We start from the raw sequence: 143,617 nt of genomic DNA, 5'->3' as shown, positions 1-143,617 counted from the left end.
ATCACAATACACTTGATCTACATCAAATTCAATGCAGGCACTTAGAAGTTTCTAGTATCGTAGTTCATCAAATTTAATGCAGGCACTAAGTAATGTTTAGTTGGACACCCAGCATTCAAAAAGAATAAAAATGCACAGGTAACGAAAATGAAGATAGCTAAATAGCTCCTTTTTATGTAACTAGGTGTATCTTGTTTGTATACCTCCTATGTAATTTGGCTATGCCTATTTACTTTAAATAAATTGTTGTCTTACTTGTCAAAAAAAAAAAAAAATATATATATATATAACAAAATACTAATGCCACCCTTTTGACCCTTTTGTAAGTGTCTCAATCACAATAATGAACCAGTAAATTTAAACAATGCACAGATCTGGACACACATGCATGTGCACGAAAGCAAAATATCAAATGGCAACTTCACATACAGCATAGATAGGTATATTAGAATATGTTTACAGTGAGTTTTAGAAACCTACTTACCTGTTATGACTTGTAATGAGGCTGGCCTCTGCCTTGATAACATCTGCTGTATATCTAAATCTTCTGTGTCCAGACAGTTAAATGACTCAAGTGATGAGGAACATACAATTCCACTCTTCATATCGACCCTGTTTTGAGATACTGAATGATTTGGCTGCACTTGGGTTTCAATTTGCTGAAGACGCTCTTGCAAGGCTCGAATAGCTTCTGATGCATGAAGACCGTGCAGGTCCAATTTCCATATATTTTTCTTGCTATTCCTGATGCTAAAAATTTCCTTGGCTGCCTTAGCATTGAGCCTTTCAGCAGCCAACCATTCTTCATGAGCCTTCATAGAGTGGTGTTGGGCCGAAAGATGATCACCTCTTAAAAAGGCATTTGTGCTTGCCCTCGAGTGCTGGGATGCTGATCTGTTCGTTTGAAACAACTAACAAGGAAAACTCAATGTCTATTATTAAAGACCACAATATAATCATGAAATCCTACATATCAGTCAGTGCCTTTTTTACTTCCCTTGATAAGTAATACACCCGTCAGAAGCAATAACAACCAAGGGTACAGCGTCAATATTATCGTATTCTAAAATGCATTTCAGACTGAAGAAAATTGCCTTTAAATGCAGGCAAAGATTGATAACTTTGTCTGACTCAATGTAATAGAAGTTTGCAAACCATATTACATCGTAACAAACTAAGTTACATTCATCAGTGATTTTTCTTTTTAATCTACATAGACTGAATAATTACGTTTTCTATCGACTAGGGGTGTAGTTTATAGCACTAATCAAAGGAATCACAATCAGGATAAATTGATTCCTACTATGTTAAAACAGACCGATCTCGCAATCATCATCAATCGAAGCATAAAATTAATTAAAATAACTACGAGAAGCATTTGTTTCAACAAAATCCATCACAAGCAATAACAACAGGGATTTTATGATATAATTTTTTTCTAAAAGGCTTAATGTAAATGGAAAAAAAAAAAGAATTTTGCTACATGCAAAAAAAGTCGCGCATTAATCTACGTATCACAATAAAATCTATTTTTTTACCAATCACATCAAATTAATACACAGATTAGTGCACAATTATACTTACAACTAGATTTTTTCAAAAAAAAAGCCATCATCCTGATCATGCAAACACATGCCGTCACAATCACATGTACCTTATCGTCTTCAATGCATCTTTTCTGTGAATCAAGTAGATGTCGTCTTCTTCCCACTCGGGTTCAACAGGTACAGACTTCAGACGCTCCAAAATCAGTTTAGTGTCATCAGATAGCTTTTCTCCAAAAGAAAAGTATTGATCTTCCGATTCGTGGCTCTTATACTGAAGAGAGTCCTCAAGCGTAGAGCTCCGGTCGGCGAGGCTCATGGTGTTTCCCAAAGAATCATTTTGATCTCTCTTCGCGCCACATAATTCGTTAGAAGTATAATTTGTTTCCGCAACTACGGTTGGCTCATCCTCAAGGGTGTCATTAATGGGAAACATTGCTTTCAAAAAAGCGGAGGCACTATCCACGTTATCATCCGCAGCTGCCAAGACATCCTCAAGCAAACTATTGTCAGCCCACCGGTGGAGCTCTTTGAGCTTCTGGACGGCTAAAACACGGTCATCTTGCTGGACGAAATTATTGCTAGAATCACCTACTGTTGTAGCTGTCTTTTTGCGGTTCCCATTATCCAGAGAAGGAATGAGTAGTGACGAGAATGGCATAATATTTGTCGGATCAGGAGGAGTAAGAGAGCTTCTTATGGGTGGGAATGGATCCTCTTCCGGAATATGAGGATCAAAGTCAAGTCCTTGTTTTTGTCGGTGCTTGAGGTCAAAGGCGGCCCAACCGGGGGATTTACTTTTTCCCCGCGACATCTTAGCAACACCAAGACCTGGCAAACAAATGGAAATTGCCTTCTTCAATTACATCTTAGAATCCGAAGAACAGAACGAATCTCTCGGGAGACAACAATAAAAACAAGAATAATAAAAAAGAAAGGGTGCCGTGGCATGGACGAACGGCAACAATTACCGTTTTGCTGGGTTTGATCTTATTCTTTCTGGTCTTTTTCGGCAGGCGTTATTCAGGAAGATAAGCGCCGGAATGGTTGTAACCAAGCCCAAGGCGTCAACCGATTGAACGACTATCAACGCTTGTTGTTTTGCTGCACTTCCAGATCTTCTGAAATTACATGCTCCCACGAACTGATTTTGTATCTTTTATGCAACAATCGTGTTTTCCTAAAAAGGCTACCGGTTTGGATAAAATAAAGGGACAGGACCGCTTTGGAGCGGTCATGACTGGTTTTGCCTTTAGATGAGCAGCTAATAAGGAATGGACACATCAGTAATGTACATTGTGAACTGTGTTTGGGTGTTGATCATTTTAAATCTCATTCGTTACTATTTATTATTTTATTATTACTTTTTACCTAAGTTTTAATATTATTTATTATTTTTTACTTACTTTTTATCACTATTTATTATTTTATTATTACTATTCACAGCTCTTCTTAACATTTCTGAACACCCAAAATATCCTACATCTTTTCCCCCTTCTCTTGCTACCCACTGCTCTCTCCCATCCATTGTTGCCTAGCCATTCCCACGCCAACGGCAGCTACCCAATCCAGCGCAGCAGTGCTTTCAATGCCATCCACCCACAGCCACCATGCAGTCCGACGCAGGCACCACTGTCATCCTCCCTGGTTTGTTAACTTTCTATGTCATTCTTCCATGGTTTTATTTGCCCGATTGAAATTGCCCAACCCCTATTTTACATCGCAAATTTCCTACAAATTAGCAGCTGCAGTTCATAGGTTTTGTTGGGTTGAGATGCTCTAACCATGTTCTACAAGGTTATTTCGACAGATTTTTCGCATATCCATATTTTGTTCACCACCATATGATTTGATGTCAATGTTTCAATTTTGTCCGTGCAAATATAGCTAGCAAAACCCATTGTCTCACACGCAAAGAGATGCCTCACAAGTGCCTTATCACTCATGAGTTTTTTCATTGCAAAGGCAAGACTTAGTGACACTGAAAGAGGGAGTCCCTCCGGAACTACAACAACTAGTATAGTCATTGAAATAGCAAAGTAATTTAGGAGTTTGAGTGCATCACTGGCAAACTGTTATGATTCTGATCGTAACAGAAAGGTAGAAGGATGTATAGAGGAAAAATGGAGTGAATCTGTAACGAAATATGGAAGAAGATATACTAAATTTTACTAAATAAGCTGTAAAGATAGATGGTTTTTCGAGGAACCCTAGCCTCCAATGTTCTGATTAAGCCAATAGAAGATATTCGATGATCTGATTCTGCTACATCCTCTCTCCTATATTCCCTTAGCTCACTACTAACTAAATGTGACACATTACCGTAGTGACTAACATAATATAAAGCAAAAAGGAATATACTCCAGGAAATTAAAACAGTGCATAAAACATAACGATAAAATGGTGCACTTCCAAGTGCTATTAAACGATGCACTTCACTTTTCTCTAATGCTATGCGTTTTGCATTTTATTCCTCTGCGTTATAAAACGACCTCATAGGACTAGAGCCCTTGACTTCAGTTCCCCTTCTTCGACTTCTGCTCTTCCACGAGGCCATAACAAGCCCCCCACAGTTAGAGAACCTTGCCCACAAGGTGGAGGTAGGTTTCTTGTAATTTCCATAGTGGTTCCCACGTGTTATTTTCGGTGGTGGCTCTGATCCACTTTATGAGAACCTTTGTGATTGCAAGGTGGCCATGGCATTTGACTCTGTGATCTATGATGCATCTCGGATCTAGTTGAAGCTCACCACTTGCATTAACTGGTGGTAGTGAAGGAAGTGGCTAGATCTGTTTGCCGAGCTTCCTCTCGAGGTGTGACGCCCCCAAATTCCGTTTGGGATCGGACGGACATTTGAAGCGTCGAGACATGCAACACAAGGTTACCTGCCCCCGTTCATAACATATAAGATGCAATAATCCTAACATGCATCTAACATTATGCAATATTCGCAGCGGATAATTTTTTTCTTTAGCAATACTATGCACCAAACTGAAAATATCCCAATACTTAAAACATACTTCATACATAAAGATCCATTGAATAACTAAGATCACAGCACTATTCCAAAATAGTTATGATCCAAAAGTACTGGAGATGCAACTCCATCGTACAAGTAGTAATTTAACTACTATATTAACATTAACGACGCACCGTCGTTCAGTCGACTGTGTCTAGTTGGTCAGCTCCTGGTCCTCCTTCAGGTCCTATAACAAGATCTACCATTCGGGGGGAATGGTAGTTGGGACTACCACAGTGAGATTTGATTACAAATCTCAGCAAGTTAACAAAAAACTTCCACATATGCTAATGATGCATGTATGACAGTAAAAGCATAAATGCATAATCAAATTCATAAGTAATTAAAGCATAACTTAGCGTACAACATAGCAAAATTGACATAGCTTAAATTGAATCATGAACTGAACTTGACTTGACAAGAACTTGATCTGAAACTTGACTTAGCATGAACTTGCTCTGAAACTTGAATTAACATGAAAAATACATACTCCACAGTTGTTGTGGCCCCATGTATTATACGTGTAAATACATACTCCACAGTTGTTGTGGCCCCATGTATTCTACACAAACTTGACTTAACATTAAAAATACATACTCCACAGTTGTTGTGGCCCCATGTATTCTACACAAACTTGACTTAACATGAAAAATACATACTTCACAGTTGTTGTGGCCCCATGTATTTTACGCATCACAATTGTAGTTAAATACATACTCCACAGTTGTTGCGGCCCCATGTATTCTACACAAACTTGACTTAACATGAAAAATACATACTCCACAGTTGTTGTGGCCCCATGTATTCTACGTGTAAATACATACTCCACAGTTGTTGTGGCCCCATGTATTCTACACAAATTTGACTTAACATGAAAAATACATACTCCACAGTTGTTGTGGCCTCATGTATTCTACGTGTCACAATTGCTGTGTCTCACGTAGTATATGCGCCACAATTGCTGTGACCCCATACATAAGTAATCAAGATGAAACGTGACTGGAATACGAAAGAACTGAAGCCCTGACGTAACATAACGTGAGTTGAATATAACTTGAAATACATGACCAACTTGAGATAGAAATATTTCGTAACATGACATAACATATAATAGACAACATATTTAACATGACATACTTGCAACAGTGAATATTACATGACTTGACATACATGTAATAGATGGCATACTTAGCATGACGTACTTGTAAGGTACAATAATACATGACAAAATATATTATGTAACAGATAAAAATTGATGACAGAATAAATTCTGTATAATAGACAATTACATGATAACTTGACATGGCATGACACATATGATAACATACATACATACACTGTAGTTCTTTTACTTAGCACACATACACAGTAGACTGCTAGTAAGTTAAAAGCTAACTTACCTCGATCTCCGCATTTCTTATAAAACTTCAAGTGCGATCACGAGGAACTGTAATTAGTGATTCTAAAAGTTAGAACTAAATCACTAATAATTTGAAATATGGAAAATACTAACTTAAAGAGTAAAATTTTCATTTTACTCTCTACATGTGGGAAAATGACCGTTTTACCCATAACTTAAGGATTTTGTATACTAATTCCAAAAGTTTCCAAAATTTACATTCCTCATGTAAATTTTGTTCTAAACTTAAATATCAACTCAGAAAAATTTAAAACAAAACACAACTATGGAAAACACACTATGGCCGAAACATCCATAGGCCATTTCCCTTGATTTTTGTTGCAATTCCTTCCAACTTCAAAACTCATGCTTAAACCAAAATTTTGCAACAAACATCTTCCAATTCTAAGTTCAAAACCATACTTAAAACATCCATTTAGAAAAAGCTAATAATTAACACCAAACTTTTTGTAAAAAGATCCAAGCACTTGAATCACAAGTTTTGACCTTAAATCAAAACATCTCCAAGAATTTCAAAAATCAAATCTTACTTCTAACATATTAATAATATCATCCTAACATCAACCATGCTTTAAATCATCGAACTAAAGTCACCAAAATCACAAAATAACATTTGGAGTTTTTGGTTTTACACTTAGTCCAAAAACATAAACTTTTTCCTCAACTAGTTTTGATAAATCTCTTGATCTATGACTTATAATTATATGATCTTCAAACCAAACCATCACATGGTTTAAAAAGATGTCCTAAAACATATATAAGCTTCTAATTCAAGATCACATGGTTAGAAATTAACCAAAACATAAATTTAGCCAAGAATATCCACACTTTGGCTTATTTGAATATCTCTTTGCATAAAATTTCATATCTTTGAAACTAACATCAAATATCTTCAAAATAATAATATAACATGTATATAAGATACTTAGTATCCTCCAATAAAATTATTAAAGTCATTAGAATAGGTTTAGACCACCAAAGAGTTAAACTTTCTCAAAACAGAAACTGTTTTTCCTCTTCCAGTTTCTAAGTTTCTAAATATAAGAAAATCTTTCATCAAAACCTTTAATCATGCAAAAATCCTCAACCAATAGTCATATATACATGTTAACAATACTCCATAAAAATTTCGGACCAATATCTATCCATTAGCTTGGTCAAAAACTCCAAACTATAACATACTCTCCAGATTCACGCCCAGAATGACCTTTCCATGGTTAAAAATACTTTTGACCGACCAAATGACCATGGAATGATACGAAAAATACATCTACGGAAACTAGACTCAAAGAGGAACAACTTATATGAAGGAGACTTTATGATAAAACACTTACAAAAGCTTCGAAATGGGTGTGCAAAAGAACTCCTAAAACCTGTCCGAGAGAGAGTGTTTGGTATTCTTTCAATGGAAAGCATAAATGAAGATAATTTCGTGGGGAGGGATGGCTGGAGATATTTGTGGATAAGATATGGAAGAGATGAGGCTGGAGTGAGAGTTAAGTGTAGGACTCTCTTACCCGAAGTGAGAGTTAAGTGTAGGACTCTCTTACCGGAGTGAGAGTGGAGTGTAGGACTCTCTTACCTAATAATATCTATAAAAAATCAACTCAAGATATTTTTACCCAATAATATCCACGAAATTAGTTCAAAATATTTTCTAAATGTGGAGTAGACTTGGAAGAGTAAGGTGGTTAAAATCTTTCCATGTGTATTTTAAATCTATGTTCTTAAGATATTTTCCAAATGTGTATTTTGCTTAGGTGTCATGATCTCACACCTTGATTTCCTTCACAATTCCATCTAATGGTTTCTCTTTGTGCTAAGTATCTAATACTATTCATTATGTGTGGTTAAGATCTTGCCAAGTATCCAAATAAAATTTCGCTAACCTAATTTGGACATTTCACACTGTGATTTTGAAAACACTGCGTTTAGTACATTTACTGAGATTACTATTCACTCCAAAAATAAACGTAATAAACTTAGTACTGAAAAATCCTAAATATTCAATTAAGCCTAGTGGTGTAGACTATAATGTATTCTGACACTTCTAACTATCTCAAATAATTAAAATCGCATTTCTGGCACCATAGTAAGTGATAACACTAACTATGTTGACAGGCTAAAACCTATGCGATTAGTCGATTCGTGTAAACTTACGGAATTTTCGCGAGGTTCTTAAGGTCAAAAGAAATTCCACAATTGAATTTATAGCGGGTTGTTACACGAGGTAAGAGATATGAAACACTAGATGAATTTGAGCAGTAGGAGGAAAATCCAAACGGTAAGCCACTGCACCTAGCCTTTGAACCACTTGGAATGGTCCATAAAATCTTGGTGAAAGCTTAAGATTGTGACGAGGAGTCATTGATTTCTGCTGGTAGGATTGAAGATGGAGGTAAACTCAATCCCCAACCTGAAATTCCCTTTCAATTCTCTTTTTATCCACATAACATTTCATATGCTATTGAGTGAAGTTGAGATTTTCCTTAGTAATTGCTTGATTTGTTCTCTGTTTTGTAAAATTTTGTCCATTGCTTCATTGTTTGTCATGCCTGGGATATACACAGTGATTTTAGGAGGGGGATACCCGTATAGGGCTTTAAAAGTAAATGTATGATAGGAGCTATTGTACCACCATTCTACCATAGATAACCACTAAGTCCAACCCCTCGGTGTAGTCCCTACATAGCAACAGAGATAACACTCCAGGATTTAGTGCCTCTGTCCAACCATCAGTTTCGGGATGGTAGGTTGAGCTATAGTTCAAGGCAGATCCCTATAATGTGAACAAGGAGTTCCAGAATGAACTTAAAAAATGAGGGTCTCGATTCGAGACGATGGCCTTAGGAAACCCATGCAACTTGAACACCTGGTCCAAATAAACCTTAGCAACCCCAACAACAATCTAAGGTTGCGATGGGGTGATGAAATGCCCATATTTTGTCAAGCAATCCATGACCACCAATATAACACTCACCCCTTGGGACAAGGGCAATCTCTCGATAAAATCAAGGGATATCTCCTCCCAAGCCTGTTCTGGAACTAGAATGGGCTGTAAAAGTCCCGTTGGATGGTTAGTCTCACACTTATTCACTTGACAAATGTCACACTCCTTCACTAGCCTTTTAATATCCTTTTTCATGTCTTTCCAATAAAAATCTTGCTTCGCCCTTTGATATGTCTTGGGATGCCCCGAGTGACCAGCTTGGGGACTGCCATGTATGTATTGGAGAATTTTTTGCTTAAAGGGAGCCTTAGGATTGATGACAAACCTTCCCTTTTTAAATATGAGGCCCTATTGCAAAGAATAACCTTTAGGCACCTACTGACCAGCATGCAGTTTTGCCAACAAATCTTGCATTTAAGGAGAAATAGAATAACTCAGTTTGAGCTCCTCAATCTAGATTGGTGTGGGAAATGATGGAAAGCTAAAACTGCCTCTTGCGATTCCAAACCCTCATTCTTTCAGGAAAAAGAATCAGCCACCTTGTTGTCTCTATCTTTTTTATTCTCAATCTTAAAATCATAACCCATTAACTTAGTCAATGATTTATGTTGAGCTACGATTCCTACTTTTTGCTCTAGTAAATACTTTAGAACTTGTTGCTCTATTTTAACAACAAATGACTACCCAAGAAGATACGACCTCCACTTTTACAACGCCGTGACCAAAGCTAGTAGTTCTTTTCCATATATTGATAATGAGAGAGCCCGTCCCTTCAAAGCCTTGCTTAAAAAGGCAATAGGCTACCCTGTTTGCAGGAATACTGCTCCTAACTCACTCCCACTTAGTAAAATCCGGAAGCCTTAGGACTGGGAGTTGTGTCACCATAGCTTTTAGTTGGTGGAAGGCTTTTTCTGCTATCTCATTCTAAAATAAAGCATTCTTTCTCAATAATTTAGTTAAAGGAGTAGCAATGAGCCCATAGTTGCGAAGAGACTTTCTATAATATCCGATTAAACCTAGGAAACCCCTTAAAGACTTGGTATTTGCTAGAATTGACCCATCCAACATTGAGGCTACCTTGTTTCGATCAGCTCTTACTCCTTCGACAATCACTATGTGGCACAAATACTTGACCTCTCTCACGCCAAAACTGCAGTTAGATAGTTTAGCGTAAAGTTGGTTTTCCAAAAGCACCTCAATAACCTAGGATGACATAAATGCTCTTCCTCCCCTTTATTGTAGAACAAAATATCATTAAAAAAAAAAACTAATACAATTCTCCTGAGAAGTGGCTTAAAGATGTCATTCATTAACCCTTGAAATGTAGACAGGGCATTAGTTAGTCCAAATGGCATCACCAAGAACTCATAACAGCCTTCATGAGTTCAAAAAGAATTACCGACCCTTGCAACTCATATAAAAGCTCATCAATGATGGGTATAGGGAATTTATGTTTAACCGTCTCCTGATTAAGGGCCCTATAATCCACGCACAGGCACCAACTACCATTTGCCTTGCATACTAAAATCACCAAGAATGAAAATGGGCTATAACTCGGCCTTATTACTCATGTTTTCAACAATCAGCTAAAATCTTCTCAATCTCTGATTTTTTATAATAGGGATATCGATTAGGTCAAGTTGAGATGGGAGGGGTTTCCTCCTTGAGGACTATTTTATCGTCTTGTTGTTTGGTGGTGGCAAACCAGTGGGTTCTTCAAAAATCTTGTTAAATTCCTTAAGTAGGAGCTGCATTTTTTGGTCTACTGATTGTTGTTTGGTGTGTACTAGAGTTGTAATCAATTGTAAAAACAACCCCTACCCTTACTGACACTGTCCAACAATTAGGGCTGTGCAAATCTTTGAATATTTTGATTCCATCCAATCTTCGCTTCGATTCCAACTCTGTCAGAGTCAGAGTGGTTGGAAATCGAAGTTAGAATCGAAGTAGTTCCAAAAATCTAAACAGAGTTCAGAGCTGGCAGAGTTTGGAGTTTGGACTCCAAACTCTTAACTTTGACTTTCTTTAAAAAAAAGCACACACACATATACAAAACGACGTCGTTTTGCATTTGTCTTTTTTTTAATACTAACTTAAACAACGCCGTGCCATTTAATAGGAACTACATCATTTACCTAATTGATATGAGATGCCCATTTCTTCTTCTCTCCCACGTCGCACGACTCTCTCAGCCTCTCTCACTTCTCACTACAAACATCTCTGATTCTCATGGTCATCATTGGTCTGTTCCTCTTGCTCCTATGCGGCTCAACCTGTAGATTTCTTCACACTGCCATCGTCGCAATGTCACCGTCGCAACATCAATTGCCAATTGGTAATTTTAGGATTTTAAATTTAGGAATTTTAGTTACATGGAATTATATACTATTATTGTTGTTGGTTATTGATTTTGGATTGTGTAGATTGTAGAAATATGTATATAATTGTATGGAGAAAATGGTTGTGATGAGTTTTATCACGGTTCTTGATTTTGGATAGTGAATTAAAGGTGTTGGTGAAAATGTCACTAAGAAATTGATTTGTTGAAAATTGCCCAAAGCTATATTGTTTTGTGCTTTTCTGAAATTGATTTGTTCTTTTCATGCTCCTCTTCCTGTGATGACACAGTTATTGAGAGAATTGTCTCTTGCAAGTGGACTCATTCTTTAATTCCCTTACATGAAACCTCTCTGTGTGTGGCTCTGTAGTCTGCACTATGCATGCATGGTCAATTTATCATCATGATATTTGTTGGGCACATAATATTTACAATTTAGATGCCACCAAAGAAATCCATGGCTACCTTCATTATTTTTTTTTTCTTTTCTTGTGAAATATGGACATTTTGATTAGTCTATATATATATATATATATGTAGACAGACACACATGAACATATATGGGCCTCTGATTAACAACTTTACAGGGAATATGACATATTTATAGCCATGTATTTAATGTTATTCTCTATGCAGAAAAAAAATATATATTTTCAACTTTTATTTTATAAGTAAAATGAAAGCAAGTAATTATATTTTTAAATGATTGACATTTGACAAGCTAAACATACAAAAAATTACTAAAAATTAATGCAGCATCATGCCTGTTTAATTTCTTAGTATGTTGTCATGCTTTTATTTAAACAAAGCTTAAGGCTAATTAGACCTTAAATATATGCCAATATGTCCTAGACTCACAATTGTGTGTAGTGATATGGATGCTACAAGTACACCTAGTGGGACTTCACAGAGGGATTTGGATGCCACAACCACAGTTCCTACACCAAGATCTAAACCCACTTTTAGAGCAGGTATTTCTTGTGCAAGTAGTCGATTATCGCTCCCAATAGACATAGAAGATGAGAATGTGTTTAATGAAGAGGAGGAGATGAGTATTGGGGACAATTCGAATCTACCACCAGTACTAGCACCAACACCACGAACTATTAAAAAAAGGTTGTGGAAACATTTTACTAAAATTTCTGGTAATCGTGAGAGCACGCAGGTGCGATGCTACCACTGTGGGAAACTTTGTGAATGTCATTCGAAAAACCAAGGCACCGATTTATTAATAGGACATCTTAATGGTTGTCAGCGGTATAAAATGCACAAGGGATTGGCGGCCACTGATCAAATTAAGTTCAGTTATGAAACTTCTATAGCCACTGATGACACACAAGTTAAAAAAATGGCCATCCCTCAGTACGGTGAGAAGATGTTAAGGTATATGCTTATAGAGATAATAATTACTAATGAGATGCTTTTTACCACAATCAACAACAGAGGCTTCCGAAAGTTTGTCCAAACTATTAAGTCACGATTTCCATTTCCATCACGATATATAGTGATGCAATATTGTATGAAGATGCATGTAAAAGAGAAGGCAGAGATGAAGAAGATATTTATTACCACTGCCCAGAGAGTGCCATTTACGATTAACACATGGACGTCCTTACAAAATATTTCCTACATGCGTATCACAGCACACTATATTGACAGTGAGTGAAATTTGAAAAAATAGATTATTGGGTTCAAATAAATTGTTGATCGAAATGGTGTATCCATTGGGATGGAGATGGATGATTGTTTAAAAGATTGGAGAATTCCAAAAGTTCTATTTATTATAGTTGATAATGTCAGTGCTAATGACACTACAATTGAATAGTTCAAGAGGAATAAGACGATGAAAGATGATGTCACTCGTTAACACGAGTTTATTCATATTCGATGTTGTGTTCATATCATCAACCTCATTGTTCTTGAAGAGTTAAAAGAGGTTGACGATTCCATTACTAGAGTCCACAATATTGTACTATATGTGAGGGCTTCCCCCTAAAAACTTGCCAAGTTTAGGGCAATAGCAGAATAGCTTCAGATTCCATGTTCTAGTATGTTGTATTTGGACGTTCCAACTTGATAGAAATCTACATACATGATATTGGATGTGGCACAGAAATATCAAAATGCGTCCGAGAGGATGGAGGTCGAGGATGGAGGCCTTAGGTATGCTTTGTTGGAGCCAGCAAGAAAGGAGCCCGATGCGTTAGATGCACATAATTGGACTAGTGTGGGGTACTTTGTTTAGTTCTTGAAAATCTTTTATGACATAACTATGTGGATATCTGAATCAAAATATACGATTGCAAACTTATACTTCAGCGAGCTCTCGGGCTTCACTTCCATTTGAAACGAGGTTGTGATGATAGTAGAAGGTTGTTATCTGCTATGGCATCGAGGATGCAGATCAAATATGATAAATATTTAGAAATATTGAGAAGATAAATAGATTATTTCTTATGGTTGTGATCCTTGACCCCCGATATAAATTGGTCGTTATAGAATTTTGGATAAATTTCATCCTCAGGGCAATGAGGGATGCACAGTTTATTATAGTGCTAAAGAATGATCTTGATGACTTATATAGACACTAAACAATAGTGATCAGCCTTCATCCGCATCTGGTACCACCTCACACTCAAGGGCAACTTGGTCGACATCTCCCTCAAATGATGATTTGCCTCTAGGTCATCTTATTATGTAATAGTATCTTGAACTCGTTGCAACAAGGAATATTATACAGTGTACTTCTAATGTTGAATAGTATTTTAAGAAAGCCATCGAGACACATAGCACTGTATTTCAGTTATTAACTTGATGGAAAACTAATTCTGCAAAGTATCAAATCATTTCCCGAATCGCCCGAGATGTGCTAGCTATTCCTATCACTACGGCTGCCTCAAAGTCGGCATTTAGCACTGGAGGTCGAGCGTTAGATGTTTATCGGAGTTCAATATCACCATCAACCGTGGAGGCCCTCATTTGCACATAGAATTGGATAAGTGATATGCCTATTGGACTAGATACTGCAAGCGCTAATGTTGAAAGCTATAGGCTTGAATTGAATAACTTTATTTTATTTTTTTCTTATTATTTAATGGTTATTTAAATAATTATTTAATTCTTTCAATGATTATTTATTTCTATTTAATGTTTCATCTATTTAACTTCTACGTTTTATGATTTCATAGATCTAATTGCAAACCTTAGCATAATTACTGGTGACTAATAGTCTAAGATGGACGCCCCGTTGGAGTTAGAATGCAGTTGATGGAGTATGAATAACCCCCTTTAATCTTTATTGGTAAGAAATGAGAATTAAATTATACTTTTAGCATGCTCAATTTTATATTATTTTTTTTTCTTTTTATTGTTTGCGACTTTCTATCTTTTAGGTATCACCATTGACACTTATCCATGCTGCAAATGATGTTTTTACTTTTTAGTGTTTATGTAGTTATTTGTAGGTGTCTTAGTCAATACTCAGTGTAGTAAAAAATGGATTGTTATAGCTTATGGGCCTACAACCAATGGCTACATGTTATTTGTTATTTTTTCATTTTTTTTTCTTTAGTTCAAAAAATTAGAATTGACCCAAGTAGAACCATTAAATAATTAGAGCTCCGTTCGGAGGTCAGAGCTCCAACCTTCGATCGGAGTTGGAGTCGGAGTTCAAATTTTACTTCAACCCATTGGAGTCGAAGGTCAAAAAATATAACTACGACTCCGTCGAAGTCGGAGCACAGCCCTACTAGCAAGGCCTTCTTCCCACCCTCAAAAGTGTAGCTACTTAACTTCATACCCAACAGCTGAATTGGTCTCTCATTCCAAGTAAACTTCATTGACAGTTTAGAGAAATCCCAAATAATAGAGCCTAAGGTGACCAACCACTAGACTCCTAAAACAGCATCACAACCACCTAAGGGAAGCAGGTAATAAGATGGATAAAAAGAATTACCTTAAGTTTTAGTGTTGACCTCCCTACAAATCCCTTCACTATGGATGGTATCTCCATTGGCCACCTTGACTGATAGTCTTGCTATGGGTCTACACATAAATTGATTCTCCTGCTCATAGAGGGGTCTAAAAAATTGTGGGTGCTCCCAGAGTCCACCAACTTCTCTCCCCCAATCGTACCATGAATTCTCATAGTGTTTGAAGTATGAGTTCTTGTGATAGCATTAATAGAAATCTCAGGTCCCCCTTGGATAGTAGGTAACTTTATTCCTTCCTCAAAATCCTTAGAGTTATAAAATACCTTATCTGATTTCTCTCCTTCACATCCTTGTAGCAGATACACCTTGGGAGTTTTACATACATGCTTGTGATGCCATTTCTCTTCACAATGGTAACAAAAGCCTTTTCTTTTTGTTTTTTCATGTATTTGTGTAGAGAAAACCTTCTTGATAGGAATTGCTGGTTTATTGCCTTGGTTTGAACCCTCCCCAGAATAGCCCCCATGGCCACCCCCTCCTGTTAGAATAATTCTTTTCCTTCCATGGTCTTATTGCCTTACTCATACTGACCAGATATTCTTCATGTATTCTTGCGAGGCCAAATGATGTGCTTAAGTTCACAGGATTCAACAGATGAAGTGCAAGACAAATATCATCTTTGAGGCCACTGATGAAGCAGCTCAGCTTGAGAGGGACCAAGAGTCCTTTAAGCCTATTTGAAAGGGCTTAAAACTCATCTTCATACGCTGCTACTGATGAAATTTGCTTAAGCCTTTTTAGAGCTTCCATGGAATCGTTGTATGTGGTGGTTCCAAAATGCGTTTAGAGGGCTTGAAGAAAGGTCGGCCAGCATGTAAACTGCCCCTTGTCCTTTGCATCTCGGTACCAATTAGTGCTTGTCCCTCTATATGGTATGAAGCTATGAGTAATCTTTCAGCTGGAGGTATTTGGTGAAAGTCAAAGTAGTGAGAGGCCTTAAATATCCACCCATCTGGGTCTGAACCATCAAAATGTGAGAAATCAAACTTGATCCCCCTCATTCCATGTCGCTAATGGTCAAAATTTTCTGGTTCCACGTCTAATTCTTAGTGAGGCCCCTTGTTCAGGTTAGCTACCACTATGCACACCAACTATGCACACCATATCATTTGTCAGGTTCTATGTGGCAACCAAAGCTTGCACCTGCTCTCTCAACTTCTGTATCCCTTGTTCATGTGACTCAACTTGCCTTTGAATTGTCTCTTGTTGTTGTTTGGATCTAGTGCATTCAGCTATTAGGAAGGTGTCTCTAGATACCAATTGTTATGATTCTGATTGTAAAAGAAAGGTAAGAGGATGTATAGAGGAAAAATTGAGTGAACTTGTAATGAAATATGGAAGAAGATGTACTGGATTTTATTGAATAAACTATATAAATAGATGGGTTTTCAAGGAACCCTAGCCTCCAATGTTCTGATTAAGCCAATAGAAGGTATTCGACAATTTGATTCTGCTACCTCCTCTCGCCTATATTCTCTTAGCTCACTACTAACAACCTTTGACACACTATCGTAACCACTAACATAACAGAAAGTAAAAAGAAATACACTGCAGGAAATTAAAATGGTGCATAAAACAGAATGATAAAACGGTGCACTTCAAGGTGCTATTAAATGGTGCACTTCACTTTTCTCTATTGTTGTGCGTTTTGCCTTTTATTCCTTTGACTTATAAAACGACCCAATAGGACAAAAGCCCTTGACTTTAGTTTCCCTTCTTCGACTTCAAGTCACTGACTTCACTCTTCCATACCTAATTTTCCTTCATCCCATCTACTATTCCATGAGGCCATAACACAGACCAATCTTTGATCTTATCGTGTAGTGATTTTTCCACAAAAAATCTTGAGGTCTAAACTAAAAAGGTCAACACTATAACAACAAGACTATATTTCCAATAATGGGTGTGGGGAGGGGAGGGAGCTGGCTTCTCAGGTTCAGTGAGAGAGAGACGAGGGTGAATGAGGGTAGGGGAATCAGAACTAACTTCGAGAGACGAGGGTGGGAGAGAGAACAGGCATCGGTGCGGTGCAAATGCATCTTGGGTTTAATGGGTGGGTTACGTGGTAGGTGTACATTGGTGGCTGTTCTTAGCGCTACATCAGATATGCCAACCAAAAGATATTCTCATAAAGGGATCAAACTCATCTCAATTCATCTCATCTAATAATTGAGTAATGTTATTCATCATCCATTTTCTCATCATTTTCTTACCATCCTATGATATGATATTAAATGATTATAAAATATTTATTATGTTTCACTTGTGAACCTATTATTTAATATCACATTATAGAATGATGAGAGGAGGATGGGAAAAAAGATGATAAATAGATTTTTTCCTAATCATTATAACTTTTTTAAATTTCTACATAAAACATAATAAACAATTCAATTTTTTCAAATCTCAAAAATTAATAATATTAAAAAAAATTCTAATAATATTTTATTTAATTCTTAACTTTCATCGACCTTAACGCATCTCATTTCAACTTATTATCCAAACCTCACCTAAACAGAAATGAGAGAGAGAGAGAGAGAGAGAGAGATTTCTCTAAAAAACAGAAGATGATAATGGCCAGTCGAGGGTGGGTGCTAACACGTCGGTTTGGTCAGTTTGAAAACCGAATCAATATATATACCGCTTTGAAAGTTTAAAAATCAATATCAAACCAATTAACTATCGAAAGTGGAATTTTTTATTTTTTCGATTTCGGCCCTGTTTGATCTCTATATTGGTAATAATATCATATTTACATATACTAAATTATTAGTTTATTTATATTATAGTATAAGCATATTATTTTATAATAATTAACGTATTTTAGTGTAGTATTGAATTTAACTATAATCTATATAAGTTCTAGAATTTTTATATGAGTATATATGATTGAATGTGTAAAAATATATTTACGAAAAGAATATATATTTTATATATATATATATTATAATTTAAGAAAATAATAGTATGATTCCCAAATGTGCCTATTCATATATTTTTAATTTTTTAATTGTTAAGAAATTGATTATTAATCAATTTTTGTTTATTTTTTATTTTTTCTTAATGATTAGGAATGTTTAAAAAATGTTTAAAAGAAAGGCAAAAAAATTCATTTGTAGTTGTGTGCATATTTGGGTTGCACATTTAGTGTGCACCCTAGTATTGTCTTATAATTTATTATGTCAAATATGTATTTATCATTTATATATAGTTTGAGCGAGCACCCTAAAATAATTGGAGTACTTAGAAATAATGGGGGAGTGCTCAAAATGATCTCTCAAGTTCTCAACCAAGTAACTCTTTATTTCTAACAATACCACATCATTGCAAGGAGAATCACAAACTCACTTTCCACCCAACTATGCACAAAATCTTTGTCACTACATATACTACATTCACCACCGACAAATTGGGATATCAACCTAATTTGAGGAACTTGTCTCTCCTTGGCTGAGCTTCTGGAACATGAAAAGATACATTATTTCAATCACTGCCACCTCTTTCTCAATCTCGACTTTTTGTGTTTAAAAAATAAGAGCTTCTTTCTCTTTCTTTTTCTCTATCATTATTAAATTGTTCAAGGTAAACGTCTCCTTGACGATGCTTACAATGTGTACTTACTGCTTACATAATTGAGAAAGAATCTTGTCATCTTTTAACTTATCATCTCGTTATTCTGTGTTTGCATGTTGTTTTGCATTTTTCATTGCTCGTACAAAGATTATTCATGCAATTTCATGGTTTTATCCCACTTTATATTTTGGGATGATTATCCTATATAAATTATACATGTATTTTTTGGTAAATCTTTATAAGGTTATATTTTGACTATGAGACAATGTTTTAAGGGGGATGTTGGTTGTTTTATAAATGAAAATGAGTGTCTCATGACTCCAATTAGAGATGAGGTATTATCTTGATAGAGTTATCTTGGTCACTTAAATGCGTGTAATAATTTAAGTATATTTTGGATAGTGAGATGAGATGAGATAAAATGGGTTTAGATGAAAGTTGAAAGTTAAATAAAATATTATTAGAATATTATTTTTTGATATTATTATTGTTTTGAGATTTGAGAAAATTGAATTGTTTATTATATTTTATATAAAAATTTGAGAAAACTGTAATGATAAGATGAGATGAGATAAAACCATTTCTCCATCCAAACAAGTGTGACAGCTTTTGGGTTGAAGTTGGGAGATCAACGGACTTAGGCAAGACGGTAATGCTCTCAAGTCAAAATCATTGTCTCTCTATTGATGGAGGCTAAAGGACGTTTTGGTTAAGAACATGTATGCAAAGCCAGGTGTTGCTTATATCGAAATCATATGCATGAACCGCAATGTGGAAAAGAGAGTTAGGGTGTGTGCACAATACTTATAGGAGAGGTCATGATGCATACAATAAAAAGAATAGATGGTTTAGTATGTCTATTAAGGAATGAGGCCTTGGATCCTTGGTGGATTTGGTTAATTGAAGAGCCTAGGGTCCTTGGTTGATTTGTTTAATGGGAGGAGCTAGTGTCCTCAGTTGCTTTGTTTTATGGAGAGCCTTGGGTTCTTAAACTTATGAGCTTGCATTTTTTTTAATGTTGAGCATTGGGATGCTCAAAAACGTTATTCTATTTATGACTGCTTGGAACTTTCATGACTTGACTTTAACATGATACTTATGTTTCTAACTATATAAAGGTTTTAAAATTATCAATAGTAATTAATTGGTATCCTAGCTTCTTTCTTTTAAATTTAAAAGCATGCATGTAATTGTTAATTCATGTTGCATGAGGTGCTACATATCCCTGAAGCTAAATATCATTTGCTCAATTCTGCCATCTCAATAAGCATGCATCTTTGCCCAGATTACCTTATGTTTCTCTCTTTGCATAATTATTGTCATTACATACATTATGTGATTTATCATGGCTTAAACTTACTGAGATTTCTTGTAATCTCACTATGATAATTCAATATGATTTCCTTCATCCAAATCATAGAATTTGATGCAGATATAGGCAATGATGGCAAATACGAGCAAGAAGACCCACCATGGCCAGAGAAATGAGATGGGGGCTTGTCTTCATTTGGACCATGATCCTATAATTAATTAAGTTTTATAATATAAGTTGATAGAAAAAAACTAGTTGTGAGCAATTATGTGCACCAATATGTGCATCTATCCAATGTGATTAATCAAAAAGTAAACTTTATTAAAAACAGTGTCAATTTAAATTTTGAATATGAAGTCATAAGTATTGATATGCAGATTAACATGTAAGTTCACTTGTACGTAGTAAAACTCTAAATAATATTGGTAGACAATTGTATGGTTGTAATAGCCTCATGATGTAGAGACAGTGCGAGTTATGGATGTTTATGATGTTGAGTTTGGTACTTTTAATATTATCTAAGGTACTAAAAAATGGCAGTCTTATGTCATGACTATTTTTTTCCATTGCAATTCTTTTATACATGTGTGCCTTGCTCACAAGCACCTAACATTTCACGCACAGTGAAGGCTGTGACTCATGCAGTACATTTCTCAGGACCTTGATACTCTGCCAAAACATAAGTGCGGACCGGATACGTCACATTGAAAACCTTTGCTTACATACCTTTACCAACATTGTGACAATACCAATTTTCATTAGTCGGGAAACATAATTGACATGTATAAATAACTAAAATTTCAAGTAAATAAATAGTTAAGGGTAGTTCCAATGCTATTAACATAAAAGTTATATTCTTTTTTTTTAATCAACATAAAAGTTATATTCTAGTTGGTACTAGAGTGGGATTTGATAACAAATATTTTTGGTCACTTTAATCTACCCGTTCTTACGCTTTACTTGAATCTATTCTTAGGCTATGATGTAATGTTAAATTCTAAATGTCTAAGAAATAAAAATTAAAATAAAAAATTTTCAAGTGTTTTAGGGCAAACCTTCTTCCTCACGTGTAGGCAGATGGTGTTTGTGTTTTATTTTTTTTAAGATGTGAAATTTGTGAAACATGTTTTCTTTAGAAATTAAATGTCTCTTTTTTGTGGCCACCTTTCCCTCTTTCTCCTCTGTCTTCTATCTTCTAAATTCTATTGATGTTGTTACTCATACTTTTTTTTAACCACATGTTATCTATCGTTAAAGGTGATTTTTTTTTTTTTTTTTTTTTTTTTTTATAAGTAATAAGTTATTTCATTGATATAAAGATAGGCATAATCCTGGTACACTAGAAATGGTAAGTTTGCCTCGTTAAAGGTAATTTTGCCATGCTTAACCTACCAAACGCACTTTTCTTGTATTAAAGTTTTCTATAAGCGTAATGCTAATCAATGCTAATCTATCGCCCAACAGCTTGCTCTATAAGCTAAATGCCATTTTTTATTTTTATTTTAAAAAAATTAAAATACATAAGCAGTCAATATGAAGGGACAAATTCTAAGACATTAATATTTTCTTTCTTATCATGCAAACTTCAAATGCACATGACTATGCAAGACCATTTGCCTCCATCTTTTTAAGATGAAAACACTCCATTACTTCGCGAGTCATTTTTATTCATTGATTTCACGGTGGAGGGGGAAAAAGTGGAAAATAAAACCCTCTCCATCCACTTCTTTCTCATATTCATGATTTTAAAATCTTTATTCATCATTATTTCGATGAGAAATGATAATTGCAATCGTGATTATATAAGCGTCGTGTAATCACTTTAAAAAAAATAAATAAATATAAGACTCACATAAAAAAATTAATTTTTTAATAATAGACTCTACTTTTTTTCAAATGAATTGGACGATACTTGTGTATTTTGTAACTATATGTATTATTACTCTATTTTGATATCCTCTAATTTGACTTAAAATAATTAGAAAATTATTTTTTATTATCTATCATTCATTTAAAACAAAATTAAAAAAAATAAGAGAAAATGATAATATCCTTTTGCTAGTATTAGTGTTTCAATATCCATTTGCTTACTGGAGAATTTAAAAAAAAATAAAAATAAATAAAAATAAAAATTTTTCTCCAAACCAAGTCTAAAAAAGAGCATCATGATGATGATTGTAGATGATCTCAACCTCTCTCTCTCTCTCTACCCCCTCCCCCTCTCCCTGCAGGTTTCGAAGGTCATTAGCAGAATTCGGCGCCGTGTAGTTACTACAAGAACACAGATCTTCTTTTTCTTTCTGTTCCTTCTTGAAGGAAAAGGGCGAAAGGAGATGATGAAGACGCTGAACACTGAAGAGTCAATGACGATCTACGCTCTGCTGAAAGCGGAGCAAAGGCCGTTGGACGAGATCGCGTCCGACTTCAACTCCAAGCTTCCTAGAGCCCGCCACTTCGTCGCCTGCTCTTCCCTCGTCTTTCTCTTACAGGCAATGGCCCCACAATTCCTCTCCCAGCAATCTATTTTCTGTTTTAGGGGGTTTTTAGGGCTAGGATTTTAAAATTTTTCAATGCCATTTTCGCACTCTGCGTGAACTTTTTGCGCTAGAATATCAAGGACTTTGGATTTACTATTAATTCTTTGATTTGTGGGTACTTATCCTCGGAAATATTAACTTCATCAGTTTCAATGTTTTATTTTTGATAGAGTTTCAATATTTTATAAAGTGGTTGGTTTCAAATATTAACTTCTTCACCATTTTCCTTGATCAAATATTCAGGTGAGTGTTCATTTTTGGAGTAGAAAATCATTTCATTCTGAAAATTAAGACTTTTCACTAATTATTGAAATGCACAGTTTTTACCTTCTTAACACCAAGGGGTTGGCCCATGTGGTGAAGTTCTTTTCTCAAGGTCTAAGGTTCAACACCTTATGGGTGCAAACAATCTTTTGAGGCCATCCTCCGGTAAAAAAACAGCGATTAACCAATTTTATTTAAGAAAACTTTTGAGAGTATGGTGCACGGGATCGGGATTTACTCTTTAGGGTTGGGTCCAAAGGCCCTACCTTGGAGAGATTCCCCAACATTAAAAAAAAGAAGAAGAAGAAGAAGAAGAAGAAGAAGAAGAAGAAGAAGTATGGAATGACTAGGTTTGAATATTCTTCTCTGGGTTGTTTGTGATATGAATATTGTAGAATATTTTGTTTAGTTTGTAGTATGAGTCTAGTGTTAGATATACCATACTTGGTGCAGGTTTGTTTTGCCAAACCCCTAGGGATTAGCTCAAGTGGTAAAGGCCTTGGTTTTGGTGTTTTGCTCTCTCCGGGTCTAAGGTTCGAATCCTCTTGGGTGCCAACATTCTAGGGGCTACTGGACTGGGGGAACTTCCCCTTGAATTACCTATGGTGCACATGCAGGAAATTCCTTACCGAAGGCCTATGCATCCCCAGGATTAGTTGGGATTTTGTTCTTAGACACCTAGTGCCAATAAAAAAAAGGGGTTGGCTATGCCAAACCCAAAATTTTACCTCAACCTCAATGGTTGGTTAGGCCTTAATAGCCAGTTTAAGTCCCTCTTAAACGAGACGTGCATAGAACTGTTAGAATACTTGGCTATCTGATTGTTAGCAGCTTATACTTTGGTATTGTGATGCGGCTTCTGCAATATATTAGTCTTTCATTTTGCATCTGTACGTGATCATGCTTTTATTTTTAGCGGATTAGCCTAGTGAATATGGTTTGCATCCTTGTCAAAGTTGCTCAATGCTTTCATAACTTCTAAACGATCAAATTGTTTTCTTTCTCTATTTTTTTGTGTCTATGTTGTTTTTTTTGGGGGGAGGAGGGGGAGCAGTTCCTAAAATTCATAAAATTTAAGCCCACTAAAGTTGATAGAGGCTGTCCAAAGGAAGAGGGTATTGAAAAGGAAATTTTTGAGCTCCTCCTAGTGATGAAAGTTTCTATCATTCTTGTCTCCATATACACCATACAAGACAGGAAAGAACCATCTTCCACACTGCTGCAATTCATGGGTTACCACCTAGATTCAAGAATAAAAGGTCTGCTATTGTTCTAGGCATGGCCCAAGCCAAAACAGGGAATAATACATTTTAATTCCTTATGTTTGTGATGTAATACAAAGATTCCCCAAAAGTTTAAGCTGGAGCACACAACCTCTTAGTGGTTAGGCTTCAAGAGTAAAGTCAACATGTTTAGTTCATGGCAAATTGCACATCGACACATCATGAATTCGTTAGACACATTGACCCACACTATTATTCTGTATAGATAGATTGATAAAGGACAATTGTTTTAGAAGTTAAGCTTTTTTATTACAATGAAAAACATGATCATGAGGGGGTTAAGTGTTACAAACTAAATTTTAGGGAGTTTGTGTTTTATGTCTCAACCACTTAGGGTAAAATGTACTTTTCCTTGAATATTTTTATGTATCATTGCTAACTAGTGCCTTATATTCTTGCAGGACAAAAAGATGCTTTACTCAACTCAACGTTTGGTTGCATTCACCATTCTTCATCAGGCTTATGCCTCACAAAAATCTTCTGCAAACCCTTTTATAAACTTTATTGTAGATGTAAGGAAGTGTTGTGTTAGTTTAAAATCCTAATTCAGTAATATTTTAGTAAAGCATCCCAGCCAATTTTATTGTGGAAATATTTTTTCTGACATAACTTGAGTCAAGGTTATCAATTATTGATTTCTTGCTCAAAACAACAAATAACATTCATAGATACATAAGATGTTCTCTCTGGGGCCTCATTGTTCTCTGAAAACCCTTGTGATCCATTTTTCTCTGTTATCACATTAAGCTAAAAGTTTTGAAAACATATGTCAACTATTCTTTTTTTTTTTTTTTTTTTTTTTTGTAAAATAAGAAAAAATGTATTAATGTGCGCTTCAATTAAGGAGAAATAAACTTGATATAGGTCTGTTCCATTAATGGGTTATTCGAAATTTAGTCAACCAAATAACTAATTTTCTATTTATTTTTTATTGATCTTTGGAAGAAACACCACTTTGAATGCTAGGATTCATACAAACTATTTAGGGTTTCAATGGGAATAGATAACCTCCTATAGGAAATCAACCTATAAAAATGGGGGGAATATGGGTGTCAGGTCAGGAATAGAAAAGGAAAGAGATGAAGTAAACTGGAGGGTTGGGTTTGATTTTATTTTCACTTCCATGGACTTTTTTTGATGCCTTAAAAAATTGAGGCATGGCTTTCCCTGAACACAGATGTTATAACCTTGCATTTAGTGAACTTTGTTTTGAATGACTACTTCTCTTGAAAACCATATAAAATGTGGACTGGATGCTATAAGAAGTTGAACGAATTCTTTAGTATTCTTTTAAAGGTCCACGATTCCAGGTCCCTAAATAAGGAATAAGGATTTGCCTTGTTTGGTAAGCCACTTATATCTGTCAAGTTCTTTATTAATGGCCTTCACGTGAGCTTCTCAAAGTTGATTCATAAAACAAGAACCAGCATTGAACTCATTTGCATCAAGTATGGATATTTCTGGCAAGATATTGGTACTCAATATTTTTTTCCTTCTCAGTTTGTACATATTTATTTTGGCATATCTGGGTGGTTATGTTAGCAAATCAGACTCATGATTAAGCAGATGTCATTGTAGCTTTGAACTCAGAAGAGAGTTCAATCTTTTTTATAAGCTTGTGGTCTTTGGCTCTTTACTTCTACAAATTTTGTTTGATGTCCTTTGATGTTAAGTATTTTGATGTATTGCCATCGATTTACTCTGGCTTAACTAAGGTTCTTTATCTAGGTAATAAAGTAACTGTATGGTCTGTTTTTTTATTTTGTGTGCACGCTTCTACTTATGGCATACAGGCTGCATCTGAAGATGAAGCTGAAAAGTATGAGAGAACATTTATTCTCCAGCTGCTAAGTTCTGATGGTTCCAGTACTGGCAAAGAGGTTCTGTTTCTGAATGTAGTACTTTTGATTTTTTGCATTGAATGGTCTTGTCAATCATTTATGTATAGAAGCTTCTTATTAGGATGTATGTTTATGAACATTGACAAACTTTTGGTCATTTTGGTATGTGACCAAATGATGCAAATGAATATGACATTTGGCTTGGTTCAATTATATGGTTACTATGTACTTCAGCCTTGCCTATTGGATTCTTGGGCTCCTTAGGGGTAATAGTGGCATATCACAGACTCTGGATTTCTCAGCCATGTTGCATGGATTTGTGTATCTTTCACATGTCAATACTTGGTAATGGATATGGATGAGTTGTGGGAGTGAAGAATGCTTAATACATGTTTCTGTTTAGCTTAGCATGCCCATCATGGTTGCTGAAACTCTTGACATTTCTGCTGTGTGAAGAGGTAAGGAAATTAGCTTTTTTACATGTCAATATTCAGAAATGGATATCGCTATGGTGTGGGAGTGCTGCAGAATTCCTAATAGATGTTCTTTTTTAGCTTACCATGTCCATCATGGGTAAAAGAAAATTAGCATACTGAATTGTGGCTGCCCTTGGATATGATCCTCTTTATGAGTCCAATTCACTTGTTTCATGCATCTCAAAATTATTTCTCTTAGATATAACCTTTTGTTTGTATGTTTTAGATTTTTTAACCCCAAAAAACTGATTTGGATGCTTCTAGGTTTTCTATAATGCCTTATTCCATTGGTTGCTTGAAAAAAAATTTCTTGTATGCCCAAGGTTCAATACCTCATGGGTGCAAACAATCCTTTGGGGCCACATCCCCTAGTGAAAGGCCAGTGATTTAACCAATTCTGTGTAGGGAAATTTTCGAGAGTGCGGTGCACGAGACCAGGGTTTACTCTGTAGGGGTGGGTCCAAAGGGTCCTGCCTTGTATAGGTTCCCCGACAAAAAAAGAAAAAAAAAAAATCTTGTATGCCCAGGCAATCATACATAGGTGTTGCTCTTGTATATGTCCTGTTTACTTGGCTATCCTTATTTCCATTATCAATAATGTTCTTATTTACCGATACAAAATAACTGAGTTGGATGTATCTAGGGCCACATTGCTTCTATTCACAAGTTCCGCTACTTAGTTTTTGCTACATTTTGACATTTTAATGTTATATGATTCTTTCCCTGATTATTAATTTCTGATGTGGTTCTCTCTGTCACAGTTTCTTAAACAGTCTGCTGCAGATTATGTCAACAGTTTTGATCCTTCATTGCATGTAAGTTAGACATATATAATGGTATTATGGATGAAGGTATCTAGTGAAACTTTTAATGGGTAAAATTTTTTGTTTTCTCTATAAGTTTTAATGGGTAAAATCGTGTGAAGCGTATGCAAGGGATCCTCATTTCTGAGGCAAAGATTTTGACTGAATTTTGCAAATTTTATTCGTAACCTACTTCTTCTTTCTTCTGTTTTCTTTTTTTTTTTTTTCTTGTCAACTGTCAGGATTTTCCTAAACGTGAACAGCTGCAGCAGCAGTACTGTGTTAATATCTCTCCAGAACCCTATAATTGCTTGTGTAAGGATGGTTCAGTGAAAAGTATGGTGCCAGACCCTGATGTACCACTTGGTTGTGATGCAAACTCACCCGAGTATGACTCTTAGCAATGGAGAAGCTTTTTTTCATTTTTGTTTTGACCTTGAAGGTTTCATCACAGGGAACTTATGTTCATGTGAGTTCCACAATTTTTACTTTGTGCGCTTTACATTGAGGGTTATATTTAGGTTTGACCTGCAACCTGGAGCCAAACCTAAACTTGGATCTGGCGATAGAGAAGATACAGTGCTTGGGCTGTTGCGGAACTTGTCGCTGGAAGGATTAGACCCTCAGTGGATCAGACCTCTTCCACCAAGGCTTCCGATACAGGAGGGGGAGGTAAGAGTTTAATTGTTTAATTGTTTTGCTTATTGGTATACTCAATTTATGCCTACATACCCTTTTCAGCTAGTGTGGCTCAACCCTGACGAGAATCATGAACTTTTATGGGACTATGGTATGTGTGTTGATACTAGCAGAGGGGAAGCTGTTAGAGACTTAATTGCAAAAGCTTTGAAGGGACCACTTGTGCCTCCACAGCAAGAGGTGCATATCTACGACTTTTAATATATTGTACTGTTTTATGCAGATATACACCTTTAATATTGTTATCAGTTCAAAATTAAATTGATTATCATAATGGCTCAAAAGGGGGAAAAAAAAAAAAAGCAACCAAGATTTTCTCTGTGTGCAACCAAAACTTAGATGATGAAAAGTGTTTTTTTTTTCCTCTTCGGTGATGGTCTGTGGTCTGTGACAATGAGATTGCAATTGAGTTTGGAGTTGTAGGGGTGATTACAATGGGGTTTCCTAAACACTTACTAATAGAATCGAAGGCTTTTTCATTATCAAGGGATGGTAGTTTCTTGCTCATTATTGAAAGAAGCTGGAAGGTGATGAATAGGGTGAGACTAGGGTTGTGTACGATGTAGTGGCTTGCTAAAGCACTGGAAGATTGCCTGAATGGTGTAACAAAGGATTTCTACACCTTGGTCGGGGAAGGGAATCGCAATTTCATAGTGTAGTGGGCTCTAATATTTGTGGTCGATACATGGCAATAATGGAATACGATGGTGGTAGTAGGCGCGGTTTCATCTTCATACCAGAAGAGGTGGAGGGGAAGGGATGGAGGAGGATGATGTTGGGATTTCGCAAAAGAAGGAAGAGGCCTAAACCGCAACAGAGGGAGAGCACCTTTGGTGGCGGATCTGTAAAATCGCTCCTATAGGGAGGTTCTGGAGGCAAATATGAAGCCGGTGCAACCCAGTGACAGGGATGGAGGCAATAGCTTTAGGGAAGCTTTGAGAGGAGCCTCTACAAGTCTGGGCAATGAGCAGAGGTAGGGCTGAGCTTCTCGTACCATAGGGACAGGCATTGCGCAGTGGAAGGGTGGCGGTGGCAGGCTTGCTATCGGCCTAGCAGGGGAGGGAGTAAATAGTATGCTGCTGGACTTGAAGGAGCAACTGTGCGTGCTTCAGGACAGAGTGGACTTTTTGATACGGTGTGAAGAGGAAAAAAGAGTCATGGGTGTGGGCTTGGAGAAAAGTGACCTCGGTACGAGCCTGTGCTTGGAGGAACTTGGACTTAATAGATAAGGGCAGCTCAAAAAGGGTGAAATGGACCTTGGGCTTGGTTGTTGCTAGGTCTAGCAACAAGGTAGTAGCCTGTGAGGAAAGTTTTAGGCTTAGTTTGAATTGAGAAACAATCTTAACTCATCTTATCTTATCTCATCATTACAACTTTTATAAATTCTTACATAAAATACAATAAACAATTTAACTTTTTCAAACCCTAAAACAATCATAATATTAAAAAATAATATTCTAACAATATTTTATTCAACTTTTAACTTTCATCTTAACTCAACTCACTATCCAAACCTAACCTTAGTTTCTTGCATGGACCAAGTAGAGTGGGCCGCTCTGTCGAGCCTCAGTCCATGGGGCAAAACGAAGGAAAGGAAATGGGAACCCAGCCCGTTTGGCGAATTAGAGAGTGAGGTGGTCCATTGCCTTCCATTGGCGGGAGTTTGGAATCCTCGCCGGAAAAGGCTTCGGCCTTCCTGCGAAAGGCTGAGGAACACTTGACGCTAGTTCAGAGGGTGACAGCAATGGTGGAGGAACCATCGCAACAAGCTTCGAAAGCAATCTGGAAGTCTCCTTACCACCAAGTGCTGGATCTACGGCATATCTTAGCTAGTAAATGCCAAAAAGCAGTAGGGATGATGTTACTCTTCCGACGGAGGTTGTTCAGCAAACATTGGAGGGGCGAGATGCTTACCCCGATGAGTATTCCTCGTTAGAAGTGACGAGGGAGCTGTTGAACCTTTACAAACTCTTGTCCTGATGTAGGGCCTCTCTGAATGGGAGTGAAGAATATCTTTGCGGAGGAGGAAATGGGGATGCTAATGGGCTCACAATGGGCTACTAGAGATGGGGAGCCCATACCCCTTAACTGTTTGTTACCAACCCAATCTAGTGTCTCTAATTGGGTTCTACACAAGGTGAAGGAAATTAAATGTTGTGTGGGATGGAGTGTGAGGGATTTGAGGAACAATTTATGGCTTTGCTCACTACCATTGAAGTGGGTCATAATCAACTTAAAAAATCTAGGTCCAAAAAACAAATGGAGCTAAAGAGACTTAACGTTGTCACTTAATTATGAGAGCAGCTCAAGTCAAGAAAGATCCAAAAGGAAGGGGCTATCATCTTCTTTATGAAGCCCAAAATTGTTTCTTGGAATGGCTGAGGGCTCAGCGAGGCCAATAAGCGTTTTTGTATAAAAAATTTGCTTCGTAAGTGGAAGGCAAATATAATATTTTTACACGAAACTAAGTTGAAATCTATTACAAGAAGAATTTTTCAAAGTATCTGGAGCTGTTCATATGTGGATTGGTTTATATAGCACCGGATGGGGCTTTAGGAGGTGTTCTAGTGATGTGGGATAGAAGGGTGGTGGAGAAAATAGAGGAATTCATAGCGGAGTTCACAATGGCATGTTCCTTTAAGAGTATGGAATATAACTTCTTGTGGGCTTTTGCAAGTATCTATAGGCTGAATTTGGACAGCACTGGAAGGTTTTTATGGGAAGGATTAGCTGAAATGCATAACTGGTGGGACCTTCCATGGTGCATAGGTGGGGATTTTAATGTTATAAGGTTTCCAAGCGAACGCTCAGGGGAAAACAGGGTGCAACCAGCAATGTTAGAATTCTTGGAGTGTATTTTCGACTTGAGTTTAGTGGACATTTCTCTCATGGGGAGAACATTCATGTCGTCCAATAATTAGACATAGTCTAGATTGGATAGATATTTAGTCTCATCGGAATAGGAAATTCATTATGCAGACGTATGTCAAAAGAGGCTGTCTCGTCTTTGTTCAGATCATTTTTCTATATTGTTGGACTGTGGTTGTATCCAAGAAGGGCATCATTACTTTAAGTTCGAAAATATGTGGCTGAAAACTGAAGGTTTTGTGGACAGTGTTAGGCAATGGTGGTCCTCTTATCATATTCATGGCACCCCTATCTTTATCTTTGCAGGTAAACTAAAAGCTTTAAAAAATGATCTAAAGCTTTGGAACCTCCTTTGGTGACATAGGTGAACGGAAGAAATCCATGTTGGAGTTGTAGGAGTTAGAGAGATTACAGGAGGGTTGGGTTCGAGGCATGGTGGATGTTAATTGGGACTTTTTACTTTACCTACTTGGGAGGTGTGGTTTTGGGAAGAGATGGTGTTCGTGGATCAAATGGTGCATGTCAACGGCAAAATTTTCAGTTTTGGTGAATGGTAGCCCAGTTGGTTTCTTTAACAACTCCCAAGGAGATCCTTTAGTCCCACTCTTCATTATTGTTATGGAGGCGCTTAGCGGAATGATCTTAGCATTGGTTATTAATGGATTCGTGATTGGATTCTTGGTTGGTGACCTCAATAGGGGTACTCTTAACATTTCTCACTTGTTTGCAGATGATACACTAATATTTTGTGAGGCAGACCAAGACCATATTCGTTCACTGAGGGCACTTCTACTCTGTTTTGAAGTGGCATCGGGTTTGAAAGTGAACTTTGACAAATCAGAGTTGGTGCCAATTGGCAATGTTCGTAACATCTTGTACTTGGCTAACACTCTTGGATGTAAGGTCTCCTCTCTTCCTATGAATTACTTGGTCGTCTATTGGGGGTTGGTTCAAGGGCTAAATCAATCTTGGGATACAGTTATCAAGAAGATAGAACGTAGATTGGCAAGTTGGAATAGATCGTACTTGTTGAAAGGTGGTAGAATCGCCTTAATCAAGAGTACCTTGTCTAATTTACTAATGTATTTCTTATCTCCATTCCCAATTTTAGCAAGTTTGGCGTTTTAGATTGAAAAACTTCACTGTGATTTCCTATGGAGTGACATGAGGGATGAATTCAAATTCCATCTAGTCAGTTGGGATAAGGTATGCTCCCCAACCTCATCTAGTGGCTTGAGAATTGGAAATCTAATGATTTTCAATCAGGCATTACTTGGGAAATGGTTGTGATGATATAATATGGAATCAGAAGCCCTATGGACGACGATGATTGACTGCAAATATGGAGGTGTGTTGTATTTTTTTTTTTTGAGGGGGGGGGGGGAGGGGGAGGTAAGTGGAGCTTATGGAGTGGGAGTTTGGAAGTACATTAGATGAGGGTGGGGGATTTTTACTCGACACGCTAAACTTGTGCTGGGAGATGGCTCTAGAATAAAATTCTGGAGCGATCTTTGGTGTATGAATAATGCCCTAAAGGAATCATTTCCTTCAGTTTTCCATGTTGCAAGTAAGAGAAGCTTCAATGGCAGATTTTATGTGATATCTGGGGATCAAGTCCAATAGAGCATCAACTTCAATAGGGCAGCCCAAGATTGGCAAGTTGGCAGCTTTGAGGATTTTTTTAGTCTCTTCTATTCCATGCCAGCGAGCACTCAAGGTGTGACTTGCTATGGTGGGTACCTGTAGGTAAAGGCACATTCTTGGTTCACTCTTTCTATAAGTCTCTTACACAATCACAGAACATTCAGTTTCCATGGAGAAGGATTTGGCGAAACAAGGCAGTTCCCAAAGCGGCATATTTTGCTTGGACAGCTTCTCTAAGTAAGATTTTGACGATGGATAACTTGCAGAAATGCAGGGTGATCGTGGTAGATAGGTGCTGTATGTGTAAGAAAACTGGCGAGACTGTGGATCATCTCTTATTGCATTGTGAGCTTGCTAGAGCGTTACGGGATGAACTTTTTTGCATATTAGACTTAGCTTGGGTTATGCCTGCCTCAGTGGCAGCACTGTTAGCCAGCTGGACAAATCTTGGAGGCATCCATCAAATCAAAGCTGTGTGAAAGATGGCTTCTATCTATATTTTGTGGTGTTTGTAGCAGGAGCAAAATGACCAGACATTCGAAGACAAGGAGCGCACAATAGAGGAAATTAGATCTCTTTTTATCATAACTTTATTTATATGGGCCATAGCTGTAGATTTTAATGGCCTCGATGTTCATGACTTTCTTGTATCCTTTGTTTCTTCCTAGATAGGTGTTACCTCTTGTATACTATCTTGTGTACTTGGGTTATGCCTATTCTTATTAATACAATCGTTTACTTAATATATATAAAAATAAATATAAGACTCAGAAAAAATTGATTATCCTATGCCTCCTATTCAAGCAGGTCATTGGGTATCCATGCCATAGGATGTTGAGAATTTAACTGTGAAGTAATTTTCCTTGTGTGTGGAAAGTTTTAAAAGTTGTCATCTGCAACTTCCATGAGTGAGGATGCACCTTATCTTTGCTATGCTTGTTACCACTAGAGGAAAGAAAAGGCAGGGCAGGGCTTTGTTAGTTCTCTTTGAAAGTTTTGGGAAAATTCTAGTGAGGGAAGATCCTTTGATCCCTCGGTGGCTACAAAATGATTTTTTTATAAGAGTGAATAAAGGATAAATTTGTCTAATATTCTTTGATCTTGACAGTTTGCTTGAAGGTAGTAATTTCAAGTAATAAGTAGATTTGGTTGGCTTTTTAGGCTTCACATCAATTTTTAATTTGAAAACTGTGGGCTTCATTTTCTTTTCATTCTGTTGCATTAATTATTTCGATGTTTTTATGTATGTCCATTTTCATCACGCAGCAAGTCTTGGTGGAGTTGGCAAATGACCCAAAGCTCGTGTATCATTGTGGGCTGACACCGAGAAAGTTACCAGTACGTGTTTATGTAATCAAACAGTTTTTTTTCCCTGGACTAACATATGAGTTGCTATGCATTATATGATTATTCTTTTATTATTATTTATTTTTTAAACCAGGAACTGGTGGAGAATAATCCTCTAATTGCAGTTGAAGTTCTCACCAAATTGATAAATTCCCCTGAAATTGTGGAGTACGTCTTGGTGTATTGATTTTCTCTGTTTGTTTTGCTGTGCTGATGCACCTCCTGGCATTCAAAATTTAATTTTCTTTTTCATTTCTTGATTTTAATCCCTGTATGCAGATATTTTACAGTTCTTGTCAATATGGACATGAGTCTACACTCAATGGAAGTTGTTAACAGGCTTACAACAACAGTTGAACTTCCCTCTGAGTTCATACGCATGTACATAACTAACTGTATATCATCTTGCGAGAACATCAAGGTACTTAATCTTGTGGCTGTTAAGCATGTTATTTTCTACAAATTATATTTAGAGCATGGTAGAGCTGTTGTTTGGTAGTGAAAGATGTAACGATTTGCTTCTGATGGCTGCTTGACTAGATTAGAAGGGGAGGGGTTTTGGTCCGCTCAGAGGCTTCAAAATATAATTGAGCCATGGATTATCGTATCCAACTATTGCAAGGGCCATTTGGTTGCGCATAGGTATAAGAATAGGAAATGACTACTTGTTCTCATGGTTGTCCACTTATCCTGTATGATGTACTACTAATCTAGTATGGAGAGGAAGGTTGTGGCTTCTTGGTGCATGATTGGGTTGCTCCTTTGTGGTGCTAGTATGTTGTTGGTGGGAGCAGAGAGAGAGAGAGAGAGAGAGAGAGAGGTTACCGCATGGAGAGGGGGTGGGCAGTGGCCGAGATGTGGAGGCTTGCGGGTTTAGACCCTTGGTGTGCTCTACACGGTGTTTCGAGGGAGTGGTCTGGGTGTTTGACGATGGAGGGTAGGTTGTTGGTGTGGAGGACGGTTCTTGGACGTGTGCTGCCAGTGGCTTGGCCTTGGGCTGTGGGGGAAGAAAGCATGAAGGCTGTGTGCAGTGGCCCTGGGGTGATGTTCTGTGGAAAGATGTCGGGGTTGGTCCATAGCTTGGTGCGACTCGCTGTTCTGTATGATAGTGGGTTTGAGGGGAGTGGTTGCTGCAATGACTTGTGGTGGAGAGAAACTATAGGGCTGTGGCAAGGCAAGGGCTGACCCGTGATCTGAGGAGTTTGGTGCGGCAACCCTAGCCTTAGGTTGAAGATGGTAAGTGATGAATGAGACTGTCGGGCTGAAACATATACATATTTAAATGTTTGTTCTTGGGTCTGGACGTTAGGTAATCTGGCTTGTGCTCTAGCAAATGGGCTGGGTAATTTTAAGGGTCCAACTAAATTCTAAGGCTTTCCTATAATTTCATGGGCTAAGTCACTTAAATAACCCTAACGGGTTAATCTTAATCTTAAATTTCAAAATGAGCCCAACTCGTCCAATAAGTGCTTTTGGGCTTTTAAGTAAATTCTCGGGCCTATTGCCAATTAAATATAGGCTCTCTTGGTCCATAAATATTAAATTGGCTTTATTCTAATTATTGAGCCCAATAAAATTTCCATAATCCACCATAATAAATTTTGGGCTCCTGACATATTCAAAATTATCCACTAAATCTCAATTGGGCTTCCCAAAAATATTGGCCCACTAATACCATCGAAAATCATCCACTAAACTTTAACAGGCTTTAAAATAAACTTTTGGGCCTAATAAAAATTCCTAGTCATTCCTAATAAATTGTCTTGTGGGCTTATTCAAAATAGCCCGTTAAACCTCATTCATACCCAATAAAATTGTCCACATTCCGACCTTAGAATATTGAACCGAGTTGTCACTGACTTCTTAGTAGCCATGCCATGCGGTAAAAAAGTTCTTAGGAAAATGGAGTAAGAATGATGTTTTTCCAACATAGATCTGTTGGATTGAACCTGTTCTGATAGTTTTGTTCAACTCCATTTCACATGGATTCCAATGCATGCATTGGAATGGCATGAATATTATGAGATCTATGTCAAAGAGATGACAATATATTTTGTCATCTTCCTGGCATTCATGCACCGCAAATGCCTGGGCTTGTACGAGTGGTACACCCGACAATTCCATATAATCAACTTTCAGAATGAACAAGTTTGTTTTTGAAGCCATGTTTGATAGTCCAAGGGTGGTTTACAGAAGTGCAGTAATTGAGAATGAAGAATATCAGCAGGCCCAAATAGGAGGTGTTAATGATGACAAGTGTGGTTATGGTTCTGTTTCGTATAATAGGGAGGTAAGATGGCAAAAGCCAGCTTATGGAGGGGTAAAGATGAAGTTGCCAAAGCCAAACCAAGCTGTAAAAGTTGTATGGGAAAATGGAGTAAGAATGGCGTTTTCCAAAATAGAACTATCTGTTGTTTTGAATCCTTATCTCAACTTTTGAGAGGGGAATTAGGAATTTAATGCTTAGTGTTTGTATTACTTAGATGTTTCTATTAATTTATAGGCTTTGCCATGGGTACACTATAAAATTTGAAGCATTCTTTTTTCCCCAGGATAAGTACATGCAGAACAGACTTGTGAGACTTGTTTGTGTTTTCCTCCAAAGCCTTATCCGAAATAATATCATCAATGGTGAGTGCTCTATCTTATTTGCAGCTTGAACTACTATTTATATTCAGGCAAGTTGAATGTGCAAATCACCATTTAAACTTTAGTGTCTGCAAAAGTAACCTTTGACTGCTTGGGACTGCTTGGGAATTAAAAAATAAGAGTCAAATGGTGAATGGATTGCAAAAATGGAAAGAAACAAGGTAGGTGTGTAGCAGATACCAATTTAAGGTGCAATGATGTCAAAATCTTGATAATATAGCCGTTTTCATCTTTGGGTTGAAAAATTGTGTCATGGAAATTGGAATCATGTTGGCAATTGGCTATGATGACATTGGGTGTAGAATGAATGGATAGAGATCCCCTTTAGTTCTTGACAGAACTCTAGGGCCTAGAGAGAGAGATAGAGACATGAAGTGGGCCCCATAACATGTATTGAGCAATGAATGGTGCTGGAAAAATTCACTTGAGCATCTATAAATGTTTTGGATACTAAGTTGAGTTGAGATGAGTTAAGATGAAAATTTAAAATATGATTTTTTAATATTATTATTGTTTTGAGATTTGAAAAAGTTGAATTGAGATTTGAAAAAGTGAATTATTTATTATATTTTGTATCGGAAGTTGGGAAAGTTGTAATGATTAGATGAGTGAGTTGAGTTGAGCTGAGTTTGCTGACTAAATGCAGCCTAAGTCCTAGAGTTCGTGACAGAATCTAAATCCAGAATGAATAGTCATAACATGTTTGAAAGAGGTGTAATTTTGAATTAAGCTATTGTCCTTGAGGGATATATTCAAAAAACCTTTAGAAAAAAAATGGAATGCTATTTTTTTAATTATTGAAATTTCACCAAAGATTGTTAGATAAGTAATTGTGTTATAATAACTAACGATAGAAATTGTTGTCTGATCAAAATTTCTAAAGAATCTTTACAATTTTTTTCTCTTTTGATCAATAAAAATTTGTTTACCGATAAAAAATTAAAATAAAAAAAAATTAAATAAATAAAAATAAATAAAAAAAATATTGTCTGAAGAGATGTTCAGTTATCACCATCGGAAAAATTTGGGGGGGGAGGATGTCCGGAATTCAGGTCCTCATACCCGTAAGTTCTTACCCTAATGTGATGTTGTTAACCAGAGTAAACTGTGGGGAGATTAGCCTGTTTAGATGTGCTGTATGCCTTTGTAAACATAAATCATTGAATAACTATGATGTGTACAATAAAATGGTTACAACATTTGCTGATTTCTCTTGGTGGTTTGTCATCCTTGCAGTCAAAGATCTTTTCATCGAAGTTCAAGCTTTCTGCATTGAATTCTCGCGTATTAGGGAAGCAGCTGCTTTATTTAGGCTTCTCAAGGCCTTGGAAGGAACGAATTGATCCATTTTGTTGGCCGTAGTTTTCTTGGACTAAGTAATTAGCTTTCCTTTCCTTTTGTTGTTCTTTACATGTAGATAAAAACACTATCAATTAGAGTGCAGATAGTCTCTCTCTCTCTCTCTCTCTCATGTGCGCGATCCACCATTATTGTACCAGTTCATGCTTAAAAGATAATAAGACGAGTTTGGCATGCATGCATGTTGAAATTTACCCCATATACCTTTGTACAACAGCATAGTTATACAGGAATTTACCCCATATACCTCTTTAATTTACCCCATATGCTATGAAATTTACCTCATGCTTGAACTCCTTAGTTTGTTTGCCTTCTACTTTGATAAACAAAGGATTTGGTGTAATCTGATTTCTTTTCATGTCTAAAGTTTTAATATAATATTTGATTGATGATATAACATAAATTAATCTTATATTTTTAATATAATTTGAATTTTGATATTAACTATAAATTTTAATTTTATAACTTTTTAGCCTAAAATTATATAATCTTTTTATTTGTAAAACTAGAAGTTCTGATTTAGGTGGTTAATCCGTTTGGCATCAATTCTTAATTTTCAAAATCAAAGGGGTTTGGTTGTACAAAATGTCCAAAACCAAATTGAAATAGACCTCCCTAATCAAGATACAAGAGGAGGGGGTGTGCTTCCCAACTAACACTCCATTACTACAAGAAATTATATTAGGTTTTGGGAGAAACCACCCATTTTCTGCAATGAGAATGCCGTCTTAAAGATAATTATTTGTAGTTTGTTGTATGAATTTGGGTACAACCATTGGAGGTAGTGGTTGGTGGTGCATTGCAGTTTGTTGCCTTAGTATGTTCATAGAAGATATTGGTGTCCTCATCCTCAAAATCTTCAGTTAGGAAAAATGAAAATATTGTGGGATAAATGGCATCAACTAACCTAAATAGGCGATGACTGGATTTATTCGTACTTGCCTGTGATTGTGGGTGGAGTCCATGCATTGATGAACAGTGAGATGAGATGGGTAAGATCTAATAGATCTTAGGATAATAAAACTATAGGTACAACGTGTGTAATCATTGGAGGCATTTCGACACAGCAGCACTTGGTGACCATGCTCAGGCTAAAGCCACGTGTGAGAGTCAAGTGCTAAGATTTTTATTACGGGCATTGTACCAATAGATCGGCGGCTAAGGAATTGTGTGGCAGAGTACATGTAAACAATCGATGATTGGAAAAAGATAAATATAAACATAACCGGTGGAGAGAAAATGTTAAATAAATTAGGAGAAAAATCTATAAACAAGAAGGTGCCGGAACGAAAAGGAGGGGAGCCAAGGCTCCATCCGTCTCTCTAGTGGAACAATATGACAGAGAGGATAAGGGTCTCTTTTTCTTTTTAAAGAGAAGTGGGACTTACTATCTCTAGAGAGAAGCAAGCTCTTTACATGCCCAGTTTGTCCATTTTGAGTTGATCCAAGCTCCGTCTTAAAATTCTACCAAACATTAAATTCTGCAAAGCAGTGATGCTATTGCTGGTTTGCTTGGGTATATGGTTTTGCAAAATGCTCCCATAAACTAATTTTTTGAAATAAAAAATGATGGTGCTAATGAGAAGGTGTAGCAAAAACATGGGAAAAACAGAAATTTCCAAATGGAGTCTTCTTTCTAATTGTGCATGTGCGAAGACTCATGGCTATTTTGGATATTAAGAATGTCATAATAAAATAGTTTGTGAATAGTAGTGAGGAGTTTGTGAATAATAATGAATTAGTTTGAGAATATCTTATAATAGTTATGCATCCAAACAGCCCTCAGAGTTTGACATGATGTAAGAGGCATTGTGTAAGAGGCTGTTATTTAAGAGGCATAAATGAGGCACAAATATCTTTTCTCGTTATTTATTACAAATTAAATAAATATATAAAATAAATGCTGAAGTGTTTTTTTTTTTTTTTGAAAAAGATGGATTTGAGTTGAGTGCGTGACTGGATCCCAAACTTTGTCTCACTGATTGTCTGTCTCTAGACGGCAGAATTTTAATTCATTATTCCTTCATAAGGGATCAATAATGTTGTACATTATGTCCGCAATTGAGTAAGGGTGTCAATTATATGATTGATCTGCTTCAATAATGTAATTATCATATGATTCTTCACATTATTATCCTCATTTGCTTCCTCGGTACTCACATGCACACGTCAATCCTTTTCACCGAATGTATCATAATTTCAAAAAGTAGAATTTTTTGAATTCTAAGCATAATTTACTGTCGTCAAAACAAGCCAGATATTTTACAAATAATATAGTATTGAGACTAAATCGAATAGCATATCAAAGCAATAGGCTTGTCAGTTCAACTTCAATTCACGATTACGCTAGTTGAGTTGAAAACAACACGATTATTAACCCACGGCTGGTTATTGCATCCTCCCTCCATTGTAGTACATACTGTTGTATTATTTCCGATCTTCTAGAACATATCTATACTCTTTTGTATACAACACTTAACTACCATTAGAGAGTTGTTGAGATAATTAATAAACAAGTTGAAAAATTCTCAGAACTTTGCCCAAAAAAGTTTTGATAAAAGAATCAAAAGATTTGTTAAAACTACCAATATTGGAATTGATAGGGTCTTTGAATCGCATGAAGGAAGAATCGAGAGCTTATCAAGTCAACATTCCTACCAATAAATGTCGCACAAAAAATATTCCCAAAGAATAATAAGGAAAAAGAAGAGTGAAAAGAAAGGTTAGAATGAGTGGAGGCCAAAAAAAAAAAAAAACAGGAGAATATATGTAGATGGGTGTAGCTTGGGATTCTGAGTCGTGTGGTGGCAATGGGGTAGTTAGGAATGATTGGGGTGCCTGGGGAGTTGTCGTGGCTGCCTTCTACCATTCCTATGAATTATATGAGGCCGATCAAGTGAGAGTCATGCTGGGCTACTTGAGCATTGAGGTTGAGTCAAACTTACAGATGGTGATAGAATGGTTAAAAGCGTAGTCCCACCATGGTATCTCAGGTAAACATGTGAGCAGGTTTTCGAGGTGAAAGACTTTAGCTTCAGTCTTTCTAGCATGTATATTGTGAGATAAGTCAACCGGCGGATAGCTTGGCGAAGGATGGAGTACACGGAGTTCATCGAAGTTACAAACAATGTGCTGAGTTAGCACGCAACGTTCAGGGAGTGCTAGCACCAGATCGTGCAAGAATTTCCCACATTAGATGTCAATGGGGAAGGGAGCTCAGTAAGGCTCAATGGTCGGTTTTGTTTATTTCTATACTAGTAGGTTTTACACAGCTTTGTTTTGGGATTTATCGATTAATCTTGTAATCTCGTTTTTCCTCCGTCTATAGTGAGTATTTTATAATAGAGAAATAATATTTACAATTATAAAGTATACAAGCACTGTATATATAATCTTTTAAAAAAATGAATAAATACAAAATTTATATAAAAAAAAATTAATTTTTTAATAGTAGACCCAACATTAGAATGGAAAAGGTTGTGGCAACTATAAATCTTTTATAATTAATTTATAACTCGTTTTATAAATTAATGTAATTGTGTCATTTCATTAACAAAAATAATTTTTATTTTACATGGCTACCCTCCACTTAAAATAGAGTCAACTGTTAAGAAAGAGTTGGAAAAAAATTGTAGTTTTATCATTTCCATGCTATTGCTGTAAATAATAGAAATGAGTATTCGCCTAAATTAGGAGAATTCCTACCAACTCTAAATTTATGTTAATAATTAATAAAATAAAATAAATATAGAATGCTTATTAAATTATTAATCATCATTCTTTAGTAAGAGGCAATCTTAAGATAAAAGAAGAGAAAAAGTAATCCATATATAGAAAAATGCGTTATATATATATATATATATACACACACACTAACAAAGCACGAAGAGCGCTTGACAAAATCGTGGACATTCCTACCAAGAAACATTTGTGGTACTAGAACTTATGTCTTATCAAGCATGTTATCTACTTTTAAAATGTTACTCACAATATGAGTTGGGTAATACCATACCTATTAACTCTTTTATAATTAATTTTCAATCAACCAATGGTCTATTACAATCATGTTACGCAATTAAAAATAAATCTTAATATTAGAAAACTACCCTTCATTTCATATAGTGTTGTGAAAATAATCGTAATTAATTATTTTCTTAATTTTTATAATTTGGTATTATTTTTGTGGGCAATATTTAAGTATGAGTTATTCTATTTTTAAATTATTGTGCAAAGCACAACATCTTCATTAATTAATGAGTAACGATATCCTTATATCTCATTTAATACTGTTTCATAACCAAGTTTTTGTTTTTTCTTTTTACTCTTTGAATATGGATTAAAAATATTAAAACATAGTCTTCTTGTATAATCTAAAAAAAAAATAATTAATTAATCAACTAAATGTAATCATAATTTAATTTAAAATAAACTTAATTTTATAAAAATTGATCTTTTTTTTTTTTTTTTGCTCTTTAAGACAATTTTTATAAAATCAAATTTATTTTGAATTAATTTATATAATTAGATTGGTTGTTTGAATTTATTTTCTTATAAATGTAAGAATGTCCAATTTTGAAATTTTTAATTTAGATTCAAATAGAAAGGAAAAAAATATCTGAATAATAAAACAATAATAAAAAAGATTGTAAAGATATTTATTTTTAATAGGTTATCATTAACCTTAATTATAAGATTTTATGGAAAACATTTAAATTTTAAAATTTATATAATTACTGTCATACACGGTGGTGTATTTTAATTCGTCATTCTACTCTATTTGGGCGCTTCTCGTTATTTTATTTTTATTTTTATTTTTAAAAATGAGGGACAAAGAAACCAATAACCTAGAACGAAGACATTACCTAGCTCGTTTTGATTCTGATTAGTAGTACCAGTGAAGTAGATCGACTGGAGGAGAAGGGCTCTGGGCTTTCCCAAGGTATACAGCAGCGATCTTGTTCAGTTTGTCTTTTCTTCTCAACCTCTCGTCCATATGATTGTTTTATCTTTTGCTTGTATACGATCTGTAGTTCTTAATAATTCTTCTCTTTTGGTCGCTAAGAAAAACTGTGAAAATGCAAGAAAAAAGGGAAAAAGAAAATGAAAGTTTATATTTTTTGTGTGAATTTTTTTTTTTTTTTTTTTTTTTACTTTCTCGAGAATATGCATAACCAACATCAAGTAAGCCAGGTGATTATGTTTGGCTGGGCCCGACTTTTAGGAATGTCAATGATTCAGAGGCTTTTGCTCTTTGCATCTTCCTACATTTTCAACCGTGATGTTCAGAATATGCTGGCCCTCGTTTTTCTGTCCCTCTTATGATATTTTCGTTCTTTTTATCTTGAATTTTCGTTTTATTTTTAATTTTCTTTTCTATTTTTCCTGAATTTGCATTATACGTTATTGGGTTGCTTAAAACCGGTCAAGAAGAAACGCCACAAATTTTTTTATAGGGCAAATTGGCTTTTAATAATAATTAAAAAACTAGCTTTGGGTTTTTGTTTCCTTATCAACTAAATTGACATAAATATGATCTTTTCAATTAAAAGATTGTGTTTCATGCTTTTCATTGTTATATTCGAACAACCCCTTAAGTTAGTAAGTAAATAATATATGGATATCTTAACGTTTGCTGGTGTAGACTCATGGTTTTTCATTTTAAACATATTCAGAAATGGGCCCCTTCGTTTTGCATTGAATATGTGTTATTCCCTCCTTCGTGGCCCCTTTGAAATTTACTGTAGGATCAACTGGTCTGGCTTTTAGTTGCTGTTGTTTACTTAAAGAACTGAGATAGCAGATGCTTTTCTCTGAAAAAATAAAAGTGAAAAATATGATTCACGCTATGAATCGAATACCTGAGAAATATCATTCAAAAGTCAGTCATAAAGGGATGTTGTTAAACTGTTTGCCTGAGAATCTGAGTTACCAAAAGATGGTTGTACAGAAACGGACACATTTGTTTGGGTTCTATCTTGAATTCTTTGAGATTTGATTATCTTTCTTTTACTTGCAGCTTTGTTTGTCATTGTAACAATTAATAGAACTGGTGACTCATATATATGGTGAACAATAATGATGGATGCATAGTCTTTCTTCGTTCGTTTCTCTCCCCTTTCATTCCTTTTTCCTTTTCGACATACGTGCCTATCTTATGTGTTTTTGTTGTTGTTGTGCCTTTGGGTGCTTTGTCCTCTTGTTGATATTCATTTTTTTTTTGTCATGGTAGAGAATTGGAATGATTATGGTTTTCATTGTTATTTTGGAATGACGACAGTTCGGATCGAATTATTCTCGGTTGATATGTTTTGAGACATAAGCATGTCTATTGATCCTAGTGCACCAATGAATTTTGTGGACGAGGATGCTTCTTCAGGCTCTGGAGATGATGTTAACGTGTTAGAGGGACATAAGCGTCAGTCTGGGATGCCATCTAGTTCAGGTCGTCGGAAGAGAAGTCGAAAGGCTACTGGTGATGCTATAGTGGATGCCATGCTAGAAATAGCAGCTGCTTCAAAAATGAGGGCAACTGCAATTATGAAGAATGGCGACCGGTTTTCTATTAGCAAATGCATAAAAGTTTTGGATGATATGAAAGGTGTTGATCAAAGGATCTATTTTTTCGCTTTGGATTTATTTGAGAGCCCCAGTTCCAGAGAAACTTTCATATCTCTTAGAAATGAGAAACGGTTGCTATGGTTGCAGGGCAAGTTTGCTGCTTCCTCTAGTTGACTGGATTGAGCCACCTTGTTGGCTTCGTTCTTTCTGGTTCCAAAGTTATAGTTTGTGGAATCAAGAAGACTCTTAAGGAACTTTTGTTTGTAACTAATTTGACTTTGTGGTTTATGGCTGTTACTTTAATATTGTTGGTTTTGTGGTTTATGCATGCAAGTATTGTTTGAGCCTCCTTGTTAGTTTCTGTAAGGTTTGTTACTATAAGGTTAGTTTCTATTTGTACATAATTGAAATACTGCCAAGAGCAAGTAATTGTGTATTATGAACAGGTATTGTCTTGCATTGCACGTACTGTATCTTTAATTTATTTTTTCAGATACACCTGCTGGCATGGATGACTTTGACTTGGAATTGGATGAGATGGAAATAATTGCAACAGCTGCTGGCTACTATCATTATAATAGTATAACCAGGCAGCCTCCTCGTATGTTATCGCCTCGTGGAAGTGGTTTCATGAGTGAAGTGCTTAATGGTCATGATGATGGATGTTGTGAAATGTTTCGGATGAACAAGCATGTATTTCACAAGTTATGTGACATTCTTCGACAAAGAGGCATGTTACGAGACACATCTGGGGTTATGATAGAGGAGCAGCTGGCAATTTTTTTGAACATTATTGGCCATAATGAACGTAACAGAGTAATCCAGGAGCGGTTTCAACACTCAGGTGAAACCATAAGTCGGCATTTCAATAATGTGTTGAAGGCAATCAAGTCACTGTCACGTGAATTTTTGCAACCTCCTCAGCTCACAACTCCTCCCGAAATCCTTGGAAATAATAGATTTTATCCATATTTTAAGGTTCAGATTGCTCTTTCTTTTTCTGCTTTCATTCATATGAATCATACAATGTCATTGAACATGAATTTTTCCTCTCAGGATTGTATTGGAGTCATTGATGGCATGCACATTCCTGCACATGTCCCGGCAAAAGATCAGTCTCGATTTCGCAATAGGAAAGGTATTCTATCGCAAAATGTATTGGCAGCTTGCACGTTTGACCTGCAGTTCATATTCATTTATCCTGGTTGGGAAGGCTCAGCTGCAGATTCTCGTGTATTGAGGGCAGTCCTTGACGATCCAGATCAGAATTTTCCTCGCCTTCCTGAAGGTTTGACCAAACAATGTTACTTTTCTAATAAAAATGCTATCATATTTATATGATAGTCTTTATTAACATCAAAAGTGGAATGATTGAACGAAAGATTTTATGTTACAGGTAAATATTATCTTCTTGACTCTGAATATTCAAATAGGGAAGGATTTCTTGCTCCATATCAAGGAGTCCGCTATCACATTCATGAATATAGAGGTGCCAATCAATTACCCAGAAATGCGAAGGAGTTGTTCAACCACAGACACTCATATCTAAGGAATGTCATACAAAGATCTTTTGATGTGTTGAAAATTCGATTTCCCATTCTCAAACTTGCCCCTCAATATGCATTTCATATACAAAGGGATATAGTTATAGCTGCCTGTGTTCTACACAATTACATCCGGCGTGAGGAAAGAAATGATTGGTTGTTCAGTAGTGTTGAAGGCTCATCTGTGGATGAATCCCATGATTCTGATCAACAACCAGATATGCAGTTGGCTTCTCATATACAGGAAGAAGATGCTTTTTCATCACGAGAGTCAATTGCGGCTGCCATGTGGGATGACTTCATAAATAATTGGGATGAGTGGTGACCGTTGGAACTAGCAATGAGTGTGCACAGATGTAATGAATATCTTATGAAGGAATGGTACCTATGACTTTGTAGACAAGCATCTGCTCTCTCTCTCTCTCTCTCTCTCTCCAAATATTTTCTGCCTATATCCTGCTAAAACTATTCGAAACCTTTGTGCATGTCGCATGATGCAAATAATGGTCGTGTCAAGGTGTCTATTATCCCTCTGACGCAGGTTGGAATGCGTCTGCCTACGATGAAAGTATACAATGCTATTTTTATAATTTTTTGGCCATATTTTTGGGGCTGTTCTAATAAATTTGCAGTCTCAATTCATGTTGTTTCGAAATATCAATGATGATGGTGGACCGTGGTGGTGTGCTATATAAAAAATAACTCAGGTAAAGCACAGAGGACAAATCCCTAAAAAATGTGGGATGCGGGTCAAAGTACATATTGTAGATGTTGCAACGCTCATGATGATTTGTGCTTATTAGTAAACAAATTTCACAGATCTTCCAAATCGTAGTCTCAAGGGAGGGTGTTATTTTTTGTTTTTCTCCAATCTTCATCTGGGTTATGCATGATGAGCTAGGCAATTTGCAGATAAATCTAGGTTATGCAAGTATATATCGTTACCAACATGGCTTGCCTAGCCACGGCATACAAGCTTTTTATCAGCGTACCCTGATAAGTTTTATTTTATTATTTTATAAGTATAAAATATAATAAGCTTATATTTTATTTTTCCATATTATTTGTAGGATGTTACTGAGGTTTTGTTTGGTTATATAATTGAGATAAGAAGAAATGAGATGTTTTGTTAAAAGTTGAATAAAATGTTATTATAATATAATTTTTTAATATTATCTGAGGATTTGGAAAGGTTGAATTGTTTATATTATATTTTGTATAAAAATTTGAAAAAATTATAATGATTATATGAGATGAGACGAGACGAGACGAGATAATTTATTTTTTGTTAATAAGTTGTTTTGGTTGCTTAAAAGAATGGTTGCTTAATAAGATGAGATGAAAATTAGCCCCGAGTTTTGATGAGTCCAAGCTCTGACTGGTGCAAAAGGGCTCTATAGAATTGGGAAGGAACGAAAATGATGATTCGACAAGCTGCAACCCCATTGTAAAAGGGGTGCCAAATACCATCATCTCCAAATACCATCATTGCCCAATATATGTTCTTAGAAACCAGGTTTACCCATATACATCCAAAAGTTTAAATTAATAAATATAATAAGCATTTTCATAAGTCAAAACTTGCATCAAATACGAATAACAAACTCGTTCAACGCATCAGATCGGGATTATATAGTTCTAAATACATTGTGACGGCAAACATTAAGAGGACTTAACTAATTCATTGACAGAAAATGCACCCGAGCAAGTGTGTATTCTTTTCCAGCAATCCAAACGCCTGTTTGTGACCACTGCACATCTTCCCATCCAAGATTTTCCTCCAATACCTATTTAAGCAGAAGACTTGACTAATATATACGAAAAAATATAAATGTTCTACTTATAAAATATATATATATATATATACACACACATATATACGTGTTCTATTACATATAATTTAGATAAAAAAAAGAAAATGACCACCCTAGCTATATCTTCCACATTTCTTGACATTGTCACTGAATTATTAGAAAGATGCAAAAATATTGTACACCAATTCACTGGAAGTGGCCCCTAACAAGAATGTGAAACCACAAATGTTCATGTTTATACAAAAATGAGATAAATAGTCAAAGAAGGGGTTTATGAAACGGCAGATTATTATCTGAAATCAGACATTTCAACAAATTTCTAAAAAATATAGCAGGGAAGTCCAAATGGACAAATCGATTGAAAAGTACCTCCAAATATTCAAGGGGAAGTGGGATCCCAACCGATCGCATGACTTTCTGGGGAAGAGGCTTCTTACAACGAGACCATCTAAACACATCAATCGCCATGTTATCATAGTCACTTCTTTCACCATTTGCGGCATGCGAGTGATGATTCTGAGACTTCTCTGTCTCCATGTCATGTACCTGAGATGCCGCCATAGCTTTGACCACTCTTTCTCCAGTGAAACAAAGCTCATACCTTCAGATATGAACTCAAAAAGATAAGAAAATACATGATAGTCACTCATAAAAAAAGAAATGCATGACAATCACCACGTAGAATTTAAGCCTCCAGCACCTCAAAAGTCAAAATTTCAGAAATGTGTCTGCATAATTATAAAAAAGTACAAAGGCAAACAACAGAAGTAATAACCTTTTCTGACTATGGGAACAGAGTAGGTAACATAGACATTTTCAAAGAAACTTCCAGCCGGATGGGTATCCCCAATAATTAAAGCATTCTACTTCATTAATTTCTTTGAATTTCAATTACTATTTTCAAATTCAATGATAGGTTTTTTGTCTCATTGGCATACTTTCACATTCAGGTTCAACATGTTAAATGGGGTAAATATTAAGGATAAAGAGTTGAATTTGGATGCGATGAATGCCACTAACATTGAAAAACAATGATTGGTACCTGAAAAAATCCATCCGGTAGAATAACCCAAGATAGGAATGAAACCAAGATTTCTCCCTAGGGGCCACATATTATTCTAAATGAAATTTAATAGAATATATATTTTGTAGCAATTGACATATGATTAAAATTGTCAACTTCCTACACAAAAAGAATGCCTTGCATGGAACTGTTCACGCTAAAAATTGTAATACAAGTTCATGCACATACAAATTTTTTTTTTACACAAAGTCCACAAATTGAAGCATGATTTTGACTAACTATATTAAATTCAACTAAATGCACCCAATTATGTAAAAATAAAACTTGACAAGGGTATCTTTTTCCTCAATTTATCAAATGCTTTTGAATATAAAAACATGTATCAAAACTTTATATTTTTAATCTTTTTTCTTTCAAATAGAAAAAAATAAAATAAAAAAATAAAACTTACAAAAAATGAAAGCTTAAGGATCATACCTAACTACTAAAATTTTTTATTACAATGTTTATTAGTTTTTGATTGGGAAAAATAGCACAAGTCGTGTGCCATGTGTGATGCATCTGTAAAAGCATGATGGCAAGAGTGATAGGAGGTAACATAAGTTTCAAAGGAAGTTTTTTATATGTGAGAGGAGTTTTATCAAAAGGTTTCAAAGTGAGAAAATTATAAGATACAGGAAAGGATGAGGGAAAATGGAGATGATTTTTTAAAAAAAAGGATTAAAGACTCTTCCCATTGATGTCAAAGAAGGTAACAAGTACAGCCTTTTGTTCTGAAGGAAGCCTGGTTGTTATTTGCAATGATAAGGTGTTTGGGGGGGGGGGGGGGGGGGGGGGGGGAGGGGAAGAGCTTAGTTTTTCTGTTTCTTCTCAGTATTCATGGGGCCTCACGGACTCATCCCTGGACTAGGAATTTTAGGTGACTTTACTCCCAGCCACAGCCATCTGGGTAAGCATTTATTAAGAATACCTGCGTGAATGTGTTTCTAAATACAAAACTTCTCCTTTCTTCAATCGTGCAGATGTATAGAGGGGTTTTTTCAGACCCTTGTCAGCAACAATGCTTATACTGTACTTAATCCTGAAGACATCACAAAAACATATATGATTAGAGTAGCAATCATTTAAGAATTAAGGGGCTTAAAAATATGAGCAGGTGAATGTAGACTATATTCTCGAAACACAAATTTAGTTTCCTTGTCCCTGCGATTGACGTTATTAAGTGTGGCTGAACAAAACATCTATTGCATTAACAACACTGAAAAGCAGATAAATCATAGCCACCAACAACGCAGATGAAGTCATGTACACCCAGACTGGACATGCATTTTTACTTGAGAATTCCAGTGGACACAAATTTATTTTATAGGTAAAAATTTTATTGATATTGAAAGAAGAATAGCAGTGGACACAAATATTGAAGTGGGGATATAAGAGAAAAATGCATTAACAAACTTTTAATAAATACCACATTAATATCAAGAGCATTGATATATACTATACTCCTATCCTACTTTCATCCCACTTTATAATTGTGGCACTTTCCATCACCCTTGGATCATCTCTTGACCTCTGTTTAAAAATAATTCAAAGGTTGATGGGTACATTGGGTAGTGCCACCTCATCATAGTGGGATAAGAATGGGATGAAGGTGTAATATATAGAATTTTCTTAATAGTAATATCAAACCAGCTTCTAGGATGATATGAAACATAACTGCATGTGAGAGCGGATTAAAAAGCAACTGGACTTAAAAATGTGAAGTATATACATATATATATTGTCAAGTACTTCAATCTTATAACAAGCATAGAGAGGAGCGTCCCAAGTACAGAAGACGTACAAGGAAAAAAAAAATCTCAATTAGGTAGAAGCAAAGAACATCCATATTTTGTTGAAAATTCCTAAAATCATAGAAGTTCAGGATCTAACAACCTGAGTGAAATGAAATATTCTTATTTAGTACCTATTTGTTTTAAGATTGATCCATGGCTAAGCAAACAACATCCATATTTGTTTTGCTTATTTCTTTTTCTGTTTATCATATTGCCATGTTAGAAATATTAAATTCTAGTCAAACACCCAAACTTGTGAGATGGTCCTAGTTGAATAATATCGGAAAGATTAGAGTTGGAAATTCCCCAATAACTAGGAAAGTATACATCATTTCAAACATGAGAAATTGATACTCATCTATGAACAACAGTAGTTCATATATGAGAATCAATTTCTCATGATTTTAATACATCCAAATTTTCAACATCAAGACAGGTGATGAAATATGCTTTATAAACATAGGAAGAAAATGGGTCACAACAATATATTTAAACCAAGGTACTCTGTATTTTCTTTAATGGAACCTAGATGCTAGATGCTCTGCAAAGGAATGGGCTCCTACTCCCAATACATCCCCCCCCCCCCCCCCTTTGGGCGGCAGGAAGTAACTTTTCTAAGTACCTTATAAAAAAAACTTTAAAAGATAAACTTCTAATCGGTTTTCTAAAATTATGGGGGATCTTCACAAAAGAAAAACAACAAAAAGCACATGCAGATACACACACACACACTGACACAAGCACAATTTTTTTTACACCATACAAACACGTCTTTTATCCGATTCAACCCCGGGCCTAGTGCTACATGGATAAGGTAAATCATCAAAAGCACAGTTATAGAATAGATAATAATTTCAATGGATATATTTGTGTGTGTGTGTGTGTGCAAATGCATATGTTTGTTAAAAACAAGGCTACATAGCTCCACCTTTCCCAGAACACCAACAACATACAAGTTTCAAGAACATAAATATCTGCATTCCCCATGTGCATCTCCAATAAATTCATGACAAAAAAAAATAGATGTGTGCGCGTGTGAGAGAGAGAGAGAGAGATTTTAAGTGTACCAAGGCTCATTGCAGAGGTTGTACTGTATTGTAACTTCTCGTACATATCTTTGCTGCCGCAATGCATTCTAAGGAATAAAAACCACGATGAGACTGATTACGATCCATAATTTCGATCTGGAAAATTCATGTCCAATAATTTGTATTTTAAAATTTATATTTTGCAACTACGCAAAGTCAGATATCTGCTGTTTGATGATGCTACCATGCTTTATTGCTCTCCTTTTATACTGAACAGACAGCATAGTCTATTATCCTAGAAACTTTAGGCAGGAGACCATCTTCCATCCCTTCTTGCCTTACAAAGTTGTTTTAAGGATCTAAGAGCTGTTTGACTTCTTTCTTTGTTGGCCTATCTAGGTTTCATTACAATTTACAGAACTCCGTGTGTATCGCTTAGTGTTCTAGAAGCTTTGCCAGAAGCGAGTAGTTGCTTCCCAAGTAAGTTTGACTAATGATTTCCAAGTTGCCATAAAAGCCTTGTTGACTGGAAGGTCTCAAACATATTTTTCAAGTACAGATACTTTTGTTAATGATCAAGTGTACTTGGGCTATGCCTATTTTTCCAGTATGAATAAAATCTTTTACATATAAAAAAGGACATTTGTTGACGATCAAGAGAAGTGAGAGACATAATTGAATTTCACGGGAGGTATATGCCCAATACACCTAAGAGAGAATAGAGCATAAAAGTCCTGGGAAGTAAAGCTAGACAGACATAGGCTGTTCGCCATACACAGGTTTAGCCTATAGAAAAAGAATGCCTTAGGTCTTCAATATTTCTTGTAGCGCTTCAAAACTGCAGTCATTTACTTCCCTCCATGGACACCACGTTAAGTAACTTATGATCATCTTCCACAAGCTCTCTCTACAATGGCTCACTAACCATCCCTTCCAGCATGCCTAAAGGTCTACCACTCCTCTAAGCATCACCCAACTAAGCCTAAACAAGATGAGAACAGCTTGACATAAAGTCCAAGGTACGTCACAATGAAGTAACAGATGATCCACCAACTTTCCACCCCGCTTAAACATGCAACACCATTCTACCACCACGATAGGTAGCCTAGATTGTCCAAAGTAAGGATCTTCCCAAGTGCAGCCTTTCAAACAAAGCAGGTGTCTTTCAAAGGAACCTTGCTCCTTCAAATGATCTTCTATGGAAAAGTACAGTTGTCGTGAAGGGCTAGTGCATTAAAAAAAGGACTTCATTTGAAATGCCCCTCTCTTCGATATGCTCCAGTGCATTTTATCCACCCCACCTAATTTCAATTGCAGAGAATATAGCCAAACAAAGGAGGTGAAGGGGTTGAACTCCTAGTCCTGAGCTGCAGAAACAAACTCCACTTCATATTGAAGATTTCCATTAGAAATTTTGTCTGCTACTGATGCATTCTTCTCCCTAGCAGTGTTGTACTGGTCCAGGAAAGCCCCTTCAAGAGGCTGGTCGCTGCACGATAGATCATCCCAAAACTTTATCAGTCGTTTTTCATTTACACGTCATATGTCATGTACTTGGAAACTCATCAAATCTCTTCAGATGTTTTTTCACAAACCTGTCCCATAACTCCCAATCACTTCATTTGAGCACCAGCCACCCCTATAGCTATGATAACTCATCTCTATCACAGCACTATCATTGACATGGCGCTAGAGCCACTTCCCTAAAGCTCTATTTAAAGTGACCAATCTTCTAATACCCGACCGCCTATAGAAATTGTAGGAATTTCATCTCACCCTCTACAGCCTCATTACCTCGAAGCTCTTCAACATGATTAGCAATGCTTGAGAGAGTGCCTTTTGATTTAAAATATACCCTACCTCCCCTCAATAATTTTTTTTTATAAGTAAGAAAGATTTTATTAATCCACGTAATTAGGCAAAGACCGGGTACACATGGAGTATACAAAAGAGAGCCTACTTACAAACTATGTGATACGAAAAGTAGTGTAAAAGTCATTAAAACTCATTCCATTCAAAACAATGGAAGAAGCCCAAAGCAACAATGTATGAACCTCCCCTCAATAAATAAAAATTCTTTCTTTTTTATTAACAAGTACTCTTTTTTTTTTTATAAGTAAACAGTAGTATTAATAATAATAGGCATAGCCCAAGTACACAAGATGGTATACAAGAGGTAAGATCTATCTAGGTAGCTACGGTAGTCACTAGAAACTCATGTACATTTAGGCCATTAAAGTCTATAGCTAGCGACCACAGAAATAAAGTGCTGAAAAAAAAGATACAAAGCTCCTCCGTTGTCCTCTCCTTGTCTTCAAAAGTTCGTTCATTTCGCTCTTGCCAAATGCACCACATAATGCAGATAGGTACCATCTTCCACACAGTTTTGATATGTAGATCTCCCCCCGGCATCGCCCAACTGGCTAATAATTCAACTACTGACTTCGGCATCACCCAGTTTAACCCTACACGACGGAATACTTCACACCACACAGCTCTAGCTGTCTCACAATGTAGCAGGAGATGATTCACTGACTCACCAGCTCTCTTACACATACAACACCAATCAGTAATGATTACCCGCCGCTTCCACAGATTATCGGTAGTCAGAATCTTACCCAGGGCTGCTGTCTAAATGAAGAACAGTGATTTGGGCGGTGCTCTATTCCTCCACAATCTTCTCCATGGAAACGGAGCATTCGGTATAGCTGTAAGGGCCTTATAATAAGAGCAAACCGAGAAAATACCCTTACCCGTATATTTCCACCACAGCTTATCTTCATGCAATCCATTCGGCTTCATAGAGTACACTAGGTTGAAAAAATCTGCAAAACTGTTTACTTCCCAATCATGTGCTGCTCTATAAAAAGTGACGTTCCAGTGAACATGGTCCCCTGAGCGAACCAAAAGGTCCGCGACCGAAGCTTCTTGGTCACAAGCCACTTGATATACACAAGGAAAAGCGTCCTTCAATGCCTCCTCCCCACACCAAATGTCCCTCCAAAAACTTATACGTGTGTCTTCCCCCACCAAAAGTTTAGTATGGTTGGCAAACAAACTCCATCCCCTTCTTATTTGCTTCCAAATCCCCACTCCATACGATCCATTCCCCTCTCTAGTACACCATCCCCCCCATAGGCTGCCATATTTACTGTGAACTACTACTTTCCATAAAGCTTCCGGCTCCATATTATATCTCCAAAACCATTTCCCTAGAAGAGCCCGATTGAATTTTCTCAAGTTCTTTATCCCCAATCCTCCTGAAGAAATTGGTCTGCAAACCATGTCCCATTTAATTAGGTGAAACTTGAATTCATCCCCCAAACCACTCCAAAGGAAATCGCGATACAGTTTTTCAATCCTTGCCGCCACCGAAGCTGGAATTGTAAACAAAGACAGAAAATAAGTGGATAAGTTAGAAAGAGTACTCTTTATCAAGGTCACCCGGCCTCCTTTCGACAAGTACAGTCTCTTCCATCCAGCCAATCTTCTCTCTATTTTCTCAATAACTGTATCCCATATAGCTATGGCTCGTGAAGCCGCCCCCAACGGTAAACCCAAATATGTCATAGGAAGAGTGGCTACCTTACACCCCAACGTGTTAGCCAACTGTCGAGATCTACTCACATTCCCAACTGGTACTAATTCTGATTTATCAAAATTTACTCTCAAACCTGATGCTGCTTCAAAGCATAACAGCAACGCTTTCAGAGTTCTAAGTTGTTCTTGATCAGCCTCACAGAAAATTAAAGTATCATCAGGAAAGAGTAAATGAGAGATTGAGATAATGCCCCTATTCAGATCACCCACAGAAAAACCAGCCAACAAACCATTGTTAACTAGAGCCATTAACATCCTACTCAGGGCTTCCATGATGATAACAAAGAGGAGTGGGGATAGCGGATCCCCTTGTCTTAGACCTCTCGAGCTGTTAAAAAAACCTTCTGGACTGCCATTAATCAAAATTGAGAATCTTGCTGTTGAAATGCACCATCTAATCCACCTACACCATTTTTCCCCAAATCCACACCTCCTCAATAGATAGATAAGAAAGTCCCAATTTACATGATCATATGCCTTTTCCATGTCTAATTTACAAATAATCCCTGCCATACCGGATTTTAATCTACTATCCAAGCATTCATTGGCTATTAAAACCGAATCCAGAATTTGACGACCCCTAACAAAGGCATTTTGTGGCTTTGAGATTATCTTACCAATGGACTCTCCCAACCTGTTTGCTAGTACCTTTGAAATAATTTTATAGACCCCGTTAATGAGGCTAACGGGCCTATAATCCTTCACTTCCACAACCTCGGTCTTCTTCGGAATTAATGCAATAAAAGTCGTATTCAAACTTTTCTGAAATTTCCCAGACGAGAATAATTCCTGGAAGACATTCAACAAATCCTCTTTTATCACCTCCCAACAAGTGTAGAAGAACCCCATCGAAAAACCGTCTGGTCCTGGCGCTTTGTCTTTCCCCATTCGTCTGATCACTTCGTATATCTCCTCTTCCTCGAACGCTCTTTCCAACCTTGCTGCTGTCTGCGGCTCAATGGAATCAAAAACAAGACTATCCACTCTAGGCCTCCATCCCTCCCTTTCTGTAAATAATTGTTCATAGAAATTCAGCACGTGTTCCCGTATCACAGGGGCCTCAGTACACTCTCTACCATTTATATTCAGCATCTCAATGGTATTATTCCTCCTATGAGAGTTTGCCACTCTATGGAAAAATTTCGTACTTCTATCCCCTTCTTTCAACCACAAAGCTCTTGATTTTTGTCGCCAAGAGATTTCTTCACAAGATAATACCCTTTCCAGCTCTGAAGTCAATTCTGCCTTTCTTGATCTTTCCTCTACGGTGAGAGCTCGACCTTCATTGATCCTATCAAGACCCTGCAATTCTCCCATCATGACTTTCTTTTGCTCCCCTAGATCCCCAAAAGATTGGGAATTCCAAAGTTTTAAATCTTCCTTTAAAGCCTTTAGTTTGCCTGCAAGTATATGAGAGGGAGTGCCATTAAACTGATACGAGGACCACCAGCTCCTTACCCTATCCACAAAACCCTCGCTTTTAAGCCACATGTTTTCAAACTTGAAGTACCTACGCCCACTTTGAATGCCTCCGCCATCCAGTAGAATTGGAAAGTGATCTGAGTATAGACGCGGCAATCTTCTTTGACAAACCTCTGGATACTGACATTCCCATTCTGGCGATATTAAGAATCTATCCAACTGTGACCATGTCTGACTATTGGACCAAGTAAATGGGCCACCGATAAGTGGTAAGTCCACCAAATTCAACTCAAAGATGCAATCAGAAAACTCTGTCATGGCTGGACGTATACGACTATCCCCTGATCTTTCACTTGGGAACCTTGTGATGTTAAAGTCCCCTCCTATGCACCACGGGAGATCCCACCAACTGTGTACCCCCGCAATTTCTTCCCAAAGTTGATGTCTGATGGTATCAACATTCGGTCCATAAATTCCTGCAAAAGCCCACAAAAAGTTATCTTCCACCATCTTAAGAGAGACGGCCACCGTATATTCCCCTATGAACTCCTCCCTCTTCATCATCACCCTTTTGTCCCACATCACAAGAATACCCCCCGAAGCCCCATTCGAAGCCAAATAAACCCAGTCCACGTATGGGCAATGCCATACACTTCTCACTATTTTTCTGGTTACCAGTTTCAGCTTGGTCTCTTGTAGACATACAATATCCACCCGCCATTCTCGTAGCAAGTTTTTTATGCGAGAGCACTTATTATTCTCATTTAGCCCCTGAACATTCCACGAGACTATTTTTGGCTTCATAAAGAAACAAACGTACCCTTCCCTTTGACCCTATCGCGGCTTGAACTACCCTCGTTCAAGGACCAATCCAATCTCTTAAGCTCCCTTCGTTTCTTGGCTCCTTTATTTTTAGAATGCGAATGGCCCACCTCTATGGCCGTGAGAAGAGCCAAAAACTGTTCTTCATAGCCTACACACTTCATACCCACTATCTGTTGAATGTCTTTAACCTTGTTGAATACCCAATCCGACATCTCACACTCATTTGGTAGAAGACAGTCTAAAGGAAATGGACTCTTGTCCCCCTACCCTTCACACTGATTATGGCCTTCCCATTCCACCATTGTGTTCATTATCTCCACTCCATCTGAGGTGGTTTCAGATGAAATACCAGGAATCTCCCTTAAGGTCATCGGCTGATTTAATTCTTGAGAGTCAGGGACCATTATTATTTCATCACTTTGAGCCGTAGGATCCTCCCTTAGGATCTCCGAACTGTTCTGTCCCCCAACAGCAAGTGGGAAAGCTCTCGGGATATGCTGTTTTTCGATTTCCTCCAAGTTCTCTTCATCCCGTTCGAATCCGTGTTCTAAGAGAAGGTCCAGGTGTTCTCCCTCTGAGCCATGCAACTCCGTTTGAGCGAAATACTCCACCATACTACCTATCGGTAAGTTCTGTGCGTAAATATCTGGGAAAAGAACCGTCGGAGGCTGAATCTCCTCTTTTTCCTCCACACGATGCGGTAAAATCTGCTCCACCCTTCTCGCCGGCGATGTCTGTGATGCCGGCAAAACTTTCGTCGTCGTTATCTGTTCAGCCTGAGTTTGGGTCGACGTAGACTTCTGTTCTGCCGATGTATATGGGTCGGGTCTCGGGTTTCGAATCCGCCAGGTTTTTTGAGGTATCAGATCGTGAGATGAGGCCGGGTCATACGGCTTCCTGAGCGGGCCTTTACCTGTGGGCCCCTTTCTGCCCAGATGAAAAGGCCTCGTGGCCCTAGCTTCCTCCCCCTCCAGGCCCAGATCCGGCCAAAAATAAGCCTGCCCCATTTCTTTCTTTAATAAGCACTCTATTTTCCTATGTAAGTCTAAAATCTGCGTTTTTGCTTCCCACAACAACTTCAACGTTTCCCCATCAGACACGCCACCTAGCTGTCTGCTACTACTCTGCCCCTGGACCAGGCACGTCTCTCTGTCAGGGACCTGACCCAACACCATACCTTCTTCATTTTCAGTACGCTGCTCCTTCGGCTGCTCCACCATCAGTGCCTCCTTGTAGGACAAAGGCTGTGACTGCACCAACCACTGCTTGCCTATCGTCTTCTTCCTACTGTCCTCAGTTTGCACTTTTCTCCTTTCATCAACAAAATCCCACAGCACCTCCCCCATCTTAATCCACCCACTTCCCTCTTCCTCTGGTATGAATATGAAGTTCCTCCTCCCACCAACTCCATACTCTACCACTGCCAGATAACGACCTCTCGAATTTAAACACCGTTGAGCAATGAAACTACTGCTGCCTTCCCTTTTTGAGGTATAAAATTCCTTTTGTTCTTCCTTTGAACAGACCGCCATGGCCTTTGCCAACCACTACACCGCTAATGGACCCAGAGCTATCTTTGCCACCATCCTCCAAGTTTTTTCTGTGATAACCACCCTACCCCCCTCCTTTACGAGAGTAAAGCATTTTGAATCAATCACAACCTCCTTACACCACTGCATAGCGTATAACAAGAACCTAAACTAAGCACCGCCGTGAGAACCGTCGTTAACTACCCCAACTAAAGAAACTGAAAAACACTAACCATCACAGGAGAGAAAGTGTACGGAGAGAAAAAAGTCTTTTGACAGTACTCAATAAATACAACATCTTCTATTAGCCAATCATCTTGGCCTTAAAATGATTTCCCAATGGTAGGCCCAAGTACATCATCAGCAATGAGGAAACCTAATATCCCAGGATACCGACTTGGCTGCCAACATCATCCACATTGCCAATTGAAAGTAAGCTAGACTCAGCCAACTTAATCTTCAAACATGGTTACATGAGACAGCTTTGAAACAAAGAAATAAGAATCACAAGAAGAGCAAGTGATCAGGATTTTCCTCACAAAAAAACAATGTGTCACTTGCAAATAACAAATCTGAGATGAGTAAAATCTCCTCAGTCCACATCCTCACCAAGAAGACCTAAAGATGCGGCTGTAATCATTCTACTAAGAACCTTCATTATGATAACAAACAGCAAGGGAAGACAACAGATTCCCCTATCATAATCCAGGTGAGCTATCAAAAAAGCCAGGGGAAAGCCGTTCACCAAGACTAAAAAGCGGACTGCAGATATATATTGAGTTATCCAGCTATACCACTTCTCCCCTGAAACCACACCTCCTAAACATATACATAAACAAATCCCAATTCACAAAGTCACATGCCTTTTCTAACACTAACTTGAACAAAATACCTGACTCCCTCAATCCTATCCTGTTGTCCAGTCATTTGTTTGCAAAGAGAAATGAATCCAATATTTGCCTTTTCTAAGTCTAACTTCAACAAAATACTTGACTCCCTCAATCCTATCCTGTTGTCCAATCATTTGTTTGCAATGAGAACTGAATCCAAGATTTGCCTTTTCCAATGAAAGTATTCTAGGATTGGAAATTGATTGTCTCAAGCGTCAACTTCAACATATTAGCCAAGACTTTAATGATGATGTTGTATACTCCGCTCACAAAAGTAACAGAACAATTAAAGCCCCAGATGAATCATTAAAAAAGGGTTATCTAATGAAAACGCTCTTTCACAAACATTATGATGCTTATATGCCAAGTGAAAACTGCAACTACCTTTTCATTAGGAAAAAAAATTACTTGCAAAAAACATATTCGAAAAAAATTATGAAGGCACATCATTATGTCATCTTTTGATCTATTTTACATTTAAATCTTCCAGAAAAGTGATATAGGATATATGCAGTCAAAACCACTTACAATAAAGAAGTGGAAGATGTGTAAGATGTGTAAGATTTCCACCATTGTGTGTGATACCCCATATGATGTGTAAGGGTAGGTGGTGTATAGGATCCCATATTGCTTGGAAAGGAGGAGTTCTTGCTCTTTATTAGGTTCCAATGGGGCTTCAATTGTATCATTGACCAGTCCTTTTGGAGTATAGGCAATGTTGTTTGGGCCTTCCATTGGGGTGTTACAAATGGTATAAGAGCCTATCTCAACTAGAAATGTGGGACTTAGGCTATGCCACCAACGATGGACTAGCTCGACGAGGATGTTGGGAATTTAAGAGGGGGAGATTGTGATACCCCATATGATAAGGATAATAGTAGGCGGTGTATAGGATCCCACATGGGTTGGGAATGAGAAGTTTTTTCTCTTCAGTTCCAATGGGGCTCCAATTGTATCATTGACTAGTCCTTTTGAAGTATAGGTCATGTGGTTTGGGCCTTCCATTAGGGCATTACAATGTGGGATCGCAATTCTTACACAGCCTTTCAATTTCAGACTTAGTGCCACTATCTAATTGAAAAATGCATTTGATATGCAATAAAGTAATCAACAACACCCAAGAATCTTCTCATCCATAAGAAAATTGTCTAAACGTTGTGTGTTCCTTAACAGCTCCAAATCCGAATCTCATTTTAATTTCAAACCACCAGCAACTCTTCTCAAACTATCACTTGTACAAAAAGAAGATATCCTAGTCTACTGGATGCTTGGAGATATGAGTCCCCAGACCCCCAAATATAGATACGTTTTAAAATGAAAAAGCACAAGTTATTCAGCAGCATAAAAAATGATGTAAAAAGTAAAAATGAAATAGGAAGGTTAGTTTAAGAGGTGGTCAGTGATACCGAAGCAGCAGCCCTGGTAGTAATTGTCCTCTCAACAGCCACTGGAGCAAGGGTAGGCTCCACTGTTGATGTATGTGTGAGACAAGGCTCAAGATCAATGGTTCCACCTCCTTTCTGAAATCAGAAGGAAAAAAAATGAACAAAATATCAAGATTGTGTATCAGATTAGAAAAATATATTACAAAGATCCCATTTAGATAGTCAAATGAAACTAACGGTAAATCAACAAAACAATTCCATAGATCTATAAAATCAAATCATCTTACCGACTGGATAAAAAAAGATCCATAAAATCATCCCTGAAATTAAATAAGAGTGCAGCAGAAATTCCACAACTACTTCCAAGAATAAACAGTTCTTTTATAACTAATAATTATTTCATTAAAAAGCGGAAAAGGCACATTATAAGTACGACTTCCAAGAGCCGGCAATGAAAAAGACAAGACTCTAACTAGATGTTTCTATACCTTCACGATGCAGCATCGCTCAACACGGTAACTACAACCAATTGCAGCACCCCAGGCACGTGAACGGACATTATTTCTCAAAGTGGAGATATAACCTAATAAAACATTAGAAATGCAATATTAGAATCACATGAACAAAGCACAAGCAGAATTATTTAAAAAAATGCGAGTAAATATTGCAATCACAGGAAAAAGGTAAAAGATGTCTAATTGAATATAAGAATCCAAAAAAAAAAAACTTACAAAAAATCATGAACATGCTCATAGAGTATTAATTATTTAAGTACCTCCTCTAAAAGCCCAACCACAAGGCTCTCATCCTCTCAAAGATCAAAAGGCTTACAGCAATTTTAGCAGGCCACTAAATTGAGTATTCAATTACATTTAGAATTCTTCTTATGATTAAAATATTAATGTAGGAGCAGCAGAACAGGATTTGTTTGATCGAAGGGTTAGAAATTGCCAATCTATCAGATGTTGCAATTCGCACAATGAGAATTAGAGCTCAAGAACTTCCTTAGTATCTGATGTTATAAACCTCTCTCTTTCATCATCCTCTGGTTTCCATCTACTTTTTTCTTCTTCCCTACTTAAACTTCTGCACTTTCCACAACCACTACAAACTAGCGTATCAAGCTTCCTGAAATGTCTATTACAACCTTAAAATTCTTTTCTTTTTCTACTTGAGATGAAAACCTTAAAATCTTTATCCTTACAAATTTATGGTCAACTTATGAATTCTCAAGCAGCTTAATTGTATGGGTGAGAGGCGGGGCACCGGCCCCCACCACCCAACGTCCACCGCCCTGGCCCTGCCTAGGCAGAGCGAGCAACCCCACCCTCAGGGAAAGCGCCAAGTGGGGGCGGGGGAAAGGCTACGCCCAAGCCCACCCCCCTCCGCACCCCACACCCCCGGGCTGGGCTTATATATAAATACACACACGCACACGCACACACACATAAAATAAATAAATCCGTTACCAAAACGACGTTGTTTTGGTAACAAATTCCTCTGCTGCAGCAATGCCCTCTTAGAACCTCTCTCCCTCTCACAGTTGCCTTGGTGGCACGGCTCGCATCCCAGCTCCTCCTCCTCCTCATCTTCTTCTTCTTCTTCTTCTCATACTCTCCCTCTCGCAACCGCCATCGGTTTGCTCCAAGTTTTTACCAGTCATATCAAATTTAGTTTTCTTTTTTTTTCTTTTTTTTTTTTTTTTTTTTTTTTTGGTTCTGATTTATTGTGTATTTTTTCTTCTCTTTGAATTTTTTCCCAGCAGTGACTCACGGTGGATGAGGGGCGGACGGAAGGACCAATGGTCCACCCGGGGGCAAAAACCCCCCTCCACCCATAAGGGGGCAGGGTGCAGGTAGCACCCCTACTTAATTGAGTAATGTCAAACTTCAATGGATGACAGTGCCTACAGTATGTGTTGTCAACCATTCACTTACACAGGAAAGCAAGATAGAGTTGAACATAGACTTACAATCTTGTGGAGGTAACACTCTGATGGTAGCACGCAACTCTAGAATAGCAGGTGGAGGAGGAGAAGCTGTGGGGCGGCAGTAACCTGTATGCATGAGAACTGGAACAGAAATAAACTTCAATATTAATTTTCACATACCACTTCAATGATTTATATAAAAAATACAAATGCTATCATCTCACCACATACCAGCAACAAGATCTGAGTCATCAGTGTATATATCTGTCCCCCACAGTTGCCCACCTCTGACCTGCACATTATGACATCAATAACTCAATATGAAGATACAGCATGGCCACCAGAACCATATGTTCAAGTTTCAACCCCAAAATACATAAAAGAAATAATGGAAGTAAATTAAAAGAAGAATCATAAGCCAAATTGATCTAAAGCTAGTAAATGCCAATTGCTACAATGACGTATTCTTTGGTTTCTAGCAGTGTTGTTAAAAGCATGCTTAAGTGAAAAGCGCTTTGGTTATCAAAAGCAAAGCGCATTTACAAAAACTTTGCTTTTAAGCATGCTTTTTAAGGCTTTTTGTTTGAGCTTGGCAAAAAAGCACACTTTTATAATTTTTAAAATATATATATAATATTATTTCAAGACGCAGAAAAGGACGTGAACAAATATGCTTAGTATTTAGATGATTTTGAAGATCATTCACATACCGTAGCTCCACATAATTTCATATGTGATGTATATGCTTTAAACTCGACATAACAGTCCAAATTGGCTCTCTAGATGGAATGATAATTGGTTGTTTATACTAGCAGAAGTCAGAACCTACAATTCTCGAGCTTTTTTGGTCATGACCCTTTTGGTATACTTTGATTCAAGCATGCACTTTAATTTGATTATGACCATCAAATAACTTTTTTTTTAATGAGTGGCTATCAATATCATGTGTATATCAAGTAAAGCACAAGAGAATTATATAAAATGATATGTTTAAGTAAAGTTTGCCCACCACGTGGGTGGGGCCACCCCCATGGTGGCTATTCCAGTTTCTTTTTCTAAGTTTAATATATTTAAATAAAAAATATGTTTCTAAAATAAATAAATAAATTATTTATTATTTAAAAAATTAATTATTTAAAAAAATTAAAGTCAATGTGTGGCAATCTGTGAACCTGCCAAGTGTTTTCGATTGATACGTTGATGGAAAAAAAAAATTAATAAGGAATCTTCTTTCTGATTAACTCATACACCATACATGTTGGTTAAGGGGGAGAGTATTGGCAGGTGTTGGGTCTTGTCTCAGACAAGTTGGATGTGGTACAAACAAGTCCCTTGGTCAGTGAACAAGTATATTGGGAAGAACCAACTCCACTGTTTTATCTACACCCAAGCGACAAAAACAACATCCAGGTCCCAGATTTGGTCTTACACAAGGCAAAGGAGATTCAACACTCTATGGGGATCTTGCATGATGGCTTTGAGGACCAATTCATAACTCTCCTTGCAGCTATAGAGGCTGGACAGACCCACTCTAGCTCACATGGGGAGCTCAATTCAGCTAAGGAGAGAGCTAGAGAATTAAAAAGGCTTAACTGGACAGTTAATGATGGAGCAAGAGAGAGGAGCTCTAACCATGGAAGATCAAAGGGAAGGGAAATGGGGGTTGTTTTATGAAACCAAAAATTGTTTCATGGAATGCAAGGGAGCTGAATGAAAAGCACCTCAAAGTTTGAAATCAACAACATAAACGGAGAGTAGACATTGTATGTTTGCAAGAAACAAAACTGGAATTTATTCCCTTTGCATCATTAGGAGTTTGTGGGGTTGTCATCAACTAGGGTGGCATTACTTACCATCCAATGGAGCATCAGGAAGCATCTTAGAGATGGTCGAAGGAGTACTATGGTTGAAGGAAGGGAATAAATGCATCAAGTTTTTCCATCGGGTGGCTAACTCACATACCTAGGAGAAACAATGTAATCGAGATGCTGATGATTGATGGGGTGGCTTCCTTCATCCAACCTGAGATCACTGTTCACATTGTCGATATTATAAGAATGTGCTCTTGGAGCAATTTTCTTGTAGACTGAGATTAGATAGGCTTATGGAGAATGAGATTAGACGGGCTTACTTTTTATGCTCTTGATTCATAGGACTTAGAACAGCTCGAAAAGCCGTTTAAAGAGCCAAAGGTCGGGAAAGCATTAAAAAACATGGCAGGTGACAAAGCTCTAGGTCTGGATGGCTTTTTTATAGCATTTTTCCAAACATGTTGGGAAGTGCTCAAAGAAGACATAATGGGGGTCTTTCATGAATTTCATGGAAATTGAAGGTTTGAAAAAAGCCTTAATGCAACCTTTATTGCGCTCATTCCAAAACAAAACCCGGCAGTAAAAAATTATCATCCAATTAGCTTGGTGAGAGGGATACAAAGATTCTCCTGAAAGTTTTGGCAAATAGTTTTGGGTGAATAATCTTGTGAGGGATATCAACATTTGTAATGCTTTTTCTTAGTACTGTTTTTGCTGTAGATTGTACTTGGGTGTATTCTCTTGTATACTTCCTGTGTACTTGGGCTATGCCTATTAACTTTGAATAAAATCTCTTTTATCTATCAAAATATATATATATATATATATATCAAAACCTAAAAATGCCTTTGTCAGAGGTGAGCAAAATTGTGATACCCCATATGATGTGTAAGGATAGGTAGTGTATGGGATCTCACATTGCTTGGGGAGGAAAAGTATTTACTCTTTATAAGGTTCCAATTGAGCTCCAATTGTATCATTGACTAGTCCTTTTGGAGTATAGGCCATATGGTTTGGGCCTTCCATTGGGGTGTTACAAACGATATCGAAGCCTATCCCAACCAGAAATGTGGGACTTGAGCCGTGCTACCTACGAAATACAAGCCCGACGAGAACGTCGAGAATTTAAGGGGGGAGATTGTGATATCCCATATGATGTGTAAGGGTAGATGGTGTATAGGAATCTCATACTGCTTGGGGAGGAGAAGTTCTTACTCTTTATAAGATTTCAATGGGGCTCCAATTATATCATTGACTAATCTTTTTGGAATATAGGTCATGGGGTTTGGGCCTTCCATTAGGGTGTTACAAAATTCTTGACCCGGTGCTTATTGCCAACGAATACTTGGATAGTAGTATCAAGTCGGGAGAGCCGGGGCTTTTGTTCAAGCTGGATATGGAAACAACCTATGATCATGTCAATTGTAGATTCTTGCTTTACATGCTTTAGAGATGTGGCTTTGGTATGAAATGGTGTACATAGATCAATCATTGTATTTCCACGGCTTATTTCTCTATATTGGTGAATGGCACGCCAAAAGGCTTCTTTGAAAGCTCACGAGGCTTGAGACAAGGCTTCTTTAAAATTCTTTGTTTCTCTCACGTCTCTCTCACCCTCAGCCCTTTGCCGCCACGCTAATCACCTCGAGCTCCACCCAGCTTCGTCGTGTGTACCTCCTCCCACAGACACACAATAAGCCTTAAGCCCCTCTGTCTAGAGGTTCAATGTCTTTCAAGTAGTCTATAGTTAGACATGCTTTTAATTTAAATCTCATTTGCATTAACACCTTAGTTTTGAGACATGGCAGGTGATTTTGAGCAGATTGTTGATTTTTCATATGGACTTTTTGTTAAGTGTATTGGACTTAATTTTAAATTGGGCTCAGTTCTAATTCATAATAGTCCATAAACTTTATTTTTACAGAAAATATTTGAAGGATTTAAATTATGTTATTAAGTATTAATTTTGGAAGTAAATAGTAATTGTGTAATTTTATTTTGAACACATAAATCCGATTAAGTCTATTTAAATGAGATTTTATTTTTTCTTATTTTTATAGATTTTGTTGAAATTATGTCAAGTGAATAATAAACTGGAGATGTATTTTATATGAGCTTAGTAGTAGTTAGCAAAAATATTAGTCATGCACTTTATTTTTTAGAAATAATTTAGAGTTTAATAGTTAGAGAAATTAAGTGGATATCGATGAATTTGAGAAGTGATAGAATTTTAGGGTTATGAGAATTTTAGGTTTTGAGGAATTAAAATAGGTTATTTAAGTATTTCAAGTTCCATTACGAAGTACGTGTTCAATTGGAAAATTGACTCAAGTTACACGATTATTCTATAGGTGACGATTGATATACCTTGGCATTGTCTTGAGAAAATTCTAAGAAGTCAAAAAGTTCAGGTAAGTGAGGTTCCTATACTAGATCTTGCATAAAAGAAATGAACTAGGGTTGATTTTGAAAAATATGCATGTTTTGTTATGAAAAGAAATTTGAAATAACCTCAGTTATTTGTTCTGCATTACTCATTAAATTTATATGAATGAAAAAAGTATTTTTGTCATAACTGGTGTAGACATGGGCAAATTTTTGGCATTCTTTTTTCGGAACTATGCAAACAGAGCAAATATGAAATTTATGAAAATTTGTGCATGTGATGCAAAAAATGTTCTGAATCTTTTTTTTTTTTTCTTTGATATCCTTGGGTGTCCGGGCCAACTTACGCGCACCTCGACTAATCCCACGAGGCCCTGAAGTTAACGGCCAGGTAAACCTCTAGTGGCCCTGAGGGAACTCGAACTAGTGACCATTGGGGAGCAAACCCAAGACCTGACCAATTGAGCTACCCCTCAGGATTATGTTCTGAATCTATTTTTGAATATGTGAAATGATCTAAATCTATTCAGTACTCTGTTTTAATATGATGTGGCATCTGAAAACCTTGGCATGAATTTTTTATTCTATATCTGAATATGATCTGGTTTCGATGATGTTTCTGTTCTATTTCCGTTAAGGCACTACCACGGGTATAATAGTGGCATACGGCCCACCACGAGTATAATGTTGGTTTATAGCCTACCACAAGAGCTAAACATAGTATACAGCTCAGCCACAGGTATAATGGTGGTTTATAACCCTACCACGAGGGTTAAACATGGTCTCTATCCCCATGTGATGCTCCAATATAATATGAAGATGATGTTTCAATTTATGATATGCCAAAGGATTTTTGAAATAATAATGTTTTTCTGAAAGTTTCGCTCTGATATTTTGTGACATGTTTTGATTCTCCATTATGAAAGCAAATGTTCTAATTCTGCATTTTGAAAGTAAATGTTTTGTTCTGCATTATGAATTCTATAAATGCTCATGTTTACATATTAATATATGTTCTCTGCTTATTGAGTTATTGATAACTCGCCCCCTTATTTCCACAATATTTTTCAAATGTTTTGTATATTTCAGCAGAAGTTCAAGAATAGGGAGCATGGGTAAGGCTATGTGAGTATAGTAGATTAAATACAAAGAAGGTACTTTGATGAATGGAGAACTTTATTAAGTAGCTCCGTTTTGCTCTATTGACTGGGTATTTTGGAAGGTTGACTTTTATTTTGAGACTTTGAGATGTTCTTAGTTAATTATTTTGGGAATAGTTGGTTTAAAACAATGAGATCTATGTGTTATTGAGAAATTGGAGTTTATGAATATATTGTTGGAATGTGAGTTTAAGTGACGAAGTAACTCTCTAACCCATCCGGAACCAGGGCGTTACAAGTTCATATTTGGATTCTCAGTGGGGGAAGCAAATTCCGGCACTCTCAACATATATCATCTATTATTCACCAATGATACCCTAATCTTTTGTGGGGCTAGCCATGATCAAAATCAAGCTTTGGGGGCTGTCCTTTTATGCTTTGAACCCACGTCGGGGTTGAATGTGAACTTGGCTAAAAAGTCAATTACTTGATTCAGTTTTTATATATGTAAATACCGTACGTAAAATCTTTCAAATTACACCACTGATTCAGGAAACGGAAATATACCATTAAGTCTGATTGCACAATCAAAATTGGCACGCACACCCTTGCAAGGAATGCATGAAAATTTCACAAAGGTTGCTCGACAAAAAAGAATCTTCTCCTCCAGGTCCATGACCACAATTTCTCACACTGCACGCAAGACATTATTCATTCACCTCGTGTATATATATGCAATCTTATTTTTCCCTTTTTCTGACAAGATCGATAACATTTAGGCGTCAAACGAAAATTATGCAATATAACGGTGAAGGAGACCCAACAAAATTAATTAAACACATCATCACCATTTTCAGAAACATTTTAGAGTTTTATCATGAAACTCTCAATATTACTACTGCCTTTCTCCCTCCGTGTCTCAACCCCATTAATATCACCTCTTCTCTCCCTAGCTAGCTATCTATCTATGGTCTTCGCTTGCGGCCTGATCCCTTCCAAACCCAATCATGAGTAAGCCTAATTTGATGATCAATGCACGCTTGTTTGAGGTTGTTTTTTAATGGAATTTCGGTTAATCATGGGGGTTTCAACATTCAAGCTAGTGGGCATGATCATGCATATATGGTACTGCTTTTTAATTTGTTGTATAAGTTGTAATTCCAACGGACATGCAGCCAATTAATGGAATTGTGTTTGTATTTTGCAGTCATGCAGTGGTGAGTTGTGGTTATTACTGGCATCTTTCTCATGTGTATATATGCTTTTTCTCTTTCTGTATGTGATAATTCTTCTTCTTTTTCTTACCGACCATCTTTTATTTGGTTCAGTCATATGGGGGGAGTGGACGGTGGACCATCACAAATTCAATCAACCGATATTTTTTTCAATACATGCCTTGATTAAGTTCATGAATAGTTTAATAACTTAATTTATATTCTAATACTCACCCTCTTACATGGTTAATAATTATTTCTCAAAAATTGGATCTAACATTTGACAATATTTAAGTCCATATTTGAGATCATATATATGCTTTCTGCGCTCATTATCCCCTTTTTTGCTTCATGATAATCCTTTGAAATTAACCTTAAGTGTTTTCTAAACGGTCATGTGCTTTTAGTATAAGCAAGAGTTCTTCAGTAAAATAGTTTACACGCTAACCTGAATGTGATAATGTTTTTTATTTTATAAGCAAGCAAATTATATTAATTAAAAGAATAGGCAAAGCCATGTTCAGTACAAAGAATGCCCTAACTATGTAAGGGCAATAGATACAAGAAAATCATGAACTGAATGTGATAATGTTTTAAAATCTACTTAAATATTTTTAGTAAAACAATCTATCAATTTTTCTTTTAAAATATAAAAAAATGACCTGCCACAAATGACAAAAAAACACTGAAAATCCAGATTGCAACTACGCTAGTCTATTTAGTTTATTAGTTTGGAAGAAAAACAGGATTAACTTAAAAAAAGGACCTGGCGTGCCACATCAAGTCTAGTTAGTTTTGCGAATCTACTTTTATCAAAACTACTCTTTCCAACCTACTTCCTATCATTATTACTTCCCACCAAGGTGGTTCATCGCATGAAGAAACTGCAACTTCTTATTTTGTGGGTGTGGAGGGCCCACGGGGGGGGGGGGGGGGGGGGGGGGGGGGGGGGGGGGGGGGGGGTTGAAATGGGCCACAATATGTTCTCCTATTCAAGGAGGATTGGGTATTCGAAACTTGCAGTTTTTTAAAAAAGCCTTGTTTGGAAAATGGTTATGGAGATACCACAATGAACAGGGGGTCTTGTGGAGAATTGCCATCGAATTGAAGCATGATGAACCATGGGAGGATAGTTTTCAAATGAGATGAGGGGGCCTTGTGGGGTGAGGATATAGAAGTACATAAGAGGTTGGGATGCATTGACAACCCTGAGGGGTAACTCAATTGGTCAAACCTTGGGTTTGCTCCCCAATGATCACTAGTTCGAATCCCCTCAGGGCCACTGGAGGTTTACCTAGCCGTTAACTTCAGAGCCCCATGGGATTAGTCAAGGTGCAAGTAAGCTAGCCCGGATACCCAAGGATATCAAAAAAAAAAAAAAAGGTTGGGATGCATTGACACTTTTTCAAAGCTCTATGACCTAGCTGACTCTAACCATTTGATGGGGGAGTCAAAGATAAGATTTTTTTATGTCCCTCTAAGAAAGAGAAGTTCACAGTCCACTCTTTCTACCAAGCCATGACAACACACAATACAAATCCATTCCCATGGAAAAGTATTTGGAAGACAAAGACACCCCTAAAGGCTTTGTATGGACGGCTTCCTTGGGGAAGATCCTTACTATAGACAACTTAAAGAAACGTTGAATCATAGTCAAAATTGGTGTTATATGTGTAATCGACCTTCTAGCTTCTTGGAGAGGCATTCAGAGCAACTCTAAGATTGCAACAATATGGAAGATGGTTCCAACATGTTTATGGTGGTGTATTTGGGAGGAGAGGAATGAAAGAAGTTTTGCAGATCAAGAGCGGTCAATGAATGAGCTTTTTTTTTATTGGCACCGGGTGTCCAAGAACAAAGCCCCAACTAATTCGAGGGTGCCCATACCCGAGGCAAGTGTTTCCAACAAGTGCACCTTGGGTAATTTAAAAGGAAGTTCTCCCAGTCCGGTGGCTCCTAGAAAATGTTTGCACCCAAAAGGATTCAAACCTTAAACCTGAATGAAGCATACCACCAAGACCAAGGCTTTTACCACTTGAAATTTATTTTTCAATAGTTCACTCCATTGGATGGTTGTAATTGATTTTCATGGCATGACTTTTTCCTAAATTCTTTGTATCACTAAATTAGCACACTTAGTCCTTGCTCTTGTATATGTCCCATATAAATAGGCAAGAGCCTATTCCTATGATCAATCTTGTTTGCCGATTAAAAAAATCTCTTCCGCTGGTTCCTTGCAATGGTTGGTGAGGTTTACTAGAGCTGTCTAGGATTGGGAGGTGGAAGACATTACAGAACTTTACAGGGCACTATGTGCTGAACCTAAAAGCTGAAGGGGAAGACAGGTTGCTTTGGAAGCATACTGAGAACAACAACTTCTCGGTCAGATCCTTCTACAAGGTTTTGTCGCTGCATTCTTCTATTGTTTTCCCTTGAAGAGTATTTGGAGGAGTAATGTTCCACTTAACATTGCTTTTTTTAGCTGGCTGGCCTCCCATGGGAAAATATTGACTATTGATAAGCTAGGAAAGTGAGGATTCTTAATAAAGGATTGGTGTTTTATATGTAAAAGCAATGGAGAAACAGCAGATCATCTTCTTTTACACTGTGAAGTGGTCAAGGCTTTATGGGATGATATTTTCACTAGGCTTGACATTGCCTAGGTCATGCCTAGGAAGGTGGTTGATTTATTGTTATGCCAGAGAGGAATTCAGGGGAATCGTCAAATAGCGGCTGTTTGGAAGATGGTGCCTCTTTGTTTAATGTGGTGTACTTGGAACAAAAGGAATGGTCATTGCTTTGACAACCAGGAACAGTCGATGGAAGGGTTAAGGGACTTTTTCTATCATACATTGTTACTTTGGGCTTCAGCCATTGTATTGAATGAAACTAGCCTTAATGGCTTTTATGTTGATTTTGACAGCACTTAGCTTGTAATTAGGTTCATCTCTTGTATACTTCCAGTGTACCTAGGCTATACCTAATTACATGATTAATAAAAATTTCTTACTTATCAAAAAGAAAATATCTCAAAAAATAATTTTACAGGATCTCGAACCTAACTACCCATAGCACAAGGGTGTTTGACCAAAATTTCCTAAATCTATGTAATCAGTTGGCTTCTTGATTTTCACGTTGCATTACTCTAATAAATTGAGTTAATAGACTAAATATATTACCAGCTTGCTTGTTAAGTCTTGTTTTTATTGTATTTTGTGGGTTTTTATATTATACATTAATTTTAAAAATATGCGCTTTACTTCAATCAGGCGCACCCTTGCGCTTTGTGCCTAGACGGAATTTGTCCCTAAGTGCACCTAGCATTTTTAACAAAACTGGTTTACAGCCCAATTTAACCAGTTTGCACATACACTTGTACAGCTTAATTATCAAGAAACTAAATCCTTGAAAAAAATCACATCCATAAAAGATAACAATCAAACTACTTGTGCAATTAACACATACGTTTTATGAAAGCCACATTAAACAAGACACAACAAGGATAGCTGAGTAGTCATTCAAGCAACAAACATCAAAGATCAAACTAAATACACCAAAGAAAAGGAAAATATCTCATGAGGTTGGAATTATCTCCTACTTAAGCCTTTCCTTCCATTTGGCAAAGTATGCACACTGACCCGTAGATATTTTAACAGGATGGATTTGACCCAATGGTTAGCTAGGTAGCTCCAAAACCTACATTTATTCTCTCAACAATTTTAGCATTTTAGTTTTTCATTGTTCAGGAAGTTGCAAACTTCTTCCAAAAGTTTCATAGCTATGTTTATCAAGTATCATATGATTGTTAGTAATGGAAGTTTTAGTAAAATGATTTCAGGTACTGTGGATGGTGGGTTCGTTTCTATATTTTCAGTGGAGGAGACAAGCAAGGGCACGCTTAATATTTCCCATCTCCCATTTCCAGGTGAGACCCTAATTTTTTTTTTGATAAGTAAACGGTAGTATTAATAATAATAGGCATAGCCCAAGTACACAAGATGGTATACAAGAGATAAGACCTATTTAGGTCGCTATAGAAGTCGCAAGGAAATCATGTACATTTAGACCATTAAAGTCTATAGCTAAGGTCCACAGAAATAAAGTACTGAAAAAAAAAAAAGCAACGAAGCTCCTCTGGTGTGCGCTCCTTATCTTCGAATGTTCTCTCATTGCGCTCTTGCCAAATGCACCACATAATGCAAATAGGAATCATCTTCCACACCGCTTTGATTTGAGAATCTCCGCCCGGCATCAACCAACTGGCCAATAACTCAACCACTGACTCTGGCATTACCCAGCTTATCCCTACTCGACTGAAAACTTCATACCACAAAGCTCTAGCTGTCTCACAATGTAACAGGAGATGGTTCACTGACTCACCAGATTTCTTACACATACAACACCAATCAGTAATGATAATCCTACGACGCTGCTGTCCAGGTGAAGAAAAGAGCTTTGGGAGGCGCCTTATTCCTCCACAAGCTTTTCCATGGGAAAAGAGGATTTGGTATAGTTGTAAGGGCCTTATAAAAAGAGCGAACCGAGAAAGTACCCTTACCCATAGGTTTCCACCACAGCTTATCTTCATGCCTTCCGTTCATCTTCATAGAGTACACTAGATTGAAAAAATCCCCGAAGCTGTTTACTTCCCAATCCTGTGTTGTTCTACAGAAAATGATATTCCAATGGACTTGGTCCCCAGAACGAACCAGAAGATCCGCCACCAAAGCTTCTGGGTCAGAAGCCACTCGGAATACCGACGGAAAAGAATCCTTCAAAGCCTCCTCCCCGCACCATATATCTCTCCAAAATTTTATACGTGTGCCCTCCCCCACCAAAAGTTTCGTATGGTTAGCAAAAACCCCCCACCCTCTTCTTATATGCTTCCAAATCCCCACCCCACAAGGCCCGGTCCTCTCTCTAGTGCACCATCCCCCCCATAGGCTACCATGTTTGCTCTCAACAACTAATTTCCATAAAGCTTCCGGTTCCATATTGTATCACCATAACCATTTCCCGAACAATGCCCGATTGAAAGTTCTTAGGTTCTTTAGCCCCAACCTACCTAAGGAAATAGGTCTGCAAACCTTATCCCAACTGATTAAGTGAAACTTGAATTCATCTTTTTTATGAGACCCTCATTTTTTATGGGACAATTTTCCAGTTTGGAGGAAGTGTCCTTCAACCCGTCTATAGAAATGACTAGTGTCTATTGCACATGTGATAAGCACATGTTTTTTTAAAAGTTTGATTTAAAAAACATGTGCTTCTCACATGCTCAAGGGACGTGGATGTACAACCAAAACTACATCTGAATTTGAGGGCACTTCTTCTATGCTTTGAAGCTGTCTCCGAATTGAAAGTGAACCAACTTAAGTCGGAACAGGTTTGGGTGGGAAATGTTCCTAATTTGGAGGACTTGGCTTCAATTCTGGGGTAAAAAGTATCTTCCTTGCCAATGAAATATCTTGGCCTCCCCTTGGGTATTTCATTCAAGTTGAAGTCTATTTGGAAAAAGGGGATCGATAAAATGGTGAGCAGATTGGTTAGTTGAAAGAGGATGCACTTGTCCAAAGGTGGTAGGGTTACATTGATCAAGAGCACTCCTACTTCTTGTCTTTGTTTCCACTTCCCGCTAAGTTGGCCATCATATAGAGAAACTACAACATGATTTTTTATGGAGGGGATGGATGATGAGTTTAAATTTCATTTAGTGAAATAAGCCACAATATGCAACCCAATCTCAGGAGGAGGGCTTGGAGATCGGAATCTGCTAGGTTTAACAGGTCTCTATTGGGAAAGTGGTTGTGGAGATACCAACAAAAAAGGGGGCTTATGGAGGGCCATTACAAACTTAAAATTTGGTGGGGCTTGGGGTGGATGGTTTTCAAATGAGATGAGTGGACCATATGGGGTGGGTTGGAATCATACAAGAACAGGACGGGGAGCTTTTTCTAGATATGCTTGCTTCTTTGTGGTGGATGATGGGTCCAAAATTAAAAGGCAGGATCTGTGGTGTGGCGGGCAACAAGGCCCTCAAGGAAGCCTATTCATAAATCTATAGAATCACGCAATGCAGGAAGCATCAATTGCAAATCTTTTAGAACTATCCAGTTGCTCTCCTCAATGGGATGTCCCTTTCTTCAGGGCTGCACACGATTGGGAGTTGATACATTCACTAAGTTTTACAATCTCATGTATCTCTAGTAAAGTGAGCATGGGAGCTACATATACGATCATGTGGCGTCCTTTTAAGAAAGAGAGGTTTACTTTCCATTCAGTCTTTAAGTCCCTTATCATGCAAAATGCAAATCCATTACCTTGGAAAACTAAGGGCATGTTTGGATGCTTAAAGTATTCCAAAATTTTGTGAATAGTAGTGAAATGTTTTGAGTGAAGATGTTTTTGGGTTTTGGGAAAGGAGCGGAGAAAAGGTTGAATAAAAATATATTTGAAAAGAAGTATTGCATTGGAGCTTGTATAAGTGAATAGATGAAGTTAAAAAATTGTTTGAATGTAATTTTTTAATATTATTTTTGTTTTGAGGTTTGTAAAAGTTGTATTGATTTTTTCGTTTTGTTTTTAAGTTTGTAAAAGATGTATTGATTTTTGTGTTTGAGTAATGATTAGATGAAAAAGTTTAAAATTTAAAATTGAAAAGTGTTTTGTGTTTGAGTTTGGGAAGGAAGTTATGAGAAATTTTGAGAATTTTGGAAATTCTCACGTTTGCCAAATATGCCCTAAGGCACACCCCTAAAAGCAGTTTTCTTCCTGTGGAAGTCTTCCTTATGGAAGATCCTCACCTTAGACAATCCAAGGAAAAGTTAGAAGCTTCTTATGGAGGGAGTGGAATGAAAGAAGCTTCAAAGATCGCAAGCAGTAAATGGATAAGCTTAAAATCCTCTTTTTTATGTAGGGGAGGCGGTGATTGATACTAAGGACGGGAGTACAAAGGAGGTTTGGTGTTCTAATGAAGGTAGGGGGCATACGGAGTGGGGTTATGGAAGCATATCCGGAAAGGTTAGTGGTCTTTTTTTAGCAACACTAGGCTGTGCGGCATGGCAGAAGAATCAGTTTTTGGCATGATGTTTGGGTTGGAGATATGGCTCTTAAGGATGTCTATCCCTCTATTTTCAGAATTGCACGGGAAGAAGATGCTATGGTGGCTGACTTGCAGGCAATTACTAATGGTTCGCAGCAGTGGAATGTTAGCTTCATTAAGCAGGCACATGTTGGGAAGTAGGTGTCCCGGTGGAGTTCTTTAACTTGCTATACAACATTAGTCCTGCTGTTACAGTGACGGATAAGATGGAATAATTTTCTGTACAATCTTTCTATGATACACTTACAGCTCAAGCTAGGAATAATTTCCCTTGGAAGAGCATATGGAGGAGTAAAGCACCTACTAAGGCTGCTTTCTTTGTTTGGACAGCAGACTTAAGGAAGATCATGACCATTGATAATCTAAGAAAACATGGGCTTATCATCATTGACCGGTCCTGTACGTGCAGAAATAGTGGTGAAACAATGGATCATCTACTCTTACATTGTGAGTTCGCTCGGGCCATATGGAATTACTTTTTCAGCAAAGTGGGATTAGGATGGGTTATGCCGGGGAGGGTGGTTGAATTACTAGCAAGTTGGAGAGGGATCATGGGGACACCACAGATTGCAGTTGTGTGGAAGATGGCTCCCATTTGTATATTTTGGTGCATGGAGCCAAACACTTGATAGACATTTCGAGGATCGTGAGCGCTCCTTGGTTAAGTTTAAGAGCTTTTTCTGGAAGACTTTATTTATGTGGGCCATTGTTATAGATTTAAATGGTCTCAGCTTCCATGATTTCCTTGTAACCGTTTCTAGTTCCTAAATAGGTGTAATCACATGGATACCTCCTGTGTACTTCGACTATGTCTATCTTTATATCAATAAAATATCATCTTACTTATTAAAAAAAATTCTTTTTTAACACTTTATTCCATTGGCCGACAACAGATTTTAATGGTTTGAATATCCATGACTTTCTTGTATCACTACATAATCATGGCTAGGTGTCGCTCTTGTATATGTCCCATGTACTTAGGCTATGCCTATCATTCTCATCAATAAGAGTCTTGTTTACCAATTAAAGTATCATGAATCATGATAGTGCAATTGACATTCAAAACTAATGCCCACAAAATGATCATAAGGTATAAATCTATGACTAGCAAAGAAATCACAGCACATATATAAATCACGTTATACAAATTATAAAAGGATCATCAATCAATGTCATATAAACATGAATCAGTTAACCTTACTTGGCGATTTGTGGCAGTAACATGCTCAGCTGGAATCCGGATTTCAAGAGTTGGTCCATTTAAAGTGCTTTCTCCATTTTTTTCCAATTCCAATGCTTTGTATTCATTCCACAACTTTATCAGTTCTTGCATGCATTCACCAACTTTATAAACAACAGAGGACACTTCAGCTTTACCTGCAACGCTACCAGCTTTACAAAAAAAAAAAAAAATACACACAGCAAACCATGTAATACCTAAAGACATGATAATCAAAACAATAAACTTCCATTTTCGTATACAATGCAAAAAAAATGAAGCAGGAAAGGGGTCAAAAAGCTTTATCCATGCTCAAATGTGTTATGAAAAATAGGAAGTAGGAAAGGGATCTAAAAGCTTCATACCAAAAGTATACCACCACTGATAGTTAAAGCAGAATTAAAATTCAAATAAAAATTGAACCGGGCTTCCAAGAAGCTTTTTTTCAAATTTAAAGCTGAATTATTACATGAAATGTCATTTGTCATTTGTCATAATTTGATATACAGCTAGCTTCCTATCTCTTGCTTTCCAAAGTCTGAATAAAAAAATGGACAATAAACACATGTATACCCCCTCCACCCACCCTCTATAGCATCTACCAAGCATTAATCAAAACTGGGATAATGTGGTGAGTACAAATTCATTCATATAAATGTGTACAGACTAGTTTTGCAATTCAATTGCTCTAGTAGTTGCTAAAAGTAGTTATATTAATGATGCATAGATACTAATGCTAACATAGAGAGTAAAAGCTTGGTTAAGAAAACCTGAATACGGATTTTCATATACAATTAAGTACTAATACACATAGTATAAAATAAAATTATAGAAATTTGCAAGTGAAATTATCACATAATGCGTGGTAAACTGGAGCTGTACATACGACAGTAATAAAGTTCGAATACCCATTACTTCAACAGGGCACAGATCCTGTTACTATGCAAGTGTAGAGAAGATCCATCCAAAAGACAGAATACAATAGCTTACCTTGAGATCTGCAAAACATAAAAGGCAAAAAAACCAAAATGTGTTTAGCCACCAAGGAGAAAAAAAAAAAAGGATATTAAGAATACCATTAAATAATAAACACACAAAAAACAGATAATATATAACATTTTTCAGTTAAGAAAGTGAACAGAAACAATAGTAATGGCATCATTGACTTTCTAAATAAATCAGGTCACTTCTATGAAGTTAAAGTTCTCTCCTTCCATTTGCAGTCTAGACTGTCTAGTGGTGTCCTTTTTTTTTTTTTTTGTGTGTACATAAAAGAAGATTTCATTAGAAATTGCAAAGGCATAGACCAAGTACTACAGTTTTGTGGTATCTTTCAGGGTCTTTCCTATCAGTCATGATCATTATTGTTTGGCTAATAATCACCCCCAAATCCCCCACCCACAACCAACCCACCCCAGACCTAAAAGCCATTTGAAAGAAAAAATGGCAATTTCAACAACAATACTAATTTCTGCTTTAAATTTCCCTGCTGGAAACCCAGAAAAACTATACTTTTTTCCAGCCTAAGAATGCTTTTTTTCTAGTTAAACTAAAATCTATATCCTCAACAATGTATTATTTTAGATTATAACCTATTTAACCTAATAATTGCAAATTAATTATTTTCCACCATGCCACATCCCTAAATGCGCCCAGTATCACTTATAAAATAAGAACATCACTTACTTTTAACCTTGATAATTGAGATATACAAAAATATCATCTACACTTAACAGAATCATGAACATGATGAAGCCACATCAAATACCTTTTGTCCTTTCAAAGATCAGAACTTTATCATTAGCAACAGATTAATATATATACACACAGAATTACCAAAGTATCAAGGTTAAAAGAAGGAAAATCAACAAGTGCTTCTAGAGTGGAAAAGAAGGAAAATAATCGAACATCAATACGATATCTAGACATTATGCAATGAATCAAACCACAATAGATGACCACAACCATGTCTCACGCAGACACACTTTGTCTTACAAATACAGTACAAATCATTCTCTTGGTGATTGATTACGAAATTTGATAGATCTTAATCCATATTTCATGTAAGCTAAACTTCATTCCAAGGCAAAGATCTCAATCCAAGGGCATTCAAAAAACATGAACCTGATCACAGAAATAAATATCTATACAGAAGGGGAAAAAAAAAAAAAAAAGAAACCTACAAATTTAGATCCAATATATTTTTTATATAGGTATTAGATCCAATATTTACAGCTTGACCATGCAGAAATCAATATGTAGAGCTCATTTTCACAAACATTAATATCTAATAATAGAAAATTGATCATTTAAGGCAAATAAGCTTTCAATTAAATAATTACTTGTAAAAGAAAATTCAATTAATTAATCAACAAAAGAAAATAATTCAACACACCCTTCATTCTCTTGAGCACGAGACTTAAAACGGTGCTCGCGGTTAGCCACTTGAGGGCTACCCCTTGACCGCTGCATCCTCTTCCGTTGTTGAACTCCATAATTATAGACCTCCCTTTCCCTTTCAGTAACCCCTTCACCATCTGCACATCCATCATCTGAATCCTTGTCATCACACCTAGTGCGCCTTTCAGTTTTATCTTTTTCAATGCCATTGCTTTCATTCCTCCTGTCTCTTGCTTCCCTATCGACATTTTTCCAGCTATCAAAGTCTTTTTGTTTCTTCTGTTCTGATGTTGGGTTTTCCTGCTCTGACCTTCTTAAAGATCCATCCCCTAATTCCTTCTCATTGTGAGAATTCTCTCTGTCTACTCCATTCCATGAGTCTCTCTTGGCCTGATCCTTTTCCCTCTCTTTTAGTCTTTCCCTGTCTTTTAAAAAATCTTTCCTCTCTCTCTCCCACCTATCTACATCTCTTTCTTCTTTACCTAAATCTTTGCATTCACTACTGCTATTAGCTACTTGCATACCAATCTTACGATCAGTTCTTTCCTTTTCCCTCTCTCCCCAATCCCTATGCTTCCCATCTTTCCTCTTTCTATCCTTATCTTTCAATTTCTCATCACCCTTTGAATCAACTTTGTTTTCCCCAACAGCCTCATGAGCTTCCACATAATCCCTCTCTTCAGTTGTTGAGCCTTCCTTTCCAACCTCGATGGAGCTTTGTGAATTACCACGCGGAACATGCCAATAATTTATACCTCCACTTGGGGCATCAGGGTATCTTTTTCCCCTATGGTGTTCTTTTGATTCTTTCCAAGTAAGGTGTGTATTTGCTGCACCATAACCATCCTTTTCCATCTTCACATCACCTTTTGGATCACTAAAATTTTCCCTATCATACCTCATTTCCTTACTATCATCCCCTCTACTCTCAGATCTTACATCCTTCTCACTCTTAGCATTTTGAGATTCTCTCCTTGCATCACCAAATAACTCCCTCATCTCCATCTTTGTATCCCGGTTTTCAAATCGAAGATCTCTGCCATCCTTGGAATCCTTTAAATCCATCCTATTTTCAGAATGATCTACATGAGAATCATTCGAAGAAGATGGCATTCTATACACTGAATGAAGAGGAGATCTTCTATCTGCATCTCGAGATTCAGTACGTGGAAGCTTTGGCATCCGACTTTCTTGAACCATCTCATAGGGAGGATGGTACTCACTCGGAACTGCTGTTGATAACTTGGGGAATGCACCGGAATCCTCATTCGGGTATTTCGAATGGCCACCCTCTTCATGAGATCTTTTAGGAGCACCGCTCATAATGAAAATCCAGTACAATTACACAACCCAGTCTTTATTTAACACAACCACCGAAACAAATAGGCTTCTACTATAAAATAATCCAAGCATTTGATAACGGCTACCTAGAGGCAAAAAAGAAGTGTTCAATACAGATAGTTCAAAAGATCACATATATCCAGAATCATTAATGATTAGCACAGTCCTCATAGATTGACGAAAGAAACACAACTGTTTTTTTTTTTTTATAAGTAAACGATAGTATTAATAATAAAATTTGCAAATATGATCAAAATGACAAATAGATGAAAAAAAACTATAGTCCGCTTCATATCATCTGAGAGAATACGTTGCATGAATTAATTCAACCATGACTTGTTAGTTAATTTCGAGCTAAGCTAATGAATGTCGTGAACCAATCAACATAAAGCATAAAAGTTCTCATATTTTGTCAGCAAACAAGCATTAAAAGAAACGTCACCAGGATTACTCTTCGAAAGTAACAATTAAACAATAAAAGTTATAAACCTAACGAAAGACCTCACATTAGGGAAATAAGTACGAATTTCGAAGCTTTTAATTCCCCGTTCGGTCGCCGAGAAAACTGAGAGACAATGAAAAGTAAAATTGGGAGGAAACCCTAGAGATTTAAACTAGAAAGAAAAGAAACCGTAAAAATTAAATTCTGAATGGAATTGAAGCAATAGAAGTGGAGTTTGTTTGAACTTCCTCTCCTCACCTTCTTGCTCGATCAGCCCCTGGGTCTTGTGCATGTGTCCGGAGTGCCATTTTCTGAAGTCCTTTCCACGTCTTGCTTTGAAAACGACATCGTTTTCTACCGGAATTTAATGTGACAGCTCAAAGGTGTATAGATGCTGCCGCAACCCGGCCCGCATGCGTAGTCTTGTCCGGGTCGGGTCGGATTTGTTTTTAAAAAAAGAAAAAGGAATCGATACATCTCGATTTTAAAAATTTAAAAATTGATATCAAATCATTTCATTATCAACATTAGAACTTTTAATTTTTTTAATTTCAATGCAGTCAAATATGGTTTTTTCGATTTTACAGATTATCTATATTAATAATAATATAATATTTATATATACTAAATTATTAATTTATTTATGTTATAATATAAATATATTATTTTATAATAATTAATACGTACGAGTATAGTATAGAGTTTAACTATAATTTATATAAATTCTAGATTTTTTATATGATTATGGTCGCTAAAAATTATGATAGATATTATCATAATATCAAAAGTATATTTCTTTCTTGTGGGTCACTAATTTTGTCCGTTAATTCAATAAATTATTATAGTCGCTAATGTTTATAAAGGAAATGGAAAAACATACCATCAAATGGCTCACATAATTATTACAAATTTTGCTAGCCAATAAAAAGCTGGTGAGGTCATTATCTTTCAAGTGAGCAAATAAATATAGTATTAAATCAATATAAACACGATGAAGGAATGCAAATAATCAAAATAAAAGATTGTCAATCATTAGAAAATGTTGTTAATACTTTAAAATTTATATTAACTAAACATTTTGTTGATGACCCTATTCAATTTAATGAAAGAATTAGTGATTTATTAATTAATTTAAGTTACCCTCAATTATCTGATTTTCGTTGGTACAAATATGTATTTATAACTAAAGTTATTATTAAATCTGACTGCCAACAACCATACTTAAATAAAAAGTTTATAGTCATATTTTCTTATTACTTCACTCAAAAGATACGAGAATAATTAGTAAAACCAAATGATACATTTGATTTTATTAATTTTACATATGGTTTAACCATGTGTAATGATTTAAGATTAAAAATCAAAAGGATAAAGAAAAGAAATTCGCTTTAAAGGAAATTGATACCTTTTATAAACAATTTGGTTATATTTCATTATTGCCTCACTCTAAAATATACAAAAAAGGAAAAATAAACTATAAGAATTATTCTTGTTAAATAAGATTAAATCGAATTATCTCAATGAGTAGAATTTACACAAGGTCGGATTTTTGCTCGTCTTACGGCTCACGTCACTATGTTGTTTGCACTTCTACGTCACTTAAGAGGCTACTAGAGTCTCCTAGATAATTTCATGCTTCAAGATCAAGAGATCTAGATGGTTTCTCTAAGAAAATGTAGAGCGAGATGAGAGTTTTTCTTAAACTTTTTCCACACACAAATAAATGTAGATACTCTCTATTTAAAAAAGTTTTCACATATGGAAATTAATTAATTTCCCTGAAAATGAGGAAGTTAAATAACCTCCCTTAAGTTGTGATAGTGGTGGGGAGTTAACAAATAACTTCCCCACCTATGTGGAGTAGTGGACACAACTTGGTCATGAGATTTACCCATTACCAACATCTCTCACTTGTCCACTATAGACGCTATGTCCATTAACAATCTCATCATGTCCTCTCAATCAATTATCCCTCACACAGAAAATGAAGCGTGCGACCTGACGAGAAGACAAAGAGTAGGAATACTATATTAAGTCACCATCATACAAACATAGTACATCACTCATTATATTTCGTTTATGCTTCAGATTATTTGATCTCAGTAGATCAAGTGTCCTTAATCCCTCACAAGTTTATAACTCAAAGCAATTCTTGACCTCATATCATATAATATGCTCATGATTATATCGAGTCAAAACGACACAATCGCCCAGGCTATGAGACATAAAATAACAAGTAAGAATTCAAACAATTTTCCCTGAACACTCATGTTAATTCAATTAGACTTGACTATTTTCTTAAACATGTTCCGCGAGACCGTATCATTCATCGTCCTAAGAAAACATGCTAAAGTAACAACATCAAGTTTTCATTTCATGACATAGTTCCAGATTCAAAGGCATATGAATAGATCATTTATTGATCCATTAGGGCTCACATATTAATAGAGTAGGGATCCATCCAATCACTCCCTCAAATGGTCGTCTACAGCACATACAATATGAAATGTATGTTACAACAAAACTCCCACTTAATTGGGCTTGTCATATTCAAAACATCATAGGAATCTTAGTTTAGTCGCCACAAAGATGCTCTAACTTGAATTTCTTAACACATCACTCATCTAGCGTCTGCCTAAGATCTCATATTCCACTTTAATCAGGCTTTTATGAAGTTGTGCAAATGCTTCATATACGACTCTTGTAAGTCTCATCTTAGCCAAGCTAAGGCGACATTCTTTAAATTTATCTTAAATGCTCTAAAAAATCAAAATATTTACCAGCTCGCTTTCCAAGCGTCAAAGTAAACAATTTGTCTCATCTTGCTCGCAATTCAAGTGCCAAGGTGATCATCTATGTGAGTAGACCGATCTCTGCCTTTGACATTTTTATTATGTGTACTTTTCACTTAGTATCAATTAATTAATAATTTGATATAAACACAATAATCTCATTGCGATAGATACTAACAGTGTTAAATGTACAATAAAGTTAAGGTATCCTCAATATAGCATATATAAAATCCGATGAAATCTCAAACTCCTAACATGAGTTTGGAAAACATTTCTACTAGTAGCCTTAGTAAGAGGATCAGCTACCATCTTGCTAGTAGAGACATGTTGTAGGATCACATCACCCTGCACAACAACATCTCGAATGTAGTGAAAACGAATATCTATGTGTTTGGTTTTGTCATGGTATTTGGGATCCTTGGCATATGCCAAAGCTGTCATACTATCACTGTATATCTTAACGGCTTTATCTGCAAGAGCCATAACATCTAGGGGCTAGAAGAATCTCCTTAACCAAACAGCTTCTTGTACAGTTGTTGAACAAGCAACGTACTCTGACTCTATCGTGGACAAAGTAATGCATGATTGTTTCTTGCTATACCAAGAAATAGCTCCTCCACTAAGCATAAATGCGTAACCCATCGTGGATTTTCGCTCATCTTTATCACTAACCCAATTAGCATCACTGTAACCCTTCAGTCTCATGTCTCCACCCTAGTAATAAAGAACGAGGTCTGCTGTCCCACGAAGGTATCAGAAAATCCTCTTAACTACTCGCCAATGAACAAGTCCTGGGTTACTCTGATAACAACTAACTAATCCAACTACAAAGCAAATGTCAGGTCGTGTACACAATATAGCAAACATCAGACTTCAAATTACACTTGCATAAAGAACTCTGGTCATTTCTTTCTTTTCCTCATCATTCTTAGGGCAATGTTCTAGACTCAAAGTATAATCCTTCTCAATTGGAGTGTCTATGGGTTTGGAGTTATGCATACAAAATCATTCTAGAATTTTCTTAACGCAAGTCTCTTGAGACAAACCAAGAAGCTTCCTAGATCAATCCCTTGAAAATTTAACTCCCAACACATAATTTGCTTCACCCATATCCTTCATCTCAAAAGTAGAGAACAACCACTCTTTTGTGACGACAATTATCTTCATACTATTTCCAACTAATAAGATGTCATCCACATACAAAGATAAAATTAGAAAATTTTTTCTTGTATGTTTGACATACACGCAATGGTCTTCTTCTACCATCTCAAAATCAATTGAAGTAATGGCCTCATGAAATTTGAAGTACCATTATGTAGACGATTGTTTAAGTCCATAAATAGAACGTTTCAGCTGGCATACTTTGCGCTCTTGTCCCTCAGCCTTAAAACCAACAGATTAATCCATATAGATCTCCCCGTCTAGTTCTCCATTGAGAAATGCAGTTTTCACATACATTTGAAAAAGTTCCAAATCTAGATGTGCAACTATAGCTAGAATGAGGCGAATAAAAGCAAATCTCACTATAGGAAAGAATGTTTCTTCATAATCTATACCCTCTCTTTGAGTATAGTCCTTTGCCACAAGTCGAGCCTTATACTTATCAATTGATCCATTTGCTTGACGCTTAATTTTTAAAACCCATTTGTTTCCAATAGATTTGCGCCCAGGTGGAAGATCAACTAACTCTAAAACTTGGTTCTTTGCCATAGAACTCATCTCATCTCTTATAGTAGCTAGCCATTTATTTGAAACTAGTAAATTTAGTGCTTTCTTATAAGAAGAAAGTTCATCAAAGTCACATAGAGGACACATGAAAGATTCCCTTTTAATCTCAAAACGGCGACGAGGAATGGGTCCACATTCTCTTCTACGTAACTGAGACTTGTGAGTCATTTTCTAGCGGTATACTCCCACTAGGAGCCAAGTCACTCCCACTATCTTTTGCGATTTTAGGATGTGATAATGCTCCACCCTCACCAAAAGATGGTGTAACTCCCTCAATTTCTTGTAACTCAAAAAGTTCACAATCATTCTTTGCTTCATCAATACTGGAAAAATCACTCTCGATAAAGGTAACATCACGAGACTTAATTTCTATCATCCCTCTGCTAGAATGTTCACCAAACATTACATAACCCTTTGAGCTCTTTGAATATCTTATAAAGATATACTTATTTGCTCTAGAGCCAAGTTTCTCATACTTATGGGAAGTGGTGTGAATATAACCTGCACAACCCCAAGGATGCAAAAGTTCTAAATTTGATTTTGCATTATTTTATAGCTCATATGGGGTTGAAGGAACTAACTTAGAAGGCACACAATTCAAAATGTAGGCTACAACTAGAAGAGCATCCCCCCAAAAAGATATCGGCAGGTTAGCTTGCTCCATCATTGATCGAACCATTTTTAATAGGGTACGATTTCTCCTATCCACAACACCATTTTGTTGTGGTGTGCCAGGAATCGTTAATTGCCTTCATTTTTGCTCATATAGTCCTTGAAACTCTTTAGATAAGTACTCTCAACCCCAATCAATTCGTAGAATTTTTAAATTCCTTTTTTTTTTAATTCTCAACCATAGCTACAAAGCGCTTAGCAGTCTAATACTTCAAAACGATGGGAGATCAGATAGACATGATTGAAACGTGAGTACTCATCTATAAAGATGAGAAAATAAGAGGCGACATTATGTGTCTTCACATTCATAGGTCCACAAATATTAGAATTGATTAGCTCTAAAGGATAGGATGCCCTAAGAGCCTTTCCAAAAGACTTCCTACAAGCCTTACCAGCTAAACAAGGCTCACACACAAGTTGGCTTACATTAGCGAGAAACCCCAATAGGCTTTCTTTAGCTAGTCTAGCCATTCTATCTTTTCCTATGTGATCTAGTCTAGTGTGCCATTTCAATAAATTAGAAACAACATTATCATCATTTGAAACCATAAAAGAAAATTAAGAATTATCTAAATCCAACATAAAGAAACCATTCGAAAGAAAACCATGTCGATACAAAGCCCTATCCAAATAAAAGTCTAGCTGAGAGCCATCAAAATGAAAAGTAAAACCAAGTTTCAACATATAAATAACTGAAAATAGATTACATTAAACACCAGATGCATATAGTACATCATGAAGAAGTAACAAGCGCCCTAAACACATCTTGAGTTGGTAGGTTCCAACTCCAAGCACTTCGTCCTGAGTTCTGTTACCCAATATAACGTACTGTCTGTCAACTGGTATTCTTCTATAATCTACGAACCCAACTCAATCTCGAGCTACATGTTTGGCTGCTCCTGTGTTTACAATCCATTCAGGGATTGAGTGGGCAACAAAAATATGTGAACAAACATAAATAATGAGAAAGTTATGTTTAAGGGGTACCTTCTTTCCCTCAGTCCACTCACGAGCAAAGTGTCCCATTTTTTCACAGTTATAGCACTTCAATTTGGACTTGTCCTTGCCAGCACGCTTGCCTCTGCGGCGCTTTACTACTTTTCCATTCTTTGGCCCAAGATTTTTTGTCGTTCTTGTAGATTTCCCATGTTGCTTACGTTTAGGCATGAATGCCTTGCGCTTTCCAGCTTAGGCAACAAGTAGAATATTACGGTGCACATCTATGCACTCCGCCTCTAGCTCCAAATGGCGAGATATATCAGTAAAAGTCTTAATATTCTCACTGTGTGTCAAAACAAGTTTCATTTGCCCCCAAGTTGACTCGGGCAATGATCGTATCACAGCGGTAACTTGCTGTTCATCAGTGAGATTATTGCAAGCAGCCTTCAGATCACGAATCAAGGCAGACATTGACATCAAATGCTTAGTCATGGTATGTTTAGGGTTCATAACATACTGCTCAAACCTCTAGGTGAGCGCACGAAGCCTAGTAGCTGATGTTTCCCCATAGATAATTTTCAGCTGGTTCCATATATCTTGGGCAGTTCTCAAACTCCCCAATAAGATCATTGCGTATGCTGCTAAGCATGGTAAACTGTGCACACCGATCTTTCTTTATCCAAGCCTGATAGACTTCCATATCACGATGATGTTGGAAAGTATTCCCTTCCTCAGATTGAATCATAAGGTGAGACAGATACTCAATGACCTATTGTTCATTAAGCAGATATTGGATTTTTCTATGCCAAATGTCATAGTTGGTCCCATCCAATTTCTCTCCTTTAGTAAGGTCAACAACTATGTTTTTAGTGGTCATTATCACTACATTCATTTGTTTAAGATTGACATTAGCACACATTTAATTTTATTCCAAAATCTAACTAGACCATGGAATTCCTTCCTACATAGTGAGATTGAAAATTTCGCAAAAAGCTAGTAATCATCTCCCACTATATGAGTCAAAATACCATATCCAATTAATTTTGAATAAAATTTATTTTTATATACTCAAAACTCATGCACATATACTTTATTCATTAAAAAAAATCATAATCATGCGAATAGGCTCCACCTGAAGCCTCATTAGTAATTTAGTGTATCATGTTAAGGTGACCTTAAAGTATATCGATAGACGTGAAACACATCCCTTTACATGACCTCGACAATAAGATTACATTCTCAATATTATATATCCAAAGAAAATCCTACTACAATTTTTTTAGGAGAACAATAAATAAATAGGAATGCCATGTCATCGATATACTTATAAGGTACACCTTATCCATTCACATATAAAAAAAATATATATATACATATATATATGCACAATACACATGAGCCCAAAAAATTACCAATATCAACTCTATCCATTTTAATAAAATAAACTAATAAACTCAAACATTCAATCATAGTAGTATGCATGATAGTTTAATGGATAAAGAGCCCACATTTTCAACTAATGAGAAGGGTTTCATAGGTCATCAAAACCTAGGACACATATGCAATGTGGACAGTCATTTAATAATAACTCAATACATATATTCACAACTGATTTATATAAATATCACATAACACAGAAAATTTGGACTTGAGAAAGTATGACAACTTTTTTTTTTTTAAACATTCAAAAAAAAAAAATTTTGACTCTCTGTTTCAACCAAAAAAAGAAAAGAATCAACTTTAAACACCAACACATGATTACACATGCCATAAGTGACAAAAAAAAAAATGCGTCGGAATCCTCTGCATGCGTTGCCTATGTGTGTGGGCTTCGTTTTTACTATAGATGCTGCTTTGCTTTTACTTCACTTGCCGTAGTGGAGAGTGCACATCACCTCTACCTCTCATGGTGTTTTTAGACTCTAAACACAAAGTTCAGTGATTTTAATGTATATTTTTGTTGGTAAAGTGATTAAAAACCAGAGCCAAGTGGATGGGTGAACTACACTTTCTCTTACTGAGAGTGAGATAGGAAAAAAATACTATTTATCGTCTTCTTCCTCAAGCCAAAAATTATGGTTTTTTCCGATTTCGAGTACTCATGTTCGATCATAACTTACTCATACGAAGTCCAAATCAAGCATATGATATATCAAATTAAAGCTATTGAACCCATATTTCTAAACATGTAATATTTATTTCCATAAAATAAGATATGATTGGTTAAAACAGGGCTCAAATTCATGGTCTCAACATGAACTTCAAAAACTAGGGTTTCGGATTTCTTCTTCTATATTTAACGAAACTTCACCAAATTTAATAGACATTAGGGGTGGGCTCCGACCCCAACGGAGTCGAAATCGGCAATTCCGAACTCCGACTCCGACAGGAGTCGGAGGAAAAATTTTTTCCAACTCCGACTCCGAACGGAGGTCGAAATTCCGATCGGAATTCGGAATTCCGATCGGAGGTCGGAATTCCGATTGGAGCCGGAGTCCGAACTCCGAGTATATTTGGGCTTTGGCCCAATTCCGACTCCGAAGGCCCAACTATGAAGGTCCATACTTAATACTAGGCCCAACTACCTAAATAACATAAATACAAATGACATTGATTAAACAGTCATACGTCACACAACCAAATAGAAGTAAATTAGTAATTAAACAATAACAAAGTCTTGATTCTGAACATTGAGAAAGGAAAAAAGTCTTGATTCTTGAAGTTTAAACCAGTAGCCACTACCATTCGGTATTCATTCTCATAATGTTTTATCTGCAAAATAATACATATGAAAATATTTTAAAAAAATATAGTATGAAATTATGAATTATGAAATTTTCAATAATTTTTTAAATGATTTAAAAATACTAATCTAGTACCTGAATAGCATCACCCATCCATGTACTTGTAACTCATCCACAATTATCACTCATCTGCAACTATGCTAGGGTTCATGAGTAGGTCTACAAAATCATAAAAATTAGAAGTTGAATAATTAAAACATAATAAATATTTAAATTATCATTTAAAAGCATATAAACTATAAATTTGCCTGATTCAAGCCTATAGCTTTCGGGATCAATGATATCTACTCCAATGGACATTTCACATAGCCAATTCTGTGTACAAATGAGGGCCTCCACAGTTGAAGCTGATAATGAACTCCGATAAGCATCTAACACACGACCTCCAGTGCTAAACGCCGACTCAGAGGCAACCGTAGTGATAGGAATAGCCAACAAATCTCGAGCTATTCGGGAAAGAATAAGAAACTTGGTGGAATGAACCTTCCACCAAGTTAATAACTGAAATGCATCACTAGGTGCCTCGACATCTTCCATCAAATAGCGTTCAACCTCAGATCTACACTGCATAATATTCCTCGATGCACGCCTTTGATGATATCGCTGCACCAATGGTGATGAAAGAGATGCAGTAGAAGCAGTGTAATCACCGGAAGATGTCGAACTGGTCGGGTGTGAGGAGCTACGGCTACCACTGGCTGGAGTAGGATGACTATTATTGTTGTAGTGGCCATATAAGTCATCAATATCATTTCTCAGCTCTCTAATAAACTCTTCAGCCTTCTCTTCCCCAAGGATGTCAATAAAGAAAATTGTATAATTTCCAACTTATATCGGGGGTCAAGGATTGCAGCCACAAGTAATAATCTATTTATCTTCACAATATCCCCCCAATATTTTTCATATTTTGATTTCATCCTCATAGCCGTAGCAAATAACAATCCCTCGCTATTACCATAATTCTGTTGCAAGTGATCATGAATCCTCGAAAGCTCGTCGAAGTACAAGTTCGCAGTACAATATTTGGATCCAGATATCCGCATAGTTGTATCATAAAATAACTTCAAAAAATCAACGAAAGACTTCACACGATCCCAATCAACTGCATCCGGCGCATCGAGTCCCCTTCTCCCTCCAGTAGACTCCATCAAAGCATACCTCAGACCCCCATCCTCGACCTCTATTCGCTGGAATGCCCTTTCGTACTTTTGCGCCACCGCCAACATCATATATGTGGAGTTCCATCGAGTCGGAACGTCCAAGCACAACATAGCGGAACATGGAATCTGAAGTTGTTCTGCTATCGCCTTAAACTTGCCAAGCCTTTGGGAGGAAGCCCTCACATATCTCACAATGTTGCGCACTTTGGTAATTGAATCATCAACCTCCTTCAACCCCTCTGAAACAATGAGGTTGATGATATGAGTACAACATCGGACATGTATAAACTCGTGTCCACGAATGATATCTTCTTTTACTGTTGTATTTCTCTTGAACCACTCAATTGCAGTATCATTGGCACTAGCATTGTCAACTGTGATACAAAGGACTTTTTTAATTCCCCAGTCTTGAATACAATCATCCATCATTGCACCAATGGATGCACCCTTGTGATCAACAATCTCTTTAAATCCAATTATCCGTTTGTGCAGTGTCCACTCACTGTCAATAAAGTGGGCTGTGATACACATGTAGCCCACATTTTGTATGGACGTCCATGTATCAGTGGTGAATGACACTCTCTGGCCAGTCCGAGAAAACATCTCTTTCATTTCCGTCTTTTCCTTCAAATGCCTCTTTAAACAATCACGCATAACTGTATACCGTGAAGGCATGGGAAAACGTGGCTCAAGACAGCGCACAAATTTGTTGAAGCCTTTCTTGTCAACTGTGGTAAAAGGCATCTCATCAGTAATGATCATCTCTAAAAGTAAATTCCGCAACATCTTCTCACTATATTGAGGGATTATAAGTTTCTTAACATGTGATCCGCCAGCATCAGTTGCCATTTGAGTTTCGTAACTCAGCTTGGTTTGATCAGTGCCAGTGGCCACCAATCCCTTCACAATCTTATACCGCTGGCAACTGGTAAGATGTGCTATCAATACACTGGTACCTTGTTTCTTCGAATGGCAACCACAAAGTTGCCCACAGTGGTTACATCTTGCTTGAGGGTTCACATTATCACCAGGAATTTTAGTGAAATGTTCCCATGTCCACGACCGTTTTTTAGAAGGCTGTGGTGGTCGATCTTGCTCAATGGGCACATCTGCCATCTCCTCCTCTTCATTGAACATATCTTCATCTTCTCCTTCTATATCTACTGGGAGTCGACTGGATGCACAGGAAGTAGCTGCTCTAGATGCTGGTCTAGATGCAGCCCTAGATGGGGCTCTAGGGGTGGAAGTACATGCGGTCGTCGGGGTGGAAGCCTCCGCCGGTGCAGGATCACTGGCCTTGTCTCCACAATCTCTACTTCTACTAGTAGTAGAATCCATACTATTTGAAATCAAAGAACCTGAAAAATTAAATTAAAAGCAGGAAGTTAGTTGCTAAAATAAAAAATGTAAATACTGTAAATAATACAAAATTAGAGCAAGTAAGTATATATAATAATGATATTAGAGCAAGTAAGTATATAGATTGCATATGTACAATATATAAAGTTTGGCCTATTAATTAACACACATACGTATATATAGAATTATATATGATATATAAATATATAAAGTTTATTTATATGATATATAAATATATAAATATATGATAATAACCATGCACTAACTACCTAAGAGAAGTCCTAGCCCGAGAGAGAACATTAATATATATTTTAATATATATATAATCTATAACATGGTGGCATCATTTACCCTTTTGTTTAAGTGGGCCAACAGAAAATCATTGGTCCAAACCCAGTTTCCCTCTTAATTTCTAGATTTTATGGTCCAACTTTCAAGCATGATGGTGTTGTTTGTTCCTCTTCCAGAAATGAATCTCCAATATTTTATGCACATTTTGTTTAGGTTGTTATCCGAGGGGGATTATGTAGTTTTCATCAATGAGTAGCAACTCATATATCCTTAGCTGTTGAGAGTAAAACACTGAGGACGTAGGCCTTGCTTACAAATTAGAAGCATAGGAGCATGTATCCAAATATACACCTATCTTGGAACTATCTTTTTTCTCTTTTATAGTTGTTCTTGAGCTGTTTCTGGCCAACAACTATAACTGAGCTTGTATTATTTACTTGGTTCATGACATAATATGCCACATATTGTCCAACGATTGTCTTGCAAAGCCTTCTTGGATTTTTTATGTTCTTGAATAATTTGAGTTCATTAAAAAGGCTCCTTTCAGGAGATCATTTGCATATTATATGAGGATTGACCCCAAAGGTACAACTGCCATTACAATCAGGCTTTAAAATGATGTAAAATAACATGATTGTTTAACATCTTAATTAGGGATTTTCTGTTCTGTTTTTCTTAGGGACATTTTAACAAACACATTCCGTTCACTGCTCTAGATACAAACACCATGATAAATTTAACACATATTCACACCACAACTCAAACATATTTCTAATTTCCTATATTCTACACAATCCAAAATCAATAGCCATTACAGATTCACAGATTATAAATCCACAATCACAAATTGTTTACTAAAAGGCATGAATTTAAATCCCAAAACTTACCCGTTGATGACGGCGAGAACTGGGCAGCGTGAGTCCGTGAGTCCGTGACGACAGAAACCTAGTGGAGCTTTTGGGCCGTTAGGCGTACGAGTCTACGACGGTGCGCCGTGAGCCGTGCGAGTGCCAAGAGTGTGGACTGTGAGTCTGTGCGTAGTGCGTACTGCGTAGCCTACTACCTGAGACTTGGTCACTTGAGTGGTCCGAGAGTCACGAGACGGATGCATGAAGAAATGGCTCAAGAGGTATGGCCCTCACAGAGCAAAACGATGTCGTTCCTATTTAATTGGAACGGCGTCGTTTAAGATAGAAACATTAAACACAGATGCAAAACGACGTCGTTTTGCATCTGTGTAATTATTTAAAAAAAAAAACTTCAGAGTTCGGAGTTCAGAATTCGGAGCCACGTTTGGATCCGACTCCGATTCCGAATTCCGCTCAACTAAAGGAACCCCTCCGATTCCCGACTCCGATTTCTGAAACTCCGACTCTGATGTAGTCGGAATCGGAGCGGAGGTCGGCCGGAGTCGAAAATTTTGAAAATCTGCCCACCCCTAATAGACATGTTTCTGACATTATAGGAAATATTTTCATGTAAATAATTCAACCTTAAACATGTCATACCGTAGCCACTAATGAAAAATCTGAAACATAAATAATCATGACATATCATCAATTACATGCTTTTACACTCATTTCAAAGCATCAAATACATGTAATCATATTCATATGGACGAAAACAAGCATCCTAGGCTCTGATAATTGTTTGCATTTAAGAATATTCGAATATTAGACCTAAAGAGAGTATACTACAATACCAAAACCTTTATCACTTAAGGTAGCCCCTAGAGATATTTTCAAATCATATTAGTTTATAAATTTATTTTTATAAATTTTTTTGGAAAACTCTTAATAAAGTCGTTTTCACACACCTTTGCGCACAAAAATGACCTGGTGTGTTGCATCAAAAAATTAAACTTTGCACTGCAGGAATGGGACTTGGTGACGGTGCGTTTTGGTGTGTGACTGAACCAAAACGTCATCCTCCTTCGGCCATTCCTTTGTAGCATCCCTTTCTCTTCTTCTCCAATCTTTGAACCATGTCTTCTGCCATTCTCCTGTAGCATCCCCTTCTCTTCTTTTCTCAATTTGATCAAGTTCTTCAAGGATGTCGAGCTTGTCAAGGATGAGCTCAAGGAGCTCAACCACCTCAACCAAACCCTCTGCAGCTCCCACGAGTAGAGCCAGACCCTTCACAACACTAAGGTCGTCAAGGACCTCTAATCCCACATGGATGCTAGTGTCTCTCTCGCCATCAAGAAGGCCAAGCTCACCAAGTTAAAGCTCAAGGCCCTCAACCTTTCCAACTTTGCCAACCGTAGCCTCCTAGCTGTGGACCTTGTTCCTCCTCTAATTAGACCAGGACCTCCATGGTAAATGGCCTTAGAAAGAAGCTCAAGGACTCCAAGGCAGCAATGCTACTCTAAGTATAAGGAGATCGTACAATGAAGATACATCATCGTCACTATTGAAAATCTAAGCAACAAAATCGTTGACCTTCTCATCTCTGCAATTGTGAGCTTGATCTTACCCTACCTACTTCCACGATTTTAACGTTTTCCATCTCTCTCTCTCTCTAATATTATATTTTTTGAAAAATATTTTCTGCTTATAATTCTTGCTATGATGGTTTGATTGAATTTCTTTGATTAATATGAATGACTTGGGGGGAAAATTAAGGGTGGGATTCGACTCTGACATAATCGTTATGCTCACCTCCAACCCCTGACTCCAATTGGAGTTGCTGGAGTCAGAATCAGAGTCGAGACATCAAAGTCGTAGAGAGAAATCGTCCACCAAAAAAAAAAAAAAAATCAATCCGAATTCAAATCTAAATCTTTGATTGCCAAAATCGCCCACAACAAGAAATTATATACACAAATCAATCTACAAAGAAACTAAAACTGAGAAAGTGTGGTTGAATCTTGAAGAACATGCAAGGGACTAGCAACGAGTAAGAACATGCACATGACGTCCTTGTAGTAGGAAAACACTTGGACTGAAATCTGAATCTTAACGGAAAAGGGACAAGTCACGACGGAGAAGACTAAGAAGTTGAAGTTTGGAGGAATGATAAAGAAGATGAAGCATTCGAAACTAGCCAAGAGGAAAAGAGACGACGGAGAAGAGAAAGAAGATTAGCGTTTTATTCTTTGAAAGAGATGAATATATACCCTATTAAAAATGACATTGTTTAAGGTTTTTTTTTTTTTTTAAAAATAGCAAAACAAAAAACTAGAGCTTGAGGGACTCGAATGCAAGTTCTCATGTTGACAAAACACACTTTCAACCATTAGGCCACTTGGCTACCTAATATATGTATTACAATATATAATATACAAGGTATAAACAGTCGAAGCTCGGAATCAGAGTTCGAAGCCAACATGACCTTTGGACTCCCATTAGGGGAGGAGTTACTCCAACTTCGACTCTGATTTATGAAACCTCTGACTTTGTCAGAGTTGGAGGATTGTCAAAGTTCAGATGAAGTCAGAGTGGACGGAGTTTTTGTCCACCCCTAGGAAAAATCAGAAATTTTTTCTTAGAGGCGATCTTTCCGGTTGCTTATTAGTCAAATCTTGATCTTTTGTATACAAATTAGTGAAATTCGAGAGAATATAACACAAGGGTAAATCCATATGAGTGAGAGTGAAACATTCTTGCAAAAAGCAATTCAAGAGCAAGGGAGAGGAAGAGTTTTGGACACATGAGATACAAGAGAGGCACGATGCGGTGAAAGAGATAAAGAAGAATCTCAAGGAGCTGGACCAAGTGTTGTAGACTGTCAGGAAGCACCATAAGAACACTAGGCAATGGACTTGTTTTAAATAAAGCAAGTGCTGATAAGGCAAAATGCCACATCAACAGTGTGCGCAATTTGTGCATGAAATTGATCGAGCGTAACGAAAATGAAAATTTTTATGATCCAACACCTTTTCAATAAGGAAAACTCCTCTTTCAAGCGACTTGGGTACCAAAATGCGCACCAACGCTGACATGGAAAATGAAACGGCTCGCTTCATTTGAAAGAGAGATTTCATGTTTTGTGGAGCGAGAAGCTTATTTCATCTTCATCAAATGGTGCTTTTTTGTGTTTTCTCTCCATTTGAAGATTGGTCCATCGACATCTCCTCCCCCATCAAAATCTCCTTCCTCGTTTTATCGTAGTTGGTTTTGGATAATGGAAACCACTATTGAAAGTTTTTCTCCTACTATTGATGGAATCTGGATAGCTTGCCATAAATATATTGATAGTGAATATGTACTTGATTTTATTGTTGAAAGGAAGAATGTCAATGATTTACGCTGTTCCATCAAGGATAATCGATATAGGGACCAAAAGCTGAGGCTTTTGGTATTTCAAATGACTCAATGCCTTATATTTCTTTCTTGAAATTTCCCTGCAACTGTTATTTCTGGTGTTAAAATTTGCTACACACACATACATGAATGGATGGTTGCTTTGAGAGTAAAAAACTCTTGCTCTTATGGTATGTTGAGCATGCTTAAAGATAGAGCATTTGAAGTTCTTTCCTAATAATTTTAGTATTAGGATTTCAATTTGTTTGTGCAAGAATTTGCTACTATGTCTCACGCATGTGAATAAATGCCATGTAACCTAATTAATTTTCATTTGTTATCTGAAGCAATCATTTTTATTTTTGTTTTGATTTGCTTTTATGCTTGCTTGTGCTTGTGTGGATGCAAGCCAGTTTAACGATTTTTTTTTCCTTATCTTGTCAGTGTGCTTATAATTCTTTAAAGTCTAAGAACAAGTTTCACCTTTGGGGAAGCCATTGGAGGCACGAAGATTCTTTGATGTTTGCTTTGGCTTGTGCACATGTACCATAAAGTTCATTTTGACTTGTAGTTATCAAAAAAAGAAAAAAAGAAAGAAAAAAGTTGTATGCAAATGTTGAGATTTGAGATAAGTTATAAACTGAGGAGGTGCAAAGTTAGTTCATATATTGTATTCATCTAAAGTTGGGGGGCATCAAGAAGTTGGTGAAGATTTTCCATCTTTGAGTGAGAAGTATGGTAACTATTCTAGAAAGAACTTCAGACTCCTATTATGATGCAAACTAGTAAATTCTTTCTTCTAAATATGTTCTCTCTCTCTCTCTCTCTCTCTCTCTCTCTCTCTCTCTCTCTCTCTCTCTCTCTCCATTCTTGATTGATTAGCTATGCACATACATAGTGGCTCTTGAATTCATAACTATTTCTGGCATCATATTCTTGCGGGTAGGAGATACCAGTTGAGCTACAACTCATTGGCTAGCTCAATTGACTTACTCTATTTTATTTTTACTCACTTTTAAGTTGGTGCATGTCGGCAAGTTCATTCACCTTTGTAAAAATATTGCAAGTCTGCTTCTTCTGACATGCTAACACAATGATAATATGATTTGAATCTCTTAACTCTTCTATGCTCCTCACAAAATATATTTTCATGAGTTGCCTTTCTTTTGCATATCAGGTTATGTATGTCTTTGCAATGTGTCCTGAGAGCTTGTCAAAAACATATGAAGAATTCATCCAGAAGACCAGTCCTATTGTGTAGTTTGTATACAAGGCAATGAGGGACATCTGTAGAGGTTACCTTGTGGATGTGGTCTCACTTTCTACGTACTTATCTGATAGAATGAATTCCAACTGTGTAAAGTTGGAAGAGTTTCCCTCCATTGTTCCTTCTGTTATTTACCCAGACGCAAACTCATGTTTAGCTCACAATGCAAATGCAACATCAGCCACATTCAGGAGAACATTTCCACTTTACTTTTGAAACTATATGTCTACTGAACGGGAACTTGGTGTATAAATCTGAACACCTACGAATTTGCGCTTTAGACTAGTAGTTTTGGAAGTGCCTATAATATGTATTGCACGATTGTAAGAAAGATTTGTTGAGTATTTTGCATCATGTAGGACACTACTTTTGAAACTGTATGCAATATGTATAAATGAATGTGACTCCTAATTGTGTTTTTCTGGATTACATTACAACTAATTCAAAGTGTTTGGGAAGTATGACAGTTGGTCAATTCAAGCTAGTTGACCAAGTGTTGAAACCGAGCTTTGAAAAGATTACATGTGCATTAGCAAACAACCTAGTAGGTGCCCCAACATTATTCATAACCATGCATCTTGAGCCTTAATTGACCCGTTACATTTCAAAAGAAGTTTACCAAAACAAATTTAGTAAAGGGAAAATTTTGTAGATTTACATTTCAAATACAACAGCTCAAGTTACTAGTCAATAAAATAAAATAAAATGCAACAACTCAAGTTGGATTTTGCCAACAAAATGGTCGGGGTTTCTATCATTCTGAGCATTCTGAATATACTTTGGAGGCTCCACTAACACCTGATCAAAAGCAAATTAACCAACACTATTTAGAATATACCCCAGATTCCCATCTCTTGCTCATCTAGCCCTACAAATCTGGCCAATACATCATCACCCAAGATACTAGAAACCTCGTTGCTTGACTCCCCATCGTTCTTATCCTTACTCTTCCTATTTTTGTTCAAAAGTGCCATGAATCTACCCATTTTCTTCCTTAAATCAGAGCACACAACAGTAGCCATGAAAGTTTTATTCTGAGCTCATGTATACTATATGTATACTGAATGGTAAAATCTAGATCATGTTTTGACAAATTGATCATGATGTCTTCCCAAAACTCAAATATGGTGGCTGCTTAATTTTGATTGTTAAAACAATTGAAAACTAACAAATAGTTGTCCAATATTTCAATCAAGCATCTCAACTATATATGCTCAATCAATAGCATAAATTAAGATCATACTAGATTTTAAAGCAAAAAATTTAGTAAAAGTATTACTACCCAAACCCAAGCTAATTGAAAAGCCACAAAGAAAACTTCCTTTAGAATCACACACACACACACATATATATATATATATATATTAATAGTCCACCACACCCAGTAGGGCCAGAAATATTTCCTTTAGAATTAGCTTGATCATCACGATTAATAATTCTAATATATAATTAACATGCATGTACACACCCCATAAACTATGATTTTTTTTCCCCATAAGCAAGAAAATTAGCAAATCACTACAAGCAAATCCCAATTTTCATACCAATAGTAGAAAAATGACTGAAAGCTAGAGGATCAAAATCAAGGAGAGGAAAAACAGAGATCCAAAAAATAGTAAAACTGAAAGGAGAGGACAAATGACTACTTTAAGTGCTGCACCATAAGTAGTGTAAACAAACAGTTATTTTTGTATTTATCATGAAAATATTAAGACTTTTTTTGCCAAACCAGAGGAAAAAACTCGTTAACTTATTTCCATACTAAGTGGAAATCCATTATTAAACACAAATAAGGATGCACATTTCTAAACCCAGAGTTAGAACCAGAATATAGTGCTTATGATCATATTTGAGGGGACGAAGACCTTTGAGTTAGAACTTAGAACCACAAACTCAACCACATAATAGAATTTCAACCCAGTTTTAGGAAAGCTGCCCAAAGGAAACAAAAACCACAAATAAACTCCTCTATGTTTTTTTTTTTTCCATAGATCATGCTAAGGTATTTAAAGAAAAGAAAAACATAAACCAGAGAAATAAGTGAATTTACTCTTTAGTGTTCCAAAGCACCAAAACAAGTGAATTTTTGCCTGCACATGAGAAATAATTCTAACATGCAAGATCTGAAATCCATCATTGGGTTGGTAATAATTCCCTTGAGACCATATATAACACTTCTATAATGTCTTTGAGACCTGTAACACTTCTTTCAGTACTTTCTACTTGACTAATCGACTATTATAAATTGTATGATCCCTATGAAGTCCCAAGTCTGGAAAAAAAGAATACCCATGTAAAGAATGCACTTTTATTCTAGAGAAACTCCGCTAAAATGATAAAAGAAAAATTTTTATAAGTCAAGTTATCATAAAAGGCAAATGCTTTGATGCAAGAGACGACCTTAATAGTGAATTTGTAGATTGATTGGGGCTCCTTTGTGGGTTGGCAGTAGAAGAGCATAGAGATGACCTTGCTCAGCGCATAATCTAGGCGGCAGTAGAAGAGCATAAATGAATAGAAGCACAATCGTAGACTCTTAGTACCAGCTTGAGGTAGGAGAAAGAGATGAAGTTTGGGGTGAAAATTCCACTGCAAATTCGTGTTTTTGATGAAAATGGTTGGGGGAAAAGTGCAAACTCCTATATGAATTCATAATTGTCGTCTCTTTCTGTTCTTTTTTTTTTTCTTTTAATAAAAAGATATGAAAATCCATGTCAACGGTCGGTGTGCAATTCGTCTGCGTATTGCCTATACGTAGAAGAACTGTTTCAATAATAAATAGCTAAAAGCATCACTTTGTATTCATTTTATTAAAAGTGGGTTAATTAAAAAATAAGAAAAAATCTAATTGTAAGCATAACTGCGTACTAATATGTACATTAATCTAAAGTGATTGGTTAAGAAGTAGATTGTATTGAAAACAGTAATAATTTAAATTTTGAATATGAAGAAATCTATATTAGTATATACGCGACTTTACTTGTATGTAAAAAAACTCAAAAAATAATTAATCAATTTGTTTACTATAATTTTATAATTTCTTAAATTTTTTTAAAGAGCGGCCATAAAAGCACTCTCAATGGCTATTGTAAAACAGATATTTCTTTAAAATATAAAGGAATGTGCTCAAAAGAGGCCTCCATTGGATTATATATTTTATTTCTAATATACAATTTGCTACAGTATCTTTTAGAGGTGTACAAGAAACCGACAAACCCGTCGTGACCGACACAGACTGGCCGCCGGAGTCCAGAACCAGCCTGAACCACCAGGAAACTGGTCAGCGGGCGACAGAAAATTAACAAAACCGACATCCGTTGGTTCAGTTGAGGTTTGAGATCGGCTCAAACTGCTGAACCAGTCGACCACATATACATATATATATTTTTTAATTTATACCTACATAAAACGATGTCATTCCACTTAAACGGCGTCGTTTGATGCTATCAGTTGTGATTAAAACACATGTAAATGAGACCGTTTGTATTAAAGCAAACGGTGTCGTTTTATCTATGAGAAACGAAAAAAAAAAAAAAAGTAGAACGACGCCATTGGATTTAAAACCAAACGGCGTCGTTTTGATCTTCTTCTTCCTTCTTCTTCTTCTCCAATTCACTTAGGTTTCACAACCTCTATCTCTCTCCTCTGTAACTTTCTCTAAGAACTAGTGTCACTAAAGGAACCGAGAATCGACCGTGAACCGCCGAAATAGATACAGACGGTTTTCATCTTCCCTATCGACCGGTTACGGTCGGTTGCTCTAGGAAATCTCACCTCATTAGTCGGCGTCGATTTTACCCAAAAACCGCGCCAATGAGGTCAGTTTTCATCCCTAGTACCTCTTCCACATTTATAGAATACCGTTCACACTTTATAAATTTTTCATTCATTTCTCTTTCTACTTTTTACTCTTTATTCATTTCTTTTTTTATTTTCTACTTTTTACTTTATTTGAAATAAATAAAATATATTAAAAAGTATAATATTTAAATAATATAAAGAAAAAATAGATAAATTAATATATAATATATTGTAAAAATTAGTACGCAAAATAAAAAATATATATTTTGATGATGTTTTTAAAATGATAGTATAAAAAATTTATTGGAATTGCTCTAAACCCTAACATGTTCAAGAGAATGCTCTAAACTGTTCATCTCTTGAAACAAAGAACCAGAGCTTTCAGAGCACCCGCTGTGACCAACGCCAAGAACTCCGCGGTGTCTTATTCACCTAACTAACGCAATGGCCACCAGGTAAAGTCTAAACCTCATATTTTCCTTCATTTTCCTTCACTATTTTCTCTGCAACCAAAAGCATGTAACACAGGCGACTGAGAGCGTTCAAGCGGTGGATGAATTCCCAAGGAATCGAGTACAGCGGTGCGCTGGGCTTCGTTGACAGTTCCGAAGGCGACGGTATCTCCGTGAGAGCGCTGTGCGATCTCAAGGAAGGCGATGTGGTGGCGAGAATACCCAAGGCTACGTGCCTCACCATCCAGACTAGCGGGGCGCACGAGGTGATCGAATCCGTTGGATTTGGCGGTTATTTGGGGCTAGCGGTGGCCCTCATGTACGAGAGGAGCTTAGGAGAAAGCTCACCCTGGGCTGATTACCTCCAACTCTTGCCTTGCCAGGAGTGCTTACCCTTGCTATGGACTCTGGACGAGGTGGACTTTCTCCTACGTGGAACTGAGCTCCACAAGGTACGAATGTGGACCGTGAAAGTAGAGCAGAACTGTTTGAGCATCGAAACATTGTGCGTCTGATCATATCTTCTCCAATTGTAGGCAGACTATGAAAGAAGACAAAGCTCTTATATACGAGGACTGGAAAGAGAATATTCTTCCCCTCTTGGATTCACAGCATTTTAACCTGAATCCAATTTTTTTCGGAATTGAACAATACTTTGCCGCTAAAAGTCTTATCTACTCTCGGTCTTTCGAGATAGACGATTACCATGGATTTGGAATGGTTCCTTTGGCTGATCTGTAAGTTGCGCCTCCTCTCAAGCTTCTGATTTCTTGAGCTATCGTGTTGAAATTATACGAAACATTTGTCTCTAGGATATTTTGATCTTATTCGTCTCATTGGTTCTTTTAACTGATTTTGTGCTTTTGCACATTCCTATCTCGGGTTTGACAACTCATTGCCCGATTCTCATCCTAAAAGTCTGCTGTTGGAGTTACGGGCTTTGAGCTGTCTTTTTCTTAGTTATGATAATATAGGTTGAAAAATACTTATCTTCATTTCGAGCAAAACTCGACTTTAAAGTTTTAAATCATGATGAAATCATTGGTAGATTTTTTTTGAGAGGTAAAAGTAAAATTTTATTTAAGTAAAGGTGAACATGAAGTACGCCGGAAGTATACAAAGAGCATGCCTAATTACATCTAGGTACTAGTGAGAGATACAAGCAGGTCATGAAAATCATCCGTATTACAAATAATGGCCGAAGCCCAAGAAAGTAAAGTATTGTAGAAGAATCGCTTCAGCTCATCCAAAGAACACTCCATGTCTTCAAAGTTCCTCTTATTTCTCTCTAGCCATAAGCACCACATAATGCAGTGAGGGATCACTCTCCGCACAGCAGCTGTTTGTGTAATCCCCTTAATTCCTGTCCAACACCCCAGAATATCCCTAACTCTTCTGGGCATCACCCAAGCCACCCCTGTCCTATTAAGAATCTCATTCCATAAACACCCGGCCACCTCACAATGTAACAAGAAATGATCCACTGATTCCCCATCACTCTTGAAAGAACACCAATCTGTTATGATAAGACCATGTTTTCTCAGATTATCCGACGTGAAAATCATTGGTAGACTTTCATGGCAGCTCATGCTGTACAAACTTTTGTTACACGAGTCTTAAGAGAAAAAAAGCGATATAAAGAAAAATGGCAATTGATATGAATGATGGACATTTACTTGTATTTTAAGTTGTACTAGTGTAGCACCCCCTTCTCCTAGGTTAGGAGTGTTACGTGCTTTTGTAACCGTGCCCAGTAAAGAGACCCAACATAATAAAAATATCTATTTATCGAAAATAAATTCCCAGAAAACATAACATAAAAATATAGTCTCATGGCAAGAAAATTTAAAATTGATATTTTTGTGAAAAAAAGACACTTATTAACTAAGTCTGAAAAATCCTTGACATGTGATCTATGCATGGCTGTTGGTTCGTCAAAACTATCTTCTTTACCTTGACATTTAAAAAAAAAAAAAAAAACCAAAATTAGTCGAATACTTCATCAGTAGTACATCATGCAGTAAACATAATTAACATAACATTTTCTTGAAAGGCTTGCATACTTAATATTTATACTAACATAAACATGTAACATGTACTATGCATAACTTATTAAACTTGTCTTGCCCTTTCTTTAATGGCCAACATACCTTAACCCCCGTGTGCAGGGTTGTGCACCAGTTCCAATGCCTGTGGCCACGAAGGAAATTGCTTAACTTATCATAACACACTATGGGCGACCACCCTTAGGTCCATGGCTTGTACGTCCACCCATAACTGTGTTGGTACCATGCATCTCTTATGATCATTCTTAAAGCTTCTTTCATACTTTGTCTTTTATCTTTCTTTCCATGATCCATGTAGATCACATAAGGACATAGCTTATTGTAATCATAAATGAAAGCATATCATGATTCAATAAAGGGCCACACATACATAATACTTAAAAAAAATATGGTTTACCATACATGTAAGGGTATGATCATGCTACTTACCTCTTTTCTTCTGTCGATAACAAACTCATCAATAATCACCTACTATAAGTTGTTGAAAAATGGTTGAAATTGATAGGGTGAGGCTGGTTCTTTTTTTCAATCTCCTGAAATTGCAGCAGCTATCTACGGTCAGGGATTGGTTTCCAATCATCACGAATTGAACAGAAAAAAATCAAATGGGCTTTGGCTAGAAAATACTTGAGCTTATCCATCCATATTTGGGCCTAATGGGCCAAACCTGCTCCATTTTGAATCTAGGTTCAGAATTGCATATCCAATCCTATCTCATTAAACGATAAAGCCCAAAAAAATTTGGCTCGTGGTCCAAACTTATAAATCCTAAAAAATTTGGGCCTGGATGTTACAACTAGTCATTAAAGTGATTCTTCTATGGCTTTTTTTCCCTCTATTATTAGTAGAGCTCACTGTAGCGGGTCAAATACCATTTTCTCTATGTTATTTTACGAAACATGTTGTAATGCATAAGATACTGTTTAGTATCCAGATGAAGGATTATCTATAAAAAAATCCATAATAAAGGATCTTTGCTTCCTTTTGAAGGTTGGAAAATGCTGTCATATGTTTCTTTATGTAATTAATTTATTGACTTAGTTTAGCTTCCTTGTCTTTGTTGGAAGATCTATAATAGGTAGGATTTTCATTGATGGTTTTCTTTATGGTTTCTACATCTCCAGCGATAAATTTATGCTAAATATCTCTTCTATGAAATCCAGTTTTAATCACAAGACAGCTGCTGAGGATGTACACTTCACCTCTGTATTTTCCAACTCTGACTCTGAAAGTGATGATGACTGCAAGAAAAATGATATGCATGCCAATACTGGTGATAATGAACCATCCATTAAAACTTCTTCAGATGTGGAAGGATCAAATACCACCTTTGTCGGGAAGAATCCTTGTCATGGTAGTGACTTGGACTGCTCTTCAGTTCTTGGGGATCATACCACAATGCTGGAAATGGTTATGGTGAAAGATGTTGAAGTTGGAGCTGAGGTTAGAATTTGTTCTTGTTTATGGAGTTGCCTTTTAAATCAAATTCTCCTACTGGTGCTTTCAGTAATGCCCGGTGTCCCATAGATTTTGGGTCTTAAGATGCATTGAGTTTTAACATCTTTGGCAAAGAAGGGAGTTTCTTGAAATGAGTTGACTTGTAGTCAGGTAAGGACATGCTTGGAAGAGTATCTCTGAATTTTGTGAATAGCAGCGAAATGGTTTGAGTGGAGATGTTTTATTGGGTTTTTGGGAAATGAGAGAGAAAAAGCTAAATAAAAATATTATAAAGTTAAAAAATCGTTAGAATATAATATTTTAAAATATATATCTTTTTTAAGTTTGTAAAAGTTGTATTGATTTTTATGTTTTGTGTTGAAGTTTGCAAAAGTTGTATTGATTTTTGTGTTTGAATAATGATTAGATGATGACTAGATGGAAAAGTTGAAAATTTGAAATTGAAAAATGTTTTGTGTTTAAGTGATGTTTGGAAATGAAATTATGAGAAGTTTTGAGAATTTTAAGAATACTAAGAATTCTCATAGTGTCCAAATATGCCCTAAGTAACTTTTGCAGCCCACTCCACAGAAGATGTTGCATCAAATTTGCATCCTGATGATTCACTTAAGTAGAGGTTGAGCAATATTTATGTTACTGGCCTTAACTATATTAGTATGCCTGCTAGAGGGAGAGCAACTTTTTGTTTTTACACTGAGGTAGAGCAACATTTTGTGTGTTCTTGAACTGTTCTTTTTTTGTTTTGTTTTTGTTTTTGTTTTGTTTTTTTTGTTTTTTTTCCTTCTCCTCTCAGATCTTCAATACATATGGATCATTGGGAAATGCTGCATTGCTTCACAGATATGGATTCACAGAACCAAATAATCCATTCGACATTGTAAATATTGATTTGGAACTAGTACTCCAATGGAGTTCATCTCTGTTTTCTAGTCGGTACAGTAGAGCAAGGCTATCCCTGTGGAGAAGATTGGATTTCTCTGGATGTGTCAGTGAGAACACCGAGTATTTTGAGATCTCATTTGATGGGGAACCCCAAATTGAGCTGCTAATATTATTATACACAATGCTGTTGCCAGAGGATGCGTATTATGATTTGGATTTAAGAGTGTCAACTGCAGGGAACTTTAATGGGGCCATAGGCATGATTTTGTTGAAAGGTAAGTCAATGTGGAAAGAAGCTTCAGAATTGAGCGGGGATATGTTGTTGACAAAGGATGTTTGTAATGCTCTCTGTTCTCTGGCAGATATGCGAGAGTGTTTCTATACTTCTAATTCAATAGAAGATGATATTAAAGCACTCGAGAATTGTTGCATAATACGAGAGAGAAAGTTGTACCATTCTTTAATGCTGCGTGTTAGCGAGAGGAGGATACTGAAGAGGCTCAGAACTTATGCTGCTGTTGATGCTCGGTCTTTTAAAGTTGCTAAGCAATCCTCCTCGATGAAGAAGGTGAGGAAGACATGAAAGTTGAGCCAGTCTCTTTAAACAGTATTCCTGGGGGTTTCTTATTGATCCAATGTGCTACGACTGGCAATTAGTAGGCAATCTCACCATTTGGCGAGTGGATGGTATGGCTTTTCACTCAATCCCGAATGTGCAACTTTCGAGTCACTCTCTCTTGGGAATTCATCTTTGTCTATTTCATTTGGTTTGGGATGGAGACATTCATTTTGTGGGCTCCTCATGCAAGTTTTAAGGCACTTGTTTGTTTAACTGAAAATGGTAACCAATTTACGAATAACAGCATTCTATTCTAAACCATTGCTGGGCGATTTCCCAAGCAAATAACAGCTTCCTATTCAAATTTAATGAATAACAAATGACAGAAAAAATGAGAATGCTAAAGGGAGATGAGTTGGGGATTACAAAAGAAAAGAAAGAGAGATGAGTTTAGCAACAATAGGAGAGGTTTGGATAGTGAGTTGAGATGAGATGAGTTGATATAATTTGTAAATAGTAGTGAGATTATTGAGTTGAGACAAAATGAGTTGGTTTTTTAAAATTAGTGTGTTTAGATTTAGAAGTAAGATGAGATTATTTTAACTTTTTGAGGGATTTGTTACTTGTCAGTTCTACAAATTATTGCATAGTATTTATAATGATTTAGTATTATTTATAAATATATTTAAATATATTCATTGGGATGAGAGAGGTGGAGCTTCAGGAGGGTAGGTAGGATGGAAAAGTGGGGGTTTTGCTCATGTTAGGATAAGGCTTGCTTTTTGAGCCGTGTTGTTTTTGTCAATGTACCTAATGTTTGCTTTATGCACATTATTACTTGAGATGGGTTGAGTTCAATCAGATGAGATTAATCAAATTGTGTTTTGTGCATTTGGATGGTGGAATGTCTTCATTGTACGAGATGAGTTGAGAGGCTTTTATCTCAACTCATTAACCAAACATTGCCATGTATAGGAAAGTACGGGAATGTGTTTTATTCAAAAGTAGCTCCCCTTAAATTCATTTGCACTATTCTATTCTCAATAATATTTTGGATTGATTCTTGGGACATCACAACCTATTATGTTAACGTCGTGTTTCGTATCCTGTGTAACTCCACTACACTGCTTGTTGAACATGCATGATTTACTAGAATGAGAGCTCGTGTTGGTTGGGGATACCTTCAATTAGGGGTGGACTTCGACTCCGACAGAGTCGGAATGCCCACCTCAGACCTCCAACTCTTATTGGGGTTAAAGGTCAAAATGCCCTTTGACTCCGATTGGAGTTTGGAGTTGGAGCTCGAAGTTAGAGAGACTCCAAGCTCTGATTGGAGTTGAAACGAGCTTGCTCTACTCAAATTGGGCCTAGGCCCAAGACCCAATATCCAAGGCCCAATCTGAAATTTAGATTGGCCCACCTCTAATTAAAAATATTTAAAAAATAAAATAATGTAAAAAAATAATTGAAGAATCTAAAATATTATAAAAAAATAAGTTAAAATTTTAAAATTGAAATAAAATGACTAAATCATATATAATACAAAAATAGGTGATTTAATATGTGCAAATAATAAATTTAAATTTAAAACTATAAATTCATAATAAATTTAACTTTACAGTACCAAAATATAAATAATGTCATAAATTTGATTCAAATAGCTACAATCCTCTGCATCAGTCTTGATAGTCCATGCATTTGAGTCATTGACTTGATAGTGATTTCCTACATAAAGTTTTATTGATCAGATGTACTATCTTTTCTTTAGCCATTTAACTATAGATTTTTAAATCATTAGTCAGTCAAGGTATACATGACATAAAACTGGACATATTACAAACTCACATCCATCTTTAATGTTGATGACTTTTGCATGATAGTAGTCATAGTATTGAGTTTCTCACCAATAAAAGGGCTAGGTGGTTTTCCACCCCATGGTGTGTCTGTCTCAGTCATCTATAATTAGTTTGGGGTTTACAACTAATAATGCTTGATGAATGTGTTGTCAATCTCAAGCATCTCATTGTGACTCCAGGCGAACACATCATGGTGTTCAACGATGAGTTGCTTCATGGACTGCCTCATCTTGGGGTTTCATGCTAGTCCCAATTCTTATTGTGCATTTGGGTCATGTAAGGCCGACAGGACAAGCTCCAAGGGCTCGCTTGGCTCTACTTGCTGGAGGGTTTGCTTGTCCCGAACCTTCTCATCTCGATCCATCAAGCTGGAAAGTGGCAGAGACCTTTCGGTGTGGGCCTAACCTTCAAGTGTTCACATGTTCTTTCCCCCGCCCTTCAATTCTTGTGGATAGCATTCCCGAGCAAGCATTTGCTCTCCCTTGATCTCGTTGACCCCAGCGTTCATGAGGAACTTCATCTTCAGGTGAGAAGTCGACGTTATTGCCTTCAAGTTGTTCAAAGTGGGTCACCCCAATATTGCATTGTATGATGACAGGGCTTTCACTACTAAGAAGTTGGTCATTATTGTGGACCTCCTGGGTGTTTTGCTAGCTAAAACCAAAAAGGTGATTGCACCGACTCTTTGGACCACATCCCTTGTGAACCCCTTCAGTGGCATTGGGGCTGGGCGTAAGCAATCAAGTTCGAGCCCCATTTTGGTGAACATCCCAAAACAAGATGTCGGCTAAGCTGCATGGTTACCACTAGGGTATCGTCGTGAGGGTGAAGCACCCTTTTATCATCTTCTTCGTCAAACATAAAAACGACGCCCTTTGTGCACCTTATCTACCTGGCTGGGGGTCTTTCAGCTGTGAATATCTCTTTATACCTGGCTTTGCAAGCGTGGGCTTTCCTTCCTAATAATGTGGGGCCACCACCATCATACCTGCTTGCTATGGTGTGTATCTCACCTAGGGGCCTATCTTGTTGAGCTGGGATCCAATGAGGTGGCCTTTGAGGTGCCTCTCTTCCAGTCTAGCGTCTTTTGGGACTTTCTCTTTATTGCAACCTTATGCACCTGCTTCCTCTGTAAATGGGACGTTGGCCCCTTGCATGGCATTGAGCCAATAGGTTTTCCAACTCTTCCTTCCTCTGTTTTAAGATATAGCAGTCCTCAGTTCAATGTCGGCCTGTCTCGTGGTATGTGTAGAACCGCTGGTCTTTTTGACCCTAGTAGGCTACTTCCTGCGAGACTGGCATGCTTTCCTCTTTGTACGACTTGACTGGTGTGGATCTATCTTGCACCTTGCACCCTGGTCAATGACTCGACGTATTGTCTCCTCACTTGGCATCCTACTAGGTCTTCTTGGGATTTTCATGGGCCTTTACTCATGTTGACTCGCTGGCTTTCCTTTCGACCTTCCTAGGGGCCATGAGGGCCCATTGGGTGTCTTTCACATTGATGAAGCTATCCTTGTGGTCTCTGAACTCCCACAATGTCGTGGGGATCTTTCTCTCCAGTTCCTTCATGAATGAGAGTTGCAGCCAAATGCCTTACAAAAGGGCAGCCAAGGTGATTTTCTCATTTTGGTCATTCTTTGTCATCTATTTCCTATTGAACCAAGATAGGTATGCTTTCATAATCTCTTCATCGCATTGCTTGAAGGTCAAGAGATAAGTTGCTGGTCGTCTCCTTTGCCACACCTTTCAATGTCATGGGGAAGGTTTGGCATGCAATCTAGCCTAAGAACCTATGAAAAGTCATGTGGGCCTTAAATGTCTCCAAGTGCTTGAGTGGATCCTTAGATTCATCATACATCTCCATTTGAATGACTTTAAACTTGGGCGGGAGGGGAGTTGCCATGATCTCTGCATTGTATGACAAGTTAGTGCTAGCGAGTAGCTAGTCTATGGAGGACGACGCGCTCATCATCTTGGCCATCTCTGTGTACTTGTCCATGAGGTCCCGCTGCTTGTGATCCATTTGTCTTCTCTCTTCCTCTGTTGCATCTACTTATGCAACACTCTACGACTTGGCATGCTCGTTCTGGCTTGGTCCGATATCTCCCATTGGCCCGATATCTCTCTTCCTGTCAGAGTCTTCCCACTTCCGTCATCAACTTCTTTATCATGTCCCCTATTTGGACAAGACTCGCTTCCATGTTTCTCGATGATTCTTCTTGTTTGGGCGTGGTTTGTGAATGCATTGTTGCTGGCATACAATTGACACATTATTCCATAGACTCCATAGACGATGCCACTGTTAATGCTGTGTTTCGTACATTGGGCAACTCCATTCACTGCTTGTTGAACTTGCAAAATTCACTAGAATGAGTTCCTTCTCCCCCCCCCCCCCCCCCCCTCCTCCCAAAAAAAGAAAAAAAAGATCCCTTACCTGAACTAGTTTATATATCTCGGTCAAGGTGGTCCCAAGCAATGCCAGTGCATTATGTTGGGGCCGTACTAGCACCACACTAGTGGTAGGGTGATCGCTTACCAAGCCAGTGGTTGTCTCGCCATTTCATGTGTGGGCCTACTTCCCTTCCAAGTCTATTCTTTGTGGCAAGTGAGGGGAAGATGCACCCACTATTGTGGCTTTAGGAACATGCGAGAGGTTGGCTTTGGACTTCGCTTATTGTCTCCTCTAATCACTTAACGTGGTGTGTCCGTTGTCTCGTTGTGTGGGTTGCGGTTCGTGCAAGTGATGTGACTATCTATTTCTCCTTCCTTGGTACATGCTCGTGGGCCCTCCCCAGCCCTTTTTCTTTCACTCCTTTTGGGGCGGGCAGTCTATCTGTCAGGTAGGCTCTCATAGAAATGGACCGAGTTTGTCCAACAAATGAGGGTGGAAAACATCCTCCCCACATCACATAAGTCATATCCTAAAATGTATGATTAACTCATGTTTATAAATAGGGAGCATCTATATCCAAATGTATGAAATCTAATAACACATTGACACATAAGGATGGTGTGGTTTTTATAAAGAGCAATGCTACTCAACCTCCCCTATCTCTATACACAACATTTTTAAAATTTTTTAAATATTTTTTAATTTTTTTTGAGTTTTTTCTTTTTAAACTAATTTAATTCTTATATTCATTATTCATATATTAAATATTTGATAAACGAAAAATAATAAAAATTACAAAAAAATGTGATGTATGGAGGTTATGTGAATAGTAGAAGGTTGTGTAGATTTTTTGTTTTATAAATGCACTAACATGCACTTATTATTTTTATAATTTATTTACAATTGCAAAAAAATAGAGTAGACCTTGTTTAGTTATATAAACCATTTTATCTCATCTAATTATTATAATTTTATCAAATTTTTAAATAAAATATAATAAATAATTCAAATTTTAAAATTTTTAAATAAAAATTATATTATAAAAATTATATTATAATAATTTATTTAATTTTTAACTTTTATCTCATTTTATATCATTTATATAACCCTGATGGTGAATAATAGGGGTGGTCAGCGGGGCCCCGCATCCCGCTACCTTGCCCCAGTTCGCCTTGCCCCCGCACGACGGGGCGGGGTACATCGCCCAGCATGGGCCCCAGCCCATGCATCTAGTCCCCCTAGTGGGGGAGGGGATGCATGCCCAGCATGGGCCCCAGCCCACGCATCTAGTCCCCTTAGTGGGGGAGGGGAGGGCCCAACCCCACCCTGCATTTCCCTCGCCTACAAAATATGAATTAACAAATTTAAAAATTACATAATTTTAAAATTATAATCATATTTATAAAATTTAAATTTATAATTTAGAAATAAAAATATATTTTTTATCACTTTTAGATCTATAAATAATTTTTTAACATAATAAAATATAATTAATATTTGAAGTTAAAATGAGACGGAGTGGATTGGGTATCCGTCCCGCATTCCACTTAGCGGGGCAAGTACCTTGCCCTCGGGATGCGATGATGGATTGCGAAAAGGAGGCTACCCATACCTAATGGAGTGGATAGCACCCTTAGTAAATAGACCTCATTTTATATCATTTATATAACCAAACTTGGCTGGATGGTGAATACACCGTTAGTCCGCCATGAGCCATCTCTGCGTGACAACTACCCTATTTTTATACTTTTAATTTTAGTTATTTTTATTTTTGGTTGATTTAATTATTATGAGTTGTGCCTTTTCTGTTCTTTAAAAAGAAGTCGACGCGTTTTTCTGTGTTTTCTTCAACAACCAAGAATCAAAAGTGAGCTCATCGTTAAAAGCAGACGCCCGTTGACAAGTCACAAGGCCCCCCCTCCTCTTTCTCTCTCTCAAATCGTAGGACGTGTCACGGTAACAGCATCATCATCTTCGTCGGATCAAGAGAGGAGCAATTCGGTATTGGCGTAGGATGGACACGTTCTACATTTCGCATGGATCGCCGACGCTGTCAATTGACGAGGAGATACCAGCTAGGCATTTCTTAAAAGCTTGGAAGGACAAAGGTTTTTGCCGGAGGCCCACTTCCATTCTCGTTGTTTCCGGCCACTGGGACACCCCTGTGCCCTCCGTCAACGTCATATCCGGCCCCAACCAAACCATCCACGATTTTTATAATTTCCCCAAACATATGTACAAGGTAAATGTCTTTTAACCTTATTTTCGTTTCTATCTTTGTTACTTATGCTCAACTTTGACATTTGATCATTCCATGTCTTTCTGAAAAAGCTCGTATAGGACTTTCATGGTCTCCTTCCCCAAATCTTGAAAAAACAAAAAATAAAGAAATTCTTGTGGACAAATGATTGTGGAAGTTACGTGGTGTGCTCGTTGGTAGGTGGGTTTGGTAATGGTGGATGGGTGCTGATGATAGATTACGAAGGATTCAACCTCGCCCTTTCCAACCAAACCTCATAGTTCCAGACGTTTTTGTTAAATTACCCTTCTTTCCCCCTGTTCTAATTCTACCTACTTTCTTCCGATTGGGACATAATATTATTACGTTCAAAGGACATACTAGTTAAATACTTTTGCCTCGAGGGAAGATTGGAAACGCATGATTTGTGTAGAGTCATGTTTAATAGATGAAAAAATAGAATAACATGATGGCATGTTATGATAAGAAGTCAGATTTGTTTTACCTGAAAGGAAGGTAAAACAGAGGTAGTGAAGATGATATTGGCTGCTTGATGATTGACATTTTGTGCAGCAGGTTGTTGTGGTTGTGGGCGGATTAATGCAAGTAATTGCTGATACTCTTCTTGAGAAAATGGCATAGAGTTATGTAGATCAAAGGGTGTACTCAAAGGCTGGGCCATTATCTGATTTACTGATGAAACTTTTCCTTTTTGCTTGAAATTGGGAGGATACCCATGCAGTTTATAGCACTTGTCCACTGTGTGGTTGGTCACAGTGAGTGCACAACAGCTTTTCTTTTCTATACTGCTGTTTTCCTAAGGTTGGTCTTGGATTTTCAAATTTCTTGTTCATAAATGCAACAATGGCATCAACAGCAGTCCTACCAACTGATCCAACTTCTCTTTGTTTTTCTTCTTGAATTACTAAAGAAAAAACCTTAGTAATAGGTGGTAATGGATCCATTAACAGAATCTGCCCTCTAACATGTGAAAATTCTTCATTCAGCCCCATTAGAAACATTATAATATGCTGACATTGTTGATATTTTGCCTAGTTTGGATTGGGAAATGATCTCACCTCATCTCAACTCATCTCATCTCTTCTTATCTCATCATTACAACCTTTTCAAATTCCCACACAAAAATAAGAAAAATTCAACCTTTTCAAATCCCAAAAAAATAATAAAAATATTTTATTTAACTTTTATCTTTCATCTAAAACCATCTTATTTCATCTTATCTCATCTCCCAATCCAAACCAGGCCGAATAAACGCGCAGCACCGCAAGTACAATTCTTACAGATTCTGCATGTACAATTAGGCATTGGATTGTAATTCATCAATTCATCCCACAGACATTTAAACTTGCGGTAGTAGATACTAACCGAAGCTTGATCTTGGGATAAAGATGAAAGCTCCTTCTGCAGTTGAAAGATCCTTGGTCCATTCCCTTGACAGAATTGATTATGCAATCTTTTTGTTGTCTTTGCATAAACAACTGTTTCCCCAATATCTCTCAATACTTAGTTTAAGATCCATGACAAAACTATGCTATTGCATCTGTCCCATACAGCAAAAAGAGGATTTGATTCCACTGGCGGTTTTATAACTCCATTTATGAATCCTATCTTATTTTTGGCCTGCAATGCCATTTCCATTGAATTGCGCCAACTATGGTAGTTATCTCCCGTAAGAAGCTTGGAAACCAAGACACAACCAGGAGAATCTCCATTTTGCAAATGGAATGGATTGGAATCTTCAGCACGCAGTGAAATAGAAACTGATTCACTCATCTTGCATCAAATCTTAAAAAAAAAACAAATTGAAAAATCTTGTAGCGGATGTGAATCTTGCAGCGGTTAGAAGCGAAACCCTAATATAGGGTCTCTGATACCATGAAGCAAAACCAGACTATCCAACTCAAAGAAACTCCTTGAAACAGAGAAGGAAAATATTCTGTATATTCAACTTGTTCATTTACACGAGAGAGCAACTATTTATATCAATCCAAAGAAAGAAAGTTAAGTAACTAAAGTAACTGATCTATTTACTATTTACAGTAAAGCAGTAACTATTATTTGCAATATCTGTGATACCCTAAGCGAGAACAAACACTCTTTAAACACAAGTTTATATGCTCACATCGCAAGACACATGGAGGACAGTGATACATCAACTTGGCTGTATAAAGAGAGTGTTTTTTTTCCTTTTTTAGTAATCCATTCATGTTATAATCTTTTCTAAATTCTGTTTCTCTTATCATCTACCAGCTCAAGTACCCTGCACCAGGAGCTCCAGAACTGGCTAAGAGGGTGAAGGAACTGCTCAAAGCATCAGGCTTCGAGCGTGTTGATGAAGATAGAAAACGAGGGCTTGACCATGGTGCATGGGTCCCCCTAATGTTAATGTATCCAGAGGCCGATATCCCAGGGTGCCAACTCTCCGTTCAATCAGATAGGGATGGCACTTATCACTACAACTTGGGGAAGGCTTTAGCCCCTCTTAAGGAGGAAGGTGTTCTCATCATGGGTTCTGGTAGTGCTACTCATAACCTGAGAAACATTTTACGCAGGGACAGTCCCGTTCCTTCTTGGGCTTTGGATTTTGATAGCTGGCTTAAAGATGCTCTTGTTGAAGGAAGGTAACTTAGTAGTGATTTCCCATTTACTTATCTCACCGATTTTGTTCTAAGGTCAGGTTTGGGGCCTAAGATGAGGCACAAAATTCTCATTTGATCTTATTTAATCTCATCTCATCTTATTTCCAAATATAATTCAAATAAAAAATTTTAAACTAATTATTACAACTTTTTCAAATTTATCATTACAACCTTTTCAAACTTTTAAATAAAAAATAAAAAACAATTCTAACTTTTTCAAATTCCCAAACAAAAATAATATTATAAAACTATATTCTTACAATATTTTAACTTTATAATAGTTTTTATTCAACTTTTTATCTTTCCTTACCCAAAACCCAAAAAATACTTAACTCAAACTATCTAACTCGTTTGTGCTCACTACTATTTACAAAATTCTCATCCCATCTCACTCCCCAAATCTGGTTTCTTTTCGAAATTTACAAAATTATAATTATATCCATTATCCATCAAAGGATGTCAAAATTGGAACCTTGAGGGGTAGCTCAGTTGATTAGGCCTTGGGTTTGGTTCCCAATAGTCACCAGTTCGAGTCCTCTCAGGGCCACTGGAGGTTTACTTGGCCGTTAACTTCATGACCCCGTGGGATTAGTTGAGGTGCTCGCAAGGACACCCACGGTTATTAAAAAAAAAAAAAAAAGGATGTCAAAATTGGTTGCTCTTATGAGCTCCTATAGAGCATGCCACCAAGCCACTGATTGCATCTCTCTCTCCCCTTACCTTGCCATTAGGGCCACATTCAGTCATCCAACAATCTGGGTAAGTAATGATTAGGAGTCTTTTAGCCCCAGTGATCAAATTATTAAAATGCCTCAACTTAAAAGTTGGTGTGAATTGGCAACTGAACAATATTAAGATAGGAGGCCAGTTACCCAGTTGTCCATATGTGTTTAAGAGAGAGGGGGGTGGAAGGCGGAATAAACCAAGTCAGTATAATGGGATTAGTGAATTGTCTAGCATTATTGTTGTGCTGGATGTTTATTAATTGTACTTGCAAATTAAAACATTCTAATCAACGTTAAAGCATTCTAATGATTTGCCAAAAAAGAAAAACAATGTCCATGGCATTACGTGACAAAATGCCCTGGCTTTGCCATAGCCAAAGTCGGTATGAATGTTGCTTGGTAAGAGGCAGTTTGTCCATATGGAAATGCCAACCAAATATGGGGAGGATAATACGCATTAACTGGGGGCTTCTTTACTGCCTTTCTGGCATGATTTCTAATCTTGGTTATTGCTGTATGAAAGCCCAATCTGTCTAACTTCATTAGCTTTTATGGTTTGAAATTAAGCACTCAATTCCTTGTGTAGGTATGAAGACGTGAATCATTGGGATGAGAAGGCACCATGTGCAAAATTGGCTCACCCCTGGCCGGATCACTTTTACCCATTGCATGTTGCCATGGGTGCCGCTGGTGAGAATGCTAAGGCTAAACTAATTCACCATAGCTGGGACATGGGTACTCTTTCTTATGCCTCTTACCAGTTCACAGCAGCTATCAATTGAATCGACATTGCACAATTGGGCTATTATATTGAATGTGCTGTCTCATTATGGTTGGAGAGATCTGCTGTTATGCTATCTTGAAAGAAGATTGGATACTCTAAATCCGTGTTTTTATGATGTTGTAACAAACCCTATGATGAGTTATGTATCTTGAAGCAATAAACACCATACTCCATACATCTATTAATCTCTCAATTTCGGTCGCGTTTAATTACTTGTATGTCTTGGTTTGGCAAACTGATATTTCAATATTCCATAAAAACTCAAGTGGAAGTGGTATCTCTAAACTGCTTCCATTTCTGTTTTTTATGTTTTTCTAACTTTCTATTTAATGGATTTAAGCATATTGATGTACTAGTACCTTGAAAATAGTTTCAAGTAGACCTGGATTTCGGGGGTTCTATTAAATTATGTAGGAAATGGAAAGAAAGGGGAGGTTTAGATAATGAGTTGAGATGAAAGTTGAATAAAATATTATTAGAATATTATTTTTTCATATTATTATTGTTTTAGGATTTGAAAAAGTTGAATTTTTTATTATATTTTGTATGAGAATTTGGAAAAATTGTAATGATTAGATGAGATAAAATGAATTGAGATCAACTCTCAGTCCAAATGGGGCCTATGCAGCAAATGTAATTTGCATGTGTATAATGGGGAACTTTTGTTGGATTTTGCTGAGAAACCTCTCCTTGTATATTATATTTCATATATAAAAATGTACAATGAGGCAGGACATCAATTTATAGAGATTACGGATAAGTGGAATATTCCTGTGTAAAAAATTACAGCTAGCAGTGTGTGTGTGCACTCTTGATCTTGCTATAGCAGATGGTTAGTGGAGGTGAGTCTGGGCGCAGGCAATGCAGGTGAGGTTCTTGAGTGGCTCTGCATGAGGTGGTCCTGTGTCGAGTGGTCCTGCATGGTGTCCTGCATGTGATGATTTGTTGAGTGCTTTGCACCTGCATTGTACGTAGGTGAGTCTGCTGTGGAAGACGTTGCATGGCCTGCACGGTTTGCATGTAGTGCCTTAACAGATTTCGGTTGCTACAAGGTAGCTCTAATGATGGATGTTGAGTTTTTACTAGGGCTCTTAGCAAATAAATGGAACATTTGTGAAATAAGCTTTGCTTGGTTGAATGGGGGAAAGGGTTGGGTTGGTGGCTCTTTTCCTCTGGCCTTAAGACTGCTGGTGGAGGCAAAGAGTGTCTCAGGGACTGACTGTGTTGTCTGCCGTCGGTGAATAGATTGATCTGCTGTATCGCAGAGGAGCCTAGAATTGAAAATTTTTCAACATATAAGTTGAAAATGTAGAACAGGCCGATCTCAATTGATTCCATTTCAAAATTGATTTGATCTAGAACATACTAATCTTAACACATTTCAAAACCCGGCCTTGCTCTCAGCAATGCATATAATTGTTCAAAAAAGAAGAAATAAACGAAAAATTCCATGGATAGAAGTATGAGAAAAACTTTTTAAGCTGGGATCCTCCAGGGACGTCCTCGAAAGAAGTTCTCTTTTCCCCTTTTTGTTGGCAACTTTTAACGTGGGATCGATCCGAATCAATTTTAGATTTAGCCTGGATTGGGAAAGTTGTTCTCGATCTTTCTTGCAACAATGGCCTCTATTTGCATTTGTCTCTAGCTAACTCTTCAATTCCACTCCCAACTTATGAAGTCAGCTTTAACGGTGCTTTCCTCGAGAGCTTATCCCAAACAAATGTGGCCTCTATTTGCATAAAAAAAATTTCTTATTTCTGTTTCCCGCGACTTTGAGAATTTTTAAGGTAAAGCATGACATTTTGCATGCAGAATTATATATAATATAATCATCGTCGAACAACCTGCAGATCTGTTGAAACCTGCTAAATTCCCATTCTAGCTAGGCAGTGAAGATTTTGTATGTCATCTACTCTTTACTGATCTTTTGAGATACTAAATTGAATGCAAAATGGAAAAAGAGATATATAGAAAGTCCCAAGTTTTGAAGGAATAATATTCTTGTTATTTGAATGAAATGGGTCCCATGATCGAAGGGTTTTTAAGCAAATTAAGCGAGAGGGCATGCAATTTGACATTGTTTAAGATCGTCATGGGTGGCTTTTTGACCCCTTGACAACATTAGCTAGCTTATTAGATAATTGCAAAATGGAAGGGATTAAAGTAGAGAATTAAGCTACCTCAAAGCTCACTTCTGTCTGTTTCCTTCCTTCTAAGCAACATCTAAAAGCTAGCATGCATGCAACCTCAATTTGTTTAGCCTAAGTCTAGCTCTTAATTAACAATCATCAAGGCTACAAATTAACCTTAGATCTATCCTTTAATTTATAAGGAATAGAAAATACTATTATAAATTCATGTAACTGCAGTAGATCAAGTATACCTTCTTCAAATTTATCATGTTATCTTACAAGCTAGTAATTAACTGCTACTTGCGTACGTACACCTCTCTACCTGTACGTGAATGGCTTATATAAGTCTAGCTAGCTGCATGATATTATTAGTCAAATATTTCAAGTTCGAATCCATTTACCAGCTTCTTTTTAATCCATATATATCAACAAAGATCTATATAAGTTGAAGGAAATGTACGTACGTATCATGATTAAATGTTTCTAAACACAAAATTAAAGTTTCAAAGCAAGAAAAACGATAAAGATAATAGATTTCTTGTTCATGATTTTCATTGTATCATTAGCAGACAAGAGAATAGTTGGTCATGTACTAGATCCATTAATATTTAATCATCTGATCCTGATCTATCTTGTTTCTTTTTTATCTCTTAATATTGCGTGCAGCTAATTGGGGGGTGGTGGAGAGAGTTACAGTGAGAGCTGGGAGATTTAGAATTAACGAAGTCATGAACAATCAAATTGTACTAAGCGAGATCATTAACTAAAACTTTTCATTTAGAGGTCATTCTCATGATTATCTATATATATGTAATGATGATGATAAAGACTAGATCTTTACTAAATTTATTTATTTTTATGCATATATATGCATGGCTTTTCATCTTAATAATTTCCGGTTCAAAATGTATACACGTACGGGCATCTAAATTGGGTTTATGAAAAAAAAAACAAAAACAATTGATCTGGAAGCTGGCTCAAAGCTTAAATCAGGCCAGCCGGCCAATAAAACCAAACCTAGCTAGCACATGCACAAGATTAATCAGTAATATTATGCATGTAGCTAGCTAGGGAGCTAGTTAAAGGGGAAAAAATGCAACCTGCTGTTGACAGGATGACCAAATCAGGGGGAGTTTTTATATTAATGCAAGTCATTACATAAATTGGGTGGAGGCGCCTTTGGGAAAAAGGTCTTTAATTTGAAGTTTTCTTACGCTATCTATATAATAATATTGGAAGTGATGATGCTTTAATTAATTTGAAGGATTACTACTGACGAGGTGTGGTCCACTTAATTCCTCTGTTACTTGTGCTCTTTAGATATTTACAAATATATTTCAACCTTAAAGCTATAATATACAAGACATACATTGCTTTCCATTTTTGTTGCTTGGATGACATTTGAAGCAAGTCATTGATCCACAGCTCCCTTTGCCCTTACCGGCCGCTAGTTAAAGGCCAGCAAAAAGTAAGGGGTGCTCTCTCTCTCTCTCTCTCAAATGTAAAAGTTAGCATTCCTTTAATTTTAGGCATTTTTTAATTTAAAGAGGCTTTAAAAGATTACTCATGTCAATGTTAGCTTTTCCATCTCCAAAGTTTTAATTGATCTTTGAACAATAATTTTTTTTATTTCTATTTTTATTTTTTAAGTTCTTAATTTGAAAAATATTATTTATTATTCTTAATTTATAATAATTATTTCTATGTTAGCGACGATAAAGTACTTTGGAAATTAATTAATTTATTTGAGTGGAGAAAGATATAATATACTAAAAAACTATTTATACTATAGTGTGGCAACATAAGTACAACACCGATATCAAGAATTATGACATATAAACTTGAACCGATAATTGTTGTATCAGCTTGGGAGTATATAGTCAAGAAAGCTTGGTTTATGTTAAGATTTGGAGGCGGAGAATCTACTGTAAGGAAATCGTCCATCACAGCTTGTCTTAACAGTACTGGATTCTCTCTTTCTAAATTACTCTTATTATTTTATTTTATTCTTTAGTTTACAAAGCTTATACACACATATTTTATATCTTCTATATTAATTTTCCCGACAGGGAACACTTAACTCGTGAAAATATTACGACATATAGATCATATATAGATGGGGATGATTTTTGACATCTTTCTATGGACTAATTAATATCTGTCATCTGATAGATAGTGCAAGCAAAGTAACATTTCATGTAAATCCTCCGTACGTATACGGTATGTACTGCCTCGATCTCTCACTTGATTTTATTCTCTAGTATTCTCTTTGATCTCTCTCACTTGATATATATATATATATATATATATATGAGCTTCAGTTGCCTCCCTTGCGAAAATCACAGTATCAAATTATACAGCCTCCCTCATTCTGCGAATTATAAAGGTTTCTTACCACGATCGTTTTGGATTATTACTGAATGCTGAGTTTAACAAGGACCCAAAGGATCTAATACTAGCCCAAGGCCAGGTTCCGATCGAGAGAGAGAGAGAGATGAATAATTCAACCCAACAAGCAGAAATACCGCTTCCAAGAAACGACTTATGTCATGCTCACAAGAAAGTGGTGAGGTACAAGGAGTGCCACAAGAACCATGCAGCTGAAAAGGGTGGGAATGCAACTGATGGTTGTGGAGAGTTCATGCCAAATGGAGATGAAGGCACCGTTGAAGCCCTAGAGTGCTCAGCCTGCAACTGCCACAGAAATTTCCACAGGAAAGAGATTGAATCTGACTCATGCTCCTCTCAATGTTATCGCACTACTCCAACCATACTCAACATCAATGCTAGGAGATCACCCAACTGGGCCCATCATGAAGATCAGTACAATGCAGTTCTGGGGTCATCCATTGGGTGCCCTACAAATACAATGATAATTTCCTACAGAAGTGGGTCGGTCCCCTCAGAATCGACGGATGAGAAGGAAGATGCATATGGGAGCTGTCCTGTGGCAAGGCCAGCTGATAAGGTGAAAAAGAGGTTTAGGACCAAGTTTACGAAAGAGCAGAAGGAAAAGATGTTGAGCTTTGCAGGAAAGGCTGGTTGGAGAATGCAGAAGCTAGAAGAATCTGTTGTGCAGCAGTTCTGCCAAGAGACTGGGATCAATAAGAGAGTTCTAAAGGTGTGGATGCATAACAACAAACACCACTTTGCAAAGAAAAACTCCACTAGCTAGATCAAGCATTCTGAAAATTTCATATTTCATTCGTAATTTTTAAGGCTTCCATGCATTTCCAATTAGCCTACTTTATTAAATTCCTTTCATCATTCAAGATTTTCTTTAGCTGGCAGCTAGCTAGCGCGTGTCTTACATGTTTTGATTTATGCTAGCTAGGTAGTCTAGCTAGTTTAGTGATCTAATATATGAAGATTGTAAGATCAGCTGTGCTCATGCTGTAGATCATCTTCATGATCATGCTTTGGAAAGTATTTGAGTTTGTTTCTCTATCTTCGATCCTAGTCTGTTTCAGTAGTTTCTTTAATTTAATACCTCACTTTTCTTGATCAGTTAAACTATATATATCAGATGCAAGAACATTAAATAAATCAACAATTAATAGTTGTGTGGAATAATTCGGTGACAACGGACATTCTTTTTAATTTTCCCTTGGCAAAGTAGAGGTTGGAGTCATCTTGAGAAAGGGCTTATACACACACACACACACACACACACATACATGCTCCTTTTTAGCCAGGATCATTAATTCATTGTCGTGGATACAGCAAGGAATGGAAAGTACATCCGACTGATGCGAGTAATAATGTATTAATTGAATTAAATTGGTTTCTTGATTAACTTCAGGGAATTAGTCGAAACTGATCACTAATTCATAGGTATACATATACCTTTAACCTTTATTTCATGAAGCCCATTTTTTCGGTTTTAGCCTAAATTTTACATGACAAAAAGATAAAAGGTGGTCTACATATTACCATGCATGCATGCATGCATAACTCGGGATCTAGCTAGCTACTTCGTCGTTTGCATTTTCATTTTGCATGGCTCTACGGCCACTGTTTGGAGCTCCCGTACTCGGTGCATTTCAAGTATATATTTCTTTTTTTACATATATTTTTTTAACATTTTTAAATATTTTAAAAAAATTATATAATCATTAAAAAAACACTTCCTTAATCACAAAATTAAATAAAAAAAACTAAATATATATATATTCTCAACAGGAGCATCCCCCAGCAGGAAGCTCCTATCATTTTCCTATTCTTGTACCCAGTACTACTGTTTCTTTGTTAGATTTACAGTGATTTACCCCAAACTGATCACGCTTTTTATTACCATTATATATAGAGATCTTGTACACGTATAACGCACGTGTTAATCCGATGGATAATTAGTCTCTTAATTACGGCCTAATTATCCATATTTTTTTAACCAAAATAAGATAAATTACCACATGGAATTGCCTGATTTCCATGGATCAGGTGCTTCCAAATTCCAATTAATTGTGCTCTCTCTGTTACAATTATACTAAGAGGAAAAAAAGAGTAAGGAATTCCAATTATAACCTTAATATATATATATTTAATAAATAAGTTATCATATTCTTAATTTGGAGTGTAAATCATACCATTCACATCATTTAAATAATAAAATTAACAACCGTATACGGAAAGAAATCGAAGTTTAAAGAAAAAAGACGATTTCAAAATGAGTATATAGGAAAGAATTATGCAATTTTTTAATTAACAACCGTATACAATTCAAGCAGATGTACCATTAATTCCATTAACTGAAAGCTATCATGGTCTTCAATTGAAAGGCAGTTGTAATTTTGGCCAAGCTTGATGGACTCCATTAACTGGTCTATCCGCATCCGATTATTTGTTTAAAACAGCAAGAGTTGCATTTGCATGCACGGCTCGTAAAAACCATTAGAAAATGAGATGTAAAAGACTCAAAAGAAAGTAAGAGATTGGTCTAATTTATTAAATAGAACTGTTTCAGAGCAAGTATTACTTGAGACTGAAACAAGGTTGCTCCTCCATTCTACAAGATGATTTCTACTAGAATGCAGGCATTGGAAGAGATCTCTCCGCACTTCTACAAAACTGTGTGTAAGATTCTGAAACATGGGAGTGAAGCTGGCTCATGCAGCCATGCCACTTGGTTCACGAGCTTTGCCCTTGCGATTCCAGATTGGAGTCGTCTCAATAAGCTTATGAGGTACAAGCCGCCTTTCTCGCTTAGTGAGCCTGCGGAAATTGTGGACTCTGAGTCTGGCTATCTCAGCCTCCTCTTCAGCAGTCATCTCCCTTACTACTACTGTCAGTCGGCACTCGGGTCTCACTTTGATTCCACATTTTCCTTTAGCATGGTAGGAAACCCTCTTTTTAAATAATCCTTTCCCAACAAATGACTCAGCTGCGTGAGAGAATGCAGGATAAGAAAGACTGAAATTAAAGGAAAAAGGCAACTTAACTTGCATCATTTACCAACGAGGAGACGATCTGGATCCAGTCCATAGTTATGTGTTGCATTTGCTCGGGCTGAGTGAATAACCTGCAGAAAATAGATACTTATAACATAGTCTAAATCTACAGCTAAAAGGAATGAAGTCCCTCCTTCCATGGCATTCTGAACACACCATCATCAAACATTAAGTAAGTGTAGGGTGCTTGTATTACTTGATATACAGTTTTTGCAGCTCGCTTTACTGTCACTTGCAACTGCAACAATGCATCTTCAACTCGCATGCCACGAACTAAAGCAGCAACCAAGTTGACCTTCTTTGGACTCTGAAAGCAGCATTTCACCAAGGGGCAAACAAAGTATGGATGGCAGTTAAGCATATAACTTCTTTTTTGATAAGTAAGCAGTTTAAGTACATAACTCATATAGATGTCATTAAGGTGAAACAGAATAAGCATTTTTAATGTTCCGTTACAAGACATCCTTTATATGCAATGTCGAACAAACTGATGTGGCTTCATGGAATCCATTAGATCTACTTTATAATAAAAGTAACTTTACAATCTAATGTACTACATCAAGCTACATTAGTTTGTAGGTTTATTTTTGTGTAATTATTTTGTGGCTAAAGTATTTTCCATGTCGAAAATACACCAACACCACCATCTACCACGTTTATACATGTACACAATGCTTTTCGAGCAACTTAAGTTTGGAAATTGATCTGAAAATAAGTTCCAAAGGAAAATTAGCAGCTGACTATAAGAAAATATCAACAGGTTTCACTTCCACTTCCATATTTTTAGTCCCAATTCTTTACTCCTCGTTGTTTCCCTTGTTTAAATGGAAGAGCATATCATATTCAGAATCCTTTGAAATAAAAGAAGTACAATATTACAAATTTCAGAAGACAGATATTAATAATAATAATGAGGCCCAAGGTCATGGGTCTATACCTTCCATGCTAAATATTGCTTCCCTGTCAACTAATATAATATAATAATATAATAATGCTACTTTCATGGGTCTATAATAATATAATAATCTCTCTTTCATATTAATCTGGGATTTTAAATATAATAATCTAAATGGCTATATGCAACACATGAATAAAAAACAAAGATAATGTTTACATGCCCCACTAATATTCTTATTAGATAAGACCAGCTGATTCTTTTTCTTTCTTTCTTTCCCTTTTTCTTTTTCGCTGAATGACTAGCTAATTAAAAAAAACATTTCAATAATCACATACCTGTTTAATGCCCTTTAAGACAGCTTGAACCTTAGAAGGTTTAGAGACTGCTTTCTGGTTCTGGTCATCACTTTTTCCACTATTTAATGCCAACACAGGAGTCAATGGAGATGGGATGGCTGATTCTTCAGACAAATCTGCTAGTAACTTCCTAGAACTAGAAATTCCCTGGAGCAGTAAAATGCTATAAGCAAAAGAAAACTTTGCCAATAAACTTATGAGAAAAAAAAAAAAAAAAAAACTTTGCCAATAAACAATATGTACAAACCCAAACATAGATGATTAAAAACAAATACCCTGATTATAATCTACTATGAAACTCAAGCTTCAAATCATGCACACATGCTCTTCCCCTTCATTCTAATTTCTTCATATTAACAATTTTTTTCAAATAAAAAGATTATAAAAGTGTTAGTCCACGGCATCTATTACATGATGAGACCAACTTCAGAATTATGGATACCTACATATAGTTTTTGATATATTTCCATTTTCCAGGTGTGTCATGTATAAAATGCAGCAAGACTTTTAAACCCCATGGGTTGGCTCAAGTGGTAACAACCTTGGTCTTGGTGGTATGCTCCCTCCAGGTCTAAGGTTCGAACCTTTGGGAGCAAACAATTTCTAAGGGCTATTAGACTGAAGGAATTTCCCATTAAATCAGTCGAGGTGCACTTGTGGGAAGCTCTTTGCCGAGCACCTGTGTACTCTCCGGATTTGTCAGGATTTTGTTTTAGACACCCAGCCAATAAAAAAATGCAGCACAGCTTTTCTTTTTAAAGCATCTATGCTACATGGGATATAAGTCAAGAACTTTGCTAAACTGAGGACAAGTGAGGAACAAAAAAGGAATATTCTCCAGAATCAGGAAAAAAAATTATAAGCAGAAGAAATTCATTTCAAAAAACAAAAAATGGAAGGTAGCAGTACCAATTGTTGAAAAAATTGATACAAAGGCCTTGAGATGTTTGCAGAAGGTGGTCTCCATGGTCTCTGCAAATAAGGTAACTCACCTGCAAAAGCAACAAGTGTTTCTTTATCTTCAAATTTGCATTTCTATTGGACACAAAATACTGAAAAACATCGACATAGATGTTATCTCAACAGAAGATGACGATGACAACAACAGCATTTCAAATAAATAACTTGGTTGTGAATAGCAAATGCAACAAGGTAAAGAAAGATGCTATATATACATTTTTCATTTATAAAACTGGTTACATACAATCTTTTACTTCTCTAAAAAAAAAAACTGGTTACATGCAAGTACTCAAAGCTTGTTTCGACCAAGAAAATTGGAGACTAACTTGTAAAAGTGGAGGATTCCAAGCGAACCAAGGAAAAGTTGGCAGATGCATTGTAATTATATTCCACTCTTTTCCCAAAGCGATGAAGTACAAATTGTATGTGTCTCTGCCAGCCCACCATGACCTCAAATTACCTACAAGGAAAAGGCAAGCAACATCATTTGAGGAGGCATTATCAACTTTGATGGTCAAAATTTTATCAACACCTCATTCATGCAATCCCAAGTCTAATACCCTCTCAATAGTTTCACCCCTATGGTCAGCAATTTGGCAAAACTCAAGTATATTTTTACGCAATCTCCAATTGCAATCAATAAAACGTGCAGTAATGCACATGTAGTTCATATTTTGCACCGACGTCCAGATATCGGTGGTAAGACAAATTCTTTGACCATCCAACAATTTCTTTAGCTGTATTTTCTCTTCGGTATACAGCTTAAAACAATCCCTTTTTAAAGTGAGATGGCAAAGTAAATCGAGACTCTAAATCAGCCACAAATTTAATAAACTCATCATGCTGCATAAGCCTAAAAGGCAATTCAGACCTAATAAAAAACTTAGCAGTTGACACCCTAAGTTTTTCTGCATCATATTTCACTAGACCTTGTGGGTTACACACTCTTCCCTCCACATCCCTCTTAAAACTAGATGATTGACTTTTTACAACTCCTTTAACTCTAAGAGGGGAAGTTTCACATGCATTCTGGAGGTGATGTATCATAGATGAAGTGACATTCTTGTAGTGGCAACTATATAGCTTAGCATAATAATTGCACTGAGCTTTTGGGTTATCGTGGTCAATAGGTTGCACTTTAGTAAAATGCTCCCAAACCTCAAATTGGTTGCTAGGTGGTTTTTTGGATTTCTTGGGTAAAGGTGGGATGGAGCGGGTAGAGTGTTGTGTATGTGTGGATGAAGGAGTTGGAAGACTCCCAAGCTCCTCTACATCCAATGGAATAGAAGAGGAGTCGTCAACCCCTTGAGTTCTACCAACATTACAACTCACAGAATCTTCTTCCATATGTTAAAGTTACAACAAAACCAAAGAAAAGCAAGAAATTAAAATACAAGCATGACAAATTGACCGCCACCATATATTATGACAAAGAATAATCACAAATAGTTGCATATGTAATAATTATCATGCTGATCTTACTATCATTCCAAAACAACCTTAGCATATGTAATAATTAAACAACACCCCCCCCCCCCCCCAAAAAAAAAAAAAAACAAAAAACTGCAGCTGTAATAATTAGATGTGTAATGCATCCAACAACCTTGAGCAAATTAAACAGTAGATAGCTCTTCAAGGACATTCTGTTCTTGAGCAATAATATAATCATAGCATATGCACAGCAATAATATAATCTGTTTGTATGTTTCTTTAAATTTTATGGGGGAAAAAACAGCACAAACCAAACATATATAGCCACATGTACTCTAACATCGAACAGAGTTAAATTCTTATAGCAATATGTCCTGTTGTCCTTGAGCCATTTGTGTTTCAAATAAAACACAACCAACAAGGGAGCTCAAAGCTGGTAATGACAGTAATAGTAATAAATAAAAATAGACGCATTTTATCAGGTCTCATTGGACAGCACTAGCATTGATACACTAAAAAAGCATCAATGGTGGGCTGGCAATGGCCAAAAACATTAAAAAGAAAACCTTTTCACCGTTTTCAATCTTCTGCCTTTCACCTCTCCCTCTCCCTCTCCCTCCTTTTATTGCTTTTTTTTTTTTTTCTCCCTCCAAAAGGACCACTTATTGCGGAATATCTACTGGTATCTGCCTGTGTATGCTTTCAATCTATGCTTTTTACCTTTCATTCTTGCAAATGCCAGCCCTTTTGCAGAACACAACACAACAAAGAAAACAAGGGAATGAAAGCCAGTAGAGGCTTTTATAACCGATCAACTACAACCAAGCAGACATGCCAATAATTCCATCTACCATATCATAAACACCCAAACAGCAGGTTTCCAAACAGCAAATAAATAAAAAACGAAACAGGAAAATGAAAACCATTTTCACGGCAAAAAGAAACAAGAAAATCCAGCAATGCAATTGCTAGACTTGACTCAAAATAAAAGACAAATCTAAATGACTGGAGAACCAGGCTTCAAAACCAGATCATCATCATCAGGTCCACACCAACGAATGAAACCACCAAACAAGCCTTGGTTTGATTTCAACTCAGCAACATAAATACAAGAACCCATTCCAAACACAACCCAAATCGAAATAATAGCACCAATACAGAGAGAGAGAGAGAGAGAGAGTGTGCGCGTGTGTGTGAAATGGAGAAAAACTAACCTTGAAAAAGTGGAAGACGACGGCCACGAGGAACTGAGCTTCGATCGGCAGAGAGAAGATGGTTTCTGAGGACGACGGGGAGTCGACGACGGGGAGTCGGCGACGACAATGATGGGGCCACGGGGTCACCGAGGGAGAAAGGCTAGGACTTCAGGAATCTGCGCGTAGAGAGAGAAAGGGGGGGGGGGGGGAACTCGGGAGACTGCGGGGCGCTCTAACCCCAGTACCAAAACGGCCTCGTTTTGACAAAGGGTTGGGTTTTTGAAAAAAAAAAAAAAAAGAAAATCCGGATTCCAGGTTTTAAATCTCGGATTGGGATGTGCCCGGATTTTGAAGGACAGGTATTGGCCTGGGTTTGTTTTGGGCCGGAATCTAGTTATCCCGATTTTGGATCAGGCCGAGAAAAAAAATCTAACCGGGTTGAACAGTCCTAGTCTCGTTCTCTCTCTGATTTACCTCCACAGCTCGAGAAAAAATATATGATAGTCATGTGTTTAGTTTGTACTACTTACTCAGTATAAATATAATATATCTGATTTACCTTGACATGCAAGTCTCGTTGAGAACTTTGAAACGTAAAGCCAAAGAATAATTAAGTGAGTAATTACATGTGGGGGACATGTGCAAAAGATTAGATCAGTAGCAATCTTCGAGGGAAGAATTAATATGTATATATATAAGTCGAAAGATTAGGAGGTTAAACTTGGAATCGCAGGTCTAACTATGATAATCATAGGCAGTACTAATTGATGCATCCGGCCATGATCCTTGAATTAATTATAAAAAGGCCACACTGCATGCGATTGATCATTCCTATATATATATATATATTTCTTTATCCAATTAACAAATTAATGGTGGCGATCGTGTGGATTTGCTGGCTAGCTAGCTGGCTCATCTTGATTTCCTTTCATTAATTTGTTGCTCACAATGATATTATAATTATTATTTGCTTTTGGACTTGGATTCTCATTTAATCCAACTATTGCTCGATCTGCTTTTCATACAAGTAGAAAGAAAGAAAATGCTTTCATGAGCCTAGACAATGCAACCTAAATTTAAACCTACTTTAAAGATCGAGGCAGTTTTCCTATATTTCTGTCCCTCATATTATCTTACAAAGAAAAGCAAGTGGTCTATAAATTCATACCATCTCACAAACATAAATGTTTTACACATGATCATTTTTGCTTCCAATCAGGATTCTAGAATTCCGCATGCATAGGTTCACTGATGTTTGACTGGATGATACCATTCATGGTAATGCCACAAAAGTCTGGTCCCAGCCAAACTTGCTATACTATGCATTCGACCAAAATATGTACACCTATAGGTTGTGGTTTCTGGCTGTATTTTAATGGCAATTGACATCCAGCCCTACTACAAATAAACATTTCTTCCACAGTTTAAAGCTGGTTTAGTAACAAGCAACCGGAGATGCATAATATTAATTACTTGAAAACCAGCACAACCAATGGTTGCGATCACTAGAATTTAAATGCATGGGAGGTGAAAGACTTCGATCTCACAAAGGGAAGAGAAACGAATGGAAGACATTGAAGCTGATAAGTACAGGTAATATACATCTCCATTAACCATCATCACAATTTCAGCAAATGTACCTTGTCAAGACAACAGCTGAGTTGGTTTCAATGGAGTTCAACGGCCTAGGTGATAAGACTACATATTTTCAATAACAGCTCAATTTCTATTAACATTGGCGTGTCAAGTTTCTTCTCATAACACAGATATCAAGAAATAGAATTACCATAAGGAAATTAGGTAAAGTTTATCACAATCTCAGTCCAGCATACACAAATCTCAATTCGGCAGTTCTGCTGCGTTCAGAGTGGACTAGACTCCCTGTGTGCATCAGCTCGCAAAAGTGACACATAGGGTGATCATGTTAAGAAGTTCTTGAATGGATACATCATGGTCTCTTATATATGGTGTGTATCGCTCTAAAAATCAGTATCAAAACAGGAAACCATGACCTTTGAAACCATGGACCTCGCAAAAGGGATGTAGCTCAAGCTATACCTGTCATCAGTCACAGACCAAGAAACGGAAAATTAAATCAATAAATCTGCACCAGTGACGGATGGACAGAGAAGTTGCATATCTGTAAAAATGAAGTATCTAGAAAATAAAATAACTTTCCACTTCTATATTAGAACCAGAAAATATAATCAAGGCATAACTCAAATCAGACTGATTAGGGCTCGTTTGGATACTAGAATGTCTTAGAATATCTGTGAATAGTAGTGAAATCATTTGAGTTAAGATATTTTATTAGATTTAGAGAAATGAGAGAAAAAAAAAATGAATAAAAATATTATAAAATTAAAAAAATGTTTGAATATAATTTTTTAACATTATTTTTGTTTTGAAACTTGAAAAAGTTGTATTGGCTTTTGTGTTTTGTTTGGAAATTTGGGACAGTTGTAATGATTAGGTAAATTAGATAATAAAAAATAAATAAATAAAAAGTACAAGATTTGAAATTGGAAAGTGTTGCGTGTTTGAATGATATTTAGAAATGAAATATTTGAGAATACCTAAGATCAGTTATGTTCCCAAACAGATCCTAAAACTACCTTTTCTTTTAGTAAGCATTTACATTTTGTATAAATTTACCTTTGGAAGCTAGAAACTCATCATAGGTTTCAGCCAAAACGGAAATCACTAGTTTGTTGGAAACCATGCAATCAAATGTTGTGAGCAAAGAGAAAAACATACAACTTCAGTATATTAAAACTTTTTTGTTAATTGGTCAATATAGTAAAAACTTTCACTCATTCTCCAGAAAAAATCAATTATAACACCAGTTTATATCGACATGCCACCAAGCACAAGACTCAGGTGTAAAACTATTATGCTGAAAAACGAAGATACAAAGCAATTAGACCCCCTCTAAAGGTAGAGGGAAATTTTTTCTAATTATGAGATGAATGTATTACAGGAAAATTTAAAATGTGAGGCGGTTTCAAATAAGTAGTGCAATGTTTGATAGTATAGATATCACCACTTGGAACTTCATAATTAAAAGATACAAAAAACAAGAAAGCATTTCATGGTTAAGAAATTGACCCGATTCTTGTCTTGAGTTCTAATTTTCATTTGGTTTTGTTTGTGACACAATTTTGCCAAGTAAATTTTCGGCCATATAATATGCCCGGTGGAATGTATGTCATCTCAACTTCTAACTTATGTAGAAGACAGGCATACTTAGAAAGTACGTCCTAACTTGACATACCATATTAGTGCACCAAACTCTAAAATAATTGCCAGAAGTGTCAACAATCTGTTGTGAACCTGCTCCAACACAAAAAAGAAAAACTTAGAATGAGTTTTAAATTATTGCATGGTTTATAATAACAGGAATAAAAGAAAACTAGGGAGCAGGAGAGGAGGGAAGGAGGGGGGGTGGGGGGGTGGGGGGGTGGTGTTCACAAAACATACAAAGGGCCACTATGCAACTTACATAGAGAGCACAAAACAAGGCGATGATCATACTTGCAAGGTATATGGCTGTTGCATAAATACGAACAGGGTCAAGCATCATTGCCACTTGCCTCTTAGGGCCTATGAGAAATCCTGTGCTGCCAAACAAAAGACTCAATCTGAACATCGGAAGCATACAAAATAGCATAGAGAAAATGCCAAAATCCATCTCTTAATAAGATTGCTAACAAAAATGACAAAAGAAAAATCCATCCTTTAAAGAATAATGGCCAAATTTGTGAAACAGACTAAGAAAAACTGCAACCAACAAAGGCTCTCACAGATCTATGCATTGCAAAAAGAATGCATCGTAGTTTTCTTTAAATTATTTTTAAACCACGAATGATATGACAACAACAAAAGAAACCTAAATTTAAGACCGCATAAGATGACCAATAGCGTTTCCCTTCTCCTTCCTCATCTTTACCATTTGTGTAGACAACCATTTCAAGGTATATAACCTCAAAATACATCATTTGTTACCTTGATGAAAATCAGAAGCTATGATTAGCTTTTGACCACCTCATACAGGCACAAAATAACAGAAGAAACACTTACAACATGACCATATAATTATTTAATTAGAGAACAGCAAAATGGAAAATCAACATACATATCCATACACAAACCTTCCAATCGAAAGAAGATTGCCAAGCGTGAAAGTCAATCCAAACTTGATGGGATTGAAGAAAACCAGCATTGACTGTCACATGAAAAGGAAAAAAGTGTGCACATTAGTGCTATCTAGTTTTGAAGGCCAAGAAGAGGAAATGCTACATATTAGTTCCTTCTTTTGCAAGAAATAAATTTCTTTGAAAATTGCAAAAGGCGCAACCCAAGTACACAGTATATATACAAGAGAAACGCCCATCTAGAAGAAGAAAGTTTTGAGTTCCTCCAACATTTGTTCACTGATTTTAAATTTCTATCATTCCTCTGGCACCAAATTCATCATATGAGGCAAGTTGGGACCATCTCCCACACTGCTGTAATTTGTGGATTTCCACTTCACCCTCTCCAAGCACCAGACAGCTCCATTATTCTTTTGGGCATGGGCATTGCCAAAGTCAAACCCACCCAACTGAAGAAGTCCTTCCACAAAGCCATAGCAGTTTCATAATGAAGTACATTAATTTGTGATTAGTTCACTAATACATGGATTACACATTTAAGCTCCCTTAACTCTGTCTAAGCTCCTGAAAATACCGAGATTACTTGGAAAAATATAACTCCAAGTTGCCAGAAAATTCATAGAACAGCATTTTTTTTCCAAATTTGAGTTCTACATTCTCAATGTTTCAGCATCTCCCTCGTTCAAAACATATATGGAGTGAAATATACAATATTGAATAACACTTGAGGAATATCGTGCTACTAACTTTGTCAATGAGATTTTCTAATCCAATAAAGTGAAGGTGATCATGAATCTATTTGAAAAAAATAACAAGATTAAGGTGAACATGATTTATGGAATTCTGACTTGGACACATCTCTCAGCACTAAGTGGAAGAGCTTTTGTTCATTAAGCTAATTGAAGCATGGAAAGCTTAAAGCAATGAGTAGCATCCTTATAATATGTTAATCAAGCTTCATTGAATTGTACTACAATCTCTGAATATAAGGTAACACTGCTGAGCATATTTAAAGCATAAGGTAGGAGATACGAACAAGGGCTGGCAAGGCAGCCTAGCCCTTGAAATCAAGCACTAGAGTAACATTTAAAACCACGAGCAAGAAATGGCATATTGACCATAGATTTGGGCAGAAAGCAAGTTCTGGTACAGTAAAAAATTCCCAACCACTTGCAGAGTAGGATGTTCAAGATAAAGGCAATTGCCAATCAAGATAAAGGCTTAGTTCAGTTCAGTTGAGTGAAAAGCAAGACAATGAGCAATAGAAGAACCCTTACTTATGAGAGAGAGAGAGAGAGAGAGAGAGAGAGAGAGAGAGAGACGGTTGGTGAAATCCTTGATACTGAGAACTAGTTTAAAAGTGCTTATTAAGATCAGCTAGTTGTAAAGCAATGGGCTTGTTCTAATTGTGAGACTGACTTTCATGTCATGGAATATATTATGAAAACAAGAAAAACTATCCCGACACATAATGTGTCTAAAGACTTCCAGAAGTCTGTCATGGTCCATGGAGAATCAAATTAGGTAAAAGCATGAAACTAAGTCTAGCGAAAAAGCAATGATCTCTTGAGATGCTGCAGCCCTTGCCTTCTCTACTTTTTTGCTGAGAAAGGCCCAATTCTGTAAGGTTGTACTCATTGCTCTTGATTCTTCACCTCATAAAAAGGCAAACCAAGGTAAGAAACCTTTTTTAAGTGCTAAATTGAGTATTAGGAATAAACTGTGACATGTTTCAGAAATGAGGCAAGAGGGATGATCGCAAGCTACCATTTAAAGCTGACTTATTAAACCAAAAGCATCTAACAAGATAATTTTCAAAGACACAGTAATCAGCCAATATAAGTTCTCCATTCACTACATTACTAGTCCAGAAAGGAAATCAGAATTCAAATTATATGGTAATATGAAATCCAATTCCGTCTCTTGTTAGTTATAACTCTCTGTCTTTAGTTGTATATGCTTATATATGTTAGAGAAGAAGAAGAAGAAGAATAAGATTATTTCATGGTCGCAACTTACCAAGAGTGTACAAGTCAAACCGGCAACGAAGCATATGGCGAAACCATTAAACCTCTGTTTAATCAAAAAGAGTGAGAAACCAATGAGTTAAAAGGATCTTTTCAAAGGATAGAATATCTTCAAACGTCAATCAGCAAGACATGGAATAATTTCAAAATAAAACTTACTGGATACTAAGTGAAACTGTAGCTCTGGCAAGATATACCAATTCACTAAAAAAAATTCCAAGATAATGGAAACTGAAAAAATGCCTATGTAACCAATTGGCATAAATTGACCAACTAGCTCAGATCGAAAATCACAAACTTAAGCCTATATTTTCCCTGAAGGAGAACTTTTGCAATTCCGCCTTCGCGAACCTATTCAAGACTACTAATCAATTATGCATCCGTAAAGTCCAATGCTTCTGTTCCCTTGTGATAGATCAACTTTACATTTTTATGATACGTTCTTAACAATCGATCTGTTTAGTTTTAGTATTACGATGCGGACAAGTTACTATGCATGTTCTTTCTCGAGGCTAAACTCGAATCCTCTGACCGCGTACTTTTGTCAATTACCAAACAATAAGCAATTTAATTTATTTCACTAACGGTTTGCAATTTTCACAGCGATTGATCTGAATGAAAAGACATTCATCATTAATTTCACGTATTAGCGTATCGACAAAATTAACTCTCCCATGACAATACACAGTTTCACATACTCTTCAGAGTAGTTTGACGTTTCGTGATTTAGCTTCAAGCACAGTCCGAAACAATGGCCACAGAAACAAAGAAAGTAGAATCGAGGTTACGGTAAAGCTTATAAATCAAGCAATCAAATTTAACTGAGAGCGTAATGCAAGTATTTGACTTAAGTGGTTGGTGCAGATCAAAATTTTTAACTTTTAATTTGCTTAATCCTTTTCCTTGTTTGTCTGAGCAACCAAACAGAGGCAAAAAAGAAAGAATGAAGAGAAATCTAGAACCTGTTTTGTAGACAGGGTGCAGTTGCGATTGAAGTCGTCCATGAAGGATAAGGAGCTGTTCTCTTCTAGCGCTGCAGCTTCGTGTTCGTCTTCCACCTCCATTCCCACTAGCATCTTCATCTTCTCAAATGCCTGGTTCATCTTATCCATTATTGCATACTAGTTTTTCTCACACTTCCTGGAGAAAATTAGATCTGTGACCGAGGGAGATTATCAGTGACAGATAGTTTGCTTCGAATGGCAGGAAGTGTGTTTTCGAAAGGTTGGATTAAACTCTTTTTGGGTTTGGGCCTTAAATTTAGATCAGCCTACGCCTACTTCACAAATACCATGATGGCTCGAGAAATGAGATGGATAAAAAATTTATAAATAAAAGTACAATAATTAATAAATAATAGTGAAATATTAATTACAATTTTTAAGAAATTTTAAGAAATTTCAGGTAAAATGTTAAATAAAAATATTCTTAGAATAAAATTTTTTAATATTTTTTTTTTAAATTTAAAAATGTTGAATTATTTTTTATATTTTATTTGGAAGTTTGAGAAAATTGTACCGATTAGGTAGTAATTAGATTTAAAAAATTAAATATTTAAAATTAAATATTGTTTATATATATTTAAATAATGTTTGAGAAGAAAATAAGATGGGTTGAGATGAAACCATCTCTATTCTTAAACAACACCTTAGAGCTTAGGTTTCATTTGAATGTTGAGATATTTCATTTTATATCATCTTATCTTTTAAAAAAAATTTATAAATAAGTGATATGTAGACCACGCCGTTTATATCACTTTAGGAAAATGCTTAGTACACTGAGAAAGTGTACCTATCAATATATTTTTAAAGCATTTGTGTGTGTTTATTTTTTAGTATTTTTTTAAAATACACATACAATGATTTAAAAAAATAAATTAAATAGATTGGTACACCTTTTGGAAATGATAATCAGGGCATGTAGCACCACCTATTACTTGAATAGTAAGATTTGATTTATAAAATTCAGATTAAATTTCTATTACAAATGAAATTATTATGTTATATAAATATTTTATTAAGTGTGGATAATGGCTTATAAATAAAACTTATATATAAATATATATATTTGTGTTAAATGTTAAAAAAGAGATAAACTTATTTGTAAACCTATTTTATTGCGTATGCAATGCACTACTAAAGTGAGAGTTATACAATAATGCAAAAGTTTTAGCATTTTAACTATAATAGATCACACAACAAGTGCATTTTGCACTTAGCAAAACTTAATATTGAATGATCAGCATCTATATATTTATGTGCGGATGTAATTTTAGATTAATAAACACTCTCAATTCATCTTATCTCATAATTACAATTTTCATAAATCTCCACATAAAATATAATAAACATTTCAAGTTTTTCAAATTCTAAAAAAATAATAATATTAAAAAATAATATTTTAACAATATTTTATTCAACTTTTATTTCAACTCACTATCCAAACCTAACCTTAAGCTTAAACCAAAGAAGCGTGATCTTTATATTATCTTTATATCTTATCATTTGACATTTCATGAATATCATTATGGCTAAATTTGGATATTGAGCTGAGTTAAGCTAAGTTGAGTACTTCTTTATGAATAATAGTAAGTTGAGTAGATAGAGTGAGTTATGTGGAACCCATCTAAAATGAGTTTAGATATTTTTAGATATTAAGATGAGTTTAATACTATTTATGAAAAATTGAAAAATGTTATAGGTCCCACGTATAAATATGTGTTAAGTTAAAAAAGGTTGTGAGTCCCGCTTATAAAGAGGTTTTGAGTTGAAATGGGTTTAATAATTTGAGAGTTAAGTGTTTGAATGTTAATTTAAAATTACACTAAACTGAATTGATGTTAACTAAATCTTGCAACCAAACAAGATCATCTCACTAAGTTTTATAAGGAAGTTTTTAGTCTTAACTTTAAATTATATAATAAAATTGACTTACAAGAATTTATCACTTCTTTCAAAACTTAAAAGTTTTGTTTTTCAATAAATGTTCTGTAAGCAACTCGTGATGGTCAACGAGAACATACAGTAGGGATATATACATGTAATATTTTCCGGTTAGTAAAATACTTATATATATATATACATACATATATATATATATATATATATATATATGTATAAACCAAAAAAGACCACTCCTTCATTCACTAGATTTTACATCTTTTGCACATGAAGTGGTACAAAATGAACTCCAGTTTCAAACATGAGACCCAAAGAGATGAGCAGCATAGGAACAATCTACAGGAACACGTACATTGATATTGCACCAAAGACCATTAATTATTATTCCCTAAACACACACACACACACACACACACATGTGGTTTTATATCTTCATTTATTAAATACAATAAATAGCTCAAATGCTTGATTTACTTGGATGTTCATATATATATATATATATATATCAGTTAATTTTACGGCAAGATTCTCGTACTTCGCCTTTTGATCCTTCTTTAACATCAAGTGTACTCATTTTGAGCATTGCCTGTTGGAAATCAAAGAAGAACATGGCTTGGTTCATCGCATAGGCATTGACGATGCCTCTTGTTGTAGTTGTCGCATACAATGTTTGATCTGAAACAAGCACCCCGGCTTTCCTTTGCAATGCATTGAAGTAGAAATTATCGAAATTGTTCCTCGTCGAATCAAAGGGTTGCTCTGCATTATCGCCAGCACTGCATGTTTTGGACAATGTATTTGCAAAATCTGAGTCTAAATTTGGATCCGCAGCACTCAGTCTGAATTTGAATGATGAGCATCTTGCAACTCCTAGTGTATGTGCCCCTGCATGCAATTCCAAATTAAGATCACCGACACCAATATTATTCAGTAACAGTTTAATGATCATGTTGGCCAGAGTAACAAGAAAACATAATTGTGACATTGACTCCTAAACAATCATTTCAATAATTTTGGCTTGAGGAACAAGATATTTGTGACTTGCATATATGTTATATTATTCCTAAACAAGCATTAATCCCAAACTTGTTACATATTATACGTACCCGAAAGAGCCACCACTTCTTGGACGCTAAAACCATGCTGCCCGAACATCTTAATGAGTTGAGAGGCATTGAAGAAGGGTGGGGGAAGATTGATCGTGTCTTCTATTTTAGACCTCCTACCGTCCTTTCTTCCCTTTGGTATGTCATATACTGGACCCCCAGCCTGCAGTTATGTGCAATAATAATAAATAAATAAATATTTTAAGGAAAAAAGAATGTATGTGAGAGAAGGAATTGAAGCTGATTCGTTCTGAACATTTGGTATTACGTACCCAGAAAACTGCATCTCTGGCAGCCATTGCAAGAATGTCAGCGCATGAGACTACGCCCGGGCATCGTTCCTCAAGCTCCTCTTTTGCATCATCAATAACTTCATATCCCCGCAAGCTCAAATTTGCAGGGGAGTCCTTCTCTGCTTTGTTATCCTTTGTCGAATCAATGAGAATCGACCCATCACATCCCTACTTGATAAAAGTCATTATTTGTTCAGTTCATCAACAAGCTCATCATGTAACGAAATACTTCATCCCAGCTAAAGTAAAATAAGAATTTTTCCCAAGGCAAAATATGTCAAGAGAGAGAGAGATAGAGAAAGAGAGAGAACCTCTATGAAGCAGTCGTGGAAATGCATTCTAAGAAGGGCGGCTGCCAGGGTAGGGTCGGCTTGCAAAGCTCTCATGACAGTATTCTTCACAATTGGTTCAGCGAATGGGCAACTCATCATATAATAATTCATACTCATACTGTTTGCTCTAAATCCAAAACCGCTCACTATCATCTCCAATAGTACAACTACACCAAGAAAATTCGCAGTGACCATCTTAACTAAATCCAGAGATGTCATTATAATCAGTACATATATGTTCAAAACACCCACCAAGGTGGCTCGCTAAAGGAAAGAAGAACTCAAGGAAGGGATATTTGTGAGGCTGAGAAAATTAGAAACTGTTGTGTTGGTATAATGGGGAAGGTCTGGAGTAGAGTTTGTGGCAGTATATATAGAGAGTTGAGGGGAAGCAGTCTCTATATATATAAATGCAAATTATAGTAAAAGAGACCAAAAAAAAAAATGGGATTGGGAAAAGCAAAAAGTTGAAGTTAGTGGTTTATCGTTTTATCTCCACCTAAAATAATGGTCAATATATATATATATATATGATAATGATCTTACTTGTATAATAATGCATGTGCGTTGAATGACACGTTACAAATTCACGATTAGTAATTATCCAATCAGTATTATACACATAATGCATTCGAAGTTGTGTGTTGTAACACTAAAGATTTGGAAAATTAAGTTTACTAGTAGCAGTAAGTAACCTTTTAATATTTAAGAGCGAGCCGGTTTATAATTTGCATGACTATCATGTACACAAGAACAGCTGGCTTGTCGATCGTATTGTGTGTCGATCGCTGTTATGAATTACCAGATCCTATTAAAGAATTATTTCTCAAGCAAAAACTAGATTTCTGTAAACAAAAATCGTAAGAAAATATTGAAATTTAAAAGTTTGAATTCCTTTACTTTATTCTTAATTTGTCTTATAAACTTCATCTCTGG

The 143,617-nt window shown here is 36.6% G+C and overlaps 10 protein-coding genes, 1 long non-coding RNA gene and 1 pseudogene across 22 annotated transcripts in view; 7 read left to right on the top strand and 5 right to left on the bottom strand.

Moving 5' to 3' along the window:
• Window positions 1-2,890, bottom strand: part of LOC122297128 — a 3,534-nt gene extending 644 nt beyond the window's left edge. The window contains exons 1-3 of the mRNA XM_043107031.1: window positions 2,516-2,890; window positions 1,655-2,375; window positions 485-894 (exon numbers count right to left, since the gene is read on the bottom strand). Of these exons, the coding sequence (XP_042962965.1) occupies window positions 485-894; window positions 1,655-2,358 (1,114 nt within the window). The 5' untranslated portion in view covers window positions 2,359-2,375; window positions 2,516-2,890. The remainder of the gene's footprint in view (window positions 1-484; window positions 895-1,654; window positions 2,376-2,515) is intronic.
• A 19,432-nt stretch (window positions 2,891-22,322) lies between these two features.
• LOC122297521 (CCR4-NOT transcription complex subunit 11) lies at window positions 22,323-38,160 on the top strand. 2 transcript variants are annotated; one of them, XM_043107610.1, is made up of 12 exons: window positions 22,324-22,637; window positions 24,634-24,744; window positions 26,026-26,112; window positions 27,311-27,364; window positions 27,595-27,740; window positions 27,874-28,024; window positions 28,094-28,231; window positions 33,830-33,901; window positions 34,005-34,078; window positions 34,190-34,331; window positions 36,463-36,541; window positions 37,796-38,160. In XM_043107610.1, the coding sequence occupies exons 1-12, from the start codon at window positions 22,482-22,484 to the stop codon at window positions 37,900-37,902; spliced, it is 1,317 nt and encodes a 438-aa protein (XP_042963544.1). In that variant the 5' UTR covers window positions 22,324-22,481; the 3' UTR covers window positions 37,903-38,160. The 2 variants fall into 2 exon arrangements, with proteins under 2 accessions (XP_042963545.1, XP_042963544.1); XM_043107611.1 differs by lacking the exon at window positions 24,634-24,744 and having other exon boundaries at window positions 22,323-22,637.
• Window positions 38,161-42,684: 4,524 nt separating this feature from the next.
• LOC122297522 lies at window positions 42,685-46,423 on the top strand. 4 transcript variants are annotated; one of them, XM_043107613.1, is made up of 5 exons: window positions 42,686-42,857; window positions 44,148-44,516; window positions 44,970-45,454; window positions 45,533-45,764; window positions 45,873-46,423. In XM_043107613.1, exons 2-5 carry the CDS (start codon window positions 44,240-44,242, stop codon window positions 46,343-46,345), a joined length of 1,467 nt encoding a protein of 488 aa, XP_042963547.1. In that variant the 5' UTR covers window positions 42,686-42,857; window positions 44,148-44,239; the 3' UTR covers window positions 46,346-46,423. The 4 variants fall into 4 exon arrangements, with proteins under 4 accessions (XP_042963548.1, XP_042963547.1, XP_042963546.1 ...); XM_043107612.1 differs by having other exon boundaries at window positions 42,688-42,857; window positions 44,196-44,516; XM_043107614.1 differs by lacking the exon at window positions 44,148-44,516 and having other exon boundaries at window positions 42,685-42,857.
• A 1,114-nt stretch (window positions 46,424-47,537) lies between these two features.
• On the bottom strand, window positions 47,538-82,670 carry LOC122297520 (zinc finger CCCH domain-containing protein 13-like). Of its 7 annotated transcripts, none has more exons than XM_043107603.1 (13): window positions 82,575-82,662; window positions 82,381-82,439; window positions 80,529-81,960; window positions 79,124-79,131; window positions 78,116-78,306; window positions 63,534-63,594; window positions 63,345-63,443; window positions 61,861-61,955; window positions 61,394-61,507; window positions 51,761-51,828; window positions 49,829-49,939; window positions 48,204-48,435; window positions 47,538-47,807 (listed from the first exon to the last, which is right to left on the bottom strand). In XM_043107603.1, exons 3-13 carry the CDS (start codon window positions 81,854-81,856, stop codon window positions 47,697-47,699), a joined length of 2,418 nt encoding a protein of 805 aa, XP_042963537.1. In that variant the 5' UTR covers window positions 81,857-81,960; window positions 82,381-82,439; window positions 82,575-82,662; the 3' UTR covers window positions 47,538-47,696. The 7 variants fall into 7 exon arrangements, with proteins under 7 accessions (XP_042963537.1, XP_042963538.1, XP_042963541.1 ...); XM_043107604.1 differs by having other exon boundaries at window positions 80,529-81,956; window positions 82,364-82,439; window positions 82,575-82,639; XM_043107607.1 differs by lacking the exon at window positions 82,381-82,439 and having other exon boundaries at window positions 82,575-82,670.
• Window positions 82,671-95,937: 13,267 nt separating this feature from the next.
• LOC122297058 lies at window positions 95,938-99,566 on the top strand (annotated as a pseudogene).
• A 4,120-nt stretch (window positions 99,567-103,686) lies between these two features.
• LOC122297362 (ribosomal lysine N-methyltransferase 3) lies at window positions 103,687-109,140 on the top strand. Its single transcript, XM_043107400.1, has 5 exons — window positions 103,687-103,828; window positions 103,902-104,277; window positions 104,366-104,562; window positions 107,055-107,334; window positions 108,143-109,140. Exons 1-5 carry the CDS (start codon window positions 103,818-103,820, stop codon window positions 108,812-108,814), a joined length of 1,536 nt encoding a protein of 511 aa, XP_042963334.1. The 5' UTR covers window positions 103,687-103,817; the 3' UTR covers window positions 108,815-109,140.
• A 1,335-nt stretch (window positions 109,141-110,475) lies between these two features.
• LOC122297358 lies at window positions 110,476-113,044 on the top strand. Its single transcript, XR_006238731.1, has 2 exons — window positions 110,476-111,172; window positions 111,245-113,044. It is a non-coding gene; the product is annotated as an uncharacterized LOC122297358 (long non-coding RNA).
• A 1,817-nt stretch (window positions 113,045-114,861) lies between these two features.
• On the top strand, window positions 114,862-119,661 carry LOC122297440 (extradiol ring-cleavage dioxygenase-like). Its single transcript, XM_043107488.1, has 3 exons — window positions 114,862-115,283; window positions 117,552-117,922; window positions 119,252-119,661. Exons 1-3 carry the CDS (start codon window positions 115,056-115,058, stop codon window positions 119,445-119,447), a joined length of 795 nt encoding a protein of 264 aa, XP_042963422.1. The 5' UTR covers window positions 114,862-115,055; the 3' UTR covers window positions 119,448-119,661.
• Window positions 119,662-123,984: 4,323 nt separating this feature from the next.
• Window positions 123,985-125,028, top strand: LOC122297701 (zinc-finger homeodomain protein 4-like). The gene has a single exon (XM_043107841.1). The coding sequence runs from the start codon at window positions 124,076-124,078 to the stop codon at window positions 124,754-124,756; it is 681 nt and encodes a 226-aa protein (XP_042963775.1). The 5' UTR covers window positions 123,985-124,075; the 3' UTR covers window positions 124,757-125,028.
• A 1,472-nt stretch (window positions 125,029-126,500) lies between these two features.
• On the bottom strand, window positions 126,501-132,073 carry LOC122296224 (50S ribosomal protein L22, chloroplastic-like). The gene is made up of 7 exons (XM_043105763.1): window positions 131,888-132,073; window positions 129,569-129,702; window positions 129,192-129,274; window positions 128,262-128,429; window positions 127,225-127,335; window positions 127,033-127,099; window positions 126,501-126,961 (listed from the first exon to the last, which is right to left on the bottom strand). Exons 2-7 carry the CDS (start codon window positions 129,687-129,689, stop codon window positions 126,687-126,689), a joined length of 825 nt encoding a protein of 274 aa, XP_042961697.1. The 5' UTR covers window positions 129,690-129,702; window positions 131,888-132,073; the 3' UTR covers window positions 126,501-126,686.
• Window positions 132,074-133,457: 1,384 nt separating this feature from the next.
• LOC122296225 (vesicle transport protein SFT2B) lies at window positions 133,458-139,310 on the bottom strand. 2 transcript variants are annotated; one of them, XM_043105765.1, is made up of 6 exons: window positions 139,013-139,310; window positions 138,043-138,096; window positions 136,021-136,094; window positions 135,404-135,489; window positions 135,144-135,202; window positions 133,458-133,927 (listed from the first exon to the last, which is right to left on the bottom strand). In XM_043105765.1, exons 1-6 carry the CDS (start codon window positions 139,160-139,162, stop codon window positions 133,922-133,924), a joined length of 429 nt encoding a protein of 142 aa, XP_042961699.1. In that variant the 5' UTR covers window positions 139,163-139,310; the 3' UTR covers window positions 133,458-133,921. The 2 variants fall into 2 exon arrangements, with proteins under 2 accessions (XP_042961699.1, XP_042961698.1); XM_043105764.1 differs by having other exon boundaries at window positions 135,372-135,489; window positions 139,013-139,304.
• Window positions 139,311-141,187: 1,877 nt separating this feature from the next.
• On the bottom strand, window positions 141,188-143,056 carry LOC122295671 (peroxidase 47). The gene is made up of 4 exons (XM_043104750.1): window positions 142,661-143,056; window positions 142,329-142,517; window positions 142,057-142,219; window positions 141,188-141,835 (listed from the first exon to the last, which is right to left on the bottom strand). Exons 1-4 carry the CDS (start codon window positions 142,898-142,900, stop codon window positions 141,456-141,458), a joined length of 972 nt encoding a protein of 323 aa, XP_042960684.1. The 5' UTR covers window positions 142,901-143,056; the 3' UTR covers window positions 141,188-141,455.
• Window positions 143,057-143,617: the final 561 nt, after the last annotated feature.

This window comes from Carya illinoinensis, chromosome 15 (genome assembly GCF_018687715.1).
Source record: "Carya illinoinensis cultivar Pawnee chromosome 15, C.illinoinensisPawnee_v1, whole genome shotgun sequence".
Classification (NCBI taxonomy): Eukaryota; Viridiplantae; Streptophyta; class Magnoliopsida; order Fagales; family Juglandaceae; genus Carya; species Carya illinoinensis.
This window is presented reverse-complemented; position numbering and strand designations above follow the sequence as displayed.

What these genes read in the sequence shown, in the direction of transcription:
- LOC122297521 (XM_043107610.1), top strand. Translation starts at nt 22,482, where the DNA reads ATGATGAAGACGCTGAACACTGAAGAGTCAATGACGATCTACGCTCTG. An exon ending in TGTGATGCAAACTCACCCGA is followed by an intron (nt 27,741 to 27,873) that starts GTATGACTCTTA and finishes GGTTATATTTAG; the next exon opens with GTTTGACCTGCAACCTGGAG. An exon ending in CATCTTGCGAGAACATCAAG is followed by an intron (nt 34,332 to 36,462) that starts GTACTTAATCTT and finishes TTTTTTCCCCAG; the next exon opens with GATAAGTACATGCAGAACAG.
- LOC122297522 (XM_043107613.1), top strand. Translation starts at nt 44,240, where the DNA reads ATGTCTATTGATCCTAGTGCACCAATGAATTTTGTGGACGAGGATGCT. An exon ending in AGTTTTGGATGATATGAAAG is followed by an intron (nt 44,517 to 44,969) that starts GTGTTGATCAAA and finishes TTATTTTTTCAG; the next exon opens with ATACACCTGCTGGCATGGAT. An exon ending in GATTTTATCCATATTTTAAG is followed by an intron (nt 45,455 to 45,532) that starts GTTCAGATTGCT and finishes TTTTCCTCTCAG; the next exon opens with GATTGTATTGGAGTCATTGA.
- LOC122297520 (XM_043107607.1), bottom strand. Translation starts at nt 81,856, where the DNA reads ATGAGCGGTGCTCCTAAAAGATCTCATGAAGAGGGTGGCCATTCGAAA. An exon ending in AACCTCTGCAATGAGCCTTG is followed by an intron (nt 49,940 to 51,760) that starts GTACACTTAAAA and finishes TGATGTCTTCAG; the next exon opens with GATTAAGTACAGTATAAGCA. An exon ending in TTCCCCTTGAATATTTGGAG is followed by an intron (nt 47,808 to 48,203) that starts GTACTTTTCAAT and finishes CTGCTTAAATAG; the next exon opens with GTATTGGAGGAAAATCTTGG.
- LOC122297362 (XM_043107400.1), top strand. An exon ending in ATGGTTCCTTTGGCTGATCT is followed by an intron (nt 104,563 to 107,054) that starts GTAAGTTGCGCC and finishes TATGAAATCCAG; the next exon opens with TTTTAATCACAAGACAGCTG. An exon ending in ATGTTGAAGTTGGAGCTGAG is followed by an intron (nt 107,335 to 108,142) that starts GTTAGAATTTGT and finishes TTCTCCTCTCAG; the next exon opens with ATCTTCAATACATATGGATC.
- LOC122297440 (XM_043107488.1), top strand. Translation starts at nt 115,056, where the DNA reads ATGGACACGTTCTACATTTCGCATGGATCGCCGACGCTGTCAATTGAC. An exon ending in TCCCCAAACATATGTACAAG is followed by an intron (nt 115,284 to 117,551) that starts GTAAATGTCTTT and finishes ATCATCTACCAG; the next exon opens with CTCAAGTACCCTGCACCAGG. An exon ending in GATGCTCTTGTTGAAGGAAG is followed by an intron (nt 117,923 to 119,251) that starts GTAACTTAGTAG and finishes TTCCTTGTGTAG; the next exon opens with GTATGAAGACGTGAATCATT.
- LOC122297701 (XM_043107841.1), top strand. Translation starts at nt 124,076, where the DNA reads ATGAATAATTCAACCCAACAAGCAGAAATACCGCTTCCAAGAAACGAC.
- LOC122296224 (XM_043105763.1), bottom strand. Translation starts at nt 129,689, where the DNA reads ATGGTGGGCTGGCAGAGACACATACAATTTGTACTTCATCGCTTTGGG. An exon ending in GGAATCCTCCACTTTTACAA is followed by an intron (nt 129,275 to 129,568) that starts GTTAGTCTCCAA and finishes TTGCTTTTGCAG; the next exon opens with GTGAGTTACCTTATTTGCAG. An exon ending in ATCAATTTTTTCAACAATTG is followed by an intron (nt 128,430 to 129,191) that starts GTACTGCTACCT and finishes TTACTGCTCCAG; the next exon opens with GGAATTTCTAGTTCTAGGAA.
- LOC122296225 (XM_043105764.1), bottom strand. Translation starts at nt 139,162, where the DNA reads ATGGATAAGATGAACCAGGCATTTGAGAAGATGAAGATGCTAGTGGGA. An exon ending in GTTTGACTTGTACACTCTTG is followed by an intron (nt 136,095 to 138,042) that starts GTAAGTTGCGAC and finishes TTCATGTGACAG; the next exon opens with TCAATGCTGGTTTTCTTCAA. An exon ending in AATCTTCTTTCGATTGGAAG is followed by an intron (nt 135,490 to 136,020) that starts GTTTGTGTATGG and finishes TTTGTTTGGCAG; the next exon opens with CACAGGATTTCTCATAGGCC.
- LOC122295671 (XM_043104750.1), bottom strand. Translation starts at nt 142,900, where the DNA reads ATGACATCTCTGGATTTAGTTAAGATGGTCACTGCGAATTTTCTTGGT. An exon ending in CCAGAGATGCAGTTTTCTGG is followed by an intron (nt 142,220 to 142,328) that starts GTACGTAATACC and finishes ACATAACTGCAG; the next exon opens with GCTGGGGGTCCAGTATATGA. An exon ending in AGAAGTGGTGGCTCTTTCGG is followed by an intron (nt 141,836 to 142,056) that starts GTACGTATAATA and finishes AATTGCATGCAG; the next exon opens with GGGCACATACACTAGGAGTT.